This window comes from Heteronotia binoei, chromosome 20 (assembly GCF_032191835.1).
Source record: "Heteronotia binoei isolate CCM8104 ecotype False Entrance Well chromosome 20, APGP_CSIRO_Hbin_v1, whole genome shotgun sequence".
NCBI classification, from domain to species: domain Eukaryota; kingdom Metazoa; phylum Chordata; class Lepidosauria; order Squamata; family Gekkonidae; genus Heteronotia; species Heteronotia binoei.
The window spans coordinates 24244470-24375588 of record NC_083242.1 but is presented as its reverse complement, the minus strand read 5'-3'; the positions used below and the strand labels follow the sequence as shown (position 1 = coordinate 24375588).

Genomic DNA, 131119 nt, shown 5'->3' with positions numbered 1-131119 from the left:
TGACTATGGATTCGTCCTCCCGACTGCATGTCCACCTAAAAGTTTCCTGCGTGCCCTGTCCCAGATTGGCCATTTGCAATACGAGCCCTGTGGCACAGAATGTTAAAGCTGCAGTACTGCCAGTCTTAAGAAGATGATTTTGGATTTATATCCCGTCCTATACTCTGTATCTCAAAGTCTCAGAGTGGTCACAATCTCCTCTACCTTCCCCCCCACACACACACACAACAAACACCCTTTGAGGCAGGTGGGGCCCTTTCAAGGACAGCTTCTATGAAAGCTATGGCTGTCCCAAGGCCATCTCAGCAGGTGCAAGTGGAGGAGTGGGGAATCAAACCTGGTTCTCCCAGATAAGAGTCCACACGCTTAACTACTGCACCAAACTGGCTCTGCTCATGACCTGAGTTCGATCCCCGGTGGAAGCTGGGTTTTCAGGTAGCCGGCTCGAGGTTGACTCAGTCTTCCATCCTTCTGAGGTCGGTGAAATGAGTACCCAGCTTGCTGGGGGGAAAGTGTAGATGACCGGGGAAGGCAATGGCAAACCACTCCGTAAAAAGTCTGCCGTGAAAATGTGATGCAATGTCACCCCAGAGTCGGAAACGACTTGTGCTTGCACAGGGGACCTTTCCTTTCCAATGGCAATAACAGAATGGCTATGAAATATAATTTGGTGTATATGTACCAGTGTGTCAGCCTAGATTCAGGCTGGGAGCCAGGTTTGTCTGAAGCAACAGAACAAAGTTTGTGCCCAGTGGCACCTTTAAGACCACTGGACTAAAATTGAGTCTAGGGGTAGGGAACGTTGGCTTTCCAGATATTTTTTGCCTACAACTCCCATCATCCCCAGCCAGAATGGCCAATGGCTGGGGCTGATGGGAGTTGTAGGCAAAAGCATCTAGAGAGCCAACGTTCTAAGGGCAAGGCTAATTTCTGCCCCCCCCCCCATACTGATAACTAATTTTCAAAAACATTAATTGTGGGGAAAATGAAAAGCACAAAACTTAAAATTGCTCCCTGACCCGGATAGCCCAGGCAAGCCTGATCTTGTCAGATATTTGAAGCTGGGCAGGGCCAACTCTGGCAAGTATTTGGATGGGAGACCTCCTTCACGGAGCCACATGGGAGGGGTGCCCAATTTGGCGCCTCAGAAGGCCGTTGCCCTAGGCAATTGCCTAGCAGCAGGGCCAGCCCTGTGTATCGGACTAAGTTATGGTTGACAACCCAGCTCAAATCCCCACCTTGCCATGGAAGCTTGCTGGTAACCTTGTGAAAGTCACATCCTTTCAGCCTAGAGTTACTCATCCCCTGGCCATCTGCAGAGGAATGGGGTGGGGGGTACTGTTGCCAGACCCAGTTTAAGAAACTCCTGGAGATTTTAAGATAGAAGCTGAGTATTAGTAGCCGCCCTGAGCCACTTAGGTGGGAAGGGCAGGATATAAATCGAAATATAAATAAATATATTATATTATATTATATTATATTATATTATATTATATTATATTATATTATATTATATTATATTATATTATATTATATTATATACTGGGTTCAAAGCAGTGGTAGTGAATCGGCATTCTTTATTAGCGGTCAGTCAAATACAAGACTGAGACGGCAGGGTGAACTGCCCTGCTTAAATAACACTCTACCACTCCTACTCCCGACACATTCAAATCTAGAAGATAAGAAGAAGATATTGGATTTATATCCCACCCTCCACTCTGAAGAGTCTCAGAGCAGCTCACAATCTCCTTTACCTTCCTACCCCACAACAGACACCCTGTGAGGTGGGTGGGGCTGAGAGGGCTCTCCCAGCAGCTGCCCTTTCAAGGACAGAGTCTCAGAATGGCTCACAATCTCCTTTCCCTTCCTCCCCCACAACAGACACCCTGTGAGGTGGGTGGGGCTGAGAGGGCTCTCCCAGCAGCTGCCCTTTCAAGGACAGAGTCTCAGAATGGCTCACAATCTCCTTTACCTTCCTACCCCACAACAGACACCCTGTGAGGTGGGTGGGGCTGAGAGGGCTCTCCCAGCAGCTGCCCTTTCAAGGACAGAGTCTCAGAGGCTCACAATCTCCTTTACCTTCCTACCCCACAACAGACACCCTGTGAGGTGGGTGGGGCTGAGAGGGCTCTCCCAGCAGCTGCCCTTTCAAGGACAGAGTCTCAGAATGGCTCACAATCTCCTTTCCCTTCCTCCCCCACAACAGACACCCTGTGAGGTGGGTGGGGCTGAGAGGGCTCTCACAGCAGCTGCCCTTTCAAGGACAGAGTCTCATAAGGGCTCACAATCTCCTTTCCCTTCCTCCCCCTAATTCACATGGGCATAATCTATTTTGGAGAGGTATTTGTCTAAACCTACCAAAGAGAACTGTTGATGGGAAGGCATTTAAATGCGCCAAAGTAAAAGTCTGACGCTGGAATGGGGTGTCTAAAGTAAAAAAATAATGGGGTATCCTCCCATGTCTTTGGGGTATACCTAGATTGGCTGCAGAGCAAACGGGGGAATGAGAGGGGAACACTTTTTGGTATTTGTGATCCATAAGCCTTAGTTGGATTGTTCTTAAGATATATCATTCGTCACATAAGAAAAGAGTGTCCACCTCAATACCATGTTTTTGTAGTTTGTGGGTAAATGTAGAGAGCCAAGTAATGCCATGCCTGACTTTCATCATAAACTTCCTGAATTTGTTCTTGAAATTAATTTTCAACCAGAACTTAAAAGCCATAATCCAGGCTCTGGTTTCTAGAAGGTGTAAATCTAGCTCTTCTGCACAACTGGATGAGTTGGGGACACATTTGGGAGCACCTAAAATCTGACGGCAGAATGATGATTGCACATTCTCCACACAGGGACTAAAGGCTCCAATCCACAAAGGTATTCCATTACAGCAACTGAGAGAGGATTTTACCATTGTAAATTTTCAGAGTTGCTGGAATGAACTGGCTACCTCCTAAGAAATAGAACTTTTTAATTTGCGCCAGAGAACATCTTACTAGACTTACAGCTCTATTACGATGTGTTGGCCATCTAAGGTTGTAGTTAAAGGTAATTCCCAAATACTTGTAAGCCTTCACTTGTTCAGTTTCTTCTGTACCAATGCACCATTTACAAAGGTGCCAGCTCTTTGAAAGGGCTGTTGAGGTGGTGGGAGCAATGTCTCCCCCTCACCACCCTCCTCATCCTTGGAGGTCTGCTTCCATTCGGCTGGCAATAGCCGTTGGCAGAGTTAGTCTCCATGCCTGCGCCACACTTGCCTCCCCTCCATCAATAACACGTACAAGACCGGGCTGGTGACTTGAGTGACCAGGGATCGTCGTGACTCTGAAGCTTGGTCTGGGTAAAGGTGGTCGAGTTTTGTGATGAGGTGGCGACCCATGAGCTGCTCCACGGGGCTGCAGCCAGTGGCGGTGCTCAGGGTTGCCCGATGGCTTAACAGGAAAGCAGCCAGCCTGTGGCCCCAGTCCCCATCCATTATCCTCTTGAGGATTCCTTGCTCGTTCGCTTGTCCGTTGGTGGCCGGGTGAAAGGGGGTGGAGCAGATGTGCCTAGTGAGGTAGCTCCTGGAATTCCTGGATTGGTAATGAGGAACTCCTGGAATTCCACTGAACTGAAAGCTGCCCTGTTGTCTGACATGACCATGTCTGGTAGGCCATGTGTGCTGAAAGCTTGCCAGAGCATGCAGACCACTGTGCGGGCGGACGTCGAGGCTACTGGGATGACCTCTAGCCACTTGGAACATGAGTCCACCAGTATGAAAAATATTTGGCCCTGAAAAATATTTGCTCCAGAGGAACAAGTCCAGGCATGTAGCAGATGCCTTAGCCCAATACATAACTCTGAGGAGGACAGGTATCTCAGTGGGGTACAGCACCTGTCAGTGGTTCATGTGCAGAGTGCAAAACAGAGAACTGCCACAAGGTTGACGCCAGGAAGAAAACTGAGCCTCACACCAGCACCTAGTATAAAAGTGGTGTATTTACAGACTATATACAAAACAACTAGTGCGGTGAATAACATACATTAAACTGTGACAAAGTGCTACGCCAGGAACCAACTCTCAACAGAGAGAAATACTGTCTGGCACTGTAGTCCATATATACACAGCTCAGCCAATCATGGCAGTCCACACAATTGCTGACTCCAGCAGGTGCTTTCCCCTGGGTACAGTCCAGCCTGAATCGGCTCTCCTCCAAGGTTGATTGACCTGACCTGTCAGTTGCTGTCATTGTAGATCCACCTGCTGCTCCATGCTTCGTTCATGCTGTGGACGGAGGACTCACACACTGACAGCACCATAGTATCTACCCTCCAAAGCAGCCGTGCTTTCCAGTGGAACTGATCTCTGCAGTCTGGAAATAAGATGTAATTCTGGGGGGTCCCCAGGTCACACCTGGAGACTGCCGTCCCTATCTCAGCCTAACCTACCTCACAGGGCTGTTGTGAGGATAAAACAGAGGAGGACAATATTAGCTGCTTTGGGTCCCCACTGGGGAGAAAGGCAAAATGTATAATTAAATGTGCGCACGCACACACCAACCTACATGACCCAGGATAGCCCTATCTCATGAGACCTCCAAACCTAAGTTGGGTTGGCCCTGTTAAGTATATGTGTGGAAGACCACCAAGGAAGTCCAGAGCCACTACACAGATGCAGGCAGTAGCAAACCATCTCTGAATGTTGCTTGACTCGGTATAACTCGATGGCACTTTGCACACACGTGTGTGCACATAACATATATACATACATAAACACACAGAGTGTACATATGCACTGCACAGTGTCAGATCACCACCTGTTCACGGCAACTCCCTCATGAGAGGTGGATTGCCATTGCCTTCCTCTGCATAGCAATCCTAGTCTTGTTGGTGGTTCCCAAGGCTTTTTTTGTAGCAAGAACTCCTTTACCTATTGGGCCACACACCCCTGATGCAGCCAATCCTCCAAGAGCTTACAGAGCTCTTATTACAGGGCCTGCTGTAAGCTCTTGGAGGATTGGCTACATCAGAGGTATGTGTCCCAATATGCAAAGGAGCTCCTGCTACATAAAAAGCCTTGGTGGTTCCACATCCAAATTTTAACCATGACCCTGCTTTGGCTTGTCTGGGCTATCCAGGCTGTTAAAAGCACCATGGAGTCAACAACTGATTCATGGCAACTCCATGGCTTTGCGCTTTCTTGGTGCTCTCACACCCCAGTCCTGGCCTTGCTTAGCGTCTAAATTCTGACGAAATCAGGCTAAATGTCCTCAGAAACACTTGGCTTTTGTTTCTATAGGATCCATGTTATTGGAGAGTGATTATGACATAAAATAGGACAGACTGAGAACAAGTCCCGCATCCTGTTTCAGACAGTGGCCAACCAGAGCAGAAAGGCTAAGGCTTGGCACCAGTGTAGCCTCCTAGCCCTGGTGAGACTAGGTTTGCCAGGACTGTGTTGGGAAAAACCTGGAGACTTTGGGGGTGGATCCAGGAGAGGGAAGGGTTTGGGGAGGGGAGGTTGACAGCATATGGCACTTTAAGGGTCCATAATACTGTAAGGCATTATGTAACTCCCACTATACAGCTGGAATAAGAAGCATGTGAGTAACATGTGTAGCTTGTTAGCTAATTAAGGTATGGGATTGGCTAACTGAAGTATATCTACAGAGGCCACACTCTCTGTATCTTGTGGGTGAATAGATAAGAGGATATCGGAGGAGAGGTGTGGAGAGAATTCGGAACGTGGCTTGTTACTCTGTTGGACTGCATAACTGTTTTGACTTGATGGACTGGTAAATGACTATTCTTCTGGACTGTGATATTGTACTACTGAACTGGCTGGACTGAATGTGAGTGACTTGACCATTGGACTGACTTTGACTATTGCATTTTGCCTGAACCCAAATATATTTGTTGAACTGGCTTTTCTTGAGTTTGTCTTCATTAGAACTACAGCTGGGGCTGAGCTTATCAGAGTGCTCTACTTGAAGAACTTCCCACGCATTGTGCCTCAGCATGGCACAATGCCATAAAGTCTACCCTTCAAAGCACCAATTTCCTCCAGGGGAGCTGGTCTCTGTCAGCTGGAGATCAATTGTTAAAGTGGGAGATCTCCAGGCCCCACCTGGAGATTGGCAATCCTAGGTGAGACTGACTGCTTCTGCCTGGGGAGAGTCCCCTTTACTCATCTTGGTTAGTGACTATTGACTGACATGAGCTCCATGGATCCTTCTAGTCTCCTTTGAAAGATATCTGTACTTGAGGCTGTCACTACAGCTAGCTGCTAATGGTGCACTACTGTTTAAATGCTTTCGGGGGTCCCCAACTTTTGTGAGCCTGTTGGCATCTCCAGAATTTTGAGAGGGGAGTGGTGAGCGCCACCCCAAAATGGCCGCCACAGGAGGTGGAGCTGAATGGAACATCTCCCAGGAAAAAAAGTAAGCCTGAAGGGGAAATGGAACACCACACTAAGAAATGCCCTGGTGCTTACAAGTCCTCCTCATCTTCCGGTGGAAAACCTTTTCATTTGAAGAGGGCAGCTGATAACAATCCCTGCCTTACAATGGGCTCAATCCACTTCCCGAAAAGTTCAGCAGTTTCCACGGTGCTCATGGGCATCACGTTAGGGAACCCTGTGTTAGACTATAGCAGCAAAATAAAATAAAAAAAGGGAGCCCCTTAAAAACTAACAAGATTTATCCCAGCGTAAACTTTGGGAAGCCTGATTTCACATCATAAGAGGCCGCTTGATGCTACTGGCATCGGTTGTAATTGCATCGTTTAATGGCTCAATGGGAAAGGGTGAAACAACTTCAATTGCTTATTGGCCGAGTGACAGCTTAAAGCAGAAAATGGGAGGTATGACCTCAGCGGCTTTCTTAACATTATTCTGTAGAAGTCTCTACCAGCTGACTTTCACCTATTTTTTAAAAAGTATTTCCTTTTGTCCATTCTGATTCTATTGCTCATCAACCTCATACAGCAAGCCTTTATTGGCATAAAACAGATTTAGCAGCACAAATAACAATGTAAGTAATATAAAATCCTGGAAAATAGAGTACGCAGGGGAGCCAATGTACATAAAATGAGTAAAATATATGTAATTTCAAGTTTAACAAAATTAAATGAATAAAACAAATAACATATGGTCACTCCAGAGCCAGTCTCTGTCGGATTTCCATGGCCTGTTGAAGAAATTCGGCAACCGTTAAAGTTAACTCAGAGCAGGTGTCATTTAAAAGTCTGTAGACTTTGCCTGAATCAGCACAGCTCAACATATCTGCTAAAATATCTTTCAAATGTATACGATGAATATCATCATAAAGGGGACAATTCAATAATACATGGGAGATAGTTTCAATACATTTGGGATTACAAAGACAATGTCTGGCAGAGTAATCAATCCTGTTAAATCTGCCAAATAAAATAACAGATGGTAATGCATTGCATCTCTTTAATGAGAAAGCATGCCGTTGTTGTGCTTGCAGAGAGGAGAAATATGACGCTAATTTCCCTACAGAAAGAGGAAGTTCAAAATTCAGCGGGGAGCAAGTTTTGTTGGCCAGGCTATATAATGTTTGCATTTCAATATCCAAGATGCTAAGCTTAAGTTTCAAGAATGCATCTTTTAGGGATAGCATAAAAAGTGAATCTATATCAATGGCCATAGACTTAATTTTCCTCCCAATAAATACTAACCAATTTGACATATTGGATTCTGAGAGCAGCTGATATAGAAGGCTCTCCGAATCAGAGTAGAAATGTAGCCGTAACCAATATTTAAATAACATTAGCCATGCTTGTGTTTCCACAAGATTCATCCCTGTTTCTAAACATAGAACTGCATATGGTACGCACTTCGGGAATCCCAGAATTTTTCCGTAGAAATTTTGATTGGACACCTTCAATGTTGTTGTCCAAGGCCGTGATCCAAACTGGAACCCCATATAAGAGCTGTGGTATCACTTTAGCCTTAAAGATTTTTAGCGCAGCTGGGACAAACTGATTGCCTCTACTATAAAAGAAGCGCTGAATAGCTGCAATGTTAACATTGACTGACTTAATTATACAGTTACGGTGATTAGTCCAAAGTGTGTTATACTGGAAATGAATTCCTAAGTATTTATAGTATTTTACTTGTTCCATCTCTTTGCCGCCTATTGACCATTTAGTTGGCTTCCAAGATTTGAAAAATACAACAATTTTAGATTTGTCATAGTTCAAAAGGAGCTTATTGTAGTTAAAGAAAGTGATACAACGGGCAAGCAAGCGTTTTAATCCAATTCAGGAACAAGATAGTAAAACTGTATTGTCCACGTATAAAAGTAAGGGAACATGTCTGGCACTGAGTTTAGGACTATGATGATCGATATCTGACAAAAAGGGAGCAAGGTCATTAAGAAAGAGGTTAAACAGAAAAGGGGCCAACACACAGCCTTGTTTGACCCCTTTGTTTAACGGGATTTTTGACGTAAGATTGCCTGATGAAGAGCATTTGACCTGACAAAAGTTAGAAGTATATAATTTTTTAATAAGCATGAGAAGTCTTTTATCAATACTTGTTTGTTCAAGTTTAGCCCAAATCAGGTCCCTGTCAATTGAAGCAAATGCTCCCTTTAAGACTAAAAAGGCTACATACAATTTCATCTTTTTCCTAATAGTGTATTTGGAAATTAGATGAGACAAGGTATTACAATGATCAAGAGTAGTTTTGCCTTTACAAAATCCCAGTTGTTCCGGACCAAGAATTTTTTCTCGTGTCATCCATTGTTCAAGTTTACTCAACAGATATTTAGAATATAGTTTGCCAATGGTAGATAGGCCTATAATTATTTGGGATGGCAGGATCTCCTTTTTTATAAATTGGGACCACTATTGAGTTGAGCCAGGCTTTAGGAATTATGCCTGTTCTCTCAATATTTGTAAAGAGGGATGCGAGCGGAGTGGTCCACCAATCTGAATCTAACTTTAGGATTTCAGAAGGAATAGCATCAGGGCCTGCTGCTTTACCTAATTTCAATTGCGAAATTAGTTCTTTAACTTCATCAGAAGGCACAGAGGGCCACTCCGGAAGATCTACCTGAGATAGTTCGAAAGGTCCAGAGGTGTATAAAGTACTTTGGGAGAACATAGAAAAGAAATATTGGTACCAGACATTGGGTGAGATAGCAGAGATAGAAAGGGGCATCAACTCTATGGGCACCTGATACAATAGACCAGAATTTTTTAGAGTTCTTTATGGCCTGGAATAGCTCCTCCCATTGAAGCTTAGCATAGTCATTCTTTTTGTTTATGATAACCTGAGACAACTGATTTTGAAGATCAAAATACTCTGTATACTCTAAGCAAGTAACAAAGTCAACAGTAGGTAACAAATTAAAGTATCTGATGAGCGAGAACAACTTTATAAACTTTCACCCCAAACAAAATCTGTTTAACCATTGACCTCATTTTGCGTATCTGAGTTGAATATTATGGCAGAGGGGAGAAAGTTCATTCCCTGCTCTGCTCCATGCATAATTTTCTCTAAATTGTGACATTCTTAAGTTGTGAGAGTTCACCTTTCCATGTTTCCCAGACAGCCCAGATACCAGGAAGCTGCTGTCCCTTGCAATACTTGGAATTTTGAACCAGCCATGCAGCTTCTCTGTTAGGAAACCCACCATTATGACAAACAATGACATCCTTACTGGCCTTTTGGTCAAATATTAGAAAGTGGGTTTTGATAACAAACGTGGAGATGAGCTCAGCTCCCTCCCAGCCATCAGTGGCGCAAAAGGCAACTGACATCACTTCTTGAGCCTGTGCCATTGCCAAATGAGTCTAAGCCTAGCTGCTGGAGCTTGGCTTATACCCACCTGCGGGCAGCACAAGGCCCAGGAGGATGGGTGTACCTTGCTTGGGAGAGGAAAGGTGTCTTGGACCAGCCCTACAGACAAACCTAAAATGTATCAGACTTCTTTCATACATTGACCAAAATTAAGAGAGCGGTGGGTTCTGGATGTAGCTAAGTTTCTGGGAATGCTCAATGGAAGTTGTTTTGTTACTGAACAAATGGCCCATTTTTCTTATTTATTTCATTTACTAGGAGTAAGGCCCATTGTGGGGAGAGGGGGGAAATACAACAGGGTCTAGAAGGAGGCTCTGGGCAAGTGCCCACCCACCCAAGTAAAGGCATTAACTTTCCCCTATCTCAAGGGGAGCTTATCTCTGCTAGCTAGAGAGCAGTTGTAAACCTAAGTTATCTCCAGTGGTTCCCTAGGAGGAAATGGCATTGTACCTGTCTGAGGTGCCACCCTTCCTCATACCCCACCCCTTAAATATCCATGAATTCCTTAACCTGGAGTTGACAACCTATCTCCTTCCCTTTATCTGCCCCTCTGACTTCAGCTTTCCATCTCCTTCCCCCTCCCTACAGCTTCTACATAGGCTGTCTCACAATGGGGGGTGGGGAACCAAAGCAGCTTACATAATTCTCTTCTGCTCCCTTTGATGTGAACAACAACCCTGTAGGCTGGAAGTCTGTGGCTGGTCTGAAATCAGTCAGCTTCCACAGCAAGGACCTGGGTCCAGCAGACCCCACTCTGAAGCCCAAACTCCTATGCTGTCCTCAAACTCCACCACAGAATCTCCAGGAATTTCCCATCAATATGGAAAGATACCACTGAAGGCCTCTGGGCGAGTTTCTGCCACCCTTGCTGTCTTCCCACCCACCCAAGTGAAGGCATTCACTCTCCCCCCCCCCACCTCAACAGGAGCTGATCTCTGGCATCTGGAGAGCAGCCCTCACCTGGAGATTGGCAACAGTGGTTCACAGGAGGAAATTGTTGGTTTGGCGTCTATGGCATTGTATCACTCTGAGGTCCCACCCCTCCTCAAACCTTTTTCTCTCTTTTTTTGAGAAAGTGATTACCTTGCTGGATCAGGGGAATGCTGTAGACATAGTTTATCTTCATTTCACTAAGGCTTTTGATAAGGTTCCACATAGTATTCTTGTTGACAAGTTGGTAAAATGTGATTTGGATCCTGTTACTGTTAGGTGGATATGTAACTGGTTGACAGTTCGCACCCAAAGAGTGCTTGTGAATGGTTCCTCATCCTCTTGGAGAGGAGTGACAAGTCGAGTGCCTCAAGGATCTGTCCTGGGGCCTGTTCTGTTCAACATCTTTATCAATGATTTGGATGAAAGAATCGAGGGAATGCTTATTAAATCTGCAGATGATACTAAATTGGGAGGGGTTGCAAATACAATAGAAGACAGAAACAGGTTGATTTTGACAGGCTAGAAAACTGGGCATAACCCAAGAAAACGAACTGTCACAGGGATAAGTGTAAAGCTCTGCACTTAGGTAGGAAAATTCAGTGCAGAAGAGGGGAAGGAATGAGATAGGATGGGGGAGACTTGTCTTGGCAGTATTCTGTGTGAAAAGGATCTAGGGATCTTAATGTACCATATGTTGAACGTGAGTCAACAGTGTGATGCGGTGGCTAAAAAGGCAAATGCAATTTTGGGCTGTAGAGTGTCCAGATCTCATGAAGTGATGGTATTGCTTTGCTCTGCTCTGGAGTATCGTGTTCAGTTTTGGGCATCACATTTTAAGAAGGATATAGACAATGGCTCTAGAGGAGAGTGACAAAGATGGTGAGGGGTCTGGAGACCAAGTCTTATGAAGAAAGGCTGAAGGAGCTGGGTATGTTTAGCCTGGAGAGGAGGTGGCTGAGAAGTGATATGATCACCATCTTCAAGTACTTGAAGGGCTGTCATATAGAGGATGGTACAGAATTATTTTTTATGACCCCCAAAAGTAGGACCAGAACCAATGGGTTGAAATTAAATCAGAAGAGTTTCCAGCTCAACATTAGGAAGAACTTACTGACAGAGTGGTTCCTCAGTGGAACAGGCTTCCTCGAGAGGTGGTGGACTCTCCTTCCTTGGAGGTTTTTAAACAAAGGCTAGATGGCCATCTGACAGCAATGTGGATCCTGTGATTTTAGGGGGAAGTATTTGTGAAATTTCTGCATTGTGCAGGGGGTTGGACAAGGTGGGTTTGGGGTGCCTTCAAACTCTATGATTCTGTGATTCTATGATTCTATCTCATTCCTTCCTCTTCTTCTGTCTGACTGATTGGCTATTCATCCTACTTGTTTAATTTCTCCTGTTCAAATGCTGATATTTATCCGGGGGAGGAACTTAAAATGTTATTGTTCTATTTTTTAAATGCATTGTAATTTTATTATGGCTTTCAGTGTTTTATTATGGCTTCAGCTGTTCTGGAACCCAGTCTGATCAGTAAACATGACAGCTGAAAAAAAAACAAAAACCTGCACACATCTAGATTTAATAATGTTGGAGATGCTTGCCAAAATATAACATAAAGATTAGGAAAGCAGACAATGAGAGAAAAGATATTCTCCTCCTTTCCCAGATCTCTTGGCTTATAAATCCAGTCACATGGTTTTTGGATGAATGACTCAATACATGTTGAAATTAACAACTACGGAAGGACAGAACAATATTAACATATTATTCACCAATTGCGGCTTAACAGCCACTGATATTCCTGGTAATGCTAATCAAACCGCATTAACTGCACACTGTTTAAATTTGCAAGGGTGCTGAGAGCAGGACCCATTCCTGACAACCACCTGCCAAAGCTATGTTTTGATGTTTATTGATGTTTTCACTTATTCGAAAACCACCTGAGGGATCATCAAGTTTGATAGGGGCAGGTCAAGATCTCTGCTTTTTCCTTCTCCCAGTTCCAACATTATAGCTCCCCACTCTTCTTTCCTCTGGCCCCTTTTGGTCTCCTCATAGATCCTAGCCCCCCCCCCCCCCCCCCGGAATTCTGTCCCACCTCACTTTTTGGGTCCAGCTTCCATGACCATGAGGGCGGTGAGGCAAGACTCACAGAATTGTGCCAGGTGAGGGGCAGGCAGGCTTCTCACAGCAGCAGCAGCCTGACCAATGGCACCTGCCATTCAGACCTCTGCCTCTCATTCAGACCCGTTAAGTTACAGCAGCACATATCTTAAGACAAACGTTGTGTAGATCCCAAAAAAACAAGCAAAACCAAGAGAAGAATCTCCTTCTTCCAGCCTTTCTTCCTGCTTTACAGTTTTAACTATTCTCACCGAGCTCCTTGTCTCAGCTTTCACCGCCAACGATGGTCTCAAAGCTACTTCAGCCTTTAGAGCAGCAACCCTCAATGCGACATAGCCAGGAGCATCAGAGAGCACATCAGTGTGCTTCCAGGAGCCTGCTCACATCAAAATCCAGTTGCAAAGTGCATTATTTAGTGTGTGTGAACACACCCTTGATTTGGTCACAGGCTTTGTTATACCTCTGGTTCAGTAATCTCTTCCTATGGTCATACAGGGGAGCAAATCCTCTCATTTTCTTCAGAAATGGAAACCAAACAGCATCTGTTCCCCAAAGCAAACAGCCATTCCCAACTCTTTGGTGCTGAGGTCCATCAGAAGATCCCAAGAGGCATCAGCTATGCATCTGCAGGGAGTACCCATTCAGAAGCAATGGCTTCCATTGGAGAATGGCATTTGGCTTGGAACCTTAAGAACATAAGAGAAGCCATGTTGGATCAGGCCAATGGCCCATCCAGTCCAACAATCTGTATCACACAGTGGCCAAAATATATATACACACACACACACTGTGGCTAATAGCCACTGATGGACCTCTGCTCCGTATTTTTATCCAGTCCCCTCTTGAAGCTGGCTATGCTTGTAGCCGCCATCACCTCCTGTGGCAGTGAATTCCACATGTTAATCACCCTTTGGGTGAAGAAGTACTTCCTTTTATCCATTTTAAACTGACTGCTCAGCAATTTCATTGAATGCCGACGAGTTCTTGTATTGTGAGAAAGGGAGAAAAGTACTTTTTTCTCTACTTTCTCCATCCCATGCATAATCTTGTAAACCTCTATCATGTCACCCCGCAGTCGACATTTCTCCAAGCTAAAGAGCCCCAAGCGTTTTAACCTTTCTTCATAGGGAAAGTGTTCGAACCCTTTAATCATTCTAGTTGCCCTTTTCTGGACTTTTTCCAATGCTATAATATCCTTTTTGAGGTGCGGTGACCAGAATTGCACACAGTACTCCAAATGAGACCGCACCATCTGGCATACCAAGGCTGACCCATGGCTCTTACTCAAAAGGTCAAAAATGCCTGCAGGGTGGGGACAATGCCGGCTAGGGCCAAGAGATGGGCTGTTGTCCAGATGACCCCTAGTTTTGGTCTTGCCTCTGCCAACCGGCAGCTTCAGGCATGTACTCTCTCCCAGCCTCAGAAACCCCATCTGCAATACAGCAATAGTAATGCTGGCCTGCTTTACAGGGCTGTGGTAGGAATTACAATCACAACATTGAAAGTGATTATTTAAAATAATAATACCTCTACTACTACAGACATCAGCTTTGGGTTGGGAAAGTCCTGGAGATTTAGGGATACGGAGCAGCTCAGCAAGGGATGTGATGCCAAAAAGTCCACTCCCCCAAGCTGCCATTTTCTCCAGGAGGACGTATCCCTGTAGTCTGGACATCAGTTGTCATTCCGGTAGAACTCCAGATCCTACCTGGAAGTTGGCATGCCTAACTACTACAACGACCATGACAATGGTTTAAGTGACCAAATTATACTTCCCAGATTTTCATCAAGGAACACAATGGGAATCTAAGTATTACAAATCTGATGGTTAAAAACGAAATGAAAAGCAAAGTAATGGGACTTCCCACTTCCCCATTAGCCCAACATCTGCTTTAGTAGGTACTGGAAGAGTCAGGGATACGCAAGAGAAAGAACTATGAACAACACAGCTGTGGTTGGAAGAACAAGTGAAAAACAGGACAACAACCGGAGGAAACAGCTTCAGGTTTTTGCACATTTAAGGTGTAGTAGTTTGCAACTAGATCAGACTTACTGGAAAACAATACCAATAAAAGCACCATAATATCATGTTAAAGGGTTTAATGTAGAAAAAAAGACAATTTTTGTTTAGAATTCTAAAGCTGATAAGCCCAGCATTTTACTTTCAAGCTTAAATCTCTTGACGTGCATTTTGAGAAGACCAATGACTGCCTCGTTGCCAAATGTTTCCGCGAGCTGCAAAGGTGTCAGCCCTCCAACAGGACTTTCCACATCAGCTGCAGCATTCAGCAATAAGTAGCAAATCCCCAGTTGCCCTAAACAAAGTGAAATAAAATGAGAGAGAAATTTGCATTGATGGAAGGAAACCCCCCCACACACTTTTCTTGCAATAATGTGATGCTGCATAATGTCAAACCAGACGATTAGTTTAAGTAGTGCAGCATTATCTATTTTGGTTTTTTGTATTTTTTGTGTTTGTATGTGTGCACGTGTGCATGCCTGGAAGTCATGGTGACTTCTGGCGACCCCTACTGGGGCATGGGGGACGTTCAGAGAAGTGGCTTGATGCAGGCTTGCTTCTGCCACCCACTTCTGGTATTCCAAGGAGGTCTCCCACGCAAGTACTTGCCAGGGCTGGCCCTGTTTGGCTTCCAAGATCTGATGAGATAGAGCTTGCCTGGGCCCATCTGGGTCATGGCCAGCATTATCTATTCTGAATGGCGGCGGCCCTCCAATTGTAACGCAAAGGTTTTTCCTGGCCTTGTAACTGAGATCCTCAACAGGAGATAACAGTAAGCAGAGTAGCTAAGCAAGATCCAACAGCCCTGCTGCATTCAGGCCTCCCAAGACTTTAAATCTGAGCTAGGCAGCTGCTTGGGGCCCAGCTTCTTGCAGGACAGTCCTACACACAGTTACTCCAATCTGGTGGCAAAAAGGGTCATCAAGTAGCAGCTGATTTATGATAACCCTGTAGGGCAGGGGTGGCCAACGGTAGCTCTCCAGATGTTTTTTTGCCTACAACTCCCATCAGCCCCAGCTGGGGCTGATGGGAGTTGTAGGCAAAAAAACATCTGGAGAGCTACCGTTGGCCACCCCTGCTGTAGGGTTTTCAAGGCAAGAGATGAATAGATGTAGTTTGCCATTCCCTGCCTCTACAGAGCAACCCTGGACTTCCTTGGTGGTCTCCCATCCAAAGAAGAAGAAGAATTGCAGATTTATATCCCGCCCTTCTCCCTGAATCAGAGACTCAGAGCGGCTTACAATCTCCTATGTCTTCTCCCCTCACAACAGACACCCTGTGAGGTGGGTGGGGCTGAAGAGGGCTCTCACAGCAGCTGCTATTTCGAGGACAACTCCCACAAGAGCTATGGCCAACCCAAGGCCATTCCAGCAGGTGCAAGTGGAGGAGTGGGGAATCGAACCCGGTTCTCCCAGATAAGAGTCCGCACACTTAACCACTACACCAAACTGGCTCTCAGGGTCAGCTTAAACAGGGCTGACCCTGCTCAGTTTCTGAGACGTGATGATATCCGAATAGCCTGGGCCATCCAGGTCAGGGCTAGTCCAGTCTAAGCCCACTGAAATCAATACACTTAACTTTGAATAGGAGATCTTAAGCATTCTGCTCTGAACGTCTTTGAGGAAAGGTAAAAATGTAATAATTAATACAGATTAGCCAACACCTACAGAGAGAGAGAGAAAGTTCAGTACATTTCAAGGCCGCCTGAAAGCCTGAAAAGCCCAAAACAAAAGTCAGTTTCTCCATGCCACCGTAGCTTGCTTAAGGGACCAATCCCTGTTTCTATCACCCTTTCTTTCTCCAAAAGCACCTCAAAGCCCCAGAAGGGTAATTTGCTTCTCTCTGTCGCTACACAACTACGGCACTGATTTTAAATGCAGAACACAAAAAAGTGGCCAGTGATTTTTTTTTTACCATAAACAATAGCAAAGTGCAGTGGAGTCGCTCCGTCACACTGTGGATTGGACACGTTCACGTTGATTCCAGGGTAATGCAGGAGCAGCGAGACAAGGTGCATTTTCCCAGTGTTAACTGCAGCATGAAGTGGAGCGTTCCCGTTTTCCGCTGCTTGGTTCACATCGGGTATGGGAAGAGTCTGAAAGAAAAAAACACTAGTCTGTGAGAATACCATTCACAAACACACTCACGCACGCACACACACACGCAGATGTGATTTTTATTTTACCTGGTGACAGCAACGCCCTGTATGCTACCCTTACACATTTTTTAAAAAATTCCCCAGGAATGCTCAGTGGACAGAGCTCACGCTAGCACATATCATGTCCTACAACCATGTCCATCATGTCCTCTGTCCTTGCATCTCAAGCAGAAGAACCACAAGGAGCAAGAAGGAAATACCTCTTTACACAGGAAGTGATTAAAATGTGGGATTTGCTGCCAGAGGATGTAGTGATGGCCGCTGGCTTTAAAAGGGGATTAGGCAGATCAACGGAAGAGAGGTCTATCAGTGGCTACAAGCTATGGTGACTAAAGGGAACCTCCATGTTCAGTGGCATGCAATTCTGATAGCCATGTTAGGGGCAATGGAGAGAAGAAAAGATCTTATAAGAATGCTTTTAAAAACCTGCCCGCCATGGGTACAGTGGGGGAGGGATTCCCATCAGAGAACTGGCACTGAAGGAAAACTGGTTTCAAATACCCTCTTCCCAAGTGTCACAGACCCAAGCTCATGCCAACCCCATTCTTACCCCCCCCCCCAAATGTACTTTGGACCTTAAAGCCACAGAGACAGACTTTTGTGAGGGAGCCTCTCTGAAGCAATCAAAACTGCTGTTACCAAAATAATCACACATTCCAATCAAGATAGATCCAGATGGGGTAGCCGTGTTAGTCTGAAGCAGCAGAACAGTTTGAGTCCAGTGGCACCTTTAAAGACCAATGAAGTTCTGTTCTGGATATGTTCTATGAAGTTTTGTGTGCAGGCACTGGACTCAAGCTTTGTTCTATATCCCAATCAAGAAGATGATCTCTTGATGACCAGCAAACATCCTCAAAAGGAAGCCTGCCCACTGCATTGAAAGTCCTGTTTCCATTCTGCCGCTACAAGCCCTTTTTACAAAGATTCAGATTGGTAAGTACATGTTAAATACGCATAAGCGAAATCCTCTTTACCAAGTTCACATTCCTGTAACTCACGCCTTCCAAAGGAAAAAAACATCTACATTTTCCTTACCACAGTGCCAGGCTTGACAAATAGGAGAGAGATTCAAATGTGTCCTTGAACTACTCAAGCTGAACTTAATCTGCTTGTATTAAAGATGATTAAAACTCCAAGACAAATCCTCAGGCATGCAAATTTCCTTTGCTATGGAATTAAGCTCTCTGTGAAGGTTCCATAATGCTTTCTTAACTAGACACACACACTTAAGGGATGCCTCATGCATTGTATTTTTAGGTATACGCCAAAAATGCAAAGTGTGGAATGTGACACACACGTTTGCAAATACAGAGAGCATGAACAAGGGATGGGGAACCCATGGTAGTCAGCGCCTTTCACTAATTGCTCGTTGGTGCATTCCAGCACAAAGCTATTCTGGAATTGCTACATCCTCATTCTCCTTCCTCCCCTTCCCACTCATATCTTCCTTCTTACAGACTTGATACCTGGGAAAATGACCCTTGTGCCAAAAGCGTGGAGCGACACTATCATTACCACCCTCCATGTGTAATAGAGGCAGAAGATTCTCAGAGCAAGTTGAAAGGAAGAAGAACCCCAGAGTAACTCCCTTGTGTCCTTCCCACATGGAAAATGCCTGACTGGCACATGCAAGAGAAGGAGGTGGCAGAATGGACTGGATTACTCAAGACAGCAGGGGGTGGATTTCTGCTTTGCAGATAAATTTTTTTGGGGGGAACCCAAACAGAAAACTGGCATGTTCAGGAATAATAGTTCTTACCCCTCACACTTTGCTTGCTGTACTTATTTCCTATTTGCAGGGAGGTTCTTCTTTTGTTTAAACACAAGCGAGCATTCCAAAATATGAGGTCCCCCCCACACACACACCCTTCATCAAAAGCAGTCTGAAGTGGCACAGTCCAGATCATTGCCACAGGATGGTCATCTCATCCCCGCCTGTGTGAATAGTGATAAAATGCTTCCCCTAGTGAGTTATGGACCTCCTGAGCAGCTTGGACAGATATTGGATTTGGATTTATATCCCACCCTATACTCTGAATCTCAGAGCAGCTTACAATCTCCTATATCTCCCCCCCCCCCCGCCACAACAGACATCCTGTGAGGAAGATGGGGCTGAGAGAGCTCTTACAGCAGCTGCCTTTTCTAGGGCAACTCCTATAAGAGCTATGTCTGACCCAAGGCCATTCCAGCAGCTGCAATTCCAGCAGCCCAGTTTCACCCAAGCTCGGGAGCTAAGCAGAGTCAGTCACTTTAGTACTTGGATGGGAGACCACTGAAGAAGACTGGGGGTGCTGAGCAGCAACTACAAACACTGCAGGAATGGGGTTGCCATCATGAGTTGGCTGTGATTCAACAACTCTTGTTTTTTGCAAGCTGGAAGATTGTAATTTGCACTCAGGGCTGAGGCTAACACAATCTCACTTTGCTCATCACAACGTGGTGAAACAGGCACCAGTTTTCTACCATGGGAAATTTATTTAGTTGGCTAAGGTTTCAACTTGCTAGACCCCAATACAGATTTTAATTCCCCAGCTTTGTTTCACCAAACCAGGGGTGAGGTGGAAAAAAGCTGGTGAGGTAACAAGTATAGAAACGTCAAAACTGGGCCAGCTAAATTCCATATTCCCTAGTTTCTATACTAGTTACCTCACCAGCTTTTTTCCACCTCACCCCTGGTTTGGTGAAATAAAAACCTAAGCATCTGTAACTGAAATTAATGCATGGTTTCCCCTCACCTCCATCTACTTTCCTCTGCTCATTTTCTAAGCTAAAGTCCATCTTCTTGCACTATTAAACACCATGCACATTGGCAGCACTGTTCACAACAACTAAGTATGGATTTCTGGAGTGAGAAGGGATACACTAGCACAAAAGGAAGGAAGACAGGCAGGTGGCAGGGGAAACAAGGCTGTTCCCATAGAGGGGGCACCCAGCTCCCAGACATCATTTAGGCAATGTCTCCCCCCACCACTGATGGTCCAAAGCAATTAAATTTCAGCTGTAACCTACAGGCTGGCCCCCCCACTCCTACACCCACACAACAATCAAACGGTACCCTAAAACTAGCTTAAGCAGAACAGCCAAACATCACCTGATGACCACCGATTCGGATCCAGTGACGCTAGTACCAATTTCGCACTAGACCTTTAATCCTGGTTTAGCCCTGTCCCCAAGCTGACATTCTACGCTAAAATAATAGAATCACAGAGTCTCAGAGTTGGTTTCTCTGATTCTGAGTCTAATGTAGAATGTCAGTTTGGGGGCATAGTTAAACCAGGATTAAAGGTCTAGTACGAAATTGGTCTCAGATTAACAATACCTTGTTAATTACTATAAGTGTTACCTAACTTAACAGTCGGAGAGCAGATCCAGTAGTAGACAGAACACCTCTAAATGGATATGGAAAAGGAAGACTTTCAAACTCCTTGTTTAGCTGCCCATACCCTCCCTCACAGGGGTGGAGAAAAAACCCATATGCATTGATTTCAGTTCCTTATTTGATTTCAGTTCCAGTTTGGTGTAGTGGTTAAGTGTGCAGACTCTTATCTGGGAGAACCGGGTTTGATTCCCCACTCCTCCACTTGCACCTGCTAGCATGGCCTTGGGTCAGCCATAGCTCTGGCAGAGGTTGTCCTTGAAAGGGCAGCTGCTGTGAGAGCCCTCTCAGTCCTACCCACCTCACAGGGTGTCTGTTGTGAGGGAGGAAGGTAAAGGAGATTGTGAGCCATTATGAGACTCTGTCCTTGAAAGGGCAACTGCTGTGAGAGCCCTCTCCAGCCCCACCCACCTCACAGGGTGCCTGTTGTGGGGCAGGAAGGTAAAGGAGATTGTGAGCCATTATGAGGCTCTGTCCTTGAAAGGGCAGCTGCTCTGAGAGGCCTCTCCAGCCCCACCCACCTCACAGGGTGTCTGTTGTGGGGCAGGAAGGTAAAGGAGATTGTGAGCCATTATGAGGCTCTGTCCTTGAAAGGGCAGCTGCTGGGAGAGCCCTCTCCAGTCCCACCCACCTCACAGGGTGTCTGTTGTGGGGGAGGAAGGGAAAGGAGATTGTGAGCCACTCTTGAGACTCTGTCCTTGAAAGGGCAGCTGCTGGGAGAGCCCTCTCCAGCCCCACCCACCTCACAGGGTGTCTGTTGTGGGGCAGGAAGGTAAAGGAGATTGTGAGCCATTATGAGGCTCTGTCCTTGAAAGGGCAGTTGCTCTGAGAGGCCTCTCCAGTCCCACCCACCTCACAGGATGCCTGTTGTGGGGCAGGAAGGTAAAGGAGATTGTGAGCCATTATGAGGCTCTGTCCTTGAAAGGGCAGCTGCTCTGAGAGGCCTCTCCAGCCCCACCCACCTCACAGGGTGTCTGTTGTGGGGGAGGAAGGTAAAGGAGATTGTGAGCCATTATGAGGCTCTGTCCTTGAAAGGGCAGTTGCTCTGAGAGGCCCCTCCAGCCCCACCCACCTCACAGGGTGTCTGTTGTGGGGGAGGAAGGTAAAGGAGATTGTAGGCCGCTCTGAGACTCTGTCCTTGAAAGGGCAGCTGCTGTGAGAGCTCTCTCAGCCCCACCCACCTCACAGGGTGTCTGTTGTGGGGGAGGAAGGTAAAGGAGATTGTAGGCCGCTCTGAGACTCTGTCCTTGAAAGGGCAGCTGCTGTGAGAGCCCTCTCCAGCCCCACCCACCTCACAGGGTGCCTGTTGTGGGGCAGGAAGGTAAAGGAGATTGTGAGCCATTATGAGGCTCTGTCCTTGAAAGGGCAGCTGCTGTGAGAGCCCTCTCCAGCCCCACCCACCTCACAGGGTGTCTGTTGTGGGGGAGGAAGGTAAAGGAGATTGTGAGCCATTATGAGGCTCTGTCCTTGAAAGGGCAGCTGCTGTGAGAGCCCTCTCCAGCCCCACCCACCTCACAGGGTGTCTGTTGTGGGGGAGGAAGGTAAAGGAGATTGTGAGCCGCTCTGAGACTCTGAAATTCAGAGTGAAGGGCAGGATATAAATCCAATATAATCTTCTTCTTATTAATTTTTTTTAACAAAAATTTGGAAGCATGGATGAAAACAAGCTAGTAGACAGTGCAGGTAAGAAAGCAGACAAAGTAGTGCCTTTCATCCTCTGGTTTGAACACCCCCCCCCCCCCCCACAATCCTTTGAAAGTACTGCTAAGAAAATTCAAATTCTTTCACCATCGTTTGGAAGTATAAGGTGGCAGATGAAATCTTTAAAAATTGGCTCCGTCAATTTAATACTTTTAAAATTTTCTAAACTTAGAAGGACCTTTTAGAAATTCAAAGACTAAATGTATTAAATCTTCAATTCAACTGACCATTTCAAGGAAATAATCCAGAATTTTAGACTGATCATACACCGCCGCTAAAAATAACAGATTTCGGTTCTTTTCATCAACGACCCCAAGATCCAGCTTCTGGTTTCTAACAAGATAATCCAAGACATCTGCATATCCCAACTGAACACTCTGCAAAGCTCTGAGAAAGGAAGGGGGGGGGGGAGTAAAATATGTTAGGTTAAAGCTGCTTGAATACAAAGGTTAAACTATAGATTTGTGTTTGCTAGACTAACAGGCTGGGACTATTTCCCCCAAACAACAGCCAATATCCAAAGAATTGTGCAATTAATGCCAAACATGCAAAAATGCTCTCAATTTGTACTTGTTTAAGAAGGGTCCCTCCCCTCCAGCCCCTCCTCCTGCAAGCAAGTTCTAGCAGTAGTTTGTGACATGGCTGTCCAGTCTTACACACAGCTGGCAAGGAAATCATTCCACAACCTTGCCATAGGTCAGAAAATCTGGCTGTGGCTGCACAGTGCCTGCACAGGAGATTTCCTAGAAACCCCTTGTTGGCTAATTACCGCTCCTTGAAGTCTATGGGCTTAGAACTCTGCTTAGGACAGCTGTGAAGTGCTATGGAGAAAGGGGTGGTGTATAAAGAATATATGTAGCAGCCTTAACAGCCCGCGACTCGCCTGATCTCAACAGAATTGCACTCAGCAGGGTTGGCAGTTGGATTGAAAACCACCAAGGAAGACTGGGTGGCTATGCAGAGGAAGGCAACTGCAAACCAGCTCTGCTCATCTCTTTCATGAAGTGGAACTTTATGGGGTTACCATTAGTTGGTTACAACCTAAAGGCCTATTTTGATGGTGGTGGGAAACTGCAGCTGATTTATGGTGGCTGCATAGGTTTTTTCATGGCAAGAGGCATTCAGAAGTTACTTGCCACTGCCTGTCTCTGCATTGCAACCCTGGGCTTTCTTGGTGGTCCTCCATCTAAGTACTAGCAAGAGCTGACCCTGTTTAGCTTCCAAGATCTGATGAGACCAAAGCCATCTTGGGCTATCCAGGTCAGGGTGATGGCACATTTTACTTTACCTATAAAGAATATACAGAATAAAGCTAAATCAAATACACAACAGGGTGTGCACAACAAGTTCTGGTCCGACCCCCAAAACGTCTCTCTGGATAGTAACTGAGGGAATTTTTATCTTGCTAGAGCAAAAAACCCTCCACTCCATTGGTCTGAAGCCATGCAATTCCAGCTGACTTTTGGAAGTGTTGCTTCAAGTTACATTTTTAAAAAAAATATATATATATAAACCTTTTATAACATCATACAAATGGGAAAGATCTGTAATGGACCCTCCCCACAAAAGCTACGATAAACAAAAAGTGAAAGAAACCTGAAGTGTCACCAAAACTGGCAAACCTGATAGATCTAGCCAACCCCAGGTAACAACACAGAGGTATTGATTCAGGTGGGTAACTGTGTTGGTTTGAAGCAACAGAACAAAGTTTGAATCCAGGGGCACCTTTAAGAGCAACATAGTTTAATTTGGGGCATGAGCTTTCATGAGCACATCTTCAGATACTTCTTCAGATATGGAAGAAGTGTGCATTGCACACAAAACCTTATACCCAGAATTAAATTTGTTGGTCTAAAGGTGCCAGTGGACTCAAACGTTGTTCTATAGGTATGGAGAAAGGGTGATTGTTTTCAGGGGAGGAGTAGGAATAAATGGCAAGAGGAAATAAATGCATGCATGTCCTTCAGGGACACAGTCCAAATCTGGTAGAGCTTTGATTCATTCATTTAGAAAACTTCCATACTGTCTTACCAGGGAACTTGCACCAAGATGGATTGTACGTGTGAAATGAAAAAGAATCAAGAAACTTATGCCAGCAGTGCGACTCCATACTTGTTGAATGTGGTAGCTGATATGATTCCCCAACCTTTTCCCAGCTACAGGGTTGGTCTATATCAGTGTCATGCAGTAAATAAAGTTTTTGAAAGAATTTTTCTCCCTATATTCATCTCATTCTATGATTTTATATACTCTAGTCTAGGCGGATCCTGCACTGAGCAGGGGGTTGGACTAGATGGCCTGTAAGACTCCTACCATGATTCTGCAATTCTTAAACATTTCAACATGCTACTAGTAAATAGCATCATTTTCACCCCCTTTTCCTATTGACGAAACACACAAAGTCAATATCTTCCAACAACCTACTTTAGAACTGTGGTATTTATATAGTTCTACTTGATAACAAGCTGTCAAGGGGATGGGAAAGCACAACGGTCTCATTCATTTTAAATGGAGCCACTGACAAGAAAAGGCAGTTTCAGAATCAATTATTGTTTCACTATTATAGGCCCTTATAAACAGCCATTTATATAATACTGGGAACAAAATGAGGCTCTGGGTGAATGCCCCTCTACCCTTGATGTCTTCCCACCCACCCCAATGAAGGCATTCAGTTCCCCCTCCCTTCAAGGAGAGCCATCTGGAGAGCAGTTGTAATTCTGAATGATCTCTAGCCCTCATCTGGAGATTGGCAACAGTGGTTCCCCAAGAGGAATTGGCTGGTTTGGAAGGTGAAGTATATGGCATTATACCTGTCTGAGGTCCCATCTCTCCTTAAACGCCACCCTTTCCAGGCTCCACCCCCTGAATTTCTAGGAATTTTCTAAGCTGGAGTTGGCAACCCTATCTCCTTCCCTTTATCTGCCCCTCTGACTTCAGCTTTCCATTGCCTCCCCCTTCCCTGCAGCCTCCACAATAGGGGAGGGGACCAAAGCAGCTTACATCATTCTTCTCTCCTCCCTTTGATCTGCACAACAACCCTGAGAGGTAGGTTAGGCTGGGTCCAAAAGCACCCAGTCAGTTTCCACTGCAAGAGCCTGGGTCTGGCAGACCCCACTCTGAAGCCCTAATTCCCTACGCCCCCCTCAAAGTCCACAACAAAATCGCCAGGAATTTCGCATCAGCCTGGAACTGGCAACACTAGTCAGGACTGACCTCAATGAGTTCTCCCCAAGATGCCTTTAGTGAGACCTTTCAGACCAACACACTCTCTCTGATAACATTGTTGGCTTCAGTCTCTCTCTGCCTCTTGCTTTCCCTCCCTCCCCCTCTCTCTGTATCTGGTCTGCTGCTATGGGATGCCATTCCACACACACACGCACCCCGTCTCTGACTGCTTCCCTTCCAGAGGATAGGGAGGAGTCCTCTGCCAATCAAGGCAAGGCTTTCTCTGGCTCTTTCCCTCCTCCACCTTCCCCCCTCCTTCTGCAAATTGAGGGAAGGCTTCTCTCCTCTGCGAAGCAGTGCAATGGGTGGCTCAGCCAATGGGAGAACAGGGAGAGCCAGAAACTGCCAGAACCAAGGCTGTTTGCTATTTACTGACAGAATCTGCTTGACTGGCAGGCAACAGCCACTTGAGCAGGACAGACTCAGCCAATGGCATGCAAATACTCTTGATTGATGGTGTGATAGGCCAAAGACAAAAGGGCTTTTATATATATATATATATATAGAGAGAGAGAGAGAGAGAAGCATCAACTTCTTGCTTCCATAGGGATGCATGATGCAAGTTTGTGTGAGGATTGAGCAACAATCAGGGTGGTAACTACGCCTGGGTATACACAGCACAATTGGCTATATACCCTTGAGGCAATTAAGAAGAAGAAGATATTGGATTTATATCCCGCCCTCCACTCCAAAGAGTCTCAGAGCGGCTCACAATCTCCTTTACCTTCCTCCCTCACAACAGACACCCTGTGAGGTGGCTGGGGCTGAGAGGGCTCTCACAGCAGCTGCCCTTTCAAGGACAGAGTCTCAGAGCGGCCTGCAATCTCCTTTCCCTTCCTCCCCCACAACAGACACCCTGTGAGGTGGGTGGGGCTGAGAGAGCTCTCACAGCAACTGCCCCTTCAAGGACAACCTCTGCCAGAGCTATGGTTGACCCAAGGCCATGCTAGCAGGTGCAAGTGGAAGAGTGGGGAATCAAACCCGGTTCTCTCAGATAAGAATCCACACACTTAACCACTACACCAAACTGGCTCCAAACTGCCTAACATCTAATCTTTTTTTTTTTTGTGGTGGGGGGGAAGAAGCTATTTTAATTTGAATAGTTATGTCACTTTAACTTTTTTATTGCTTTTACCTGACATACATCGCCCAGAGCCTGGCCTAGACCAGGATGGGGCAATTAAGCAAACTGAATAAATAACAATATTTGGATTATCCTGCAATTAAATCTAACCAGTACTGGATGCAAGAATATTGAACCATACTTTGTATCCTGATTTACATGTCCCTTGAAATCTCCCAACCCGGGAGAAATTTTACCTGATAAACATGACAGAAACAAGATATCTTTCACAGCTAGTCACAAACCTGCAAATGAGTATAAATAAAAACACTTGTGCAGGTTTGATGGCTGTCCAATTTGAGTTGTAACTGGCCACAGGGAGGGTGCAATTCAAGAAGTCCTGTTGTGCCAAAACTAGGGGACTCACAGTGTATTGAAGGCTAAATCATTTATTGGAGCATAATGTTTGAGACATATCTGCCTTCAACGGTTCCAAGTGAGGTACTTTACCCAGAAGTGAATAGTAAAATATAAGAGGGGGCTCATTTCTCAGGTGAACATGATTAGCTAGATTTCAGCTACAGATCTTACTGCCCCTTTGGAAGACAGGAGGGAGTTATACGGAATGGTACAATGCAGCCAATATTTCTTATTTCTTGAATAGATAATATGGCTAATATTCCTTATCTGTCAGAGTAAAGATATTACAGTGCCATGCAAACTAACATGGGCCAGACCTTTATACCCATCAGTCTGATTTTTGCCCAGTTTTGGCAGTCTGCACACGGTAGGGACCTAACAGAAGCAGATGAGATCAGGAAGAGGTGGCAAGAATACACAGAAGAATTATACAAGAAGGATCTCAGTGTCCTTGACAACTATGACAGTGAAATCGCTGACCTTGAGCCAGACATCCTGGAGTGTGAAGTCAAATGGGCCTTACTAACAACAAAGCGAGCGGAGATGATGGTATCCCAGTTGAGCTATTCAAAGTCCTAAAAGATGATGCTGTTAAAGTGATGCACACATTATGTCAACAAATTTGGAAAATGCAACAGTGGCCACAGGATGGGAAAAGGTCAGTTTATATTCCAGAAGGGTAATGCCAAGGAATGTTCAAACTATCGCACCATTGCACTCATTTCACATGCCAGCAAGGTCATGTTAAAGATCCTACAAGCTAGGCTTCAGCAGTATGTCGATCGGGAACTACCAGAAGTTCAAGCTGGGTTTCGGAGCGGTAGAAGAACTAGAGATCAAATTGCCAACATTCACTGGATTATGGAGAAAGCACGGGAGTATCAGAAAAACGTCTATTTCCATTTCACTGATTATGCTAAAGCCTTTGATGGTGTGGATCACAACGAACTGTGGCAAGTCCTTAAAGAGATGGGAGTACCAGACCACCTCACATGTCTCCTGAGAAACCTGCATAAGGGTCAAGAAGCAACTGTCAAAATGGGATATGGAACAACTGATTGGTTTAGAATAGGAAAAGGAGTTCAACAAGGATGTGTATTGTCACCCTGCTTATTTAATTTATATACATACATCATGTGGAACGCTGGCCTGGATGAAGCAGAAGCCGGAATTCAGATTGCCGGGGAAAATATTAACAACCTCAGATATGCAAATGATACCACTCTAATGGCAGAAAGTGAAGAGGACCTAAAGAACCTCTTGTTGAGGGTGAAAAAGGAGAGCACAAAAGTAGGCTTGAAACTCAACATCAAAAAAACTAAGATCATGGCATCTGGCCCCATCACACCTTGGCAAATAGAAGGGGAAGACATGGAAGTAGTGACAGACTTCACATTTCTGGGATCCAAGATCACTGCAGATGGTGACTGTAGCCATGAAATTAAAAGACGTTTGCTCCTTGGGAGGACAGCTATGGCGAACCTGAGCAGTATAATAAAAAGTAGAGACATCACCCTGCCAACAAAAGTCCGTATAGTCAAAGCAATGGTATTCCCAGTAGTAATGTATGGCTGTGAGAGCTGGACCATAAGGAAGGCCAAGCGCAAAAGAATAGATGCTTTTGAGATGTGGTGCTGGAGAAGAATCTTGAGAGTCCCTTGGTCTGCAAGAAGATCAAATCAGTCAGTCCTAAGGGAAATCAACCCAGACTGTTCCCTGGAAGGTCAGATGCTGAAGCTCAAATACTTTGGCCTCCAAATGAGAAGGGAGAACTCACTGGAGAAGATCCTGAAGCTGGGAAAGATAGAAGGCAGAAAAAGAAGGGGACGGCAAAAGATGAGATGGCTGGACTGCGTTACTGATGTAACAAACACATATTTGAACAGACTTCGGAGGATGGTGGAAGACAGGAGGGCCTGGCGTGACTTTGTCCATGGGGTTGCACTCAACTGTGCGACTGAACAACAACACACTGCCTCATATCTGAACTGGCACCCTGTACCATATAACAACATATGGACACTGAGGCAGGTCTGAAACTGGAGTTTATGATCTGTTTTCATGGTTTGCTAATTTAACAGGATGATGGAAGACTGCAATTAAGAATGAAATGATTGTACTCTGATTTGTGACTTTTTCTGTTTGCTGTGTAAGCTGTTTCTGTATGTATAAGATCTTGTATAAAATTCTGCTGTAAGAAATCTTATGTATCAACAGATATTGAGCTTAATGAGATAGATAATTGGGAATGTGTTATTGTTTCATAAAGAAAACCAAAAGGAGGGAATATGTGGCAGAATTTCTTTTGGGGTTGGTCCTTTTTAAGAAATTAGCCACAAGAGCCACAAGCTATCCAGCACTATTATGCATTCATATTTCTAGCAGCTTACCCTGAGAGTTAGCTGCTAGAAACTAGGTGAAAGGTAAGGGCTCAGGACAGCCTTAAGCCTTATATGGTATGAGCAGGAACTGGAAAGAGTGAAGATAACTGACCATCTGCAAGTGCAGCTGGGGGTTCTGTATATAAGATAAGGATGAAATAGAGATAAGTGATAAAGTTTCCGGGGGGAAAGCCTTTATAAACCTTGAAATTTTGAGCAGAAGTGTCTGATCTGACTAGAGACAGGAGGCTGCCTCTATGCTGGTCATGCCAAACTGGTGGGACTTGGGACTTAGACTCTAACCAGGAAAATGTAGACTGAACAGGGTGTAGTCCCTGAAATAGGGACTTGGACTTTTCATAGAGTGCTTGACTATAGAATTGTGCTTAACTATGGAACTAGGCTTGACTATAGAACTGAATTCTAACTGTATAACGGTATGAACAAATGCACTTATGCTATCTATTGCTTTGCTTTTCTATATATATATTATTAAGCCTTTTGTCTGGAAAGAAGAAACTTGGGAGTTTAATAAAGCTTATCTGTATGGTCTTGAAACTTATTAGTGTGTATGAAAATTCTGAAAATTCTTTGGGTTTGGGTTACTGAGAGAACAAGAGGTTCAAAAATAAATCCCACCTCAGACACAGCTTCGAAATTGATGCAAACAATGTGTAAAACTGTGTATTTTACCCCCACTTTAACCAAATCATTCCCAGATATTTCAGCAAATCATTGACAATGACCCAAGATTATTTTCATCTCTTGTAATAAAGGTCCAAGAGAGACTTTGCAATGAAGCTAAGAAACAAGACAGGAAAGAAGCCAAGCTGCTCAAGGTTTGCAACACAAAACTTTTATTTCTCCTTTGAAACACAATTTCATATGACCATCCAGCAGCATTTCGTGTTCAAGGGTTAAACCATCACAACAAGTGTTTTGCCTTCATTTGGACACACTACACCAATTTATAAATACAATGGTGAGAAATCAATTTGTAGTTTAATGCAGCACGTTTACAGATGGTCTTATGATCCTGAAAGGCAGGCCCAAAAAGGAAAGAGAAATCATTTGACCACTGCCTCCCTCCTGTGGTTTAAGGGAGTAATTCCAACAAGAGTTTCAACAAATGCACACAGCTGTACAAAACATAAACTTTTCTCCTTCCATTTTTAAAACGTTCACATTTGTTACATAAATATTTTGTAATAAAATGCATCTTTCTCAACAGGTCCATGTCAGATCTTAAAATTCAGCAGCTCACAAGTACCAGACATGAATTCCCTTTTTATTTTTTAAATACAAAAACATTGTGATTTACCCAGCTGAGTTTGGGCATGACAACTGCAGAGGCAGCCTGCGTATACACACTGGTGGTGGTGGGGAGAGCACGACAGAATCTTTCCATGAGCAGGTTCAGTGTCCGTTTCTCAAATGGACTGAGCCCCTTAAAATTTTAGTGTTTAAAAGACGGCAGATCCTTCTGTCCGTGAGGATACTGAAAATAAGTTCCACTGAAATCAGCAGAGGGATGTCTGAGGAATGAAACCTTACAGCAGGGGTATCCAATTGTAGCTCTCCAGATTTTTTTGCCTACAACTCCCATCAGCCCTAGCCATTGGCCATGTTGGCTGAGGCTGATGGGAGTTGTAGGCAAAAGAACATCTGGAGAGCTACCGTTGGCCACCCCTGCCTTACAGCACTATCAAATACTGAGACAAGCTCATGTACTTTCTACCTGTACCATAGGCATTTCAGCACTGCATGGCTCTGCCATGATTCCAAAAGCACAACCACTGTATTTGAAATTAAGCAAGTCCTCTTATATAAAGCCTTGTGTGTGTTTTCAGGAAAAAACCACTAAAGACAAGATAAAGCATAAGAGCATCATCATTACGACAGCTTTTGGCAATATACATGAAAATTAGTACAGGCACATACTGAGAGTCAAGGCTGTATATAAAAGCATAATTTAATGACGGTCAATATCCTCCAGGAACTTTACGGGACGTTCATCTGAAACTTATGGAACCTGGTAGATCATGTACAGCGCCTTCAGTCAAAGCACTGCAGCCTTAGCATCAGTTTTAATTAAACACAATATGCAAAAAAATGAAGACTACTGAAGAGTATTTCTCTCTCCTTCTCTCTCAAGAATGCAAGTTCTCTTACCTTTCTTTAACCACGTCACAGGACTGCCTTTTAGCACTGGAAACAGAATTCTTGACATGATGCTCAGAAGAGATCTGGGTACTGATCAATACCTTATAGAACTGAATTTTAAAAGCATGACATTGTTTAGTCAATTTTACAACTTCACTTGAATTATTGTCAGTTTTTAAATACACACACACACACACACCTTTAGATCTTCTAAAAATCTAGAAGTCATGAACAGTGCATCCCAGAGTCCATGTATGATATCTCAATCCAGCCCGGTACTTTAAAATTACTTTGCTAAAGTATAATAAATCCTCAAATACACATTATGTAGATGAAACAATTCCCCACAATGCTCCAGCTTCCCCCAAACCCTGTTCTGAGAACCGCAGTTTGCTTTAGTGTGAACACGCCACTGTGAGACTACTTTACAGAGCTCAGTTGCAAACTGTAAAAAAGATTTATTGAAAACAGTCAGTCATTATTCCTCCCAACTACCTTGACCCCACAGCAACTCAACCTTTCCTTCAGATTTTTAAGTCCTCTTTCTGGAGCAGAAGCCATTCAGTATAGAATATTAAACTGATACTCTGATGCTTTTAGATAATTTCATGTTGAGCAAGTATACCAAGTCTACCTACCTCCAAAAGACAAAGAACAACACTATATACAAGCTTTCTTTGACAGTTAAATAATTCTAATAGTGCAAGAGAAATTGTTAGAGTAGATTTGCTGCAAATATAAAGTGCAGAAATACAAAAGATGCTTTTGCCCCACTGAACACACTGGAAGGCTACACTGTGATTAAACTGAGCTTAAAAGAGTTTTGGATCACGCTGTTCATAACTTTACCAAATCAAGCCTCCTTTTGGTTTTTGCTAGAATGTTTCAATTCCCTTTCAGGTTTTTTAATCAGCAAGGCAAAAAAAAAAAATTACACTGTTAACAAGGACATGCAAGTGCCATTAAAATTAATTAAGACACATTTAGAAACTTTAGAAAATAACATACACTTTGGACAGTATACAGGGCCATTTTAGAATGATTTTCTCCCTTTAAAAAAATCCCTAACGACATGCGCAACTGCCCCCACTCCTTTCAAGAGCAGATTCTAAATCCACCATCAACTTGCTTCAAAAAGTCTTTTCAATTTCAAAAAGGATTTGTCACACGGCTTGGGGGGGGGGGGGAGTTTCTGTTCAATATCTCAAGTCCCTTTGGACACAGGGATTGAACCTCAGTTCTTTGCATGCTGGCCATGATCAATAATTGCTTAACCATTATGACATTAAAGATTAAAGATGAGCTGATGTGAGCCTCTCTTACAGCAAATCCCATCTCTAACACCAGAGATCTGAGACATATCATATTTGTAACTCAGTCCCTTTTTTAAGCAGAAGGAAAAGAGGAGGGGTGCTTCAACCAAATCTCCCTTGTATGTTTTGGGCCATTCAGCAGTACCTATGTCTCTGATTATTATGAAGTTTTTAAACAAGCCATTGGGACAATTCCTTTCAAAACTGTGTTACTTATATTTGTTTTTGAACATTTCAGAGTCTGGAAAAGGCTCCTGCTCGCAGTATTAATTATAAGTTACTAATAACATTCGCCAGGCTGTCATCAGCATAAAAATGTCAATTCTTGTCTATCTAAAAGTGCAATTCTTGTCTATCTAAAAGTGCAACAGCTTCCTCACAGCTTTGCAGTTTGCTACTTCAAAGTGTCCGTTTTGACAAAAGCCCCAATTTATCTGCTGGCATTCAAGAGGCTCGAACACCAAAAATAAAAGAATGTGCACAGGTAATATTACACTTCCAAAAGTTAAAAGAGGGGGAGAGAGATGCTCCTCAAACAGGCCAAAAACTTGCCTCACCAGCAACTTATTACTCAGTTCTGCCCTCTGGCCTTTAACCACACAATAAAGTGGCAAATTTGGCCACAGTCAGCTCTCAGTACCTTTGGTTAAAAGATCTAATGCAACAGACCTGGAAATAACCTCTACCCAAGAAACCCTGGCATTCTGCTGCCCGTCTTATAGCACAAGGTACAAGAAATGCAAGATTAGAAGTGCCCCTACAGGTAACTGCTGAGAAGGAAGTATCTATCTTTCTTTTCTCCCAAGTGCTAAAGAAATTGGAAGCTGACAGAGACAGACTACTAATATGTGTCAATTCACAGCTTAGCAAGGGGGCTGGCAGAGAACTGGGCAGCAGAGCACTTCCAAGTAGGTCTTCGGAATGTCAAGTAAAGCACTCAAAAAAGGAAAGGTCCCCTGTGCAAGCACCAGTCGTTTCCGACTCTGGGGTGACGTTGCTTTCACAATGTTTTCACGGCAGACTTTTTACAGGGTGGTTTGCCATTGCCTTCCCCAGTCCTCTACGCTTTCCCCCCAGCAAGCTGGGAACTCATTTTACCGACCTCGGAAGGACGGAAAGCTGAGTCAACCTCGAAAACGTGTATTAATTCTAGATCTCTGTGCAGACAAGTCACAACAGCATTCAGATAAATACCACTTTTTGGACACTCTGGAAGAAGCCATGGGGAAAGTTGCTATTCTGCATCAGTGAAATGTTACCTACAGAGTCCTTTAAGAGAAACACATAGGTGCCCATTAGGAATCAGAAAGACTTTCTGAATAAAAAGCTCTGCTAATGTTATGACAGCAAATAACCTTCCGACATTCTGCAAAGAACAGATAATTCTGAACATTTACACAGTCTGCTGTTTATCAGGGCATGATTTAAGGCAGAGGTTGTCTGGCCAGGCCATGCATGCCATAAAATGCAACACCAGGTACTGGAGATACAAACTTGATAAAGGTGATTTCAGTTGATGAATGGCAATAGCAGGTGAATGACCATTTCCCTGGGTATGTACGAAGGGGCCACAAGAACTAAGTACTGACACAGAGAAGGAAGTGGGAGAGAATTTAATCTCCCTGCACTCAGCCAAATACATATCTACCTGATTTCCTTTTACAGAAACCTAGCACAATCATGTTTAAAACAGCCTTTCTTGTCTTTCACTCATCCAAAACTTTATATATGTCCATTTAAGAATAAATTTTCCATTTTTTCACACATAAGTATCAACTGTGGGAGAATGGCTTGTTTATTTAGCCTCCCATTTTGGGAAAAGAAGCAATTTTACTTTAAGAAACCCAGGAGGGGTTTGCAAATTAGGTCACACCCTCTGGCATCACCATCGTTTCACACAGGGCTTTTTGGTAGAAAAAGCCCAGCAGGAGCTCATGTGTATACTAGGCCACACCCCCTGACACCAAGCCAGTTGGAACTGCATTCCTGCTAAAAAAAAAAAAAGCACTGAAGAAACCTATAGATATTGAGCAAGAGAACGCCTCTGCACAGAGGTGTGTGGAAGAGATTTTTTTGGGGGGGGGGGGGCGGGCTATTGTTGATGTGATGCCTCCAATAATAAATAAGGTAAAATAGTGTTCTTGTCCACCATTAGCACCTCTCTATAGTTACCACCTTCTCCAAAGTTGCAGCCTTCTGCACTCTGGCTCCTCAGCTGAGAGGAAGACAGCTGCCTTCCTTCCTCCAGCTTGTCCCCACCTCCCAAAAAGAAAGTTTGCAGCTTGCAAAGTGAAAGCAAATCAAACTCCTCCAAACTGCCTCTGTGCCACTGCAACCTCACCAGCAAAGGTTTTACTTTTGCAGGGAGAATAAGCATTTTCTGGCTATGGGCAATTCAGTCCAAGGAAAAAAGCTTCCTATCCTCCTCCCCGAGCAAAGCATACACACCCCAAACCTCCCCAAAACCATGACCTCTCCAAAAGATTATTCCAATTGCACAGAATTTAGTGGGTGCAAAATGAATGGGGAAAGCTGCATGGCCAAAGAGCAATGAACAGACTCAGAGGAATCTCTCTCTCCTCCACATCCCCCTCTCTTTTTTTTTTTTCATCAATAAACCCACAGACATTGAAAGCCTCCTAAAAATCACTGAGAACTTCCCAGTCCGCTGGACTAGAGCTCTCTCTTTTGCTTTTTTTGCAAAATGCACCAGGAAGGGGTTTTTTGGTTTAAAATGGAAGCCTCCCTCAAAAAGCAGGATCAAACTTGATCACTTTAGTGACCCCCCCCCTTTAAAAAAAGAAACCCACCTCTTAGAAGGAAGAGAAAGAGGAGGAGGAGAAGTGTGCTTGCACACAAAAGCTTATACCTGGAATAAATGTTATAGGTCAGGGTTGGCCAAACTTGCTTAATGAAAGAGCCACATAGAATAAATATCAGATGTTTGAGAGCCACAAGACATGAACATCAGAAGTTTAAAGGAGGAAGGGAGGGAGGAAGATGGGGAAGGAGGTGGAAAGAAAGCAACATTAAATGCATTCTCCAAGCCACTGGCTGGCTTGGCGGAGTGATTTAAAGAGAGAAATACTTTCTCCAAGCCAGCTGATGGGGCAGTGTGGGGGCTTCAAGAGCCACACAATATGTGTGAAAGAGCCACATGTGGCTCCCGAGCCACAATTTGGCCATTACAAGTCTTGAAATTGTTTTCTCTCTCTCTCTTTCCTTCCACCCCTCCTTAAAAAAAAGAGGAGCAGCAGCCCCTGAGAAGGAAACAGAAGCTGTGTGTTTCTGTGAGTAAGAGAGAGGCTTGTTTTTGTCTCTCTCCCACACAGAACAGGAAGCAGCCACTGAGCTTTCTGTGTGCATGCCATGTGTGAGTAAGAGAGCACGAGAAGAGAGGAGGGGGGCAAGCAGAAAGCAAGTAGCCACCAAGGGAGCTGGGGAAAAGCCAGCTATGGCGTGGCTGCAGCAGCAGCCCTGGAAAGGAAGAATGAAGTTGCTTGGGGGGGGGGGGGCGGGCTGCATTTACGCCCTGCATGAGTCAGATGTGGCCTGTGGGCCACATCTTTGACACCCTTGATTGAAGGGGCACTTCTGAAATGCTTTGTGTGTATGCCCAAAAACGTAAAGTATGTTCACAGCAAATGCATGCCTTCAGTCATGTGTGGGACACTGGCGCAAACAGCCCCCGGTATTACTGCATTTCCTTGCCCTCCGTACATTCAGTAGAAAAATAAATGTGTTAAGCAAGCCACAGAAGTGTAACGTTCAACCAAAGTCCTGTTAAAGCTTGTAGGGGAACAATTACACAAGAGTGGTCATATGATTAAAGTAAACTTAACAAAACCCCACAATTTTAATCAAATGTGCGTTTTAATTAAAAGTAGCCCTGAAGGGAAAAAAAACACACAGATATATATATTTCGCAGCAAGGGCCGCTTTATAAGGGGTATTCCCTCCTTCTGAAAAGAGAAAGAGAACGCCTCTAAGTTGGTGGTTATCACCTAGTGTGTTTAAGCATTTATACTGAAAATAAAACTTGCCCCCCCCAAAAGAAAGCAAAAAATCCTGCTACCTGATTGATTGGGGGCACTTGTGTAATTAACCTAACTCCTCTCTACTTAACATTGCAGCTCTACATCTTATTATTCAATCATTTCAAAACAGTCAAACTTCTCCACAAACAAAAGAATCGTACAAAAATTCCTTTCAACAGCTCACCCCAAAATGCCCAAGGCGGCAGATGCCACAACTGAAACCAACGTGTCTATGAACCCCCAAGCTTGTCGGCACATTAGTGCATACCCCTTGCTCCTCCTTCCTTGTGGAGAGTGTGACAAAGAAATTATGCCTATGAGCCAGCTCTGGCTACCTACTAAGTACCATAAAAATGCGAGGCAGGCAAACAGGTTAAACTAAGTTGGCTTAGAATTGTAGTTTGTGTGGGTAAACCCACACCCCGAGCTGACCTACACACCTGCATTTCATATCACAGGCCACTAGAGTTAGTTTCTTCTCAAGATTCTCCACACAAGAGAGGAAGAGAGGCGGAACACTCACCCCAAGCAATGGGACAGATTTGTGCACGTCAGCTGAAGGCAAGTTACAAGTGACACCTGACTGCAGCTCTAACGCCACTGAACTTTGGTTGCCCAGATAAGTACACCAAAATACCTACTGAAATTCTTTCACGGCACTTGCTATGCCTTAACATACTTTTTAACGCACTTTATCCAAACAACAAGCAGAAGTGCATCAGAATTATTGTGGCTTTACCTTCACTATTGCATGCCAGAGATTTGCAAGAACAAATGCTCGTATAGCTAGCAACCACTGAGCTATCTGAACATTTCTGGCTGTGTACTGTATACTCGAAAGCATTTTCTTATATCCAGGTGTCTGATCTGAAGACATGAAGTTTAAGTAGTCAAGGAAAATGTAGGAACTCTGGCTGCTGACAAGTCCTGTAGGGTATTCGCTCAGCGCCACAGCCAGGATGGTGTTAAAATCAAGAGGCTGAAACTCCTCACAGTCTGATCCCTGAAGAAGCGCAAGGCGCAGCTTGTCCTCAATAATCCCCATTTCCAGTTCCAAGAGCTGCTGCTTCTGATTGTGTTGCAGCTCCAACAACCAGAAGTGTGCAAACTGAACAAAGTTCTCTCCAGAGCAGCTCCACACCCCCAAGTCGCTCATAAAACCACGGGCTTTCTTCTGCCAGTCTGCCACAGCAGCATTATCAAAGCGACTACACATCTTCTCAAACACATCCTTTTCCGGGGAGAAGAGCAATCCCAGGAATGGTTTGGCAGGCCCCGCTCTGCCACTTGAAACACTCCGACAAGGGGCCATTTTGTTGCCTATGTGAGGCAGTGGGACAGCTTTAAAGAGAGTACAGTTCCTGATCTTCAGAGAAAACAGCTCCTGTTGAATATTACCATTTTCCTCCTGGGCACTGCTTCCCAACGAACGGATCCTTGGAAAGTGAAGAATCTCATTCTGTTGACTCAGGGCATTTCTGCACACCTGCACAGGTCCCAACTCGTCTTCCTTCTCCAGGCTCATGCAAGAGATCTGCAAGGCATGCCTCTCCTGTAAACTCTGCATTGTACAGAACCGCAGGGTACGTTGGGATGCTTTGGAGAAGCAGCATAAATCATGACTTAGTGGATCTCAATGTGAACCTAAGACAAAAAACAAAACAAAACCACAGTTACGATACTCACCGCTGCTAGAACAGTCAACTGAGGGAGAGTACCTCGCACTGACTCCTCCATCCTCATGCCCATTTATTGAATAAGTAGAGCGTTTCCAAAGGGAAATCAAGGTACCATAACAAAAAAAAATTGCTAGAAGAAAAAGGTATTTTTCTCCTCTAGGAACTAAAGAACCTCAAAAATAACAAAGCAGTGGTTTTAAGACAGTGGAGCACCTTGCCTAAAATTAGTCCACCCTCAGTTAACCAATTACAGTCTCTAGTGGTTAATCCACGAACTATGCAAAGATAGTAGTTCTAATGATAAGCTCTTATGTAACTTTCATGACTTGGTGTTTAAAGACATCTGAAAGCTCCACCCTGGAAGTTCTTGATCTTCACAGCTCAGTAGAATGAGGCACTTAGGCCAATCATACAAAAGCCTGGGCTGATTTTATGCTCCTCCTAACAACATCATCCTAAAGTGCTTCCCATGTTAGAGACAGTCCACAGAAAAGTTTTAAGACTCAAGAAAAGTTTACTTTTATAGCACACATCCTTCTACCTTGTGCAAATCAGCATATGTCCTCTTACAAACCACTTTTCTGCTCTTTTTTAGGGGATGAAAAGCATTGGCTGTCAGCCAACAAACCAGATGCCAGAATACTGATTACATAAACAATACTGTACTCCAACCAATAGGATGCTGGTGTGTGAATTATGAGGTCATCATCAGAATTTATTCTTGAGTCTTATTTTCATTCAGGGGCACCTCAGAGCAATCGCAAAGTTTGGATTCTATGAAGGCAAGAGCATTTTAAGCTCTTGAGCACATGCAGTAATCTTCTCCATGGAGCATGTCAGTCAAAGGAGCCTTTAGAAGCCTGGCCCATACATGCAAGAGAATGGGGTGGTAAACAGGAGCACACCATTCCAGTTTTGACCATCTCCTTACATTAAAAGTTCCGTGTGAGCAGAGAACCAGCTCAACAAGGAGAAGAGTTTGACTGCCCTCTTGCTCCTTGCTGTGCTTATTTTCTGTTTACAGGGACAGACTCAGGCGGGTGGTTGTGTTGGTCTGAAGCAAAAGAACAAAGTTGGAGTCCAGTAGCACCTTTAAGACTAACAAAGTTTAATTCTGGGTAGAAGCTTTTGTGCACACTGACGATTTTCCTTGAAAGGAAAAATGAATAAAGACAGTTACAGACAAGAGTAAATAGATAATTGCCATCACCTCAAATCCTGAGGAGGATAAAACCTACATCCTAGCAGCCAAACAAACATCCTACATCCTAGCAGCCAAACAAACAGCTCTGCAAAACACCCTACAGACTATAAATTGCAGAAAGTCTCAGAACAACCAGCAAATTCCACAGAACAATCAGCACAGTCAACAACCATCTTCCTTATCTTCACACCCCTTCCAACCCTCCCAGCAATTAACACAGAACAATGGTCACATTCAACAGCCAGTTTCCTTATCACTGCCCTTCCAGGAAGCCCCACCAAACAATGGGCACATCCACAAACCAATTGCCCTTTCATCACACACCCTCCAGCCTAGAAATAGCAGCTCTCCAGCAGCCCTGGCCCCACTCAATGCACAGCAGCCAAGAAGGTCAGAGCTGCTCCGGCTGCAACGCCACTGAGGATGTTCTCTGCAGCTGAGAACGAAACGTCTGGAAGGAAAACTTTCTCCAGTAGAACACGGCACTTGAGCCCGAAAGATTCTACAAACCCTAATGATGTTACCAGCCGTGAAAACCTGAAATCTTTGATAACAAACAAACATAGTTAGCAGGTAAGATCCAGGATCAATGAAACCGCATTGAAGGCATTTGACTAGATGCATCAGGGGTGTCAAAATCATTTTGTTATGAGGGCTGAATCCAGCATAAATGAGACCTCGCCGGGCCATGTCGGGCCGGGCCTTGTGTGTACCTATTTAAGCTCAGGTAGCAGAGATATAAACTTTATAAAGGACACAGACAAACATAATTTTTTTTTTAAGTAAAACATGCTTAAAACTTTAGCACTCGGTGTTAAAAATGCTTTCTTTGTATTTCTCCCGTGGAATCACAGGGAACTGGGCAAAGGAAGCTTTGACTCTTTGCTTCCTTCCCCAGGGGACCAGGAGGCAGAGAAGGCTCCGTCAATAGAAGGAAGAGAGGCTTGACTCAATAGCTCTGCAATTGAGAGAGTTTTCCAATGCAAGCTGTAACGCAGAAGGAAGCAAGAGGGAGGGAGAAGGAAGCAGATGACAGCCAGTCATTCAGAGGCCTTCTGGAGAGCCAGTTTGGTGTGGAGAGCCAGTTTGGTGTAGTGGTTAAGTGTGCAGACTCTTATCTGGGAGAACCGGGTTTGATTCCCCACTCCTCCACTTGCACCTGCTGGAATGGCCTTGGGTCAGCCATAGCTCTGGCAGAGGCTGTCCTTGAAAGGGCAGCTTCTGTGAGAGCCCTCTCCAGCCCCACCCACCTCACAGGGTGTCTGTTGTGGGGGAGGAAGGGAAAGGAGATTGTAGGCCGTTCTGAGACTCTGTCCTTGAAAGGGCAGCTGCTGTGAGAGCCCTCTCCAGCCCCACCCACCTCACAGGGTGTCTGTTGTGGGGGAGGAAGGGAAAGGAGATTGTAGGCCGCTCTGAGACTCTGTCCTTGAAAGGGCAGCTGCTGTGAGAGCCCTCTCCAGCCCCACCCACCTCACAGGGTATCTGTTGTGGGGGAGGAAGGGAAAGGAGATTGTGAGCCACTCTGAGACTCTTCGGAGCGGAGGGCGGGATATAAATCCAATATCATCTTCTTCTTCTGATATGAGCCCCGGGGGGAGGACTGATTTGGCACCTGGGCAGCACGTTTGACTCCCCTGATATACACAGTGAGGAAACCAGTTTAACAGGGATGGATTGACCAAGTTACAGTAAGAGGTGACATACCTTCTTCATACCAGTAAGAATGCAGGAGCCCAGTTCTGCCCTACTGCCCATCTGGTTTCATTTTCTTATGCAATTTCTAAAGCAGGGCTTCCCAACCCCCAATCCGTGGCCTGTTAGCAACTAGGCCTCAGAGTGAGGCAGAGCAGCCCTACCAACCCTTTTCCCAAAAAAGCCAGAGCAGCCTTATCACCCCTTCTGCCCACCTGGAACCTGGGCGGACTAAAGAGACAGCGTGGCCTAGCTCCGAAGCACCACCTCTTTCATCTGCCCGGATCCCGGGTGAGCAGAAGGGGTATTGTGGCATGACCTTCACCTACCCCTCATTTAAAAACCCCCATGGGGGCAGGGATGGGGGGAGGGCAGCCTGGGGTGGACACACCAGTCCATGGAAGAACTGTCTTCCACAAAACCGGTCCCTGGTGTCAAAAAGGTTGGGAACCACTGTTCTAAAGGGACAAGAACTCTACCCGTTTTTACCTCATTAAGAATCACAAACAACCAGGAACCAGCAAAGTAATTTGCGAGACGAGAGGAAGAGAACGGACCTTCGTTCTCAAGCGTAAATCTCCGTCTGCAATGTAATCTAGGATGGCTCAGACCCAGGCAAACCACCCATATTTTGAAGTGGAACAGCTCTGATCCAAGCAGGCCACCTGGTATAGCCCACACCTGACCGGATCATCCAGCAAAGCTCAGACCCAGGCAAACCTCCCATATTCTGAAGTGGCACAGCTCTGATCCAAGCAGGCCACCTGGTATAGCCCACACCTGACCGGATCATCCAGCAAAGCTCAGACACAGGCAAACCTCCCATATTCCGAAGTGGCACAGCTCTGATCCAAGCAGGCCACCTGGTATAGCCCACACCTGACTGGATCATCCAGCAAAGCTCAGACCCATGCAAACCTCCCATATTCTGAAGTGGCACAGCTCTGATCCAAGCAGGCCACCTGGTATAGCCCACACCTGACCGGATCATCCAGCAAAGCTCAGACCCAGGCAAACCTCCCATATTCCGAAGTGGCACAGCTCTGATCCAAGCAGGCCACCTGGTATAGCCCACACCTGACCGGATCATCCAGCAAAGCTCAGACCCAGGCAAACCTCCCATATTCTGAAGTGGCACAGCTCTGATCCAAGCAGGCCACCTGGTATAGCCCACACCTGACCGGATCATCCAGCAAAGCTCAGACCCAGGCAAACCTCCCATATTCTGAATTGGCACAGCTCTGATCCAAGCAGGCCACCTGGTATAGCCCACACCTGACCGGATCATCCAGCAAAGCTCAGACCCAGGCAAACCTCCCATATTCTGAATTGGCACAGCTCTGATCCAAGCAGGCCACCTGGTATAGCCCACACCTGACCGGATCATCCAGCAAAGCTCAGCCACAGGCAAACCTCCCATATTCTGAAGTGGTACAGCCCTGGCAGGCCACCTGCACTCTGAAGTGGTACAGCCCGACCCGAGGTAGGTAGACCACCTGCCCTGGGAAGTGGTACAGCCCAGACCCCGGCGGGCGCCCCCTCCCCAAAGGTCACCTGCAGCCGGACGTTGAGCATCATGGAGGCGACAATATACAAATAGGGGAAGTTGATGCGGAGTTTCCAGGCCAAGTCGAAGAAGATGAGGAGGGTGCGCGTCAGGCCCTTGCAGAAGACGCCGTAGGAGCGGGCGGCCGCCGACTGGGAGAGCCTCGCAGCCAGGGCGGACAGCAGCAGCGTGGCCGCCATAAACGCTCCTGCCCCGCCAAGCCTCCCTCCTCCAAGTCCCGGATGTCAAGGAGCCTCCCCTCCAGTCTACATCCGGGCAAGCGGGCTTCGGGTGACGTCACCGCAGCGCCCCGTCGTCATGGGCACGCTTCGAGGCGTCTTCTCCATTACTGGCCACGCTCTTCTTCTCATAGGCCAACGGTAGCTCGCCAGACGTTTTTTTTGCCTACAACTCCCATCAGCCCCAGCCAGCATGGCCAATGGCTGGGGCTAATGGGAGTTGTAGGCAAAAAAAATATCAAGCGCGCTACCCTTGGTCATCCCTGTATAGAGGCTAGGAAAGGAGCTAGAAGGCCGTTTGAAATAGTAAAGCCTTCTCTGCCGCTTCCAACGCTTTCACCATAGACATGCCGAGGGATAGAGCGTCGCCGCCCCCCTCCCAAGAGTCAAACCAGATAATAGTGTCACCACAATCTGACCTTCCGGTTACAAAGGGAATGCATCAGAATCGGGGTACCATATGGGTCTCCCGTGAAGAAACACTTGTATGTGTCGTATTGGGAAACAAGAGCGAACGCTCAAATTCTGTTAAAATGAGATGTGTTGACAAACAATTACGGCACAATTACCCTATCTCCTGTCGTGGCGTTCCATTGGTAGCGGGCCTTCAGGCTGCGTGTCTCCTCGCCTTAAGTTCCTATCTCTTTGGGGCGGGAGCGCAACGCGACCACTAGGGGGAGATGGGAGACAACAGAAAGCATCGGCAGGTCCTTTCCCCTGGGTGGAGTTAATTTAAATTTAAGTACTCGGTTTAAATCATGGTTTAAATTTAATGACTCGATTTAAATCATGGTTTTCTACATAAGGGCTAATTCTTGCTGTCCTTGATATTTACAACCCTATATGAAGGTTTCACTTTAGTGCATGTAATAACTTTAGGTTACTTTTAGTTATATAGATAGTTACGACATCACTGCAAGATGAACTGTCTCCAGCTGAATAGGTTAATCATTCATATTTGGACAGCTTTTCTGTTGTACTTTATTGGAAATATAAAAATAATAATTAACAATAATAATTTAAATTGCTTTAGTTAACCAAAAGAACAGCATTATATAGCATATGTATTCTTGCATTTGCTTACACTTTCATGAGGATATTCTCATAAAGATTTGCAATTTTTGGAGTATTCTGCTCAAAAAGATTCATTTACATTTGCACTGCTTGACCCTCCCTCCTCACATTTAGCTCAACATCTGGTAGTTATTCAGACCTATTCCACCCAAACAATCTTCTATGCATGGACCTTCTTGAAACTTAGCACTTAAGAATTAAAGGGCTGATTCTGTGTGCATAGATTTGCAGTCCAATAGGACTATGTTTATTTTGTTACATTTTTGCTGTGAAGAAGAGGCATGTTATATCTGCAGACACAAATCAGCAGTTTTCAGAACTGCAAAATGAAGCATCTGTGGTAACATCTTCTAGATAAAAAAAAAGCTGCCCAAAATAATCTACAGGAACTTCTGGGAAAGCATGATACTGTGAATGGATTAAAGGGATTCATTTACCACAAAATTTAAACACTGTCTTGAATATACAGCTTCACAATATGTAACTAAAACTAAATCCTTATTTCATGATGTCGTGGACCTTTAGACTATAATGTATCTTAAATAGAAAACTTTTAGATAGACTTTTCTTTTGAAAGTATTTTATTTAAAAATCCAATTTAAATTTTAAAAATCCATTTTTAATTTTTTTTTAAATCACTGATTTTTATCCATCTGGCTTCCCCCCCCCCCCCAATATTCCTGCAAGCTTTATTAGTTCTCTTCTCCTTTTCATGTCACGTCCTCTTGGAAGAAGGTAGAAATTAGTGGACTTCTCTTTCATTTACATTAGATCAAAACCAGATCTACCTCGAAATAGGGTACAATCTAACACAGGGGTGGTCAAACATGCTTAACATGAGCCACATTGAATAAACATTACATGTCTGAAAGCCGTAAAACATGAACATCAGATGTTTGAGGGAGGGAGGGAGGGAAGACTGGCAGGGGATGATGGGGGGGAGGCAGAGGTTGAAGCAGGCCTCAGATTCAGCAGAAGCTCACAGGAGCACTGCTCCTGAACCTTTCTAAGAGGTCCCCCTCTTCCTCCCCACCTACCTTGTCCATTGAATAGTAGGTGCAGCTGCATAACAATCCCTGAATTAGGAAAGCAGGTGGGCAGCCAGCCACAGGGCCTTTGCCATGCCCATCAGCCCTCATTAACCCATGGAGAAGCCTGCGCCACCCTTTCTCCACATCTTATGTGATTTTGAACAGCGGATGGCTTGCTAGCCTTTTGACTGGGGAAGGGGGGCAGCCCAGGAGAGCGAGGCCTGCTTGAGCTAGCTGAATCTCTAGCTAGCCCAAGCAGACTAGCTCTCACGGGGCTCCCCTTTCTTGCATTGGGTTGCTTTTGGCTGGGGTGGTGGTGGCATATGCTAATGAGCTCTGCCACCTATTTTTCTACAAAACGACCCCTGGGTAGAAGGAAAACAACTTTAAATGCATTCTCCAAGCCGCAGGCTGGTTTGGCTTGGATAAGTGATTTAAAGAGAGAAATGCCTTCTCCAACTCAGCTGACAGGGCGGTGGAGGCTTTGAAAGCCACACAATATGTGTGAAAGAGCCACAGGTAGCTCCTGAGGCACAGTTTGGCCACCCCTGTTCTAATTTATACCTGGGATAGATCCAGATGGGCAGCTGTGTAGGTCTGAAGCAATAGTATATACCTGGGAATAAGCAATAGTATACCAGCAGATAAACAGAGGGAGCAAAAGGAAGGCTTGCAATGGCTTCCTGTCTCGGACAGCCACCAGCAGAGCAGGTCTGCCTGACAGTTGCTTGATGCTACCAGCCATTTCCTCCCAGAGAACCACTGTTGCCAATCTCCAGGTGCTTGGTCCCCTCCCCCACTGTGAAGAAAGACTGTTCTTTTCCCATGCAGAGGCTGCAGGGTTGCCAATTCTAGGCTAGGAAATCCCAGATGGCAGAGATCACCTTCCCTTGAGGTATGAGTGAATTCATGCCTTCACTTGGGTGGATGGGAAGACAGCAAGGCTGGGGGAGCACTTGCCCAGAGGCCTTTAGTGGTACATTTCCAGGTCAGTGGGGAATTCCTACGGTAAACAGGCCATTGAGGAAGAGGCCTTTCCTCCTGGGAACCACTGTTGCCAATCTCCAGGTGAGGGCTGGAGATCACTCAGCATTACAACTGCTATCCAGATGGCAGAAATTGTTGCTGGCTGAGGTCATCTGATGGTAAGGCTTTTTTTTCCTTTGTCCCCCCTTCTTTCTTTCTTTCCCTGCAGGTGATGCTCTGTATTCTTGGTGCTGGGGGGAGGAGCAACAGTGGGAGAGCTTCTAGTGCCCTGGCCCCACTGCTGGACATTCTGGTGCTTTTTGGGCACTGTGTGAGAGAATTTTGGACTGGATGATCCACTGGCCTGATCCAACATGGCTTCACTTAGGTTCTTTCTTTCCATGTCTTTCTTTCCCTTTCCTTCCCTTTCTCTTTATTTCTTTCCTTCCATTTTTACTGGTTAAAACTTTTCTATTCATCATACTGTTGTTGCAGACATAGGAGCTCTGCCAATGAAAAGTTGTCACCCCCAGCTGTAGCCAGCTGGCCTTTCTATGAGATATCTGTGTGAGTGAGTGAGTGAGAATGAAAGGTGTGGGGCAGAAAGACATTATTGGAGATTACTGCTGTATATCTTAACAGCACTAGAAGAAATGGTACTATGAACTTGACACCATTTTACTGTTCCTGCTATTAACAGAAGTCTGACACCAAAATTAAATTCCTCCTGTAGATATTAAAAAGGATTAAAGAAGTTCACTGGCTGAATATCTGCAGAACAGGTTGCTTTTAAAGGCATGGGAAACACAGCCAGTAAAAAGCTGCAAGACCCTCATAAATATCCTTTTTGGGATAACTGCAGAAAAGCTTGTATGAACTTTATATAACTTGAAATTAATTCATTAATTGCAGTACAATTCTCTGCTACCTTTCACAGCAATTTCCCAGTGTTTCAGGCAAGGAAGTATGAAAAATAGCTGTCAAAAGATTTTATTGAAATCAAGCAAACTTGGTTGTAGCTTGAGGCAGAGTTCTAATAGCACCAGCTGGAGGAAGGGCCTACGAAATGTTTCAGCATATTTTGAGCAGCTGCCAGGGCCCAGTGTGGGCAGTACACAGTGCTGGCATTCCTGATGGCAATGGCAACAGCACTCCCAACTGCATACACTGGCCAGTGCTGTTGAGGAAGGGGTATGTAGGTGGCGCAGGCAATTGAATATGGGCATTAGGAGTGCTTGCAAGCTGGAAAAGAACACACAAACAGATAGGTGTATGCAGGTGTGGGGGTGGAAAGGGGACGCTGCGAATGTATGAAAAAGTTGCAGACCACCTGCTTTCCACCCCCATTTTGGCTCAGCATGAGTTTCAGAGAGATTTTTCTGAAAACAAAGTTACTTCAGAAGAAGAGGCAGGTTTGGGGGAGTGCCCTGGAAGTGACATCACAGGAAGAGGTGGAGTTTTGGTTCAGTGTGCTCTGGAAGTGACATCATTTGGCCCTTGACCTGGAAGTGACACCACGGGAAATGACATAATTCCTGTCTCCCAGCTCCACCCCCGAAGTCATAGAATCATAGAGTTGGAAGGGACCTCTAGGGTCATCTAGTCCAACCCCCTGCACAATGCAGGAAACTCACAAACACCTCCCACTAAATTCACAGGATCCTCATTGCTGTCAGATGGCCATCTAGCCTGTTTAAAAACCTCCAAGGAAGGAGAACCCACCACCTCCCGAGGAAGCCTGTTCCACTGAGGAATCGCTCTAGGTCAGGAAGTTCTTCCTAATGTTGAGCCGGAAACTCTTTTGATTTAATTTCAAGCCATTGGTTCTGGTCCTACCTTCCGGGGCCACAGAAAACAATTCCACACCATCCTCTATATGACAGCCCTTCATATCACCTCTCAGCTGCCTCCTCTCCAGGCTAAACAGCCCCAGCTCCTTCAACCTTTCCTCATAGGACTTGGTCTCCAGACCCCTCACCATCTTCATCGCCCTCCTTCAGCTTGTCTATACCCTTCTTAAAATGTGGTGCCCAAAACCTGAACACAATACTCCAAGTGAGGTCTTACCAGAGCAGAGTAAAGCGATACCATCACATCACGTGATCTGGACACTATACTTCTGTTGATACAGCCCAAAATTACATTTGCCTTTTTAGCCACCGCATCACACTGTTGACTCATGTTCAGCGTATGATCCACTAAGACCCCTAGATCCTTTTCGCACATACTACTGCTAAGACAAGTCTCCATCCTATAACCATGCACTGGATTTTTCCTACCTAAATGCAGAACTTTACATTTATCCCTGTTAAAGTTCATTTTATTGATTTCATTTTATTCAGTTTTCCAGCCTGTCAGGGTCATCTTGTATCCTGTTTCTGTCTTCCTCTGTATTTGCAACCCCTCCCAATTTAGTATCACCAGCAAATTTAATAAGCATTCCCTCTATTCCTTCATCCAAATCATTTATAAAGATATTGAACAAACAGGTCCCAGGACAGATCCTTGAGGCACTCCACTTGTCACTCCTCTCCAAGAGGATGAGGAACCATTCACAAGCACTCTTTGGGTGCGATCTGTCAACTGGCTCCACCCCTGAATTTTGGTGGGCCATAAAGGGGAAGTATAAAAATAACCTGGCCACGGGGGGAAAAAAAGTTTGGGAAACCCTGCATTGGTTTAAGTTGATTAATTGAAGTTATTTGTAGTCTGCCTTTTCTCACTGAAATTCAAAGTGGATTACGCAATGTAAATCCATGCAATCTATGAGATGAACACCTAATAAATAAAGTAATAGGACTAAGAGTTGTAGAAATCTGAAACGGAGCTATTGTTGAGATGGGTAGCCATGTTGATCTGAAGAAGCAGAAGAACATTTGTGTGCAGTGGCATCTTTGACCAACAAAGTTTAATTCTAGGTATGAGCTTTTGTATAATATAGTGATGTAAATGTACATTGTGATGGTAATGGAGCATTGCCGAAACAAATCTTGAAAGAAGACCTGGCTGACAGAGTAGGAAGCACCACATATCTTCAATCTAGTTTGTGTTCATTAATTTATATCACCAATATAAAATGTCTATTTATATAAAGCTGGACTTTTCCTGGCTGGGTGAGATATAAACGTTAACGCAGAACAATAAGGCACTGGTGTTCCTTCCTTGTTTTGCAGCTCCACTGTATCCAAAGGGCATTCATTCCCTGTCCAATTTTGTCAACATTTTCCTCTAATAACTCAGAGTTCATAAGTCAATTTAAATATAAGCACGGAGGATTTTTTGGTACATGTTTACATCAATGTGTCAGACGTTGGAACTTCAAATAAGAACGAATCATTTTGTTTCAAAATTAATCCATTTATTTGAGAACAAGCGGTCTGGTGTAGAAGCAGATTGAGTTTGATACTTTCCAAGGCCAAGCCTTGTGCTTTTGTACAGTACATGGAGGCATAACAATAAAACCATTCTCACACTCTAAGAGACAGTTGACGCTTCCCATACTCCCTTATCTCTTTCTCAGGGAAGGAACCCTGCTGGTTACCTTGGGGCATGCTAGCTTCAAAAGCCCCAGATGTTCTTTGTACCAAGTGAGAAATTCCTCCCTTGCGGTTAACAACTGCTCTTGTTTGAAATGCATGTCTCTGTTCCCAGGGTTAGTAGAAGGGCATAGAATATAACAGCCTACAAAATGGGGTTAGTCATGTCTAGCAAGCATGTCTATCTACCATAGAAATAAAGGCGAGTTACAATGTCTGACATAATGTTTATGTCACCCCTCTACAATAAGATGGCTCAGACACTACAATCGGCATATTAAGAGAGGCATTAAAACTTATTTTATTTATTTTATTATTCCAATTTTAATCTGCCCTTGCAGCTTCTGGAAACAATGAACAGAACAGGGACAAACCACACCTTATCTGAATCCTGAGTGACTTAAATTTAAATAAATAAATTCAAAATCTCTCAGGCAGCAAAGGCCTTAGGAAAGACTTTTGTCTGCCAGAGCTTGGAGAGCCCCTGCCAGTCACAAATAATAGACAACACTGAGTTGAATAGAATGGTGTTTGGACTCACTGTTTAGGCAACTTGGAACAAGCTGGAACTAAAATGCTGAGAGACACTCACATTTTGAGGCACACTCTTCTAACCTCAGCAAACAGATGGCTGAGCAACAGCAGGAAGATTTTATTTCTCTCCCCTCCCCCAAACTTGTAGTAAATGGTTTAATCATTTTTTCCATCAGAACAACAAAAGACCAATTAATGAAGAAGTCCCCAAGCTACAGTAGACTGTTATGTAGTAATCTGAGCTACGTATGCCTTTCACTGTTAGCTGTAATCCTAAATTAATGTCTTTAGAAGTCAGACAGTTCAAATGGCTTTCATACAACTTGCCTGTCAGTTCCAAGGCCTGGTATTTCTAAATGCTTCTGAGAAGCAATGTCAGAACAGTAGCAAAAACAGAATCCACAACAATTAGTCTGGTTTTGGGAACCCACAAAAACATTACCCTGTGAGGAATATTTGAAACTAGCAGTAAAGCCTGTAGTAGGAAGTAATATAATGGCCCCTAGAAAAATATTGGGGGGGGGGGGTGATGAAGGTGTAGGTGGCAGGAAGGGATGAAGATAGAATGAAAGAAAAAGAAAGAGACGGAGAAAGAATGGTAGGCAGGGCCAGTGCTGGGGTTTTTGCTCTCGAGGAGCCCTCCATGCAAATGCCCCCCCACTCAACCTTCCTGCAGCACGGGAAGGCTGAGCGGGGCCAGATAGCCATTTATGCAAATGACCCTCCCCTCAACCTTCCTGCAGGACACTGGGGAAGGGAAGCGTCGCTCTGAGGGATCGGGGGTGCTCCTCCGATCCCTCAGAGCCAAAAGCACACATGGCCCTTCCCCAGTGCCCTCAGAGGATGCTGGGGAAGGGAAACGCTGCTCTTTCTCGGCTCTGAGGGATCGGAGGAGCTCCTCCGATCCCTCAGAGTTGAGAAACAATGAGCAGGAGGCTCAGGGATGATGCGAGCGGGGAGGGGCCCCCCGCCCCCTGCTGGGAGCTGGCGCCCTAGGCAATTGCCTAGTTTGCTGAATCCCATGCACCAGCCCTGACGGTAGGAAAAAGATGAGGAGAAAGGAGTGAAATAAAAATAAGGTAGACAGAATGAAATAAAAAGACACACAGACAGAGATAGAGACAAAGAATGAGGGGAAGGAAGGAAGGGAAAGTTATGGAAAAAAATTTGGGGGGGAAGAGTGAAATAAAGGGAAATGAAAGGAAGGAAGGAAGACATGGAGACAGAAAAATGACAGAAAGACAGACAGGCAGGTAGGCAGCCAGTAGAAGCCTCCCTTTCACCCTCTCCCACTTGCAGGGGGGGAACAAAAGGAAGCCTTCCAATGGCACCCTGCCTCTTAAAACAAGCAGATGACAGGCGGACTCGCTCCACTGGTGGCTGTGAGAGTCAGGGAGCCATAGCAAGCCTCCCTTTCGCTCGCTCCCGCTTGCAGGTGGCTGGAAAGCAAAAGGGAGTCCATTCCATCTCATGGGCCCATAGGACAGAATGGACTGCATTGTATCCTGTGAGCCCATAGGACAGAATGGACTGCATTGTATCCTGTGAGCCCATAGGACAGAATGGACTGCATTGTATCCTGTGAGCCCATAGGACAGAATGGAATCCATTCCATCTTATGGACCCATAGGACATTCTGTCCAATGGGCTTATAGTATAGAATGGACTCCAGTCTGTCCAGTGGGTCCATAAGGATGGAATGGAGTCCATTCTGTCCAGTGAGCTGATAGGATAGAATGGAGTCCATTGTGTCCCATGGGCCCATAGGACAGAATAAAGTCCATTCTATCATATGAGCCCACTGTAGCCTAATTTGAATAGAAAGAGTGCAGAGTATTTGCAGGTGCAAAGGGGGCTTGATACATTGCATAGTTTATCTGCTGCTGTTGAACTGGCCCCTCCCTGCTGTGAATGAACATTCCTTTTGTGTCAGTTGAAGAAAAGCAACTGCCACTTTCAGTCCTGGCCCTGAGCTGGTGGGATGCTCTGCTGAAAGATACGAGGGCCTTGCGGGATCTTCTACAATTATGCAGGGCCTGCAAAGCAGAGATGTTCTGCCAGACTTTTGCTGGAGGACAGTGACAGTTGTTGGGCTGGCACCTCCCCCTCCCTCATGGGGAGCGGGGATTCTCTGCTCCTGATGCCTCAAAAACGGAATTATTGCATGCTACAAAGGATGTCATCAGGCTGTAAACTTTTTTAATTAATTGCATCTACTGATTTTATATGTATTTTATGTTGATGTACATCGCCTAGAGGCAGGCACTGGCCAGGATAACATGAAATAGTATTAATGATGATGATGATTGTCTCATGAACATGTCTCTCATAGTTTCTTGTTTGCTTCGTGGCAGTGTTGTTTGTGGCGGGGTGGTGGGAAGGACTGCCCTGGACTTCCTACAATGGGCCCTGAGAAAAGGGAGTAGCAATCAGTAAGCCCCCAGAAGAAACTGTCAGCAGAGAACTGTCTCCCTCAGAAGTCAGTGGTTGTCTGGTGGGGTTTTCGCCTGACAGGGGTGGTGGTGGGTGGGGGAGAGCAGAATTAGCCAATAGCATGTTCTTCAGGATTCTTACGTATGGGGATCAGGGTTTCTAAGCCACTGATAGATACGTGACACACAGACATCTAACAGACGTTTTCATATGCTCAGATGGTCCCTATTTAGCAGGGACAGTGCTCATTTTTCTGCCCCCCCCGGTAAATCACTATATTTTTGTGCCCAATTTTGTTTTTCCAAGGTGGACTGTAAACATTTTTGTTAGCAAGTAAGTCAAACTGCTTGCCATTCTAAAGTTTCATCTCACTCCCAGCCCCAGAAGTTAAATTCCTGAATAGGAAATAGATGTATCTGAGTTTTTCTATGCATGTAAGTGGACTGCCAATCTCCAGGTATGGCCTGGAGAACTTCTGCAATTGCAATTGGTTTCTGATCTCTAGAGATCAGCTCCCATGGAGAAAAAATACAATACAAGTAACTGGTACTGGTGTATATATGGAAAATATAAGCAACCACCGATCAGCAATAATATTCACACTCTCAATATGTGTACATGCATGTGATTTAGTGGAATATAAGACAAAATAATAATACAAAGGAACATCAGGAAAATGTGCTCCCCCAATCAATTCACTACAGCATTTCTTCACAGGTTAACAGCCTTTACACAGCCTGTAACTTTGTGATACTGGATGGAGACCTGAGTAGTTCCGCTTGTAATGCTGTAATGGAGAGAAAAAGGAACCGTATAGAAAGGAGTCCTCACGGTTTCGTTTATTCAGTTCTTCTTCAGTCTCTTCTCCCACTGTTTCATGGAGCCACAGTAACTTTGTTTCAAACACGGATTAACACATGCTCTAAAACTCTGCTGCCCGCAGCGATGATTCTGGTGAGCACTCAGAAGGCCAGCATGGGAGCCGCCAGCCTCCGTGCTGCTTTACACGTCGATCAGCTGAAAGAGCCCTGGGAGCGTGGAGCTTCAGCCATGCATTAAAATTGGGAGGGAGGGAACACATATAAAGCTGCCTTATACTGAATCAGACCTTTAGTCCATCAAAGTCAGTATTGTCTACTCAGACTGGCAGCGGCTCTCCAGCTAAGGTTCTACTTGCCTGGACCCTTTTTTTAGTTGGAGATGCCGGGGATCGAACCCGGGACCTTCTGCTTACCAAGCAGATGTTCTGCCACTGAGTCACCGTCCACTGAGCCACCAGAGGGGGGAAGACAAATAGGAATTTGCCTAGGAGGCGAGGGGCCGATTTTGGATCCCCCGCCCTGTTGGCACCCTATGCAAATGCCTGCTTTGCCTAGTGGGTGAACTGGCCCTGAGGGGGAGGTATTTGTGAATTTCCTGCCTTGTGCAGTTGGACTAGATGTCCTTGAAGGTCCCTTCCAACTCTATGATTCTAAACTGGGGAGAGGGGGGGCGTTCCGAGATTTATAGTTCGGAAATCTCCCATTCCCATCTATTCCTGAAGTTCCTTTGCTCCTTTGAGGTCCCCCATGGAATGCCCTGGAAGTCGGAGCAAGTGTCCTCTTACAGCAGGGGTGTCCAACGGTAGCTCTCCAGATGTTTTTTGCCTACAACTCCCATCAGCCCCAGGCAGCATGGCCAATGGCTGGGGCTGACAGGAGTTGTAGGTGAAAACATCTGGAGAGCGACTGGTGGCCACCCCTGATTTAGTTTATCCAGATGTTTTTGCCTACCACTCCCATCAGCCCCAGCCATTGGCCATACTGGCTAGGGCTGATGGGAGTTGTAGGCGAAAACATCTGGAGAGCGACCGGTGGCCACCCCTGATTTAGTTTATCCAGATGTTTTTGCCCACCACTCACATCAGCCCCAGCCATTGGCCATACTGGCTAGGGCTGATGGGAGTTGTAGGCGAAAACATCTGGAGAGCGACCGGTGGCCACCCCTGATTTAGTTTATCCAGATGTTTTTTGCCTACCACTCCCATCAGCCCCAGCCATTGGCCATACTGGCTGGGGCTGATGGGAGTTGTAGGCAAAAACCATCTGGAGACCTGCCGTTGGCCACCCCTGTCTTACAGGTCTCTCCGGCGCGGCGGCTTCTGGTTCCCGACGAGGAGGGCCAGGCCAGGCCAGACGCGAAGAAGGTGCTCAGCGTCCACAGAGAGCCGAGCCTTCGCAAGGCTACCCGGAAGCCCTGGCTGCACGTCGTTCAAGAAAAAGCGAGTTCGAACTTTGCCGATTGTTTCCGAGCGCTGAACCGAAGGAAAAGAAGGGAACCCCGAAGGCGGTGCCGGGATTTCCGGACGCTCCACACTCCCCCCCCCCCCGCACTTCCGAACACCTCCGCTGAGAAGAGGCGCCCGAACAGACGCCACTTCCGGAGCAGGGCGGTTGGGAGGCCGGGAGCGCTCGCGCTCGCCCGAACATTCCCGAAAGCGGTGGGAGGAGAAGCCGAAGTGGGCCCGACCCTTTCCGAAGCCCCTCGGGGTGGAGCGAAAGCGAGGCTGGCCCCAACCTTGTGAGGGAGGGAGCGAGGCCGGCCGGATGTGAGCGGAGCGGCCGCTTCCTGTTTCCGCACTCCTCGCGCTTTGGGTGGTGGCCGTTGCCTTGTCGGTGGGGGCCGGTTTTTCTCCCCCTCTCCTCCCTCCCCCCTCCGCGTTTCGAAGGGCAGCGGCGGCCCCTCCCCCTTTTCTCCTCAGGCAATCTCGCGGGGGCTCCTCGGCCCACCCAGCAGAGCAGCAGCAGGAGGCCTCGAGAAGCGGCACGAAGCAGCCGCCGCCGCCGCCCCGATGCAGGCCATCAAGTGTGTGGTGGTGGGAGACGGGTAAGGCAGACGCGCCATCCTCAGCGCCGGCAGTGAGGCTCCTTCCCCTTCCCCTCCGGGCCTCCAGCCCCCCCCCCCCCCGTAATGGTGGTAGTTATCACGGCTGCGGTAAGTTTCCTGCGTGCCCAGCCTACCTCCCAGGGTTGTCGTGGAGAGAAGTCCGCTAAGTTTATTAGGTAAATAAATGATCTTGGTGAGCAAAAAATAAATAAGTAAAAATCCAGCCCTTTGGTCGGGTGCTGTCCAGCCGTTACCTTCTGCTTCTGGACGTTTTGCTCTCTAGAGAGGATTTATTGTATAATCGTCCCTTTCGCGCTTCTCTTGAGAAGGTAGATAGCAGTAGTCATTTAAAAAGTGGTAAATTACGAATACAGCATTAAATCAGATAAGATGGATACCAGATATGTAACCTCTCAACTTGAATTATTTGGAGGTATAAGTGCTTTGAGTGGTGGTGGTTTAAAGCTAATTTTTTTAAAAAAACGTTGTGAATACCTGGGTAGGCAATGCAAAAGAGAGTTTTTAGTTTAAAGTAACAGGAAGCCCTAACTCTTTCGGTTCAGGCTTATTGGTTTTTAGGAGGCTGGTGTTGAGGAGGTCTGTTTGTTATTTCTGTTCTCTAGATGTACTTGGGTTTGTTTGAGGAAAAGCAATATAGAAATATACGTTTTTATAAAAATAATGGTAAGTAGACAGTAGGCCCATTAGTCCTCTCAGGTAAAAAGGCAGTATTTCTCCTTGCGGTCCCACCCAAATAGACAGATCACTGATTCTGTTCTGCTTCAGTTTGGTCCCTTATACGTCTCCCTAGTTTGCTTGCTCAGTATATCTGTATTTGGTTAATATTCCTGTGATTTTCTATTTGTTTTTATTTTAGTTACAAAATTTATATATTACTTTTCTGCCTTTACAAGGGTTGCGAACGTTACTAACAGTTTAAAACACACATGATAAGTTGTTCTGAGATTATTGAATAGCATTATCCAGGGTTTCCCAAACTTTTCTTTCCCATGGCCCAATTATTTTTACATTTCTCCTTCATGGCCCACTAAAATTTGGGGGGGTGGAGCCAGGAGACTTTGGGGGTGGAGCCAGGAGCCAGGAATCATGTCATTTCCTGCGGTGTCACCTCCAGGTCAAGGGCCAAGTGATGTCACTTCTGGGGCACACTGAACCAAAACTCCACCTTTGAACATCTACAGGAGGAGTTTAATTTTGGTGTCAGACAGCTGTTAAAAGCAGGACCAGTAAAATGGTGCCAAGTTCCTAGTATCATCACTTCCAGTGCTGTTGAGATATACAGCAGTAATCTCCAATAATCTCTTTCTGCCCCACACCTCTCACTCACTCACACAGAAATCTCATAGAAAGGCCAGCTGGCTACAACTGGGGTGTCAACTTTTCATTGGCAGAGCTCCTATGTCTGCAACAACAGTATGATGAATAGAAAAGTTTTAACCAGTAAAAATGGAAGGAAAGAAATAAAGAGAAAGGGAAGGAAAGGGAAAGAAAGACATGGAAAGAAAGAACATAAGAGAAGCCATGTTGGATCAGATCAGTGGACCATCCAGTCCAAAATTCTCATACACAATGCCCCCAAAGCACCAGAATGTCCAGTGGAGCCAGGGTACTAGAAGCCCTCCCACTGTTGCTTCCCCCCCCCCCACACCAGCACTAAGAATACAGACAGGGCATCACTTGCTGGGAAAGAAAGAAAGAAGGGGGGGGGGAAGACAAATAAATAAAAAGCCTTACTCACCATCAGATGACCCCAGCCAGCAACAATTCTGCCCAGGGGTTGTTTGGTATATAAAAAAAATAGCTACTGGAATGCCCACTCCCTTCCTGGCAGAATATACATCCCCCTTTCTTTGCCACCCATGCCTCCTGGGGAAATCTCTTCAAAAGAACATACTGCAAGACATATGAAAGCTCGTACCTTGAACACTTCATGGGTCTAAAGTGCCAGTGGACTCCAGTTTTTCTCTCAAACAATGGGAGCCGGGGAGAAGGAAGGAGGGGCAGCCCAGCTCCTCTCTGCACAACACAGAGATGGGGGAAGGAAGGAAACCAAACAGAGCTTAGGCTTTGCAGCCTGTGTCAGTCTTCAAGGCTAGCTTTTCTCTGCACGACACAGAGAAGGGGGAAGGAAGCCAAATGGAGCTCAGGCTTTGCAGCCTGTGTCAGTCTTCAAGGCTAGCTTTTCTCTGTGCAACACAGAGACGGGGGAAGGAAGGAAGCAGAACAGAGTTCTGTCAAGCAGGGTAGAATTCCACTGGTAATTGATTGTTTTAGGGTCCTCCATAAAGCTGGCCTGTGAAATATCATGGAGGACCAAGGTCTATTAACTCTGTTATTCTTTCCCCCTCCCCCTTCTTGCTTTATTGCTTGTGAAGTAGAAGTAGAGAGAAATGAAACTAACTTGACAAAGAGTAATCAGCACCTTCCCATACATTCCTGTTAGGGAGTGTGGCAGATTTGGGGAAAGCAAGGACGGAGTCCTGATAACGCTATGAGAATGTAGACATTTATGATGGTTTATGTGTGAGAGCGCATCCCTCGCTCCCACCTTTTGGAATCCTTTTGAAGTATGCCTTAAAAGTATTGTATCAATGTATCTTCAGCATTACTCTCAAGAATCTGTTACACAAAGTATCGGTCTATCAATAAATGTAGTTTTGTATCAAACCTGACTCGTCATGCTTGACGAGTTCATGCTTTGCTGGGGGTGGGGCTAGCTTTGGCTTTTCTTGTGACCCGGTAGTGAGGCTTCCGTGGCCTGGTACTGGGTCACGACCCTGCAAATGGGAAACGCTGGCATAACCATAATGTTAAGTTATGAAAGCCCCATCTTGTGCATGGTTTATTTATAACTAAGTTTGGATTTACTATGTAGGAGTTTGCTCCCAAATTGATTCATATGGTGTTGTATCCCAAATCTCTAAGGCCTGCCAGTGTTGGTTTTTATGTTTTTTCTTCTCCTTGCCGGAGTTCTCAATGGATCCCAATATTTGGTTTCTTTTTTCAACATGGAGCACCTGATAATTCCTGTACAAGTTGTCTTGTACACACCCTGCCTGGGAAGAACACAGGACACTTCTTTACATTGGGACCATTGTTATAAGGACAGCCACAGCCTTTCATACAGCAAGTTGTCTTGTTTAGGGTAGCCTTCAGCTATTTAGCGTAATGCTTTGGGTTTCTATTTCTTGATTCATTTACATCAGAGGTAAGAACATGGGCAGGGATGGGCAACCACTGGTGGTGAAGATGCAGATAGAAACCTGGTGCTTTCAGTGGGGGTGAAGGTGCAGATACAAACCTGGTGTGTTCACTGCTGACCAAGTCAACTGGAGCCCCAAGACTTGGCTGCTTATAGTCTGGAGAGACTTGCCTTTGGACTTGAGACTGTTGTTAAAAACATCTGTACAGATTGGGTGATCAGCCATTCTTGTCCAGCTTATCAAGGGTTAAAATCTGTTAATATATACAGTAGATAGAATGATTTAATCAGATGGGATGGTACTTTCAAAATGAGGCAGTTAGCATAGGGGCTTCACGTTTGTTGTTGACAACAGACATTTGTGGCTTTGGCAAAGAATCTCTGCTCCATTTTGCGGTTAATAAAGGAAAGTCACTTCCTGAAGCTGGGGAGAAGTTGTTCAAGGTTGAAATACGAAGCATATTTACGAGGAATAAAGTCCCACTGGACTTGGTGTGACTTGCAGTCTAATCCTAAATATCTGGACTAGGAAGTAGGTGTTGCCTTCTTGGGCCCCTGGGAGCGAGTTCAGTCAGTAATCTAAATAAATGGTCATAGTAAGATTTTTATTCAAGACTCCTTGGAATTGTGCATGGTTTCGCACTGGATAACGGTCTTCTTAATTCAAACAGCTGGATACAGTCTAAGTTTGTGTGCAATTTGGTCTTGCAAGTTATCGGGTAGTCTGTTTCTGAAGGCTCCTTAGAGGTTTTTCTGTGGTTCCTTATATATTTGAGAATAGTTTTGAAGTTTTTAGGGTTTAGTAACATTTAAGAGCTGAAAGGACTATTTTCATGCCTAGAACTGAGAACTTTCCCCTTTTTTGTAGGATAACAATTCATCCCACATGCAAACATTGCCATCCTATCATGTAGAAATTTGGTAACAGTGCCTAGACATTTGCTAATTTTTAGCTCTGTGTGTGGCTAACATGTAAGTTTGATTCTAGCTTCCAAGTATTTGAAATATTTTTCACCCAGCCCTAATTTTATTGACTCCTGTTTGAATAATTTGGGACAGGGGAAGAATAGCAGAACTTATCTGAGAGGAAAAACTAATAGTCCCCATAGAATGTAACCCCTTCTGCTGTTAGGCTTTCTGAGCATGTTCTGCCAGTTGCCTTGGTTATTTCATGTGCAAGGGCTTTGGCGGCATCTGCTACTAAAGATTTCTGATTGGAGCAGAGGTCCATCAGTGGCTATTAGCCACGAAGTATAGATGGAACTCTTTGTCTGGAGCACATGATGCTCTTTATTCTTGGTGCTTGGGGGGGGGGGGGTCAACAGTGAGAGGGTTTCTAATGTCCTGGCCCCTGATGGCACCTGGTTTTTTGGCCACTGTGTGACAGAGTGTTGGACTGGATGGACCACTAGCATGATCCAACATGGCTTCTCTTATGTTCTTATGTGACACAAAGTGTTGGACTGGATGGGCCACTGGCCTGATCCAACATGGCTTCTCTTATGTGACACAAAGTGTTGGACTGGATGGGCCACTGGCCTGATCCAACATGGCTTCTCTTATGTTCTTCTGTGACACAGAGTGTTGGACTGGATGGGCCACTGGCCTGATCCAACATGGCTTCTCTTATGTTCTTCTGTGACACAGAGTGTTGGACTGGATGGGCCATTGGCCTGATCCAACATGGCTTCTCTTATGTTCTTATGTGACACAGAGTGTTGGACTGGATGGGCCACTGGCCTGATCCAACATGGCTTCTCTTATGTTATTATTTACTGAACAGTGTCCCATTGGTAGGAAAGATTTGGGACGACTGCCCTTATTTAATACTGCAAACTAAAATGACTGTGAAGGTTTGTTACAAGACCTCAGTGCGGCTTTGGTGTGTTGCATCTTTGAGTCAGGAGTGTATGCACTGTTTTTGCTGTAATTGCTACAGTGTGTCAGAGAGCAGCACTTTGTTTTCCTCCGTGGCAGTTATTCCCTTATGTGGCAGAAGGTAAAAGACCACACTGGAATGAAAAGATAAGCCTTCTGGTTTTTATCTGTGGTCTCATGTGGACTCCCCCTACCCCACCCCGTTGGTCACTGTGAAGTGTGACAGAACTTTAGGAATAGGCATTTGTATTGATATGTGCTGGGTTGCCTTACATGATAGTGATGTTTTCTTAGTGTGTAATCTTATATATATATAAAAACTTAATGTAGCCACCAGGTAATGTAAAAGCTTAATGTAGCCACTAGGTAAACTGCTAGGCAGTAGCTGTTGGTAGGCAACCAAGTTTGCTTCTGTCAGTAAAACGCAACCAACCTTGGTTCTCTCACTAGCTCTTTCTAGGCTTCTTTTTTCCTTTGAGGGAGAACTCATTGGGTCCAGGCCTGATTAGGGCTGCCAGTTCCAGGTTGGTGGGAAATTCCTACAGATTTTGTGGTGGAGTTTGAAGAGGGCAGAGTTTGGAAAGGGGAGACATCTCAACTGAATATATTGCCACAGAGTCCACCCTCCAAGGCAGTTATTTTCCCTAAGAGGAGAAAGATCTGTTATCTGGAGTTCAGTTGTGATACCAGGAGATCTTCAGGCTCCACCTGGAGATTGGTTGCCCTATGCCTGGCTGTTTGCTCCTGTTCAGCAGCAGCCCCTCTATGACAGCCAATGTGGCATAGGAAGTTAGGGCTTCAGAGCCAAGCCAAGGTTCTGCCAAGCCCAAGTTCTTGCTGTAGAAACTGACTGAGTGATTTTGGACCAGTCAGAGGCTTTCAGTCTTAACCTACCTCACAGAATAGTTGTGCAGAACAGAAGGGGGAGAGGAGAATGATGTAAGCTGCTTTGCCCCCCCCCCCCACACACACACTGTGGCTTTTTCTGAGCTGCAGGGAGATTTGAGGAATGGAGCCTGGAAAGTGTGGGGTTTGAGGAGGGGTGGGACCTCAGATAGCTAAAATGCCATCGACTCCATCCTCCAAACCGTCCATTTCCTCCTGGGGAACCATTGCTGCCAATTTCTATGTGCGGGCTGGAGATCACTCAGAATCACAACTGCTTTCCAGGCGGCAGAGGTCAGCTCCCCTGGAGAAAACAATATAAGTAACTGGTACCAATGTACAAATGAAAAAGTTACAAAAAATCACTGGTCAACAATAAATATTCACACTCTCAATGTGTGTACATGCATTTGATTTAGTGCAAATATAAGACAAAAAAAGACAAACGAACAATAAGGTATTTGTACTCACCCAAGTCATGCACTTCCGCTTGTGACGTTGTAATGGAGAGAAAAAGGAGGAACCTAGAAAGGAGTCCTCATAGTTTCACTTGTCTCACTTCGCCAGCCTCTTTTCTCACTGTTTTCCGGAGCCACAGTAACTTTGTTTCAGACATGAAGCAACGCATGCTCTAAACCTCTGCTGCCGGCAGAGGCTGATGCGGTATGAGGCTTCAGGAGGGGGGAGGAGATGGAAAGCTGAAGTCAGATCAGTTCCCCTACAGAAAATGGCCACCTATCCACAGACTTTTTTCTGTGCTCAATGAACAACACTTTTTTCTATCTACTTCATCTGAGCTTCACTTTTTTTTCTATCTACTGGATGTTGCAGATCAGGGAAGCATAACAGGCCATCTGTAAAACAAGGCTGGGGTTATGCAGCTAGATTTTTTGAAAAGGAGAAACAAATATTCCTGTGTTGTCTGAGTATAAATGGGCACCAGAACAAATGTGTGTAGCTTCTCTGAGAGCTACAAATGTAGCTCCAAAACCCTTCACGGCTGTCTCTGGTGTGTGGCTCAGGCATTACATTACTGAGACTCATTTATGAGTTCTCTGAAGGTTTGATATAGATCAAAACTGTTCAAATTAATTTTGAGCAGGGTCAGATTACATACTGAACAAACATGTTTAATAGTACAACTCACATGACAGGCACATTTCTGGTAACTCCAAGGTAATTGATGAATATATAAAGGTAGTCCCCTGCGCAAGCACAAGTTGGTTCCAACATAAGAACATAAAAGAAGCCATGTTGGATCAGGCCAATGACCCATCCAGTCCAACACTCTGAGTCACACAGTGGCCAAAAAACCAAGTGCCATCAGGAGGTCCATCAGTGGGGCCAGGACACTAGAAGCCCTCCCACTGTGCCCCTCCAAGCACCCAGAATACAGAGCATCACTGCCCCAGACAGAGAGTCCCAATGATAAGCTGTAGCTAATAGCCACTGATGGACCTCTGCTCCACATGCTTATCCAATCCCCTCTTGAAGCTGTCTATGCTTGTAGACGCCACCACCTCCTGTGGCAGTGAATTCCACGTGTTAATCACCCTTTGGATTAAGAAGGACTTCCTTTTATCCTTTCTAACCTGCCTGCTCAGCAATTTCATTGAATGCCAACTCTGGGGTATAAGCTGTGGAATAATCAGTGTATGTGTAAAGTAGTATTTTATAATAAATTAGGAATGTTGATGATCTCCCAATATGTTCCCCAAAGAGATTCACACTCAGCAGAACAACACTTTACTGGTAATCGCTGGCCCAAGAGACATCGCCTGACCTCGGCCAGAACCTTTTCAGCTCTGACTCAGACCTGGTGGAACAAGCTCCCAATTGAGATCAGGGCCCTGTGGGACTTATTGCAATTCTGCAGGGCCTGTAAACTGGAGTTGTTCCACCAGGCATTTGGTTGAGGCAGTGGGCTCCTCACTGTATCTGGCCTCTTCTGCTCTTAACCAGCTCCTCCTGCGCTATTTGCTATACCAACTTGTATCATAGGCTGGGGGCTGGGCCCAGTTGTTAGCTTGATGGTCCTTTCTGGAGCCTTACACAATCATATCCCTGAGATCTAGGCATTGCCATCTTGCCATCATGTGGATTGAGTTGTTGTCGTTTTAAGATTTTAATTTAAATTTATATTTAATTGAGATGGAGGTTAGTTTATGTGGTAAAGTTGTTTGTTGCGGCATCTATTTAATCAGAGTTTGCACGCCACAGTGTCTGCCTTCAGTGACCTAGTAGGCTCAGGGTGGGCCAATAAGATCCGATGGGGGAGGCCACAGTGGGGTCGGGGGTCCCAGTGTGGTCAGGGCATAGGAAGGAGACGGAGACATGCTCAGTCCCCTTCCAACCTTCATCCCATCCTAAGAGATGCTGGCTGTGGGGATAGGAAATTATATCCTTTTCCAACACGGGTGCTGTGCAGTGCCAGGTCTATCAACAATGATCTCTGTTCTCCAGGATTACTTGGTGGAACAGGCAGTAGACCTGGCTTGCGTGCTGAGACCTGGGTGTGGGATGGTGAAACCATTGCCTTGCGGCAGCCCCCCCCCCCCCCATCTTCAGGGCATTCTCTAAGACACAGATTGCTGGCATTTGAATATGTGGGCCTGGTGTGGGATGCTGAGGAGAGCCTGGCCGTCTCGTTGGTGTACCATCTCCCTAAAGCACCAGCCATTGTCTTGCCTGGCCTGATGGAGCTTGTATCTGCCTGGGCACTGAAGTATCTCAGACTATTGATTCTGGGAGACTATTAATGTCCATGCTGAGGTTGTAACCTCCTCTAAGGCTAAGGACCTGATGTTTTCCATGGCGGCACTAGGGCTCTCCCAAAGTGTTTTGGCTCCCACACATCAAGCGAGCCATATGCTAGATCAGGGGTGTCAAACATATGGCCTGTGGGCCAGATCTGTCCCTCAGAGGGCTCCAATCAGGTCCTCCAGCAACTGGCTTTTGTCTGCTTCATTTTCCCTTGCCTGATTTCTTCAGTCGCTATTTTGTGTTTCTCCCTCGATAAGCCAGCCAGCAAAGCAGCCTCTCCCTGCTCTTTCCCTCTTCCCCCTCCCTTTTCCCAAAGGGAGGAGGATGGAGGAGCAGCCTCAGCCAATGCAGGAGCTTGGTTCTATAGCTCTGCTTGGTGATTAAATTTGCCAGGCTCAGTCAATCACACTGCAGAGCTACTGAGCCTAGCCTCTCTTCCTTCTAGTGACTGAAGCTCCTCCCCCTCCTCATCTCCTGGGGAAGGAAGGAAAGAGCTCGAGCTTCCTTTGCCCAGTCCCCACCATCAGGAGAGATACAAATAGCACTTTTAAGACTAGACATGTTTTTTTGAAGGCATGGGCTTTTTGCCTTGGTGCAGAGAGAGAGAGAGAAAGTTTTGTTGGGCTTGTTATGGGTGTAGCTGGGTTCCCCTTCTCTTTTTCATTGTATTCATGCCCTCCAATCTTTCTCAATAGGAAAGCATGTGAACCAGTGACAATAACATCAAGCCAGGATTAGGCTAGGAGTGTGTGTTCAGTCCAGGTTAATTCAGCAAATTTCCCTTTCTTTCACATATTCCTTTGATTGGTGATCTTGAACTTAGACTTCCCAGATAGTAAGTAGGCTGATACTAACCATTGTACATGACTGTCTCTCTGTTCTTGCACTGCCACATAGGAGTTGTTATTTTTCTGGGGAAGACTATAGTTTTGTAGACAAGCATACAGCCCTCGGTCTGCGCCATGGTGCCCTCACATGTTCTTGACTAGTACGTGAAGCAACCTGTACAAAAGCTCATAATGCCAGCTGCTTCATGTTTTCCTCTGGGTCTTTGGCTCAAAGCATTAACCATGAGATCTCTGTAATGAATGTCAATAAATCAAAAGTAGATTTACAGCTTACAGATGTGTACACCTGAACAATACCTGAACAACATATTCAAGATTGGTACAGCACAGACATTGCAGTTTTTGATGCAGTAATTAATAGCAGGAGGTGACATTTATCAGAGGCTGTAAAACAAAATATTGCAAGTGTGCTAATGTTTTAAGCATGTTTTATTTTAAATAAAAAAAATCTTTAATTGTGTTTGTGCCCTTTATAAAGCTTCTATCTCCACTACCTGACATTACATTTTATGACACACATGACCTGACCCAACAAGGTCTCATTTATGTCAATCCCTGCGCTAGATCTTATCTTTGTCTCAGGGATTGGAGTGGACTGTATCACCACGGATGTTGTGCCATGGTTGGACCACTTTGTCCTGAAGGCCTGGCTGTGTATGTCTAATCCTTCCTATTTATTCATGCCCTCCAATTTAGGTGGTGAGTGGATTTATGCTTGCCCGTGGACCAAATGGGCCCAAGTAGGCTCCAGGAGGCTCTGTGGGATCTGATTTTCCCTTGTGCCTGTTGGATGAGCTGGTGGAAGATTGACATAGCCATCTTTCTGAAGCCATCGAAAGGAGCATCTGAAGCATCTTTCTGTTGCTCCCCAGCACCCTTTCCACCCCCATACCAACTTGGCTCCCAGAGCTGAGGCAGATGAAACAGGAACTGAGATGACCAATGAGAGTGTGGTGGAGGGCCTGAGATGAAGCTACAAGAATGTCTTATAGGTTGTTTATGAAGGCCTATGAGATGATGACAAAGGCCGCAAAGAAGGAGTTCTATGTGGCCTCCGTAGGTTCTGCAAAATAGCACGCAGCTCAGTTATTTAGATTACTTTGGTCTTTAACATCTTTGCCTCAGGGCATGCCAAATGCTAGGGAATTGTACATAGGCGGTGTGGCTTTCATGGATTATTTTGCAGATAAAGTCTTGTCATTCTGCTGTGACCTTCCAGACACAATTGATACAATAATGGAACTGGAAGCCCCTAGCCCATCTTCAGGTCCAGTTTTGGACTATTCTCTCCTAGAATGAAGCTGATAAGACCCTGGCTGCTGTGAAACCCACCACTTGCCCCCTTGATCCTTGTCTGTCATGGCTAGTTAAAGCCTGTGGTGGCAGTGTATGGACTCCCCTGAGGGAGATAATCAACTTATCCCTCTCAATGGGGGCATTCCCAGGGGCCTTGAAGGAAGCAGGAGCAAACTACCGCGCAACTGGCTGGGCAAGTTAGTGGAGGAAGGCAGTGGCAATGCAGCTCCAGGCTTTCTTGGAGGGCGCTGATGTCCTGTATCCCTTCCAGTCTGGCTTCTGCCCTTCTCATGGGATGGAGACAGTGTTGGTCACCTTGGTGGATGGTCTCCGGAGGCATCTGGATTGAGGCGGTTCAGCATTGCTGATCCTTCTTGATCTGTCAGCAGCATTTAATACAGTCAACCATGATGTGTTGGCCTACCACCTCACTGACATGGGGATATGGGGGCTGGCCTTACAGTGGCTGGTCTCCTTTCTCCGAGGTCAGGGACAGAGGGTGGCTCTTGGGGGTGAATTATCCCAGTGGCACCCATTACAATGTGGTGTGCTGCAGGGAGCAATTCTTTCCCCAATGTTATTTAACATCTATATGCACCCCATCGCCCAGATTATCCGGAGAATGGGCTGGGGTGTCACCAATATGGAGACGACACCCAGCTCTATCTGCTGAGGGATGGCCACTTGGATTCAGCACCAGAGCATTGCAAGCTGTGGCTGGATGGTTGCAACAGAGCCGGCTGAAACTGAATCCATCAAAGAAGAAGGTCCTGTGCCTAGGTTACAAGGGGGTTGGGATCAAAGATCAGGCTTTGATGGGGCTCCATTGGTGCCCACATTGGGGATGAAAAGCTTGGGGGTACTCCTGGATGCCTCTCTAACCATGGAGGCCCAGGTTACCACCACTGCCAGATCTGTCTTTTTCCATCTGAGGCTGGTCAGACAGTTGGTCCCATATCTCACCCCCCATGACCTGGCCACAGTGACCCATGTGATGGTCACTTCCAGGCTAGATTATTGTAACTCTCTCTACATGGGGCTGCCCTTGACCCTGCTCTGGAAACTCCAGCTGGTGCAGAATGCAGCTGTTGATGTCTTTCCCTGTATGGGCATGGAGCCATCCTGTGCCACGTGAAGTACCTGATCTGGCTCACAGTGCAGGTACTTACCTTTAAAGCCCTATACGGCCAGAGGCCAGCATACCTTCTGGACTGCCTCTCCCTGTATGAGCCCCACAGGCCTTTACGATCAGCAACCCAACACCTTTTGGTGGTACCAGCCCCAGAGGTGTCCAGCTGGCCTTGACGAGGGCCAGAGCCTTTTTGGCCCTGGTGGAATGAGCTCTCCCTGGAGATCTGGGCCCTGCGGGATCTGCTTTAGTTCCGCACGGCTTGCAAAACAGAGCTCTTTCACCAGCCTTTCAGCTGAGGCAGGGGATGTTACTGGCCCCTCCCCTTCCATTTCCACCTCAGTGTTGTAGAACCTGCTGGTCCTGGACAATAGGCCAGGCCTGTGAGGCAGAATTTGTCATTTTAGCTTCCACTGTTTAGTCTGTAATGTTAGATCTTATATATTTTAATTTGGTTTTAACTGTTGATTGTCTTTTATGGTGTAACCCGCCCTGAGCCTGTTCTATGGGTAGGGTGGGCTCTAAATCAAATAAATAAATAAATACAAGTATTTGTGTTTGTTGGCACATTGTACTCCGCCCTGAGGGAGGGATGGTGGCTCAGTGGCAGAGCATCTGCTTGGTAAGCTGAAGGTCCCAGGCTCAATCCCCGGCATCTCCAACTAAAAAGGGTCCAGGCAAATAGGTGTGAGCTTGAGACCCTGGAGAGCCGCTGCCAGTCTGAGTAGACAATACTGACTCTGATGGGCTGAGGGCCTGATTCAGTATAAGGCAGCTTCATATGTTCATATATGAGCCCGCTTGTGGGGAGGGTGGGTAAAAATCTAATAAATATATGACGATTCTGACATTTTTAATCCCATCTTTCCTCCAAGGAGCTTAGGATACATGTCCTCCCTTCCCCACCATGTGATCCTGTGAGGTAGGTTAGGATGAGAGGCTGGCCCGAGGTGCTCCTAGTGAGAATCATGGTTGAAAGAGTTGAACAGAGGACTCCTTGGTCCTCGTTTGGCCTTCTAGCCATTAGACAGTCCCCAAACCACTTTTAAGGGGATCTATTTTGTAGCAAGGACAATTTTTAAAGTGAGTCATCTTGTTGGTAAAAGGGTGTATTGGTCAGGGCTGTCAGGTTAAAACAGTGGCATACTTACCACTCTCAGGCTTTCAGAAGGTCTTTTGCATTTTTGATAAGAGAAAGTTGCCAGCAATTTCTCTAGCTAGGAAATGACTTTACTTTCTTCTCTTTCTGTAATTGGAATGAGTAATTACAAATGCTGTTTTTCCTTCTCTTGAGTAACTGTACAGAGGGTTTTCTGATTTATAAGGCAGAGCACCAGCAGGCTTAGAAGACAGGAAGCTTAGGGTGGGGGAATTCTGTAGTGGAAGCCTCTGGGACTTGTTTATTCTTGTTGGCATTTCCTTGTTTTAGGGGACTTGCCTGACTTGTGCAATGTGAGCACTAGGGAGGCAGCTCTCTTTCGCCTTCTGTACTTGCCTTGCCTTCTGGGATTTCTTTCCCAGACTGGTCTCAGCAGACTTGGGGCTGGAGGGGAATATGCAAGAACTCAAGCAGGGAAATGTGAATAGACAAGCCTGGAACATGTGGTTTAATCCTATTCTCTTAGGGAGCTCTCTTATCTATGATTACCCCCACAAGAGCCCTGTAAAGCAGCTTCCATTGGGAAGGCTTCTGTTCTCCAAGGATTCCAAAGTGATCATACCATACCATACCATACCATAGACCTTTATTGGCATTAATAGAAGAATACAGTATACTTTAAAACCAACAGTGACACTATAAAATATAATAAAACCTTTAAAAACCTGCAAAAGTAATAAAATAGCAGTAGGCTATGATTGAGTAAAAGCCTCTCTGATTTGGATCGCAACCTGTAAAAAGCAAGCAACGTGAGTAGTGACAAAGTTGTGTTTCCCGTGGAGTGAAAAACGAACCTTGGCATTGTCAGAAAGGCCTTGATGGTCAGAAAGCAGTGCATCTAGGTATCTTGCACGTGGACTGCTATAAAAAGGGCAGTCCAAAAGAACATGAGGGACCGTTTCGATGACTCCTTGACTACAAGGGCATCGTCTAAGATTGCGGGGGATTCTGTGGTGTCTTCTGAAAAGGATGGCTGATGGTAATGCATTAAGTCTAGCCAGCATGAATGCTCTCCTTTGGTGAGGAGCAGTTAAAAAGAGGAAACAGGGAGCTTTTAATGATTCCAAAGTGCAGACATTCCTGGTAGTGCTTGTTTTTTTGTGCAGACGTTTGTTATGTTTGGCGCTCAGGTAGTGACTTTCATCTTCATGGTGCTTTGTAGGCTCAGTGATCACAGTATAGCTGCAACACAATGAGCTCATTGGGAGGGTTAGACAAACAAAGGCTTTTTAGTCTGGAGCTGGGATTATAAATTGGATATTCCTCGTAGCTGTGACTTTAAATAGTTAGCCAGTCTTCTGACATACCCTACATGGTTCCTCATTCTTTAGCTGATGCTGGCACTGGGGTTTTTTCCCCCCCAAAAAACAACTTTCCACAGCTCCCCCACAGGATGCAGCTTCATATTATTTGTATTTCGTGGAAGGGGGTGTCTAAAACAAGAGGCGGAACATCATAAAGGAAATGGGAGGCAACTGATGAAGCACCAAGAAGAGAAACCGAAGCAGGATTTTTCTAGTTAGGTGAAATTTGAAGCATACAAGAATGTCAGTGCACGGCTGACCAAAGAGCAAATCAAATGTTTATCAGAAATCCCTGATGCCTAAAAATGAATAGCAGTGCCTAAGCTCCTTAGCAGCATTTTCAGCTGAGTATTTTTATGTATTTGTAACACTTCGCATTGAGCAAAGTAGAACAATTCTGTATCTTCACATCAACTTGGTGAGGAAGGCTTGATTGATAGAATCTTGACCATCACCACTGAAGGAAGGCCATTCTGAACATGCTGATCTGGTATGCTGTAGTACAGCCTTTACCAGATTGCACCACATCAGACCGCAAGAATATTATTCTACTTATTAAACTCCTTGTCCATAGATAGCAAGCATTTTGCCCATAGATAGCAAGCATTGGGGAGGGACGGTGGCTCAGTGGTAGAGCATCTGCTTGGGAAGCAGAAGGTCCCAGGTTCAATCCCTGGCATCTCCAAAAAAGGGTCCAGGCAAATAGGTGTGAAAAAAAACTCAGCTTAAGACCCTGGAGAGCCGCTGCCAGTCTGAGAAGACAATACTGACTTTGATGGACCAAAGGTCTGATTCACTATAAGGTAGCTTCATATGTTCATTTTCAGGGCTAAGATTAGGCTTGGAACCCCTTTCCCCTGACATGCTAGCTTTCTGTGGGTACAGAGCCTTTTTATAGGGAGCACTCAATCATATGTTGGTGCCTAGGAGAATGGACCTGTGTTAGGTTTCCAAAAATCAGGTTTAGATATGCAGTGAGGAGTATGAAGCTTTGCTTGATTGATCGCTTCTGAAATGCATTAAATACTGATGGGATCAGTCTTCCTACAGATGGCAGGAGATGATTTTGTGTGTTCTGTGTGGATGGGTTCTTACCTGAATGTCTTTCTTTTTTCTTCACAGTGCTGTAGGTAAAACATGCCTACTCATCAGTTACACAACCAATGCATTTCCTGGAGAATACATACCCACAGTGTAAGTGCTAATTTTTAATTCCAACCCCCCCCCCCCCCCCCGGCACTCTTCAGTGTCTAAACTGCACAATTCTCGACTTCATTGTTGAGCAGGGGTTTGGGTTTGGCTGGGTCTCTTCCTGCTCCCCTCCTCTTCCCAAATACTCTGTCACCTGACTCCTATTGTTGAACATAAATCTTTTATCAACAAAGGTGACTTGCTTGTTTATTCTTCTTGGCATTTCCTTGTGTAGGAGGCATTTTAAATGCAGAAGAAGGTGGCACCAAATTGTACCTTACAATTACCTTGGTATTCTTTTAGAGCCTTTTATGTGAGTGTTCGAGAAACTCAAATTGAAAGCTCTCCTGAACATGTGGAGATAACTTCACAGCATCTTAGCTGTTGCTGCAGGTGTACATCTACAACATAAAATTTGCCAATGAGAAACAAACTTTTAAAATGAAAAAATTAACATGCATTATGTAAATGTGTGCCAGGGGATGAGTATTTGCTGGTGCTTTGTTGCTTGTACATGTAGTTGCAAACATACTTTGTCCCCATGTGACCAGTAGAGCAACCCTGCTGTTCAGACAAGGTAATTTTGCTTGATCAGCAGGCAGTTTTTCTGAGTTCTTTTTGCAGTGCTTTATGTATAATGTAATATGTAGACAGAAACACGCAATCCACCCACTTGGATTTTGGGTGCATGGCAGCATCACTGAAATGAATGGGAATTGTCCACAAGCAGAGTCACCCTGTTGCACAGCTCTCATTCACTCTGAGCCACCCTTGTAGGCGAGAATCTCTTTCTCAAGTGAGATTCACAGAGTGTGAAGTTTACATGAGTGTACAGAAGAAGATTTGGATTTATATCCCGCCCTATACTCTGAATCTCAGAGTCTCAGAGCGGTCACAATCTCCTCTACCTTCCCCCCCCCCCCCACACACCCTGTGAGGTAGATGGGGCTGAGAGTGCTTTTACAGCAGCTGCCCTTTCAAGGACAGCCTCTATGAAAGCTATGGCTGACCCAAGGCTATCTCAGCAGGTGCAAGTGGAGGAGTGGGGAGTCAAACCTGGTTCTCCCAGATAAGAGTCCGCGCACTTAACCACTATACCAAACTGGCTCTCTATCAGGACCAAAATCGCCCAGAATTTATTCACACTAACTTTTCTTTTTCCTTGTAGTTTTGATAACTATTCTGCCAATGTGATGGTTGATGGGAAACCAGTCAACCTGGGCTTGTGGGATACAGCTGGACAAGAGGATTATGACCGACTCCGCCCACTCTCCTATCCACAGACAGTAAGCTTTTGTCATGGAAGACTTGACTTCGTGTCTACCTTTATTTGTAGCTTCTAATTGCAGGTTTGTAGAAGGAGGGAGAAATGTCCCATGTGCTGGTTCAGATCTACGAGGCTACACAGGAACAAAGGACAATGTCTGCGTTTGCAAAATCAACTTGGACTATTAGGACTGGTGTGAGTGGCAATCCAAAAGAGCAGTTGTTGAGCCAAATTTCCACAGTAGTTGGTGCCTTCTTCCCTAACTTGCATTAGGACTACAGCTGAGTTTCATACATGATAAATCTCACACAGCTGGCCCAGTCTATAGTTCCTTCCATAGTCATCTGGCAGTGCAGAATCATCACATCTGAACAGCCTCTGTGAACTTCCTTTTGGACACAGTGATCCCTTGCTGCCAGCCGGTGTGAAAGTAACCACCTCTTGGGCTGTTCAGGATTGTCATGCCTGAAGCTGCCGTGACATTCACAAGCATGCTTTTTACTTTTGGAAGACTCCCATTGGGGCTCATGAAGGCAAAGCGGCCAGTGGATTGTATCTAAATCTCTAATTCTTAATTTGCCAGTGCTATGATTGCCAACTTTCCTATGTGTGACAGCTTTTCTGCCTCCCTGCTGCCATAATCACTATGCTTGCATTACATTTTTAACATGCAAAAATGTTCTAAATCTCTCTGACTTTCTCATCCTGTGGAGCTGTTAATTTCTTGCTGCCAAAGCGAGTGCTTTCCTCAGAAATGCTATTAGAGCTTGACCGAGCAGGTTTTGAGAGTTCTGGGTTGGTCATTTGTACTGGACCACAGAGGCTCAATGTGTTGTCCAAATAGTTCCAGGCAGCTGATGCCAAGGAATGCTCATCCAGAATTTACCAGAGTGCTCCCATGGTTAAATAATAAACTGAGGGTGCAGAACAGTTTCATCAGCAAGTGGAGCCCTGCTAAAAGCAGCCTTTGTTAGCCTTGCTGTTCAGGCACTGTCTGACACTATCGTTGATAAGCACTCGACAGCGCTTAGCTTTCATTGGGGAGCGGAGTTGAACTGTGGCGGAGGGGCTCATTAAAATGGCAATGCTGGGCAGAGCTGAAACAAGTTCATCTGAAGGACTTTGGATGGGATGAAATTGATTGGCACTCTCCATGCAAGCAGCTGGTTGAATAGTCTCATGTTGCCCCTTGGCCATGCTGGGGGCGTGGGCATGATGCAGCTTAATTCTTCAGAACATAATTTGCCGAAGTGATGAGTTAGGCAGTCATTTTTATATGTTTGCTTAAGGTTCATGATGCCCATCTCCTCATTCATGCTCTGCTCAGGGACTGGTGAAGTTTATCCCATTTAACTCCAGAAGTTAGTGTTCAGTCTATGAATGAATAGGTGGAATAGGAGTGGGGTGGTGGTGGAAGATAGGTATGAATTTCCTGTGCTGTGCAGGGCATTGGGCTAGCGGCCCTTGAGGCCCCTTCGAGCGCTGTGTTTCAGAGAAAGGGAACAAAGTTTTAACATTCAGACACGATGAAACTGAACTCTGCTGTGTTTAAAAAAAGGCCACACTGTTTTCGTTTTATGATATTTCCTTGCTTCACTCATGAGCCACTTAGATTTTCAGCTCTGAGGACTCCCATTTCATCTCCTAATATATACCCTGTGAAACCACAACCCCCCCCCCCCTCTTTCATTTTGGGCCTGAGACCAAGGAGCTGGCAATGACCTGTCCTTGGCTGTAGTGCTACTTCAGAGAGAAGTGCCGGAAGAGCCAGAAAAGAAACAAAAAGAGGCTTTTTGTTCCAAGAGAGACTCTAGAGTGAGAGTGACTCATTTGGGGCAATCACGAAGTAATGAGGAAAACACACACCTCAGAACTGCAGTGGAGTTACTATGTTGAGCCCTACTGAAAAGCTGCCAGAGGCTGCTGTAGGCATCTCTCCTGTTCTGAGCTCCAGCTGCTGGGTTGACCTGTCCTTAAGCCAAAAACAGATCCAAAGATGAGTCCTCTAGTGGCAAAATAGAGCAGAGGACAGGTCTCGCTTCAAGGATCAGAGTTATTGGAGAGGCTGAGATATGACTGAAGTTGCTTCTCTCTCATTTTGCAGTTAAGATATTAAACGCTGTACAGTCCTGCCCATTCACATGTGTGTTTGTAACTGTCGGAAAGAGCATTGTGACATTTTGGGCTAAATGGGATGGAGCAGACAGCTCATCTGCTTTTGCTAAAGTTTTGCACATTCATTGAGCCACCAGTGCAGTCAAAGTGTATTAGATAGAAACCTCTGTGACTGCTCTAGTCCGTTGATTTTGCTCTGTTCTTAGCGCCGCTCGTTGGAAAATCTCCCATAACATCAGTGGAGCTCACTGTCAAGTTAACGTGCTTAAAGCTTGAAGCCAAGCTACAGTCAGATGAATTTCAGTCCAATTTCTAGGATTTGTGCCACTTCAGAATACAAATAGGGGCTGGGTGGTGCATATAACTGAAGGCTTTCTTACATAGAACTGCCTGAAAACAAGGAGCCCTGGGAAATGACTTTAGCTACAGCTGTTCTCCTTGAGAAGCCAGATATCTGCAGAGGGAGATGTGCACGAGGGAGCAGTTTTGAAGTGAAGGTCTGTACAACGTGAATCCCTTCAACAGATAGGTCTACAGAGCAAAGAGCTTATGTTGTTCCCTTGGAAAGTCGCTCATAACTTTTAACTGAAGTTGTTTCATGCTATTACTAGGTTGAAGGAACGAATGGTAAGGATTTAACTCCCAGGGTGAAACGACAACCTATCTGCGTATGTAAAACTTTCCACCATTAAGCTCCAAGCTCTCTCGTCTTTTTTCTGCTTTTGCTCCTGCAGCCATAAACTGGCATCCTGTTTATTGCTTTCTGGGCTGAGCAGTCCTGGAGATGCTGCTTTCCCTTTTATAAAAAAGCCAGTTATATTCTGGCAGTCGGTAGCTATCATTTCAGTCCAGACTCTTTAATGTACAGATCCTAAAGGATCCAGGTAAATCCTTTGTTCTCCTGTTGGGGATAGGTGAGATTTGGAGCCTGCAGTTTCACCGTCCTGATGCATGTGTAACCGTTTGTTGCAAGTGCTTAGCTGTGGTGGTGTCAAGCTGGTGACCTAATGGAAGGCCTAGAGCTGCAAACAATCAACTAACACTCCAAAGCTCCTCTGATTCTTGCAGTGACAGAATAGTTGGGGGGGGGAGTTGGAGCAAAAACTGTGCATTTTCCTGTCAGATGATACTGAAGAACATCTGTCATAAGGCTGTGGAGATGTGTGGGAGTGGAATGGCAAGTGTTTGTGGCTTTAGCTTAAGTTAAACTGCTAGGAATAGGGTACCCTAAGCCAAGGGGCCCCAACCCCCAGACTGCAGACCAGTACTGGTCTGTGACCTGTTAGCAGCTGGGCCGTGGAGCAAGGCAGAGGCGCTGCACCACCGCCTGGGACCTGGGCTGACGAAAGAGGTAGAGCAGCCTGTCACCCCTTCCACCCACCCAGGACTTGGTGGATGAAAGACGCAGCATGGCCTCACTCCAGGGAGGCAGCCCCACTACCTTTTTCTCCTGGGTGGACAAAAGAGGCAGTGTTGCCTCGCTCCGAGGCAGCACCTCTTTCATCTGCCTGGGACCTGGGCAGACGGAAGGGGCAGCATAGCAGTGACCTTCGCCTACCCCTCATTTAAAGATCCCCATGTGGGGCAGGGACAGGACATTGGGGGGCAGCCTGGGGTGGCAAAAACCCCAGCCCTCAATCCCGGCCCATAGAAAAATTGTCTCCCACAAAACCAGTCCCTGGTGCCCAAAAGGTTGGGAGCCACTGCCCTAAGCCATGCTTTTCTGGTGGCATTTGCAGGCAAGCAACGTAGGTCAAATGTTTTAAATTTGAGTGGCAAAACGTTTCTGGTTAAAATGATTTGAAAGAACTTTAAAGAAACAAGTTGAATTTGGTCAATTACATGTAACAAAGGAGGAGGTACAGCAGTCCCTAGTACTCACCTTTGCAAGCTACAGGTGAGGAGTTGTACGTCTGAACATTGTCCAAAGGGGGGAAAACCCACCAGGCGTAGCAAGCTTGAACAGTCTCCCTGTAAACAGTAACTTCCTGTACCTGATGGATGTTTTTCCATTTAGCTTTGTTTTAAATATGGGAGCATTCAGTCATGTTACTTTTCCTTTTCTGTAGTCCAGCAACAGCCTAACTATCTTATCTGCCTGTATGTATCTACCTGGTTGTAGCTTGGATGTTCACATCGAGTTGTGCATAGTTTTAGGTGAATTTCCCCAGCTGCTCTTGTTCTGTAATTGCTCTCACCAGTTCTGTCTTCCCCCACCCTCTGTTGAAACTGACAGTGCCTCTTTTAGTCAGAAGTCCACAAAGACTACCAGAGTGCTCTTCTGGTCTGTATGAGAGGGAATGGGATTGGTCTCTCTTCATGAAGGCATCATTTGAACCTCATTGGGTTTGAAGGGGGGTGACGTTTGCTCACTTTTTGCATAATAAAGATGGAAAGTGCCCTTAAACGAAGGAAAGAATTCCAGTGTGCTCAGCTAGGAAATAAATCCTATTTGAACACAATGGGTCTTCCAAGTCAGTCAGTTTAGAGGTGAGCTGTGTTAAAAGTGCTGTGGAATATCATTGGCGTACTGAAATTTAAAAGACCCTCATGTTAAACAGCTGTTTCCCAGGTAACATTTCTTAGCACCACCAGACAATGCTCTAAATACTGTTCATAGTATGTAGTTGGGTAGGAAGCTGGGCGAGTTCCTCCCATTTTCCAGTGGTCCATCTTTGAACTCCAAAGAGAGGAGGTTTTGTAGAAGATTTCCATTTTGCCATTTATGTTTGTTATCCGCTAATAACTGGAAATCTTCACAGGTGGAGCTCAAAGCCTGGTTAGATAGAAAAAGTATTAAATCCAGAAAGTAACTGTGGAGACTGAGCTGCTTAAAATGCTGTTTTGCAGGATGTGTTCTTAATTTGCTTCTCGCTTGTGAGCCCTGCGTCCTTTGAAAATGTCCGTGCGAAGGTAAGTGGAAACCAGGTGTCTTTGTCTTAGGATGCCTTTTGTGAATTCTGAACTGCACTTACAATATCAAACGTTTTAAAAAATCCTTGGGTGAAGCAAAATGTTTACTTTTTGAAAAAGGAAAAAGCCCCATGTAAACATTCTTGGCAGGGGTTTTAAAATATACACTGTTGGTAATATGTTTGTTGCAGTGTTATGCCCTTTGAAAAGTAGTAACTTGCTAAAAAAAGTACAAAAAGAGCCCTGTGGCGCAGAGTGGTAAAGCTGTAGTACTGCAGTTGGAGCCCTCTGCTCAGGACCTGAGTTCGATCCCAGCGAAAGCTGGTCCGGGTAGCCGGCTCCAGGTTGACTCACTTCCATCCTTCCGAGGTCGGTAAAATGTGGGAAAGTGTAGATGACTGGGGAAGGCAATGGCAAACCACCCCCGTAAAAAGTCTGCTGTGAAAACATTGTGAAAGCAACGTCACCCCAGAGTCACAAATGACTGGTGCTTGCACAGGGGACTATCTTTTTTTTTTTAATAAAAGTACAAAACCTTTTCCCAAAATAATGTTGGAATGTTACATGTTAACTCTGCCACTTTATCTCCTCCATAAAATCTTGAAGACCCCCCGCCCCGAGGAACAGTTGTTTTATTCTAATGTTGGCACACAGTGAAGGCCAATGACAAACACGCTGGTTGTATTGGAACTGGTGGCTGTTCAGGATATTCAGTGAAAGCAGTGTTCTTCTTACATTATGTGCATCCCCAGGGAAGTAAAATGTTGGAATTATCTGGGAATATAAAAACCAGATGAATAGCAGAATAATCTCCTCAGCACTTCCAAGCACCGTGCAGAGTCAGACTCACCTGTTGCTAGAAGCACTCAAGCCAAATATCTGAGAAGCAGGTTGTAATCTGGAAGCAGGACTCTTTGGGGCCTAGGAAGATGCTCCCCTGTTAACTGCATCCTTTCCTCAGTTGTTCAGCTACATTGGAGGCTCCTGTACAGCACTCCTTCTGCAGCGGGCTCTGCAAGGGTGGGACGGAGGATCAAAGGGGTTTCTGCCTGCTGGCTGAGCACAGGAGATTCAACAGCCTCCTTTCCTGCTGATTGAACATCTCCTCAGTGACACAGAATGGCAAAGCTGCTTCAGCCATACAGCCGAGCGCTGAAAATTCTTCTGTTCCCCTTCTGATGCTCTGGATGAAAATCTGCATGCAGTTCCTGGCTCGTGCCCAGTATCTCTCAGTGAGCAAATGATATGGGGATTTCAAGCCTGTTGGACCCCTTGAAGTTTGTGCTCCTGCCGTGTTTCCAATAGCCTGGGTGTGAATGTGCATGCTCTGTGTCCTCATAAATGCGCACATGTGATCTTTGCTTCTGTTTCCAGTGGTATCCTGAAGTGCGGCACCATTGCCCCAATACTCCCATCATACTTGTGGGCACCAAACTGGATCTTCGAGATGACAAAGACACCATTGAAAAACTGAAGGAAAAGAAGCTGACTCCTATCACTTACCCACAAGGCCTTGCCATGGCAAAAGAGATCGGTGTGGCTCCCCCCCCCCCCCCCCCCGGACCTCTTTATGGGAACCTCATCAAAACTCAGTTGGTGGGGCTGGGATATTTGTTTTTTTATGTGATTCTCTCTGGCCCGCCTGCTTTTCACACCTTGCTTTGTGTCCTGCAGGTGCAGTGAAATACCTTGAATGCTCAGCACTTACACAGCGAGGCCTCAAGACAGTCTTTGACGAAGCGATCCGGGCAGTTCTCTGCCCCCCTCCCGTAAAGAAGAGGAAGAGAAAGTGCCTGTTGCTGTAATGTCACGCCCCCCCTGCCCCCCCCCTTTCAGAACCTTCTGTGCTTTGCTCGGAACAATGGAGCATTCACACCAATGCCAAGTTCTTCTGTTCAAAAAATTCTCTTCCAATTCTTTTTTTTTTTTTTTTACGAATCATCAATTATGTTCCCCTTGGTCGAAAGGGTTAGATTTCTTTTTTCCTTCTACTAAAGAGATCCTTAAAGTTAAACCTTTATAAAAGCCTTATTCCCCCCCCAAAAAAATTCTCTTGCTCAGATTAATCATGTGTTGCCAAATTATCTGCTCATCTGTTGCATTACGGTGCTTTGCCTACAGAGCACAAAATCTGCTTTATTTTTTTTTAAAGGCAAATAGGCATCTTTCAAGCTAACTAATGTGTTTAGAATTGCAAAACTTTATAGTCCTGTTTTCTCCTGGATAATGAAATCGTTAGGAAAATGGCAGCTGTTTTAACACTCATCCAGCTGGTGGTTATAGCATCCTCGGTCATGCCTGAACAAACACAATAACTGTCAGCACATCCGAGTTCCCTCTTCCAAAATGCTTTTCAGCCTATTAAGGACTGATGCTCTTTGTGAACCTTATTAACTTCCTTGACAGCAGTATATTGTGCAGGATGGGTGCATTGATCAGAAGTGGTTGCTTGACAGTATTTTGACTCTTGCCTACAGATCACTTTACACTACAAAATAGTTGAGATACGTAGGTCGTTCTTTGTATGGGGGAAAAGACACAGTAAGATTAAACCTTCGTTGCAACTAAAGCAGTAGCTGAGGGGAGGTTGGTCTTTACTTATTTGCATTTCCCAGTAGGGCATTCATTGTAACTGCAATTTCAGATTGGTCATCTTCCTCCCCTCCCCCGATTTCACTAGCGGCTTTTTTCTTGTAGATTCTCTTATTACAGAGCAATATAACTCGTATCTTTAGATTTTTCTATTTGCTTTATATTTTTGGTAGGCTAGAACGTTCATGCATAGCCTTTTTTCCTTTTTCTGCTCCAGTATTATACATGCTTCTGAGTTTTCCTTTAGTCTTTAAGTGACGGTGTATAAATCATGTGCAGCAGCTTTGCCAGGTCTAGTAAATTTTTTATACTTTGCTACCTTTCTTAATTGTCACTATTTGCTGACACAGTATCCTTACTAATGCTGTCCTTTTAACATCGCCATGAAGGCATACATCCTGTTTGCTCTAGTAACGGTCACTGGGTCTGTGAAGTTCTGTAACCGAGTGCTAACAATGTTCTGTACATCTCAAATGCTGGCAGGAACACTACAATGATTTACAACCTTTGAACTACTAGAACAAATATATATATGGAGTTTGCAAGATTGTGAAGTTTTTACATTTGATCTTTTTGGTAATGCAATTTAGCAATATATTTTGCATGTATGACTTAATAAATTCTTGAATCATTTTGGTGGTGAAGCTTGAATTTGTGAAAAACTTTTAACTGTATGTAGTTGAGACTCTGTTCACAACCTGAGTTCGATGCCGGCGGAAGTTGGGTTCAGGTAATTCGCTCAAGGTTGACTCAGCATTCCATCCTTCTGCGGACCTAGCTTGCTGGGAGGAAAGTGTAGCTGACTGGGGAAGGCAATGGCAAACCACCCTGTAAAAGTCTGCCAAGAAAATGTGATGTGACGTCACCCCATGAGTTGGTAACGACTCCGTGCTTGCACAGGGGACTATCTTTACCTTTTTATCTTAGCCTTTGCCTGCACTAAATGTGTACTACCCACACATTTTCCTCCACTGACTACACATAAGATATAATTTCAACCTTTCTTGTCTGGTAGGGATTTTACTGTGATTGTATGTTCCCCATCAAGAGGAATGGAGAGGTGGCTTACAGATGTGAAGACAGATTCTTCTCTGTTCCTCATGGCTACTGAATTATAACAAAGTTCAAGAGTCCTTCCAGATGCTGAACTGATGAGGAGAGCTATTGTCTGCAGAAAAAATCCCAAAGGCTCACACTGTTGAGTCAGACAAGATAAAATCATCGCAGACTTCTATAATAGTTCTACTGAGTGCTGTCAGTCAAGTCCGTACATTACCAGCTCTCGCACCTGTATCAGGACTAGAGGAACCAGTTTGCTCATTTGGCTGATTTGATTTCTCTTAAATGAACAGCTATAACCATGAAACTGTTATCCTGGTATAACCTGTCTTTTAAAAAATGCTTTATTTGCCCACTCAAAACCCCTGTTCTAGTCTTTTTAATATTCTTTTTGCTTCCCACCCTCCCTTCAGCTTATATCCATGCTTCCCCTAGAAGGCATGTTGCTGCCTTGGTAGAATTCCTGACAAACCTTGCTCTGCATGACTAAGGGCTTGTTATTGATGTGGGAATTAGTCTGCCCACAGAGGCAGGAAGCCCCAGCCAGTTCTAACCTGCTTCAGCAGCAAAAGTAAGCACAACATTGTGGATTCTCTGCATTTGATCTTTCTGGTAATGTGATTTAGAAGGGGGGAAAGGAGGATTCAGGTAACTACCACGCTGTCAGCTTGGACATCTATACATGGAAAAGCCAGTCCTTGAGCATTTAGAAAAGATGCCTGTAATCACTGATACAGCCCGAAACATGGATTTCTCAAGAATAAATGATTTGGATGGAGGAACAGAGAGAATACTTATTGGGAGGGGGTCACAAATACAGTCAAGATACAGGCTGGAAAACTGGACTAAAACAAATGAAATGAATTTTAACAGGGATAAGAGTAAAGTTCTGCATAATTATAGGATGGGGGAGACCTGTCTTGGCAGCAGTATGTGTGAAAAGGATCTAAGGTCTTAGTGGACCGTACATTGAATGTGAATCAGCAATGTGATATGGTACCTAAAAAAGGCAAATGCAGTTTTGGGCTGTAGCAACAGAAGTTGGGGAGGGACAGTGGCTCAGTGGTAGAGCATCTGCTTGGGAAGCAGAAGGTCCCAGGTTCAATCCCTGGCATCTCCAAAAAAGGGTCCAGGCAAATAGGTGTGAAAAACCTCAGCTTGAGACCCTGGAGAGCCACTGCCAGTCTGAGAAGACAATACTGACTTTGATGGACCAAGGGTCTGATTCAGTATAAACAGCTTGTTCATATGTTCATCAAGTATAGTGTCCAGATCGCATGAAGTGATGGTATCACCTTGCTCTGCTCTGATTTGACCTCACCTAGAGTATTGTGTTTAGTTTTGGGCATCATAATTTAAGAAGGATATAGACAAGCTGGAACATGTCCAGAGGAGGGCAACGAAGATGGTGAAAGGTCTGGAGACTAAGTCCTATGAGGAAAGGTTGAAGGAGCTGGGTTTAGCCTGGAGAGGCGATATTATCACCATCTTCTAGTACTTGAACAGTGGTGGTATTTTCTGTTGCTCCAGAAGGTCAGACCAGAACCAACAGATTGAATCAAGAGTTTTCGGTTAAACTTTAGGGAGAAATTCCTGATAGCAGTTCCTCAGTAGAACAGGCTTCCTCAGGAGGTGGTGGGCTCTCCTTCCTTGGAGGTTTTTAAACAGAGATTAAATGGACATTTAACAGCAATGCTGATTCTGTGAACTGAGGGGGGAGGTGTTTGTGAAATTCCTGCATTGTGCAGGGGGTTGGACTAGATGACCCTTCCCACATACTATGTGAGTTGTATAAGGATGCTACTGCCTAGTTGGATTTTCCCTTTTTATTTGAAAATGAAAATTAGGACTGTCAGAAAATAACATTGCAGAGAGCTATATCCAGTAAGGAAAAACTTCAACTGGGAAATGATCAAGAATACAGGTCAGAAGTGCTTTTTAAAAACTATTTGACAAATAGTCCAAATTATATTTCACGCAGACAATCAAGTAATTAAATTCAGATGTGATTCATGTTCATTTAAACAAAAGCAAATATAGTTTGGTAACTGCTTTTTAACAGATTCAAATACAATCAGTTTGCAATGTAATACCTATAAGGAGTACATAGTTAACTTGTATTTTTAAACGTGCAATTTGCATGCCCTGTCTTCCAGAGCGGATTCATCAATTAGACAACAGGTTGAACAAAGTGCATTTCAATCTCCGACTATTTTCATAGTGATTTAAAGAGGGAAAAAAACTCCAACAATTCTAGAAGACAGTCTCTGTTAGTCCAGTTTATCCTTCTCCAAGTAGTGAAAACCAGGAAGTATAAATTCTATTGTAGAAAACTGTTTGCATATAGAATGTTGCATACAGCTTTAGTTACATTAGCTTGTCTTTAATGGCAATGTACAGCCAGATACTTAAGCAACTTTACTCAGAATTTAATCCCACCTTGTTTCAATGGAGCTTACTTTAAGTACATCTACGATTATAGTTTAAAGCAGGGATGTCAAACATGTGGCTCGGGCCCAATCAGGCCCCGGAGCAACTGGCTTTCCTCTGCTTCCTTCTCCCTCTCTCTTCTTTCTGCTTCACAGCTTGCTTTGCCAGGCTTGCTCAATCGCACAGCAGAGCTACTGAGCCAAGTCTCTCCTCCCTCTATTGACTGAGGATCCTACCCCTCCCGGTCCCCTGGGGAAGGAAGGAAAGAGCCTAGGAGAGATACAAAGAAAGCACCCTTTAGACCAACTTTAAGCTAGACCAACCCTTTAGGCTAATGTTTTAATCATCTTTTATTTTAAGTTTTTAAAAAACCTTTAATTGTGTTTATCTGTGTCCTTTATAAAGTTTATATTTCTGCTACCTGGCATTACATTTTATGATACACATGGCCTGGCCTGGCCCAACAAGGTCTCATTTATGTCGGGTCCATCCCTCAGTTTGACATCCCTGGTTTAAAGTGACCAAAGGCTTCGCATACTTTCCTAGTCCTCTTAGAAGTGTAGAGATGACAGGGACAGACAGGAAAGGATACAGATGAACAGAAAGCATAAAAATTTGGACTGAACAGACCTCTAGCAAAGCACATCAGTGTTTGTTTACTAAAACAATCCAAGTATACGTGGAAAGTTCTAGAAATTCCATAGCAGCTGCTAACCTTAAGTTGTACTTTGGGGTCTAAATAAACATTTCCCAGAAGCCTTTTCCTCCCACCCTACTGCTCTCTTCTTGGCTCAATGGAAATATTTTCCCCTGCCTCTGCAAGGCCTAATCTTCAGCAGCCTGAGATGGCAGAATGGGCTATACCACTTAAGCCATGCTTGAATGCTTCCATATAAAAACTCAGGCAGGAGTCAAGAAGCACCTTAAAGGCTAAATTTTCTTAGTCCTTAAAGCTTCTCTATAATTTTGCTGTAACAGACTAAGGTGGCTGCCACCCCTTTGAAGTTAACGTCCACCCTTCACTCTGACAGGTTTGTAATTTACAAGGAATCAGTCATCTAGTGGAATTTTGGAAAATAAACCTTGCATCTGTAGTCTGAAGTTCTACAGTCTGTTCTTCCACCTGCAAGGTGCTGAACACGGAAGAGGTGGGGCGGGGGGGAGGTCTGCAAGTATCCTGGGTTTCTGCTTACTGGACCATCTGAAATGGACTAATCTTTAGTCTTCATTGGGGTTTAAGATAGCAAAATACTTTAGGTTCATGAATTAGTACATCTTGCATTCATGAGCATCCTACTGTAGAAAGCTAGACAAACTCCTACCTTAAGGAACTGAAATGAGTATTTTAACTCTTAAATACACAGTCCACAGGGTTGACAGCGTAAACAAAAGTATTGCACATATATCCACACAGCATTTTAAGCCCAGGAAGGGTATCTACAAAATTCCTTCTTCCAGCAGGAAGGGAAAATGAAATGTTTCTGCAGTTTAGCTACAGTGCAACCTGCCTTTCAGCTCCTCTCTTTCTATCCACCTACAGGGTATAAAGGTCTTCAATGTAATACTTTGCCCTCCCCGTCATATCTTTTACTTGGGGACTTACAAGCATTATGACATGCTTTATTATGGGAAACAATGTGCGTTCTCCTAGGATGGCCTCTGCCACATCAGTGGTGGAAACCAACCTAAACCTTGGGAACTTTATGGTTACTTACTCTTAACTGCCATCTGTGTTCTTCCTCTGTCCAAGCTATTCAGTTCAACTGCCACACTGCTGTGCCGTTGACGTCAGTGACTGGATTCATCACTGCTTCATGTAGAAGTTACCCAGCAAAGCGGAGTAATCCGGAAGAACTGCTGCTGTTGCATGAGGTGTTTTTTCCCTTCACCTTGAAATTGCTCAGACATGCCCCCAGGTTCTGCCTGAGGCATGGTTTAAGATCAGAATACAAAACAGCAGGTCTCCTGTGAACACTAGGGGAGGCAAGGAGCAGGCAATCCGCAACTGCTGCCCTCCTAGGTCTGAAGTTATACAATGTTCGTAGAGAAGTCCCCTGGTGGCTGACAGGAAATGCAAGAGACACTTTCCTCAGCCAAGCTGTTCAGAGCTTTGAGCACAACTTCTGGCATATGATCCGTTATCATTTTTGGACTTATTAAAATGTTACCAAAGGCAGTTTCTTTGGACCAACTTGCGCTGTACTTGACATCTGACGAGCACCATCTGGAAGAAAAAAAACATACACACCCATGACACTGCCTTCTACTGAAACAGAACCTTGGTCCATCAAAGTCAGTCTTGTCTACTCAGACTGGCAGGGGCTCTGTAGGGTCTCAGGTTGAGGTCTTTCATATCACCTACAGCCTGGTCCTTTTAGCTAGAGATGCCGGGGATTGAACCCAGGGACCTTCTGCCTGCCAAAGAAGACAGCAGAAAATGATTTCCACAAATAATTCACATTGCTTAGTTCTGTAATGCTGTAATGCAGTTTATCAAATAACGATAAACTGAGGAAAAGATCCCCTTTTACTACAAATGTAAACCTGGAGCAATCAGTCAGTGATAAGCACCATAGCGAAGGGCTACAGCATATCTCCCCTAACAGCAGCTCTGTTTTCAGATTGCCTTTTCTGCCTTAACCCAAAGAAGCCAAGCAAACTCTGGGCTTGTTAAAATCTACACAAACTAATATTAAGGCAAGGAAAGTACAAAGTGAGCCAGCTGCGCTCTGCTTGTTGAGCAGAAGCACGCTGTTTGGCTAATACAGCCACTGAATACTAGTGCTTACTAGACAAAACCAGCTACAAATTAAAGAAGGGGGCGGGGGGCGAACTTGCTTAATGTAAGAACCACACAGAATAAACATCAGATGTTTGACAGCGACAAGACATGTACAAATATTACACACACACCTTTATTAAAACTTTTAATACTTTCTTTGCACAGAAAGATAAAATATATATGTATGTACAACATGACTGTGCTAGGAGATATTTTTAAAAACAAAAGCTGGGAATAACAGTCTCCATAAGACCAGCATAGGGAAAAGTTAGGGAATTATTTTTGGCACCAGTGAGAGAAAGGAACATGTACCATTTATTTATTTATTAGATTTCTATCCTGCCCTTCCCAAAAACCACTTACCACTGTTTGCATCATTATGCATCTCTGCCTTGACACCAAGAGCTATGAAATAAATGGGAACCTGCACCGCCTTGTTTAATTCTGTCCCTCCTTCCAGTGGCTCCCTCAGCTCTTGTGCTGTCTTTCCTCACTCCAAGTCTCCAAGCAACCTCTGTGGTGGAGAAGAGCTTGCAGGTCTATTTCCCCCTCCTTCACACACAGCGGAAATAGTCACCTAACTGTGCTCAGAGGCTGGTTGAAATCCTGATGCTAAGCACACTTGCTTGAGAGTAAGCCTGCATTAAGTTCCTCCTTGATCTCTGGGGGCTGCACAATGTGTGTGAAAGAGCCACATGTAGCTCCCAAGCTGCAGTTTGGCCACCCCCGTTCCAGAGACACACTGTGATTCACGTCAGACATGTACTGCTGTAAGAGGAAGCCTATTCAAACTAGCTGAATATTCAAAATGAAAGCAGCAAACCCCTCAGGGCCCAGTCAGATCTAGCAGCCTGATTTTTGGGCCTGCACCAAACAGATCAACAGCAGAAGAGACCAATTAAAACAGGCTGAGGCACTACAGAGAAATAGTCCCATCATGCCTATAGGGAGCTACAAGTTTTCTGTATGCTCAGAACTAGAAATCTGGACCACTTCATTTTGGGAAAAGACAGAAACACTTATCTGTAGGGCTCTGCAGGTGCAAAGTATCTTCCTGTGCCAGCTAAGAGACCCACACAGCTGCTCTGCACAGGTGGCCATCCAGTACAAAAGAGATGCTGGGTGCATGCAGAGCTCCACAGGAGGAATGCTCTTTGCCCCAGCCCACCTCACATTTAAATCAGGCCTCCAATATCAGAAAGTGACAGGACAGTGATTTTAAGTGGCCAAGACTTGTTCATGTAATGGAGCATCTGTCTCGCTCCTTTGTTTCTCTGTTTTTCACCAGCTGATACGCAGCACATCTGTCACTACACATTTCCTGAATGGAAATCTAGAAGAAGGGCATTGGCAAAAGTAGTGCACCAGCTAAGTAAAAGGGAATCTACTGTCCCCTTGCAAGTACTATCCGCAATTACCTCCTTGTGCTGTTTTCTTCTATGATGTGGATGATTCTGCCTGGAAGGAACAAATGAGGATACGGAGGAGGAGAATTTAAAGATGATTCATCCCCTGCTAGAGAAGTATATGAAGGTGACTGATGAACCATGAGGCTCTCTTCAGCTAGGAGAGGCTGGGACAGAGCATCCTGGTTTCTCCCATCCAGTTCAGTGGGGAAGTTATCAGGGTCTCCTCCAAATACTTCGTACCAGCAGCCATGCAGCAGTATCTGGTACTGGACAATGGGGGGGGGGAGGGGGGAAACAACAGAAGAAGCACATGAAAAATTAGAAAAGTTGTTTTTGCAAGTGGGATTGTATTGATTTGTACAAACACAACCTGAGGACCATCAACACCCACATTAATTCTTTTCCAAAACAGGGTGTGTGTGTGCTTGAATCTGACCACCTCACCTCACACACTGTGACAATTAGATCCAAAGAAGAAACCTTTGAAACAAGTCAGTTTTGATCATGGTTCCATCCAGTGGTATAGATTCACAGCAAGCAAACAAGTTGATTCACAGCAAAAGCCAGCAAAAACAATACAGATAAAACCAATACTGGTTACATATAAATTGTGCTGAGAGAACAAAGGTAACATTGCTACAATCAATTATAAAACATACATATAGTTAATAATGGGATTAAACATTTTAAAAAGCACCAACTAAGAGAAAGATTCACAGAAGGATTGGAAAAAAGTCCAGAAAAGGGCAACTAGAATGATTAAAGGGTTGGAACACTTTCCCTATGAAGAAAGGTTAAAACGCTTGGGGCTCTTTAGCTTGGAGAAACGTTGACTGCGGGGTGACATGATAGAGGTTTACAAGATTATGCATGGGATGGAGAAAGTAGAGAAAGAAGTACTTTTCTCCCTTTCTCACAATACAAGAACTCATGGGCATTCAATGAAATTGCTGAGCAGTCAGGTTAAAATGGATAAAAGGAAGTACTTCTTCATGCAAAGGGTGATTAACATGTGGAATTCACTGCCACAGGAGGTGGTGGCAGCTGCAAGCATAGACAGCTTCAAGAGGGGGTTAGATAAAAATATGGAGCAGAGGTCCATCAGTGGCTATTAGCCACAGTGTGTATATATGTGTGTATAATTTTTTTGGCCACTGTGTGACAGAGTGTTGGACTGGATGGGCCATTGGCCTGATCCAACATGGTTTCTCTTATGATGCTGAGGCTTAACTAGCTCAAAAGGTTTTCACTCCTTTCCAAGCAGCTGGTTTTCCTCCCCCCACACACATTTGAAACTAAATTGCCAAAAGTAGTGTACCAGCTAAGAAAAAGGGGATCTACTGCTTGATTTAAAAAATCCCAAAGCTTGTTGAGCGCACAGAACTAGTTTCACGGATCATTACATCCTCACACACAGCACCAGACTACTCAAGAAAAGCTCTCTGTGTGTCCACCTGTATCAAGCTGGGCAGGGAGACAAAAGGTAGAAGTTCAGAAGGCAAGCTGCAAAAAAAGAAAGTCTGACTAACCCCAGTTTAGGATGAACGGCCCCTTCTTCTAACCCAGCTCTGCACAACTAAACTGTATGTTCATTCATGTTTTGGAGGTTTTTTACCTTGGGTCTGTTACAGTTGGCAACTATTCTGATGATCCTTCTCTTCAGATCTTCCATATTGGGCATACTGAGCCTGTTTGATACACAATAATTGAGGAAGGAGAGAAGAGGAAAGGCAGAAGTCTTTAGAGGGTAGCTCTAACCAAGATCATCATCTTCAAATAAAAACCTCACAGTTAAGAATTCTTACCTTGGGACAACGTCTTTCCCGACAATGACTGACACGATAAATTGTTTAGTATAATCTGCCAGGGACTTACTTAAAAGGAAAAAAAAAGGGGGGGGGGTACAACAGGTTAAATTAGCAGTCGGTTGAGTTACCAGCACAGACTTCATGCCACCGGGGTCCTTTCAAACCGATGTTCCAACTAACCTTTACTTCTCGTTTTTAAAATGAGAACGGCTGAGTGAAATAGTTGGCTGGATTCAAGCTCCCCTCTTCACTCCAGCCTCCTCCCACGTGGCTTGTTCATGGTCAGACTGAACACACACACACCCCTTTCACCAGCAAAAAAGCTGCCTGGATCCAACCCACTGTCTGTCACATCAGTTCTGAAAATCAGTCCCACCTAACGGGCCCCCGTAAAAAAGGTCTACAGGGAGAACCGAAGCTGCCTAAATTCACACTGGTTCCTTCTAAACCTGACAAATGTTACCATCCCCCCTCCCCTCCCGAAATTCCTCACACCTAATTCATCTGGGTGGGGACTCTCTCGTGCTTTTTCATGCACTTTTATACAAGGTGTCTCTTACCTTAATAAACCCCCTGGTGGAGCAAAGGCATAACATCTTAAGGTTGGGAAAGAATTTCTGAGCATGATGGCCAGAATGGAGGCGGTTCCTCCTCCTAAGCTGTGGCCAACTACAACCAGTTTATACTCCTAGAGGCAAAAAGCAGCAGTGTTAGAAAGGCAGAGAGGGGAGGTGCCCTGATTCAGTGCCGGAACACATGCTTTGTGCATGCATAGGTGCCCAGGCTCAGTCCCTTGCCCCTTCCTTGCAGGTGTTTGGGTCCTTCCTGGTAGATGCGGAGACCTTCACTGCCTGAGTGCCAGGAAAGCTCATGCCAACTAGAGGGAGAGCAGCTCTGCTACGATGCTGCACTGCAACACAGTAGGAAAAGGGAAGTGTGAATATGGCAGCTGCGACTCACAGGAGCAATGGTGAAGGCTTGATTCAAAATCCCATCATTTATTAGTCTTCTGTAGATGTAGTTGGCAGCCTGGGTTATCCCCTAGGAGACAAGGATGGCAAGTTGACAAAAGCAGCAGGCAGCACTACTGGGAAGCTGCTCGTGTTTGCAGTACGAATTGTGGATCTTTGTCAGCTGCTATTTCAAGAGTTGCCCCCCACACACACACACACCTACACCCCTCCCAAACGTGCCACAAGAATTCTCCTTTTGGCAGTGTGGGGATAGCCAATCTAGGCCTGGAAGCAGGAACAGAACCCCCGCCCACCCAATTTCTGTGCTACTTCATTCTCTAATGGCTCCATCCTGAACCAGCCTCTTCCAGGTAAGGGGCCCAAGTTCAGAAAGGCAAATGACATTGACAACACTTAAGAGCAACTGAAACACAAAGCAAGCATTGCAAGCACAGGACAGGGCAGCCAGTTTGGTGTAGTGGTTAAGTGCACGGACTCTTATCTGGGAGAACCGGGTTTGATTCCCCCCTCCTCCACTTGCACCTGCTGGAATGGCCTTGGGTCAGTCAAAGTTATCACAGAGCTTGTCCTTGAAAGGGCAGCTGCTGTGAGAGCCCTCTCCAGCCCCACCAACCTCACAGGGTGTCTCTTGTGGGGGAGGAAGGGAAAGGAGATTGTGAGCCATTTTGAGACTCTGTCCTTGAAAGGGCAGCTGCTGTGAGAGCCCTCTCAGCCCCACCCACCTCACAGGGTGTCTGTTGTGGGGGAGGAAGGGAAAGGAGATTGTGAGCCATTTTGAGACTCTGTCCTTGAAGGGGCAGCTGCAGTGAGAGCCCTCACAGCCCCACCCACCTCACAGGGTGTCTGTTGTGGGGGAGGAAGGTAAAGGAGATTGTGAGCCATTTTGAGACTCTGTCCTTGAAAGGGCAGCTGCAGTGAGAGCCCTCTCAGCCCCACCCACCTCACAGGGTGTCTGTTGTGGGGGAGGAAGGGAAAGGAGATTGTGAGCCGCTCTGAGACTCTTCAGAGTGGAGGGCGGGATATAAATCCAATATCATCATCATCTTCAGCTCCCTGCTAGCTTTACTGCTGGCTCTTCTTCAGCGAGGGAGGAGAGAGAGAGAAGGGCTAACTAGGAAACTGATTTGATAGCATCACTTACACAGGACACATTCATTTTGACTTTACTGCGCTAGAAAACAACCCCCAGAAATACTTGCCAACCTTATGTACAAGACCATTTTCCAGAATATCTTCAAGAGTTATGCTTTCGCAATCTGCCGAGAGATCCGTGAGGATATCCTGAATGCAAAGAAATGAAGCACAGATCAAGTATTCCCAATGCTTGCTGGATCTCGTTGAGATCAGATGCAGAGAGGATGGCAACAGCCAAGAGAGAGTTTTCACAGAAGACCTCTGGCTAATAAGAGTGTCTTCAGACATCTGCAGGTTGTACCACAAGTTGCAGGGGGGCTTTTAGCATTGTACAGTATTGAATATCATGTGTGTGTAATAAAAAAAGGTGGCTGCTGACTAAATACGCACAAATTACAAATTGCCTGAACTTGGTTTGTACCCACCAAAAATGCTGCCAATATGTATGGAAATAAAAGTATGTTATACAAGGCAGTGCAGGTGTCTTGTTAGCACACACAGGCTAACCTTTCAGCCCCATCTCGATTCCCTCCCCACGTCCTCCCACAATGAATGCTGCTGACTAAACATTTCAGAATGAGCTTCCTTTGACCCAGTCACCAGGAAATTCACACATTGAGTTGTACACAAAAAAAACTACCTCAAAGGACAAAGTTCCTCTCACAGCAACCACAATGGCCTCTTTCTTGTGATCCAACGCGACAAAGAATGGGATCTCAAAAATCTGAAATGCAAGAAAGGATGTGTGAAAAAGTGAGACTCCACTGGCTGGGTTCAGCTAATTAGTTCAGTGCTGCATCAGATGCCTCCAGAAGGGTTTAGAAAGCAAATCATGACAGAGATTTCCACTGGGTTTTGCTCTCTTGCTCTGGTTTCTCAGAGTTGACCATCATCCCTGAATATGGAAGGTGGATGTTTAGACATCATGCAAGTAGCCACAGACAAACACCTCTTATATGCAGGGTCATGAATGGTTATTTGTTTTTAGATGCATCTAAATGGTTTATGTATATGTCCTTTTTTGGGTGTTGATGTGTTGGTATGTTTGTGGAAGAGCACCTCATTTCGTTGCTCTCATTTTCTTTTTTTGAGAACAATGACTGATTGTCTATCTATCTATCTATCTATCTATCTATCTATCTATCTATCTATCTATCATCTATCTATCAATCATCTATCTATCTATCAATCCATCTATCAATCCATCTATCTATCTATCATCTATCTATCATCTATCTATCATCTATCTATCATCTTTCTATCAATCAATCTATCAATCAATCTATCAATCAATCTATCATCTATCAATCAATCAATCTATCAATCAATCTATCTATCAACCAATCAATCATCTATCAACCATCTATCAATCATCTATCTATCTATCTATCTATCATCTATCTATCATCTATCTATCTATCATCTATCTATCTATCATCTATCTATCTATCATCTATCTATCTATCATCTATCTATCTATCTATCTATCAATCTATCTATCATCTATCAATCTATCATCTATCAATCTATCATCTATCAATCATCTATCAAACATCTATCTATCTATCATCTATCATCTATCTATCTATCTATCTATCATCTATCTATCATTGATCATCTATCTATCATTGATCATCTATCTATCATTGATCATCTATCTATCTATCAATCATCTATCTTCCATCAATCATCTATCTTCCATCAATCATCTATCTTCCATCAATCATCTATCTTCCATCAATCATCTATCTTCCATCAATCATCTATCTTCCATCAATCATCTATCTTTCTTTCTTTCTTTCTTTCTTTCTTTCTTTCTTTCTTTCTTTCTTTCTTTCTTTCTTTCTTTCTTTCTTTCTTTCTTTCTTTCTTTCTTTCTTTCTTATATGCATGGCTGCCAATTACACATTATAGCCTGAACTCTACATTGTCAGAGAAGGATTCTCCCATTTTCCCCTCCTGCTGCAGCCCATGAAGCCCTGAAAATGCTTTTGGTGGAGCTCAGGGGGGACCCTCAGGGGTCAAAGAGCAAGGGAAGAATCAGCAACACCCACACCTGACAGAAATTCCCTTCAGCTGCTGCCTGCTAGAAATGGACTACAGCAGGGGTGGCCAACGGTAGCTCTCCAGATGTTTTTTGCCTACAACTCACATCAGCCCCAGCCATTGACCATGCTGGCTGGGGCTGATGGGGGCTGTAGGCAAAAAACATCTGGAGAGCTACCGTTGGCCACCCCTGGACTACAGGATTCAAGCCACAGTGACGCAAATGGAGCATAACAACAGAATATCAATTAGGGTAGATGGCCATGAGAGTTCGTACTTTGAACTAGTAACTGTGTTTCCTAGTCACTGTTAAAAGTGATTAGGCAGAGAAACAGGATTTAGCTGTATTAGTCTGTTGCTGCAAAATAGAGAGTCCAGTAGCACCTTTAAGACCAACACATTTTACTGTTTGTTAGTCTTAAAGGTGCTACAGGACATTTTACTATTAAGCCGAGAAAGCTATAGAAACACAACTAATTCAACTCAATGCAATCCTAAAGCAGGTCTACCCAGAATCCTACTGAAGTCTACTCAGTGGGGCTTACTCCTAGGAAAGCGCTCTTAGGATTGCACTGGAAGTTTTCTGTTGCGAAAGGTTTTGCTGGCATTCTCATCAGGTCAAGCTCTTTGGGTATAACATTAACATGGAATCATGCTGTGGAACTCATGGCTATGGGATGGCATGATGGCTCCAGGCATCAGCGGCTTCTCAGCCATTGGAAAATCTCTCGTGTGTCCATGCCAATCCAGAACTCATGAAGAATGATCAAGAAAAATCCAGTAAGTCAAAACTACTTACTTTATTGTGAAAGCTGATGTGAATGAAGTCTCTGTACTGCAGCCCCGTTATGTTTAAGATGGATCCAAAGTGCATGTTCAGATGGTCACCACCAATGATATCTACTTCTACTGGCCTGTTTCTACAACTTAGAAACAAGAAAACAGAAAGCAAGACTTGAAAATTCAAATGAGCAGGATGTCCTCCAAGAAGCAGAAGCACATGCCTCACCCTACAAAATGAAGTTTACATTTCCTGACACGTTGCACCCCAAGAAGCACAGTAGACTAACTTGACTTAACTCTATCCTATGCACGTTTCCATGGAAGAAAGCAACACTGGACTCAGCAGGGCTTGCTTCTAAGAGAGCCAGTTTGGTGTAGTGGTTAAGTGTGTGGACTCTTATCTGGGAGCAGCAGGTTTGACTCCCCACTCCTCCACTTGCAGCTGCTGGAATGGCCTTGGGCAGCCATAGCTCTGGCAGAGGTTGTCCTTGAAAGGGCAGCTGCTGTGAGAGCTCTCTCAGCCTCACCCACCTCACAGAGCCAGTTTGGTGTAGTGGTTAAGTGTGTGGACTCTTATCTGGGAGAACTGGGTTTGATTCCCCACTCCTCCACTTGCACCTGCTAGCATGGCTTTGGGTCAGCCATAGCTCTGGCAGAGGTTGTCCTTGAAAGGGCAGCTGCTGTGAGAGCCCTCTCCAGCCCCACCCACCTCACAGGGTGTCTGTTGTGGGGGGAGAACCGGGTTTGATTCCCCACTCCTCCACTTGCACCTGGTAGCATGGCCTTGGGTCAGCCATAGCTCTGACAGAGGTTGTCCTTGAAAGGGCAGCTGCTGAGAGTGTCCTCTCAGCTCCACCCACCTCACAGGGTGTCTGTTGTGGGGGAGGAAGGTAAAGGAGATTGTAGGCCGCTCTGAGACTCTGTCCTTGAAAGGGCAGCTGCTGTGAGAGCCCTCTCCAGCCCCACCCACCTCACAGAGTGTCTGTTGTGGGGGAGGAAGGGAAAGGAGATTGTGAGCCGTTCTGAGACTCTGTCCTTGAAAGGGCAGCTGCTGTGAGAGCCCTCTCCAGCCCCACCCACCTCACAGGGTGTCTGTTGTGGGGGGAGAAGATATGAAAAATATCTTGAAAAAATAAAAGTAGCAATAGTGGGCAACCTTGCTGCATTCCTTTTTCACTTTGGAATCCTCCAGTTAATGCTCCATTTATTAAAACCTTTGCACGCTGCTTGGTGTAAATGCTCTGTATCCAACTAATACATCTTCATGTAAATCAATTTTATTATTTTTGCAATATATTGAGAAATATACCTCTATCAAACACCAAAAATAATCAACCAATACATTACAAAATTTCCTCCCCCCCTCACCTCTAATTCATGACCTCTGCTGGTATTTAAAATATATAAAAAAACAATCTAAAGGTAAAATTAACAATTATAGAATCTTCACTAAAAATTACCATTATCTTAACTCAAGGATAATTATTATATTTTATCTTCTACTTGATTTTTATTTATCTTCTACTTGATTCTTATTTATCTTCTATTTGATTCTTATTTATCTAACTTGCATATTAAATCAAATATCAATAATCAAATATCAATAATCACAGTTTTTCTCTTCCCATTAAGCTTCTCTTCACTTTCCATTGTTTCTCCACGTAGTTTTGAAATTTCTCCCAGTCTTCTTTGAATTTCTCTAAGTTACAGTCTTTTAAGATTCTAGTAAGTTTGTCCATTTCACTCCAGTTTAGTACTTTTAAGACCCAATCCCATTTCTCTGGTATTTTGTCTTGCTTCCACATTTGAGCATACAATGTTCTCGCAGACGAAAGCAAATACCACAATGTCCTGTCTCGCTTCGGAAAGCTTTCCATTTGTATTCCCACCAGAAAGACATCTGGTGCTCTCTTAATATTATAGCCCAAGATTTTCAAAATCTCTTGTTGAATCATAACCCAAAATTGTTTCGCCTTTTTGCAAGTCCACCACATATGATAGAACGAACCTTCATGTTTTTTACACTTCCAACACCTATCTGAAGCTTGATTGTTCATTTTTGCTAATTTTTAGGTGTCATATACTACCTGTACAGCATTTTCAAACAGTTCTCTTATATTATAGCACATCGATATTTTCTTAGAGTTCTTCCATAGGTATTCCCACATCTCCATTTGTATTTGTTTGTTAAAATTTATTGCCCATTTTATCATTTGAGGTTTCACCACCTCCTCTTCTGTAGACCATTTCAATAACAGCTTGTAAGTCCTTGAAATCAGTTTTTCATTTTCACCCAACAGCATTTTTTCCATTTCTGTTTGTTCTTGCCTTATACCTGTATTCCTAATATCATTCTTTACCAAGCTTTTAATTTGTTCCAATTGAAACCAATTAAATTTGTCCTCCAAATCTTCAGCCGGTTTCAATTCCATTTTGCCTCCATGAATCTTTAGCAGTTGTTTATATGATACACACTTTTCTTCCTGTGGATCTGAAGACAACTTTATAACTTCTGTTGGCACAATCCAAAGTGGTTTCTTCTCATCACCATATTTATTGTATTTTTTCCAAGTATTTAACAAATTCCTCCTTATATAATGGTGTGAGAAAAATCCATCCATCTTCTCCTTCCCACAATACATATAAGTATGCCTACCAAAAATATTTCCATGGCCTTCTAATGTCAATAATTTTCTGTTAAGCAAAGTTATCCAGTCCTTAATCCATACCAAACAAACTGCATCATGATATAGCCTTAAGTCAGGTAACTGGAAGCCACCTCTTTCTTTCGCATCTGTCAGAATTTTCATTTTAATTCTTGGTTTCTTGCCCGCCCATACAAATTCTGAAATCCTTCTTTGCCAAAGATTAAATTGTTTCTTATCATTCACTATTGGGATAGTTTGAAAAAAAAAAACATGATTCTTGGTAGAACATTCATTTTAATCGCAGATATCCTCCCCAGCATGGATAAATTCAATTTATTCCACTTTAACATATCTTCTTCAATTTTACGCCAAAGCTTTTCATAATTGTTCATGTATAAATCAATGTTTCTCATCGTAATCTCCACACCTAAATATTTTACTTTTGAGGTAACTTCGCATCCAGTAACACTTTGTAACTCTTTCTGTTTGCTTAATGACAGATTTTTACTTAGGATTTTCGATTTTTCTTTATTTATATAAAAACCCACCAGCTCTCCATACTCTTTAATTTTCTTTAACAACAATGGTGTCACTTGTAATGGATTTTCATTAATAAACATCACATCATCCGCAAAGGCCCTATATTTGTAGGAAAAAACTTTCAGCTTCAATCCCTCTATTTCTTTATTCTCTTTAATTTGAATCAACAAGATCTCTAAGGTCATTATAAATAACAACGGAGATAGAGGGCAACCTTGTCTTGTGCCTTTGCTAATTATCATTTGTTCTGTCAAGTCAGCATTCACACAGAGTTTAGCTTGTTGTTCTGTATATATTGCCTTAATCATTCTTATAAAATCACCTCCTAGTTTCAGTTTTTCCATCACTGCAAACATAATCCCAACTGAGATTATCAAAAGCTTTTTCTGCATCAGCAAAGAATAAAGCCACCTCCTTTTCTGGATGCTTTTCGTAATATTCTACAATGTCTATTACTGTTCTGATATTGTCTCTTATTTGTCTTCTGGGGAGAAAACCTGCTTACTCCTCTTGAATAGAAATGTTCAAATGCTGTTTGAGTCTTTCTGCTAGTATTCTAGCAAATATTTTGTAGTCACTGTTCAGTAATGAAATCGGTCTATAATTTTTGACATTCATGATGTCTCTTTCCTCTTTCGGTATCAATGAGATATCTGCTTCTTTCCATGTATTTGGCACCTTCCCATCTTGTCTAATATTGTTCATCAATTTTTGAAGTTTAGGTACTAATATTCCCACCAAAACTTTGTAAAATTTAGCTGAAAAACTGTCAGGACCTGGAACTTTTCCCAATTTCATTGAACTTATTGCTGCTTCTATTTCTGCTTTTCCAATTGGTTCATTCAGAGTTTTTTTCCCATATTTTCTTTTAAGGGTTTCACTTTTATTTTTTGCAGGTATGCTTCTATTTTCTCTCTATTTACTTGTTGACGTTTAAATAGTTTAGCATAAAATTTGTAAAACTCCCTTTTTATTCCGGCTTGATCCACAATTTCTTTACCTTCCGAAATAATTCTATTTACGAATTTATTCTCCCTTTTTTTCTTCAGTTGCCAAGCCAGATACTTCCCTGGCTTGTTAGCACCCTCAAAAGATTTCTGCTGTAACCTTTTTAGATTCCACTCCACCTCTTTATTTAATAAATGTCTCAATTGGTTCTGCAAAATTGTAATCTCCCGCAATATTTTCTTTTTCCCAGGTCTTTTTTTTTCAGTTCATTTTCTTTTTTATCTTTTTCTTTTTGTAAATCCACCAATTGTTTTTCTTTAGCTCTTTTATCTTTATTGTTCAATGTAATTAATATTCCTCTCATAACAGCTTTGTACGCATCCCAACGGTCTGAAATTTAACATCCTGAATATCATTCATTTGAAAAAAAGCTTTGGTTTCTTTTTCAAGAGATGTCACTATTTCTACTTTTTGCAATAGATCTTCATTTAACCTCCATCTTCTCACTTTTTTTCCTTTCTTTCGCTAACCACATTAATGGATTGTGGTCTGCACCTATTTTCGGAAGAATCGCTATTTTATTATTAATAAGTCCCAGATCCTTCATAGACCATAACATATCAATTCTTGAGAAGGAGTTATGCCTTGCTGAAAAGAAAGTATAATCACGCATGTTAGGGTTAAACTTTCTCCATATATCTTCCACACTTTCTTGCTTTGTTAGTTCAAAAAATGACTTTGGCAGCTTGCCATCTTTGTTTTTTTTACTTCCAGATCTGTCCAAAGAGTTCTTAATAGTTCCATTGAAGTTTCCCATTAACATTACTTGATCATAAGTCACTTGGTCTAGTTGTTGCATAATGTCTTTTAAAAAAGCATCTTTCGCCCCATTTGGGGCATATAGTCCCAATAACAATGCCTTTTTCTCATTCATAAACACCTCCACTGCAACAAATCTACCTTCATTATCTTTAAAAATCAATTTTGGCTCTAATTCTTTTTTAATGTAAAAACACACTCCCTTTTTTTTTTCTTTAGCTAATTAAAAAAATTCTTCGCCAAGAGATTTATTCCATAAAAATTTATAATCCATTCGTTTAATATGTACTTCTTGTAGACAAACTATATTACATTTCTGTTTTTTAATCCAATGGAAGGTTGCTTTTCTTTTTTGCAGTGAATTAAGTCCATTTACATTCCAAGAAATTAATTTGTAATCCATAGTGATTCTTCAATTATTCTGTATCCCTAAACTCTTTATTGTCTACAAAAAACCTCTCCATGCCTTGAGTATCTACTATTGTCATTAAAGAAAGGTCAAAGGTTTTACATAAAATAAATTGGAACTGGACTTTAAAAATCTATAAACCGACACAAATCATCCCCAAAAGGTAAAACAGATTGAACTATTTGTTTGAAAGTAAATAATAAGCCCTAGGGGAAAAAGAAAAACTTTTTTTAAAAAGGGGACTTGGAAATATCGCGGCTGCCATTTTGGAAAAATTAGGAACTTTAAAAATTAATATCTTGAGCTAGGAAGCTCAGAAGATGGTGATTTTGGGCTTGCTGGAAAGGCATGCTCTAATCTATTGGATCTTGTCATCAGATTGTGGATTGGTGAGGTCAATTTAAGGAACCATTTTAGGCAATGGGAGGCCAGTGATGTCTGATCAGAAGTTGGGACCAAGGGTTTCTGGCTCTAGAGAAGACCCGGATGATTAAGGATTCCTCTTCTTTCCGTGTTTACTTCCTGACTCTCTGGCCGTGAAGTCTCGTTCTCGATAGTTGTAGATCCCACGATAGTTAAAAAACATCACTTCCTGTGTCGTGTTAAGAGTCTGCAGCTATGTTATAGCTGGGGTTTTTTTTCAAAGCCACAAGAATTTCAAACATCAGTTATTTTTCTGCACTTTTCTGCTTGCTCTTAACTCCAAAAACTCCACTTTTACCCCCTACCACTTCTTCTTGATTTTATGCTCTTGCAAATAGTTCCAGATCTTAAATCTTTTATTTTAACAGTCTTATTTTAGTCCCGGAATGATAGATAAGGATCTTTTACCTTAACTAATTCTATTCTTCTTTGCCTTCAGATGTTATTATAATCCATAGAAAGCTGGAATCTTGATGAGTTTATGCCAATTTAATGACTCCAGAGATTCTTTGTAGACGATGGAATGCAATTCTTCATCGGGGATTCTTCAAAGCCGAAAAGAAACCCCCCCTGGGATCTCTCGTCAGCCAAAGTAAGTCCCCTCAAAATTTTCCAAGCATGTCTTAGACAGATTCCTTCCTGGAAAATGTAGGCAGCAGGCGTTAGATTGCCTTTTATGCCCAAAACAAAGATTCCAGTCTGCTCCTCCTAGAAAAAGCAGGTCAGCTCACCATGTTCCAGCCCCAGAAGCCTCCAACTAATACATCTTGAGCCACAATTTGTATATTGTAACCTTAATTTAAAAGACCGGGTCATATTATCAAATGCTTTTTCAGCATCTAAAAATACAAACACTGCTTTCTTCCCTTTCTTCTCACAATGCTATTGCATTAGTCACAAAACATACATTATCTTTCATATATCTCTTTGGCACAAAATCAGTCTGGTCTGTACAAATTAATTTAGTTATACATTTCCTCAGGCCTCAGATTCAGCAGGAGCTCCTGAGCTTTTCTGACAGTTCCCCCTCTTCTTCCCCACCTAACTTGTCCACTGAATAGTAGGTGAAGCTGCATAACAATCCCTGGATTAGGAGAGCAGGCAGCCAGTCAGCCACCAGGAGCTTTGCCACACCCCCAGTAGCTCTCATTAACCACTGGAGAAGCCTGCACCACTCTTTCTCCACTTCTGATGTGATTTTGGGTGGTGGGTGGCTTGCTGGCCTTTTGACTTGGAGGAGGGGCAGCCCAGGTGAGTGAGGCCTGCTTGATCTCTAGCCAGCCCAAACAGGCCTCAGTCACCCAGGGCTCTTCTCTTTTGCATCGGGTTGCTTTTGGCTGGGGGGGGCGGTGGGGCGGCAGCATATGCTAATGAGTTATGCTAATGAGCTCCACAACCTATTTTTCTACAAAATGGCCCCTGCATTTCCTTAAACTTTATGACATTATTGTTTTATCAGTGTTCATATGATAAAGTCTTAAAAAGGAAAAAGAAAGGCAGAGAAAAAAAGGGGCTGGCTATGAAGAAGCCTACCTTTACTTGTCTGGATCTGATCATGGTCCAGAGAGGTTCACGTGTCAAATTAAGCCTCCCCACAGAGAGGTTTAGAGGAACATTAATGCTCCTTCTCCACTGGCATTTAACTTTGAAGGCCCCCAGTGAGGCAAGGTTATTGGAGCACTTCACTCGTGCTCTGTGTAGACCACCATTTCCCCTGAAGTCCTATGTCCCCCTTTTTGACACTGGTGCTTCTCTGCAGGACCCTGGCTGACCAAGTATAACTGTGAGCAACTAGGCAACTGGGAATGTAGAAGGAATACCTGAGGCTTCCAACTATTTATGACAGGTGCTAGGGAGGGTGCCCAGATTGAAGCACTCTTATTTGAAGTAGAATATACAACTTTAAGACCCAGCTGAATGGACTCCTCAGACTGCGCACCAACCTACCAACCACTTTTCAGCTTGCAGAGTGCTGTAAAAGGGTTCGTCCAGATGTAGTACGGCCAGCCATAAGCAGCTGCAGCAAACTTCATATAGTGTGCAGCGTTTTCTATCTCGGCATCCAGATCATCAGCCTGGAGAAGAGCAGACAGACAATTCATGGTTTAGAGCAGCCCATTGTTTCCAACACAAAGAAAACAGATTGAATCAAGACAGCGTCCCTAATGCACAGTTCCTAATCGGAGGGAGCCTGTGGGGCTGTGGCCAAGCTTGTTCTCTCTTTTTAAAGCCCCCTTCTGTTCATAACATGCTCTCTGAATGCAAGCTCATGGCCGTGCCTTCCAGTCAGGAGAAAATGTCACACGCTAACAATCTGCCCAGCACAAAGAGCAAAACCACTTTGTGCTGTCTATGATAGCAGATGGGAAGGCTCCTCCATACACTAAGGGCAACAACGCATGTGAGTCTTTCTTGCCTCCCCCTTCCTCCAAAAAGCTGATAGTGGGGGTTGCAAATCCCTTCTGGACAAAACATCACAGTAAGGGAAGAGGGATCAGGTGCAACCACCACCACCCCATAGTGCCAGGCAGCTTCCATGATGCAAGAGCAGAAGGAGGAAGCTGCAACCCTCAGCTTTCCAGAGGTGTCCCAAAAGCGTCAGATATGACTGGCACCAATACCAGCATCACAGCTCCTGGGCTTTGGGATCTCACTTGTGAATGCATCCAGCACTGCTGAGACCTAGATGTTAGTCTCACAGGGTCTGGAGAGGCTTACCACAGGAGACAATGGGGACTGAGTCAGCACTTCCTCAGGTTCTTTAGGGCAATTCTCCACCTTGTCTTGCTCCTGGTGAAGCAGAGTTAGACCTGCTGCTACATCACTAGGGACCAGGTTGGTGTCCTGCAGAGAGAAAGAGACAAGTCCTTTGAGAAACAGAACCAACACAAACAGGCAAGTGTATCTGGGAAGGAAGCTGAGACACATGCTCTCAAGTTGGGAGTCCAGTGGCACCTTTAAGACCATCGAAGTTTAATTCTGGGTATAAGCTTTTCTGCACATGAAAGCTTACAGCCAGAATTAAACTTTTGTTGGTCTTAAAGGTGCCACTGGACTCAGTGAGGTCAGACTAGGCCTGGAGAGACCAAGATGTGAGTCCACTCACAGACATGAAGTTAGTTACTCTCTCTGTCCAGTCTACCTCACAGAGAAAATAAAAGTGGAGAAGGAAAACCACTTATGCCACCTGAGCAGCTTGTAGGAACAAGATAAAAATGCAATAAATGGGGAGGAATGTGTGTATGAGGCTCTTAACACCTCCTGGTATCCAAGGGTGTTGTGTACCAAGTTTATGTGCAGGCTCCCTCACATGAGATTTGTAACTTCCATTTTTCCAGCATGTGGATCATGTATACTGGGAAGTATCCTCAAAGGCTCTGCACCTGGAAGGCTACATGGAAGTTCAAAGTGATCCGGCTATTTTCAGAATCAGAATACTAGAAGAACAAGCCTCAGTTATTTCATTTTTCACTACTTCCCAGGACACCAGTGATTCATTTGGGATATTAGATGTGCCGCTTTCTCTGTCTACTTTCATGGCAGCCATAAGGTCCATTCTTCTCAATCCAGAGGGCTGGATTTTTTCCTTGCTTTGAATTCAAAAGGGCTGGATTTTTTCCTTGCTTTGAATTCATTTTTTCCTTGCTTTGAATTCAAAAGGTCCCCAATCTCTAGCAACTCCATTAAAAAGGACCAGGCAACAGGTGATATGAAAGACCTCTGCCGGAAACCCCAGACAGCTGCTGCTAGTCAAGCAAACAATACTGACCTTGATGGATGGATGGTCTAATTAAATATTAGATAGCTTTGGTCGGCATGCATACCACCAGCCTCCACACACATGCAGTGGCCTTCTGGTTTCAAAGGAATAGGATTTGAGGCATTTCATTTTTTCCTTGTTTAAAAACTATACACTGTTTGATCAGATCAGACTAGTATTCCTGGAAGGCCTATAAATAGAGATGGGCACAAATTGGCTCACAAGTCAAGTTCATGACAAATTTTGGGCAGTTCGTGTTTCATGAACTCAAGTTCGTGGTAGGTTAACTGGCACAAACTTCCAAGCAGTTTGTGAAGGGATACATTTCCAGACAGACTGTCTCTGCTCAATCTGAATGTTTACTAAATTTAAAAGCAACATGATGGAGAACATGTAGAGCAGCATCCGGGGGTGGTCTTCTGCGACTTCGATATCTCTAGCTTGCACAGGACCAATTCTATACACTCCTGAACCTGCACCTGTCATCTCCCAAGAAAGAACCTTCTTGGGGGAACCATCTTTGGTGGGCTGCAACTTAGACCCCATAAATGCAATCCTCACCAAACTCGGGAGGCAGATAGAAGAGAGTCAGCTGGAGTTCTCCAGCATGCGGGGGCGGGGGGGGGGCTGTTTTACCATGTCATGAACCAAACCAGTTTATTTGGTGGCTAAAAATTCATGAAAAGTTCGTGGTTTGCAAATCAGGCATGAACCAAACTGCATTTTCTCAGTTCATGCCTATCCCTATCCATAGAAGCAGTTCATGACTAAGGCCACTCCCTGTGGCTGCTTCCCAGCACGTATTCTGCCAATCATCCCAGAGTTTCCATTTAGTCCTCAGAACCGACAGACCTGTTCTATGCTTAATACCCTTTTAAAATGATCTAATATCCTTTTAAAACTATCTCAGGGCCAGATGAACTGTATCCAAGAGTACTAAAATAGCTTGCAGATGTTATTTCTGAGCCTCCGGCCATTATTTCTGAGAATTCTTGGAGAACAGGAGAGGTGCCAGAAGACTGGAGGCGGGCAAATGTTGTCCCCATTTTCAAGAAGGGTAACTGGGTAACTACCAACTCGTAAGCTTGACGTCTATATCTGGGAAGGTTTTAGAACAAATCATCAAACAGTCAGTCCTTGGACATTTAGAAAGGATGGCTGTGATTACTAAGAGCCAGCATGGGTTTCTCAAGAACAAGTCATGTCAGGCTAACCTGATCTCTTTTTTTGAGAAAGTGACTACCTTGCTAGATCAGGGGAATGCTGTAGACGTTGTTTATCTTGATTTCAGTAAGGCTTTTGATAAGGTTCCACATACTATCCTTGTTGACAAATTGGTAAAATGTGGTTTGGATCTTGTTACTGTTAGGTGGATCTGTAACTGGTTGACAGACTGCACCCAAAGAGTGCTTGGTTTTGGTTCCTCATTCTCTTGGAGAGGAGTGACAAGTGGAATGCCTCAAGGATCTGTCCTGGGGCCTGTCTTGTTCAACATCTTTATCAATGATTTGGATGAAGGAATCAAGGGGATGCTTATTAAATTTGCCGATGATACTAAACTGGGAGGGGTTGCAAATACAGTAGAAGACAGAAATAGGATACAGGATGATCTTGACAGGCTGGAAAACTGGGCTAAAACCAATAAAATGAATTGTAACAGGGATAAATGTAAACGTCTGCATTTAGGTAAGAAAATTCCCACGCATGGTTATAGGATAGGGGAGACTTGTCTTGGCAGTATGTGCAAAAAGGATCTAGGGGTCTTAGTGGACCATACACTGAACGTGAGTCAATAGTGTGATGCAGCAGCTAAAAGGGCAAATGCAATATTAGACTGTATTAACAGAAGTATAGTGTCCAAATCAAGTGATGTAATGGTATCACTTTGCTCTGCTCTGGTAAGACCCCACCTGGAGTACTATGTTCAGTTTTGGGCACATTTTAAGAAGAATATAGACAAGCTGGAACGGGTCCAGAAGAGGGCAACAAAGATAGTGAGGGATCTGGAGACCAAGTTCTACAAAGAAAGGTTGAAGGAGTTGGGCATGTTTAGCCTGGAGAGGAGGTGGCTGAGAGGTAATATAATTACCATCTTCAAGTACTTGAAGGGCTGTCATATAGAGGATGGTGCAGAATTGTTTTCTATGGCCCCAGAAGGTAGAAGCAGAACCAATGGGTTGAAATTAAATCAAAAGAGTTTCTGGCTCAACATTAGGAAGAACTTCCTGACAGAGCAGTTCTTCAGTGGAACAGGCTTCCTCGGGAGGTGGTGGGCACTCCTTTGGAGGTTTTTAAACAGAGGCTGGATGGCCATCTGACAGCAATGTGGATCCTGTGAATTGGGGGGATGGTATTTGTGAATTTCCTGCATTGTGCAGGGGGTTGGACTAGATGACCTTGGAGGTCACTTCCTACTCTATGATTCTATGAAGAGATAACATCCTGTGGCGATGAGTTAACCATGTGTTGTGCAAAGAAGTACATTATTTTGTCTGGGCATCAATTTCATCGGGTGTCCGTGAGTTCTACTACTATGGTGCAGAAGTTCTCTATCTACCGCCCCCCCATACATCATTTTATAAACCTCTATAATGCCTCCCTTCTTACTGAGAAGTAGGCCCGAAAGAGCTCAGCGATGCTGGTAAAAGCAACTCGGTGGTCATCGTTCTGCACAATGCAACAACATAGTAACCGGATCCTTTTCTCCCAGACTCTGGTTGCCGTCTTCTTGACGTTGTAAAACAGCTGGCCCGACTGACTGCTCTCCAAGTTGCGACTAGGACAACCAGAAAGGTACAAGGTCTTTTTCCCGCCGAGTGGATCAAAAACAATGACAATTGCCGCAACAGTGAAAACAATGATTATCCAGCTGCCAAACAAAGCAGAAGAGAGCCATATAAATGTAGGTCAAGTTAAAATATCCAATCAGCAATGAGGGCTTGAACAACTTTACCTGGCAATCACTGTCCCAAATATGGTGTTTATCACAGTCCTGTCACAACTGATGCTGTGGTCCGACACCCAAATGGCTCCTACAACAGCCCATATCAGCTCTGGCAAGAAGAGAGCCAGGCGCAGGTAGAGCAATTTAGGAAGAGACTTCCTTGGCCCAGGATTGGAAATTGTTCCTGAAAGGTATAGCTGTAGTAAGTTGACATACAAGGAAAATGAATCCAGAAGTTTGGGGAGCAGCAACATTATTTTACTATAGCAAACAGCAGAACATATGAACACATGAAGCTGCCTTCTACTGAATCAGACCTCCCTGGGTCCATCAAGTCAGTCTTGTCTACTCAAGACTGGCAGGGGCTCTCCAGGGTCTCAAGTGGAGGTTTTCCACGCCTACTGGCCTGGACCCTTTTTAGTTGGAGATTCCGGGGATTGAACTTGGGACTTTCTGCTTACCAAGCAGATGCTCTGCCACTGAGCCACCATCCCTTGGCTCTCCAGGGTCTCAAGCTGAGGTTTTCCATGCCTTTTTGCCTGGACCCTTTTGAGTTGGAGATGCCGGGGACTGAACCTGGGACCTTCTGCTTACTAAGCAGATGCTCTACCACTGAGCCACCGTCCCTCCCCTGACTGGCAGCAGCTCTCCATGGTCTCAAGCTGAGGTTTTTCACGCCTTTTTGCCTGGACCCTTTTGAGTTGGAGATGCCGGGGATTGAACCTGGGACCTTCTGCTTACTAAGCAGATGCTCTACCACTGAGCCACCATACACCGTAATGACAGATACAATTAATCAAAAGAAAACACACACACAGCCTTATGAATACAGTAAACTTGTATAACAGAGAAAGGGGAGAGTGTGTGTGTGTGTGTGTAGAATCCAAACAATGTATTTTAATAACATAAAAAGAGCCCTGCTGGATGGTCCATCAAGTCCAGCATCCTGGCTCATGCAGGACAAGAAGGCCAACAAAAGGGCACAGAGGCCTGATGGGCCTCCTGGCTCTGGGATTCGGAGGTTTAGTGCCTCTGAATGTGGAGGTTCCCCTCAGCCACCATAGCGTGTAGCCCTTGATAGACTTATCTTCTATGAATCTATCTAATCCCCTTTCAGAACTATGCCTGTGGCCATCTACATCCTCTGGCAGTGAATCCCACATTTTAATCACTCTCTGTGTAAAGCAGAGTTTTCTCTTGTCTGTCCTGAACCTACTGCCCATCAGCTTCATGTCCTTAAATTCTAGGCTTTTTTGCTCCCTTTTAAGTTATAACGGACTACCAATCTTTTTTCGTTAGCAATGCACATAGCATTATGCCATATTCGTACTAATTCCAAAAGAGCTGCTGTTTTAAGGCTTGTGACACCTTTAACTTGTTTATCACGACGTAAGGCCTTTTTCGTGAACCGGAACCCACTTCATCAGATTCATGAAGTATTTCAATTTCAAATGTGATCAATTGACCAGCAATAACAATCTACAAAATCTTGTAGTCACAGATCACAATTTCTGACAACATCAAAGCATTCTCATATTCCAGGGGTGGCCAACGGTAGCTCTCCAGATGTTTTTGCCTACAACTCCCATCAGCCCCATCAGCACATGCTGGCTGGGGCTGATGGGAGTTGTAGGCAAAAAACATCTGGAGAGCTACCGTTGGCCACCCCTGTCGTATTCAAATTCTACTGATGTTAAAGCATCTCTGCTTTGTTAAAAACTTTTACTTATTTATGGCTAAAAAACAATATTTTGCTGCTGCCTGAGTTACAGACTTCTTAGTATCTTCCAATGAATATTTCAGTAGCATGATATCTGCAAATTTCAGATAATTATTCAGAGGTTTAAATTTCAAGAGTAATGGAAATATTAACTAATATCTCTCTCTGCAGTAAAGCTTACGATGTAAAAGAATGTGACCGTTTCAACTTCCTTTTCTGAGCATATACAGCATCTTTGGTGGATAGGCCGGCAAAAAAATCTTCCTTGCGGTACATTAGGATGCATGAAGCATTGAAACCAATGGGCTAGAAAGGTCCTCTGCTTAGGACCTCACTGTCACCAATATGTGGATGACACCCAGCTCCATCTATTGTTGGATGGCAGCCTGAGCTCTGCCTCAGAAAATGTGGCCAGGGCATTGGAGGCTGTGGCTGGATGGTTATGGCAGAGTTGGTTGAAGCTAAATCCAGCAAAGATGGAGGTGCTGTACCTGGGTCATGGCAGGATTGGATCGGGTATCAGGCACCCACCCCTGGATGGTGCAACATTTGTGCCGGCCTAGGTGTGATCCTGGATGCCTCACTTTCTATGGAGGCTCAGGTCACTACTGTTGCCAGGTCTGCCTTCTATCACCTCCAGCAGATCAAGCAGCTATCTCTTCCCCCAGGCCCTAGCTGCAGTGACCCAGGCAACGGTCACTTCTAGGCTTGATTACTGTAACTTGCTCTACACGGGTTTGCCCTTGGAACTGACCTGGAAACTCCGGCTGGTGCAAAATGAGCTACCAATTGAGTACCTGATCCGTTTCAAGGTGCTGGTATTGACCTCTAAAGCCCTGTGCACCCTGGGACTGATATACCTGAGGGACCGCCTCTTCCTGTATGTGCCCTGAAGAGCTTTATGCTCAGCCAATCTGCATCTACTGGTTGTCCCCGGCCCAAAGGATGACCAATAAGCCTCAACCGGGACCAGGGTGTTTTCCACCCTGGTCATGTAGAACATGCTCCCCCTTGAGATCAGGGCCCTGCCAGAACTCTTTACCATTTCACAGGGCCTGCAAAATGGAGCTGTTCTGCCAGGCTTTTGGTTGAGGCGATCAGCGTCCAATCAAGTTGGCCTCCTTGCTGCAGCCTTTCTCTGCACTGGGCCCAGTCCTCAGAAGTTCTTGCTACTCAACGGCTCTGGTCCTTGGCTCAGTGTATTCCTAGCTGACAGCTGTCTGTTTTAATTTGATTTTCACTGTTTTTAACTCAATATGTGTTTTCTATTTGATGTAGCCCACTTGATGTAGCCCACTTGCAGGGAGGGCGGAATATAAATCAACAAAAATAAGTGAAATTTAAAAACTGCAGATTGAGCGTAACCGTAACATAGCCTGGTGGTGGAAAGCGCTGTCAAACCGCTGCCAATTTATGATGACCAGGGAGTTCATTCCAGGCCAAAGACATCCAGAGGTGATTTGCCATTGGCTGCCTTTGCGTAGCAACCGCGACATTCCACGGTGGTCTCCCTTCCAGAGCACAACCCTGCTTAGCTTCTGAGATCTGACCAGACTGGGCTAGCCAAGGCCACCCACCTCAGACCAAGATACAAGTGCCATTTACCTTGCATGCTGATATAAACAACAGCAGATAAAGCACAGATGATGGTCGCCAGGAGAATGAGGAGGACCAGAAGGTAACTATGCAATAGCCTCCCACCAGGACAATCCAGTTGCGCTTTGTGCATCGAATACAAAACCAGAATGCCAATCCACCTAGGGGGAGAAAATTACAGGAGTGTCAAGTACCTTGCCATGAATGAGTCAAGTCTTTTGTAAGTGCCCTGCAAACTGTTTTGAAATGCCGCACACCGTTCTCTTCCTCCCCGTTTCCTTCCTTGTTCCCATCGCTTGCTGCAATGCACACCTGCGTGTATTATGTCTAGTGCGCTTTTAGTAACAGAATGTATCTAAGTTTGCAGCCTTGGCCTGGGGAACACCAGACAAAGACTGCTGGGAAAGGAAGGGGCGGGGGCTGTTTGCTTTGCATCTCCTAAACCCTATATTACCCCTGCTCCCTCAACCTACCCCCAGATTTGACTCAGAATGCCAGTCTGAGTGTGCTTACCCAGATTCTGAAATAAATGGAACTTTACAAGAACTTGGGAGTCTATTTACTGAGTACCAGGGGGGTCCTGACATAGAGTCAAATCTCCCTTGGGCAGCATCCTCCTTCGGCATGGACCTCTCACACAGCATGAGTGAGGAACTGGGATCTGAAGAAGCAACAGGAGCTGCCCTCCCAGCACAGGGTGCGACCGGGGAGAGCCAGCCCATAGATCTCGGAGCTGTACCAAAGATGGTGTCCCTCCGAAAGCAAGACCAAGGGCTGGGGGAGAGAACCGAGGAGAGACTGTTGGTTACTCCCCGTGCATGGCAGCCACGGAGATCTGGGATGGGGCCAGAATGCCAAGCCTGTCATCTGAATTTACTGGGAGAGGGTGACCAGCCCGAGTTCGAGGAGTATGAAGAAAAAGAGCCAGAACACCCGGGCAGCCCGGGGGGAGATGGTGATCGGACAAGAACGGCTGACCTACAGCGCATCAAGCTTGAGCTGAAAGATGCAGTGGGGCAGATTCGAGACGAGCTCCACTTCATGGTGCGACCTCACCAGCGGGGTCGCCAACGAAACCCACTCTGCTGGCAGGGCAGCCGCTGCAGCCACAGTTGCCGTCGCCACCACCAGCAGTCCCGCCGCCTCTGCAACTACTGGCGGTGCCACAGTGGCCTGTTCCTCTGGTGCCTGCCTCTCCCATGCAGCCGCCAGCGTCACCACTGGGGGCCCCTTTTGCTGGGGCCTCAACCAGTACCTCCAGGGCCACCAGTTGTGCCAATGGGGCGCCTCGTTCCCTTCAGAGCAGCTGCGCATTGATGCCATCGGCACACGCCTAGAGGGCCCTGCGGCTGACTGGTTTGTCGCCCTGTATGAGACAAATGCACCTGAACTGTATTCTGCTCAGGAGTTTCTACAATCGCTGCTACGCCAGTTCAAAGACCCCATGAAAGAGACCAATGCTATTGCCCAGCTGGAAGTGATCAAGCAAGGGAAACGTTCAGCGGGTTTCGCATGCTCCAGGCAAAGGTACGCAGCTGGGACGAACAGATGAAAGTCGCCACCTATAAATGTGGATTATCTGCCAACTTGTTCCGATGGGTGCTAGGGCAAGACAATCCTGATACTCTAGTGGACTGGATACAGCTAACAAGTGAAATGGATACCCGCCTCTGCCTAGTACAATTGCAGGAAGAATAGGAGCATGGTGCTCAGGACAACTGTGGAAAGCAGCGTCCCCAGGGGAAGCAGGTGGCCGCAGGGAAGAGTGAGCAGGTCTGCTTCCGATGCAGGTCCCCATTGCACTGCCAACTGCCCACGTGAAAAAGGCCCACCGCCAACCACCCCCCTAACCGCATGTTCGGTCCTAAGAAAAGGAAGGGGAGCAAGCCACAGAATCCCCGGAAGGGCCGGAGGCCCGCTAACACTGGATTTATTCCGCTCTGGCAGTACCTACGGGAGGCGGAGGGGGCCTCCTCCCGTTGGACAACGAGTGTGAAGACCAGTGGGGAAATTAATCCGCAGGCACGGTAAGAGTTAAGACTTCGGGGAAACTCCTGTACCTTCCAGTGACCCTTTTTAACCCAGTACTCAAAAGCTAAGCCCATGTGTGAGCGCTGCTGGATTCAGGATGCACTAGGGTCTTGATTATGCCCCACCTGATGGAGGCTCTGGGGCTTCAAAAGACAGCCCTACCTCACCCAATGACTTTTGAACAGGTGGATGGATCCCTGATGAGGGGAGAGCCATGCACAGAAGAGACTGTGGGGCTGGGAGACCACTGGGAGAAAAGGCCATTTGTTATAGCTCCTACAGCAGCTTTTGACCTGGTGCTGAGCGCAGAATGGTTAAGAGACCATGAAACTTACATTCAATGGAAAAGTGAAGTAGTTTCCTTTGTAGATGAGGGCTGCAATGTCCACAGGTGGGACGGAACCTGGAGCCCTCCCCCTCTCCCAATGGTAGAAAAACGGTGCCTTACCAAGGGGGAGGTAGCCAGCATCCTGAAGGAATATCGAAACTTATACCAAGTATTTGAAGAGGGGGAAGCAGACGAATTACCCCCTCACAGACCACCACGGACTGTGCTATAGAATTGAAGCCAGGGGAGCATTTGCCAAAAGTGAAACTGTACTCTATGAACTGCATGGAGAGGGTGGAGTCACAAAAATTCTTGGGCATTAACCTGGCTCAGGCCTTTATATGCCCTGCATCCTCCCGCCATGTGCCCTGGTGCTTTTTAGAAAGGAAAAAAGATGGAAGTTGGAGACGGTGCACAGATTATAGGGGCATAAACGCGGTTTCGATGTCAAATGCGTACCCCTTACCCCTAATCAGAGACTTGCTAAGTACTGCCTCTCAGGGCAGGATTTTTACTAAGCTAGACTTACATGAAGCTTACTACCGAGTCCATATCAGAGAGGGGGATAAATGGAAACAGCCTTTAACGCACCAATAAGCCAGTTTGAATACAAAGTGATGCCTTCTGGATTACAAGGAGCCCCGGGGTGTGTTCATGAACTTGATTAATGATGTACTGCGCAAACAGTTATTCAAGGGGGTCCTGGTGTACTTAGATGACTACTTTATTTATTCCAAGGACCTCCCCTCGCATGTGAAGTTGGTGCGAGAGGTACTAAAGACATTATACGAAAATAAACTGTTTGTAAAGCTATCCAAATGCGAGGAACAACTGGATTTCTTGGGCTACAGAGTTTCTGGGCAAGGGCTGTCAATGGACCCAGCCAAGGTCAAGCCTGTTGTTGACTGGCAGGCCCTTCGCACCTGGAAACAATTACAACAATTCCTCGGTTTCTGTAATTTTTACAGAACCTTCATCTTGGACTTTGCACAGGAAGCCCTACCCATAACAGACCTCTTAAAGACAAAGGGGAGGGGGCCCGGGAGCCACCAAGCCAGGGGCTCCCCTTATTTGGACTGAGGACTGCCAAAGGGCTTTTGACAAATTAAAGCACCTATTTACTTCTGAGCCAATTTTAATCCACCCTGATGAGACTAAGAAATGCTGGGTTCAATGCGACACATCGGACATGGCTGTAGGCTGCGCCCTCTTGCAACAAGATGAGGAGGGCTGCTTAGGCCCTTGCACTTATATTTCACGGAGATTTAGCGAAATTGAAAGACAATGGTCAGTATGGGACAAAGAGGCGTTCGCTATAAAGCATGCTGTAGAAACCCGGCGGCACTGGTTAGAAGGCGCCAGAGTTCCGTTTGACATATGGACTGACCATAAAAATCTGGAAGCATTACATGCTAGCAGGAAACTATCCCCCAAACAAGTGTGCTGGGCTGGATTTTTCTCTCGCTCTGCGTTTATCCTAAAGCACATCCCAGGGAAAAAGAACTTTTTAGTGGATGCACTATCTCAGCATGAGAGTAAATGGGAGCCAATTGTGGACTTATGTTTACCCCAGTGCAACTAGGGGGGTGCTGTTCAAACTCGTAGCCAAACCAAATAGGGAAAGGTCCCCGAGGACTTACAAACCAAAATCTAACAAGCCACTTTAAAATGAAGGATCTGCCAACCCAGCCCCAGCGGTAGTTGTAAATGCGGATTGGTTGGGATTCAGGAATGGGAAGCTATATGTGCCCCAATTGTTGCGAAAGGAGGTCTTGCAATTGTGCCATGACAGCAAGCTCTCAGGGTATTTTGGATTTATCAAAACTATACACTTAATACAAAGACAATCTTGGTGGCCAGGAATGAAAAAAGACATCTCAGACAATGTTACGTCGTGCCCGACTTGTATAATGGCAATAAAACGGGGTGGAAAACCTCCAGGGCTGCTCCACCCTCTTGAGATGGCCACCAGACCTTGGCCTGTGGTTTCAATGGACTTTATAACTGACTTGCCAGAAAGTGAAGGGAAGGTGATATTAGTGGTAGTGGACACGTTTTCCTAGCAGGCTCACTTTATCCCGTGTTCCAAAATCCCATCTGCTAAAAAGCTTGCTAAATTATTCTTTAACCACGTGGTGAAATTACATAGTTTTCCAGATGGTAATATCCGACCGGGGGTCCCAATTCCGCGCTCAATTTTGGAGGGAATTCTGCCAGCTGACCAAAATGGAGCAGGGAATCAGCTCTAGCTACCACCCCCAAACATCATCATCATCTTCACAAAGAGATGGACAGACTGAACGTACTGACACCATGCTAGAACAATATTTACGTTTTATTAATTTCTAGCAATCTAATTGGTGTGAACTGTTACCTTTTGCAGAATATGCATATAACAACTCTGTCCATAGTTCTACTAACCACTCACCATTTCGGATTGTGCAGGAGTTTGAAAGCAAACCTTTGCCCACCCTCCCAGGAGGAACTAACCCAAAAGCCACAGACTTTCAAATCTGGTGGACAAACTTAGAAACCTAGAAGGTTGCCCAGCATCAATTAGATAAAGCCAAGTGGATTTATAAACTCGCTTTTGACAAGAAAAGACAACCTTTTTGGGATATACAATGTGGGGATTGGGTGCACATGTCAACAAAAAATGTTCCCAACTTACAACCTTCACGAAAGATAGGGCCCAAATACATTGGACCTTTTTCAGGTTAAGAGATTGATGAATAAAGTGACTGTAGAACTTGCTTTACCTAAGACTTATCGTAATATCCACCCTGTCTTTCACTGCTGTTGGTTGAAACACACCCCCAAGGACGATACTTGGCACCCCCAGAAGCCAGCTCCACCTCCGAAGATGATCCAGTATTAACTGATTAAATGGTTACATCTTCCCATCTCTCAAATCGAATGGGTCGGAGCAGAACATGTCCACGCCCCTAAAATAATAAAGCAATTCCGTCGTCAACATCCGGACTGCCCCGGGGGTGGAGGGAGATCTTAAGGGGGGCAGAATGTCAAGTACCTTGCCATGAACGAGTTAAACCTTTTGTAAGTGGCCTTGCAAACTGTTTTGAAATGTTGCACACTGTTCTCTTCCTCCCCGTTTCCTTCTCTCGTTCCCATCGCTTGTTGCAATGCACACCTGCGTGTATTACGTCTAGTGCGCTTTGCATCTCCTAAGCCCTATATTACCCCTGGTCCCTCTACCTACCCCCCAGATTTGACTCAGAATGCCTGTCTGAGTGTGCTTACCTGGATTCTGAAATAAATGGAACTTTACAAGGACTTGGAGTCTATTTACTGAGTACCAGGGGGGTCCTAACAAGGAGGATGAAAACGCAAAAAAGTACAAAGGCATCAGCTAGGCAGGAATGTTCTACCACCCTGCAGAGTCACATCTTTATTTAATTCACAATGGTGAATACAGACACACACAGAGAACAAAATCTAGTCCATGTGATTAGAGCTGAATAATCTCACTAGAGCAGGGGTGTCGAACTCATTTGTTATGAGGGCCGGATCTGACATAAATGAGACCTTGTCGGGCTGGGCCATGCATGTCATAAGATGTAATGCCAGGTAGCAGAGATATAAGCTTTATAAAGGACAAACACAATTAAATGTTTTTTTTAAAAAAACTTAAAACATGCTTAAAAGATTAGCACTCTTGCAGTATTTTATATAACAGTCTCTGATAACTGACACTTCTTGCTCTGAATTATTGCATAAAAATCTGGAGACAGTGACTGCGCTGCAGCAGTCTTGAGTATGCTGTTCAGGTGTATCTAAGAGCCAAAGGAAAACACGGAATGGCTGAGCATTGTGAGCTTTTGTACATACAGTATGTCTTAAAAGTGAGTACACCCCCTCACATTTTGTAAATATTTAAGTATATCTTTTCATGTGACAACACTGAAGAAATGACACTTGGCTACAATGTAAAGTAGTGAGTCTACAGCTTGTATAACAGTGTAAATGTGCTGTCCTCTCAAAATTACGCAACACACAACCATTAATGTCTAAACTGCTGGCAACAAAAGTGAATACACCCCTAAGTGATAATGTCCAAATGGGGCCCAAGTAGCCGTTTTCCCTCCCTGGTGTCATGTGACTCGTTAGTGGTACAAGGTATCAGGTGAGAAGGGGGAGCAGGTTATCGCTCTCACTCCCTCATACTGGTCACTGGAAGTTCCACATGGCACCTCATGGCAATGAACTCCCTGAGGATCTGAAAAAACGAATTGTTGCTCTACATAAAGATGGCCTATACCCTGAAACTGAGCTGCAGCACGGTGGCCAAGACTATACAGCGGTTTAACAGGACAGGTTCCACTTAGAACAGGCCTTGCCATGGTTGACCAAAGAAGTTAAGTGCCCATGCTCAGCGTCATAGCCAGAGATTGGTTTTGGTAAATAGACGTATGAGTGCTGCCAGCATTGCTACAGAGGCTGAAGGGGTGGGGGTGGGGGTCAGCTTGTCAATGCTCAGATCATACGCCGCATGCTGCATCAAATTGGTCTGCAGGGCTGTCAACCCAGAAGGAAGCCTCTTCTAAAGATGATGCACAAGAAAGCCTGCAGCAAACAGTTTGCTGCAGACAAGCAGACTAAGGACATGGATTTCTGGAACCATGTCCTGTGGTCCAATGAGACAAAGGTAAACTTATTTGGTTCAGATGGTGTCAAGTGTGTGTGGCGGCAACCAGATGAGGAGTACAAAGACAATTGTGTCTTGCCTACAGTCAAGTATGGTGGTGGGAATGTCATGATCTGGGGCTGCATGTGTGCTGCCGGCACTGGGGAGCTACAGCTCATTGAGGGAACCACGAATGCCAACATGTGCTGTGACATACTGAAGCAGAGCATGATCCCCTCCCTTCGGAAACTGGGTCGCAGGGCAGTATTCCAACATGATAACGACCTCAAACACACCTCCAAAACGACCACTGCCTTGCTAAAGAAGCTGAGGGTAAAGGTGATGGGCTGGCCAAGCAGGTCTCCAGACCTAAACCCTATTGAGCATCTGTAGGGCATCCTGAAATGGAAGGTGGAGGTGCGCAAGGTCTCTAACATCCACCAGCTACAGGATGTCGTCATGGAGGAGTGGAAGAGGACTCCAGTGGCAACCTGTGAAGCTCTGGTGAACTCTATGCCCAAGAGGGTTAAGGCAATGCTGGAAAATAATGGTGGCCACACAAAATATTGATACTTTGGGCCCCATTTGGACATTATCACTTAGGGGTGTACTCACTTTTGTTGCCAGCAGTTTAGACATTAATGGCTGTATGTTGCATAATTTTGAGGGGACAGCACATTTACACTATTATACAAGCTGTAGACTCACTACTTTACATTGTAGCCAAGTGTCATTTCTTCAGTATTGTCACATGAAAAGATATACTTAATTTTTTACAAAATGTGAGGGGGTGTACTCACTTCTGTGACATAATGTATGTAATGAGATACAGCCAATATCCCTTCTTCTGTGACATATTGTATACTTAACCGATTTTCATGTTATGTATTCTTAAACCACCAACTACATGTATTTCAGCCCACTGTACCTTATCCCCTTGTCTGAAGAAGTGTGCTTTTAGCACACAAAATCTTATGTTCTGAATAAATCTTGTTTTTTAAGTTGATAAAGCATTGTTTTTTAAGTTGATAATTTTGTATGGCCAGTAAATGATGTTTAAATATCCAAATGGCCCCTGGCAGAAAAAAGGTTCCCCATTCCTGCTCTACAAGCACTAGTGATCTGTTTATATTCATCCTTGGTTATAAGGCCCTACTTCCATTTCTTTAGAGAGCTGTTTATGGAACCACCTTGGCTTCTTTAGGCTTCTTCCATTTTTTCTGCTTGTTGTTATTCCTCATGCTTTCCTACTGAGAGACTGGATCGTGAAAGCACGAATACAGTGAAAAGGGGAAGAAAACTCAGTTGCACCCAGGAGAGCCCTGGCATAACGAGCCAACAAATCTCTCTCTCTCTCTGTAGCAAAGCAAAAGTTCATACCTTGAATAAAAATGTGTTGGTCTTAAAGGTGCTTTCTTTATATCTCTCCTGTGTGATCTAGGGAACTGGGCAAAAGAAGCTCTGGCTCTTTCCCTCCCTCCTCAGGGGACAAGGAGGGGGAGGAGCCTCAGTCAATAGAAGGAAGAGATGTTTGGGTCAGTAGCTCTGCTGTGCGATTGAAAGCCTGGCAATGTAAGCTCTCCCTCCCTCTTTCCTCCCTAAGGCTCTGTAGCTCCTGTGCAACTGAGCAAGCCTGGCAAAGCAAGCTGTGAAGCAGAAGGAAGCAAGAGAAAGGGAGAAGGAAATAAACTAGCTTGCAGGCCTGATAGAAATCACTGGGCCACATGTCTGACACCCCTGCACTAGAGTCTGGAAGTTTTTGTGCAGCAGAGGCAAAAATACATCATGGCAAATGACGTATAATTTGGCAGCACCTATAATTCAAAATAGGCCATACATATTTAAACCAATAAAGTAATCTTTCTCTCTTCCCCAGTCAGTATCAATAACAAATAATTAACATTACGCAACCATTTCACTCTTCTGGAAACAAAAGAATTTATGAAGATCAGGGCTTGTCATCATACAGGCTTGCCTAGCACAGCTCATATTTCTAGGTCATGAAATGCCAAAATGTTTTCAAGCCGGTGGTTATAAGGCTTCCTTAGAAGCCTCCAAAGAGCATAGTTTCTTATCGGCGCCTGGCCACTTTTGGGTTGAGAGCGGCCAAGTAGCGCCTTTCCATGAAGATGCCGCTCAGTTGCTTTCAACTCGAAAGTGACTGGACGCCTTTAAAACGCCACACTCTTTGGAGGCAGGGGGAAAGCAGTCCCCATCATGATATCGCTTTTAGTGATGTTATCGTGGCGTGCGGAAAAAAAACCCACAAGGGAGCTGGGGGGCGCAGGGGTCTGCTTCTAGTGGCAGAACTCTTAGTGCCAGCCCTGCTCCCCAGCATTACTCATTTTAGAAATAACACAATGTTTATATGCTTTGCAAAGTGCCAAGCATAACAGTGTAAAGCAGTTTCAGAGGGCAATTGTGTTGGCCTGCAGTAGGACAGTTAAATTTGAGAGCACCTTAGAGACACAAGATTTTTTTGGGAGGGGGGGGTATTACCTTCCAAGAGTCAAAACTCCCTTTGTTCAGACACAGTATTAGTAGTGAAGCAGTCATGCTTACCAGCTCACCCTGATGAAAAGCTCAAAGGCTCCTGGGAAGACAAAGTCATCGCTGCTGATGGCCCAGCGCCTCCCAAATATCAGCATCCCAGGCATCCTGGAGACCCTGCCTGCTGCGCCTCACCTCCTATGGAAGAAGAGAGATAGCTACAGAAACTCACTTCTGCTAAAGTAACCATCTCACCCCTTCTTCATCTTGGCTGCCCTTCTTCTGTATGTTTCCCAGCTCTGCAGTACTTTTTCTGAGATATGCAGACTAGAACTGAACACAAGATTCTAAATAAAGTCATTATAATATTGGAATTTTATTTTCAAATCCCTTCCTAATAATCTCTTATTATGGAGCCCACCTTTTTTCCAACCATTCAGCGCTTGAGCGTACTACACAAAACCCAACTGTCTTGTGGGCAACTTAAAAGATCTAAAGAACCTTAAGATTCCTCAATATTCTTGGTTCATTTTTCTGAAACAGGCCTCTTGAATTTCATACATTCCATTTCTCTGCAGGGCCCAATTCTTTTACTACACATGTTCCTCTGGGAAAGCCCTGCGCCCGTTTTACTACCAAACAAGGCACGGCGAACTCAGCCACATTCTTGAATGTGGTAATCATCTCATTGTTTGACATATTTATATGACAGCCTTCAGGTTACCCAAGGCTATTTAAGATAAAAACGAATCATTAAACAATGTAATTTAAGACATTCCAACATTCAGCTGCAATTAGAGGCAATGAAACAAAGCCAAAAATTGGAATAAGTTAGCCACTGTCCACTGAATCAGCAAAATCTTCACCTGCCACGTGGATTCCCCTTGGAAGGGAGTTGACTTGCATTCATAAGAAGAAATCTTCCCAAACGGGCCAAAGTTCCATCTAGCCTTATTTCCCCCAAAACCAAACAGGAGTCAGATTCTTAACCTGCTGATCACAGAAAAGAGCACATTTCAAAGCCTTGCCACTCACATCCATATCTAGAAATCTTTTGAACCAGACCCAAGCCACATCTAACCCAAAATCTTGTTCCCTGCAGAAACAAAACTTCAGCTCTATAGAGATAAATCCATTCTTTTTAACTGTGCAAAACATTTCTATAAGCTTTCACTATTCCATGTCTCTAACCCCTGAAAATTAACACTGCAATAATAGTAGCAGCATGAACCTGGAATCCAGGGGCATTCAAAAGGGAAAAGGTAGTCCCTTGTTCAAAGGTGCCACTAAATTCCAGGTTCGTACCTGCCATACCAAAATTATACAGGAGTCTGAATGAAGAAATTGACTCACAAAAGCAAATGCTACAATCAATTCTGTTAAAGGAGCCACAGGGATATTATCAGCTCCCCTGGAAAGTGGTTTCCCACTAACCAGAAGCCTGCCAGGCAGGGCCTGGGAACATCTGTCTTGCCTCACATGCTGCCCCCCCCCACTTCCCACCATAGTTAGGTTTGCCAGCTGTGGGTTAGAAATTCCTGGGGATTTGGGGGTGTAGCTTGGGGAAGGACCTCTGTGGAGCATAACAATACACCCTCCAAAGATGTAATTTGGGGAACAGATCTCTGTGGTCTGGAGATCAGGTCCCATCCCAGGAGATTTCCAGGCCCCACCTGGAGGTTGGCAGGTTCTATTTGGCCATGACAGTTAAGAGACACTGACAGAGCTATCTCTCAATGAACCTAAAAGACTGCCTGATTAGCTTCCCTCAGTTTTCCTCCCAACCTACCTCCTTCTTTGCCCCCAACCTACTCCCCCTTAAGAGCCCCGTGGCCCAGAGTGGTAAAGCTGCAGTACTACAGTCGGAGTCCTCTGCTCACGACCCGAGTTCGATCCCAGCGGAAGCTGGGTTCAGGTAGCCGGCTCCAGGTCGACTCAGCCTTCCATCCTTCCGAGGTCGGTCAAATGAATACCCAGCTTGCTGGGGGGAAAGCGTAGATGACTGGGGAAGGCAATGGCAAACCACCCCGTAAAAAATCTGCTGTGAAAACATTGTGAAAGCAACGTCACCCCAGAGTCGGAAACGACTGGTGCTTGCACAGGGGACCTTTCCTTTTCCTATAATATCTTCCCAGAAGCCGGATCGGCCGCATCAGGGTTGGGGAGGGAGGCTGGTGCCCACCAGAGTCTCTTCGTGGGAGCCTCAATGGTCTTCAGACTTTTATCCTGCCTCCCCCACATTTAAAATAAATAACGGTTGGGTAGCTGCAGTACTGCAGTTGGAGCCCTCTGCTCTTGACCTGAGTTCGATCCCGGCGGAAGCTGGGTTCAGGTAGCAGGCTCCAGGTTGACACAGCCTTACCTCCTTCTGAGGTCGGTGAAATGAGTCCCCAGCTTGCTAGGGGAAAAGTGCAGATGACTGGGGAAGGCAATGGCAAACCACCCCGTAAAAAGTCTGCCTTGAAAACGTTGTGAAAGCAACGCCACCCCAGAGTCGGAAACGACTGGTGCTTGCACAAGGGACTACCTTTATTCCCCCTTACCTGAGAACCCCATTTCTCCCCCGTTACTACACTCTAGGCTGGTTTTAAAAAACCCACCTGACCCCAATTAATAATAATAATACCACCCTCCCCTCATACACGGGCTCCTCGCCCCCATCAGCCACAGCGCCCCCTACGCAGCAGTCAAATTCTCAGCCACATACCCTCTCCAGTTGCCCGGATGTAGACCTCCGTTGCCCGGCAAAACTGGGGGCGCCTACTGACAGCGCAGCGTCATGACGCACTCACGCCCACCTCAACATCCTTTCGGTTCAACGGCAACTAACCACCTCCAAGCAGGTCCGCAGCCTCGTAGGCATGCGCGCTGACGGCAGGAAAAATGCGCGTGCGCAGAAGTGGGGAGATGGGGGGGGGGAAGGTTCTTCCTGCCAAAGAGATAGAGGGTTTTTTAGAAAGGGTTTCCGCACAGTCATATTCCGGTTCTGATTAAGTAAACAAAGCAGGAGTCAAGTGGAACCTTTAAGAACAGCCAAGTTTTATTCAGAAGGTAAGCTTTCGTGTGCTCTCTAAAGCACACTTCATCAGACGAGGGGGTCAGGTATTGTGGGCTGAAATACAAGCAGTTTGTTGATTAAGTATGCAGACTGATCACATGGTAAACCAGTGTGGCCTGGCCATTTGGTCTGGATAGCCATAAAAGGTAATAGAGGCCTCTGCCAATTGGTGTTTCTGTAAATCTAGGTGAATCACAAAAGGGCATGTATTTCTTGGTTGTAGTCCTCCTAATTTACTTATCAACATCAATCTATATATTATAAACATCATTCTAGTCTGCCATTAGAAAACATACAAGAATACATAAAATGAAAATGGGTTTAAGTATATGTAATGAGATAAATAGCCAATATCCCTTATTTGAGTATGTCAATATAAAACATTATTCTGATACACTATTGTAAAAGAGAAATACATTGGAATACTGTGGATGTATAGGTAAAAGATATAAAAGTATAGTCCTAAAAGATGATGCTGTTAATGCACACATTATGTCAACAAATCTGGAAAATGCAGCAGTGGCCACAGGATTGGAAAAGATCAGTTTATCTTCCAGTCCCAAAGAAGGGTAATGCCAAGGAATGTTCAAACTATCGCACCATTGCACTCATTTCACATGCCAGCAAGGTCATGTTAAAAGATCCTACAAGCTAGGCTTCAGCAGCATGCCGATCGGGAACTACCAGAAGTTCAAGCTGGTTTTCGGAGAGGTAGAGGAACTAGAGATCAAATTGCCAACATTCGCTGGATTATGGAGAAAGCGCGGGAGTATCAGAAAAACGTCTATTTCTGTTTCATTGACTGCGCTAAAGCCTTTGATTGTGTGGATCACAACAAATTTTGGCAAGTCCTTAAAAAGATGGGAGTACCAGACCACCTCACGTCTCCTGAGAAACCTGTATAAGGGTCAAGAAGAAACTGTCAGAACAGGATATGGAACAACTGATTGGTTTAGAATAGGAAAGGGAGTTCGCCAAGGATGTATATTGTCACCCTGTTTATTTAATTTATATGCAGAGTACATCATGCGGAACGCTGGCCTAGATGAAGCAGAAGCCGGAATTAAGATTGCCGGGAAAAACCTCAACAACCTCAGATATGCAGATGATACCACTCTAATGGCAGAAAGTGAGGAGGACCTAAAGAACCTCTTGTTGAGGGTGAAAGAGGAGAGCACAAAAGTAGGCTTGAAACTCAACATCAAAAAAACTAAGATCATGGCATCCAGCCCCATCACACCTTGACGAATAGAAGGGGAAGACATGGAAATAGTGACAGACTTCACATTTCTGGGATGCAAGATCACTGCAGATGGTGACTGTAGCTATGAAATTAAAAGACATTTGCTCCTTGGGAGGACAGCTATGGCGAACCTGAGCAGTATAATAAAAAGTAGAGACATCACCCTGCCAACAAAAGTCCGTATAGCCAAAGTGATGGTATTCCCAGTAGTAATGTATGGTTGTGAGAGCTGGACCATAAGGAAGGCCGAGTGCAGAAGAATAGATGCTTTTGAGCTGTCGTGCTGGGGAAGAATCTTGAGAGTCCCTTAGACTGCAAGAAGATCAAATCAGTCCTAAGGGAAATCAACCCAGACTGTTTCCTGGAAGGTCAGATGCTGAAGCTGAAGCTCAAATACGTTGGCCACCAAATGAGAAGGGAACACTCCCTGGAGAAGATCCTGATGCTGGGAAAGACAGAAGGCAAAAGAAGAAGGGGATGGCAAAAGATGAGATGGCTGGACAGCGTTACTGATATAACACGAATTTGAGCAGACTTCGAAGGATGGTGGAAGATAGGAGGGCCTGGGGTGACTTTGTCCATGGGGTCGCAAAGAGTCGGACTCGACTGTGTGACTGAACAACAACAACATAGCTATACTCACTGAGAGTGGGTTTAGCATATGTAATGAGATAAAAAACCAATATCCCTGTTTAGTCCTGGGGAGGTGTTTGTTCGAAGTTTCATAATAATTTGTAATTCAGCAATTTCTCTCTCCATTCTGTTCTTGAAGTTCCTTTGCTGTAAAACAGCTACCTTGAGGCCACCCACTGAGGTCATTTGGATCTGATTAGGTAAGGAAGACATCCGTTCATTTTACTGCCGTCAAGCTTTTTTGAAGTCTTCAAAACACTTTTGCTCTATTTTTCTGGGGACCGGCTTGTAAAATAACTCCATATAACGGGTGGTCAACGGTAGCTGTCCAGCATGGCCAATGGCTGGGGCTGATGGGAGTTGTAGGCAAAAAAGCATCTGGAGAGCTACCGTTGGCCACCCCTGCCATATAATGTTCTTCGTCCCTAACATAAAATCTCAGATTAGTCAAAACTGAACAATTTATACTTTAAATGATTTTCCCTCCATTTTTCGCGCTTATAAGTATTTGCAGGGAGTGTTGAACTTTTTTGTTATGAGGGCCAGATCTGACATGAGACCTCGTCAGGTCAGGCCATTGTGTGTCATAAAATATAATGCCGGGTAGCAGAGATACAATTTTATAAAAGACACAAACACAAAGGTTTTTTAAAACATGCTTAATTATCACTCTTGCAATATTTTATTTACGTCTCTGATAACTGACACCTCTTGCTCTGAATTGTTGCATCAAAATGTCTGTGCTGTAGCCATCTTGAGTATGCTGTTTAGATGTGTATCTGACTTCAAACCTACTTTTGATTTATCGATATTCATTACAGAAATCTCATTCTTAGTACTCTGAGCCTAGGACACAGAGGAAAACACAAAATGGCTGGGTATAAGTCAAGGATAAGACAACGTGTAACAGACACTCCGCTTATTAACTATTTTAACTATTTTAATATCAAAGGTAATGAAGATGAAGATATTGGATTTATATCCCGCCCTCCACTCCGAAGAGTCTCAGAGCGGCTCACAATCTCCTTTACCTTCCTCCCCCACAACAGACACCCTGTGAGGTGGGTGGGGCTGGAGAGTGTTCTCACAGCAGCTGCCCTTTCAAGGACAACCTCTGCCAGAGCTATGGCTGACCCAAGGCCATGCTAGCAGGTACAAGTGGAGGAGTGGGGAATCAAACCCAGTTCTCCCAGATAAGAGTCCTCACACTCTACCACTACACCAAACTGGCCTAAGGATTTTAAAATTTTTTGGTACTCAAAAAACTTGACCTCCCACAATAGATGCTTAGAAAGAACTCTTACATTGGGAGACCTTGGGGGGGATTGCCTCAAAACACTTGAGTCACACAGACAACCAATAATTAGAACTTCCCTGTTTTCTGAAGTTTATATTTGTTTATAAATGACTTAAATATTGTATATGGTTCTCTAATATGTATTGTGTCTTTAAGAGCCTGTACGTTGAGCTCCAGCTACTTTGAGAATCCTCTTGGACTTGCATTGCTTGACCATATGGTGACCACACTTTGAAAATGCTGAGCATGATGTAGCTCACTGAACATTAGGAGTGGTCCTAATCTCTGCATAATATTAGTTATAAATGGCTGTTTGTAAAAATCTGTGAGCTAGCTCACGCTAACTCAGCTTAGAGGGAACACTGATACTAACCCATCTCCCACTATATTTTAATGTATTTTTTTTCTAGTGGCAAACTAGAATGATGTTTATATGTGTGTTTAAATTAAACCCCCGAGAAACTAATGCCCTCATTTTAACCCAGAGCTAACATTACAACAGACTCTTATTTATTGTACTTCATACCTAATCAAATAGACATCAGTCTGCTATTCCGACTTATATTGCCTTCTCGTTGTTTCAGCCCAGTCAACACAATCACCAGACCCCGACTTGAGATTCTTTTAATCTGCTAAAAAACATTTCCAGGGTTTTGCATACTCACTGCCCACTTTCTCTACATTTTGGACTGCTTGCCATTCCAACCTGTTGACTGATGAAGTGTGCTTCTAGCACACGAAAGCTGACATTCTGAATAACATTTTGTTGGTCTTAAAGGTGCAACGACTCCTGCTTTGTTCTACTGCTTTAGACCAACATGGCTGCCCACCCGGATCTATCTAAATGGCTTTGTTGTTTAACAGAGTTGGTGAGTAATTAAGGTATGACCTCTTTTATTCATTACTCGTGGCATTTAATCTTTACATTAGCATTTCTAATTCTTTACAGTGTGGCTTATTGGCCAGCTTATTAAGGCTTTTGCGCTATTGGGTTTGTACGTGGATGTCCAAAATCTTACCTGTGCTGAGGAAGAAGACATATCTTTAAAACAAGTGATAGCTACTCCAGATTCCTCATTCCCTGTAGCATTTACCAACTTTTTGGAAACCGATATCCTTCAATTGTGTTTTACAATTTTGATCTGTATATGGTATTATGGACTTTGATGTTTGCTTTGGACTGAGTTTATGAACAGTTGTTATTTATGCTCTTGTCTTTGAGCTGTATGGTATAGTATTTTGAATAAGGCCTTTTGCTTTTCCTTGTAGTTATTAATAAGATACACACAATTTTGATAAGTACTTTATTGTTTCCAGGAGAGCCACAGCATAATGACACACACACACAATGAGTGCAACAAAATACACACATTATAGCAAGGCACACAAAATCTCATACCTTGAATAAAATTTTGTTGGTCTTAAAGGTGATATGTATTTCTCCCATGTGATTGAGGCAGCCAGACAAGGAAGAGGAACCTCAGCTAATGGAAGGGAAGAAAGGCTTGCCTCTGTCACCTTACAACTGAGGGAGCCTGGCCAGGAAGCAAGCTCTGGCTGGTTCCCTCCCTCCCCCTGGGAGATGGAGGGGGAGAAGCCTCAGCCAACAGAGGCTTGCCTGTCTATCTCTCCTGCGCGATTGAGAGAGTCTGGCAAAGCAAGCTGTGATGCAGAACTGGAGAAGGAAGCAGGAACCAGCCAGCTGCTCGAGGGACAGATAAGAACTCTGCGTGGGATGGATGTGGCCCACAGACTGCATGTTTGACAGCCCTGATTTAGCATTATTGAGACTTTCCTCCAACGGCATTTGAAAATTTCTTGAGAAAAAGTCATCTTTGTCTAGCTTGCTTTGGTACTTTTCTTGGAGTATAGGTTGCAAATATTTCAAAGCACTGAAAGCCTCAATTTTGTTCTAGTCCCTTTACAATTCCGCATTTACATTCACATAGAAGATCCTACCACCTGGCATAAGGAAAAACAGATTGCTTACCTGTAACTGATGATCTTCGAATGGTCATCTGTGCAGTCACACACATGGGTTCTCTGCTCAGCCATGAACCTGACCTCGGAGAATAGATTAGCTAGCCTCAGGCGTTTATTTTGGCGCGCATTTCCTCTCGCTCTGGGGAGCAGGCATCCACTGCACATGCCTGAAGCGAGAGGAAGGCGCTCCACCCACTCAGTTTCTTCGAGCCACTACTGAGAAAGAGGAGAATATAAAAGAATATATAAACCAGCAGCGGGGAAGGCTGGGTGGGTGGGGGTGACTACACAGACGGCCATTTGAAGATCATCAATTACAGGTAAGCAACCTGTTTATCTTCATTGTGGTCTCTGTGCAGTCCCACACATGGGTGATTAGCAAGCTTGCCGTGGGTACTGGAAAAAAAAGAAAGCATATGTACCATAATGCATATCAACATTTACTTTGGTTCTTATTGAACCCACCTGTGTGTAGTTGAATAGGGAGCGAAGGACCGCTTGTCCAAACGAAGAGTCTCGCCATGCACGAACGTCTAGGGCGTAGTGCGTGGCAAATGTAGAAGAAGAGGACCAGGTTGCAGCTGCACATATGTCCTGTATGGAAACACCCTGGCAGAAGGCTGATGAAGTGGAGACAGCTCTGGTGGAATGCGCCATAAGTCCCACAGGTAAGGGCTGCTTAGCTAGTTTGTAACAGAGGGCAATTGCTGAGACGACCCATTTTGAGAATCATTGTGTAGAAATTTTGTGCCCTTGGTTATGCTTTCGATAAGCTACAAAGAGTCTAGAGTCTATATGGAAGCATTGCATTCTATCAATATAGAAGGCAAGAGCTCTACGCACATCCAAGTTGTGTAACGCTCTTTGTCCATTATCCTTAGGATTTTGGAAGAACGAAGGAAGTGTAGTAGATTTTCCTAAATGGAAAGGAGAAACTATTTTGGGTAGGAAAGAAGGATCTGGTTGAAGGACCACTCTGTCATGATGGAAAACAACATAGGAGTTGATTGCACCTTTAAGACCAACTTAGTTTTATTCAGAACGTAAGCTTTCGTGTGCATGCACACTTCTTCAGACGAGGAATGAGGTACAGTAAGCAGAGCCACGTATAGCTGGTGGGGTTTGGAATGCAAAGTGTGCAAAGTTAAAATCCAATAGCAGAATAGTAAAATTAACAAATTCAGAAAACCTTTGATCGGGGTTGCATTAGCGTGGGAAACCATAAAACAGTAACATGTCACAATGTGAGAATGCCTGTTAATTATTCTATTGCTAATAAACCTGGGTCAAAATGAGGTCATTTCTTTCCCAGAAGTTTTTCCTGTCCAACTGATTTACCTTTTAACATGTAACACAAATACATACATCATTCTAGTTTGCCATTAGGAAAAAAAATACTTTAAAATATAGTGGAAGATGAGTTTAGTATATGTAATGAGATAAGCAGCCAATATCCCTTGTTTGAGTATGTCAATACAAAAGCATTATTCTGATACACCATCCTAAAAGAGAAATGCATTGGAATACTGTGGATATATCACCATACTTGGTGAAAGTGGGTTTAGCATATGTAATGAGATAAAAACAAACAAACCAACATCTCTGTTCAGTCCTGTTCAGTTCAGGGGAGGACTGAACAGAGATGTTGTTGGTTTTTTGGGGTAGCTGAGTTTACAGTCATGGAGTTGGGGGCAGGGTGGTTAAAGAGAAATTTAGATTCTGGCGCATGAATCTTATGCAGGGACTCCACACATTTAGATGTTGGTGGTACCGATGCAGGTTTTTCCCATGCTTCTTTCAGGCCTTCAAGATGAACGGGGAGCATCGGTAAGAAGGACCTGGCAGGCAGATCAGCATGAACCAGGTCATGAACCGCATCCGAGATTCTGGGTAAGTCGGTGGCGAGTTTAATATTAAGGGTGGTAGCCATATTAGTTATCAGATCCAGATAAGCTTTGGACCCTTCAGAGGGAGAGCGGTCAGCAGGTTTGGTGATGTCGGAAGCTGGTGAGGCAGGAGCACTTCTTGCAGATGCCGAGGAGTCAGATTGGTCGGAGTCAGAATCATCAGGAGGATCAATCGGGGTATGCGGGCAAGGAGAGTCAGGTATAGGCTTCTCCGGCAAGTCCTTAGTGCCCTGTAAGGTGAGCAGAGCTGGTTCCTCTCTAGCTGGAATCTTAGGTAAAGGTGCAGCGGAAAATGCTGCCAGTGATAATTGCCATCTCGAATCCCAAAGGGAGCGATCGTGTTGCCGAGGAGAAATTTCCTCATGGTACCAAGAAGAGAGGTCCTCACAGTACCGTAAGGAAGCGTCCTCACAGTACCTAGAAGAGGGGTCTTCACGGTATCGGGTATGGTACACATCGTAGGACAGAGATCGGGAGTATCTCGAATGGTGATGGTACCGATGGTAGTAACTTCTAGGAGGTGGAGATCTGGACCGCGATGGACTATCCATGTGAGCATAGTAATAAAGTTCCCCACAGAGTCGAGGAGGGGACCGTTGGTAGACATAGGCTTGCGCAGAAACATCGCGATAGGTTGGAGAATGCTGACATGATGATGATCTGGAATGGCGATGCCTATCATGTATCTGAGTAGGATTCCTTGTAGAGTGGAGATACTGCCATATCCCTGACGGTACGGGAGGACTGGGAATGGGAAGGCTCCCTGTGCGACATGTCTTGGAAAACGTGCAGGTCGAGTAGGTTCGCACGTTGTTGCTGCGGGCGGAATGGCGGCGGGTCCGAGGCGAGGATTTCTTCCGGCAAAGCATCTTGTAGAGGGGGCGATCTCGAAGGGATGACGTCCAAGGTGATAACATCCGTAGAAGCCGAGAGCTCTGCTGGGAGCAGAGGGGCTGTTGAAGTCGATGCCGGAGCCAGGAGTGTCGAATCCGTAGTTTTGAGAATCCGTAGCGGGTACCAAAGTGGACGCCATAGTTTGGTCAGAGATTTTAGGATCCGTTGTTGATGTTGTAGAAGTCATTTGAGTTCGAGACTTTTGTGGTTTGGAGGACTCTGAACGGTGTATAGAGGATTCCAAACGGTGCTTTTTTGTCGAATCAGAGGATTTCTTGGAGTGCTTGTCGGACTTAT

At 44.8% G+C, this 131119-nt stretch overlaps 3 protein-coding genes across 5 annotated transcripts; 1 reads left to right on the top strand and 2 right to left on the bottom strand.

Annotated features, from left to right (window-relative positions):
* Positions 1-14945: 14945 nt before the first annotated feature.
* LOC132588479 (small integral membrane protein 10-like protein 2A) lies at positions 14946-43082 on the bottom strand. 3 transcript variants are annotated; one of them, XM_060260875.1, is made up of 6 exons: positions 42849-43003; positions 37459-38363; positions 31379-31479; positions 22345-22504; positions 16797-16977; positions 14946-15177 (listed from the first exon to the last, which is right to left on the bottom strand). In XM_060260875.1, exons 2-6 carry the CDS (start codon positions 38284-38286, stop codon positions 14990-14992), a joined length of 1458 nt encoding a protein of 485 aa, XP_060116858.1. In that variant the 5' UTR covers positions 38287-38363; positions 42849-43003; the 3' UTR covers positions 14946-14989. The 3 variants fall into 3 exon arrangements, with proteins under 3 accessions (XP_060116858.1, XP_060116859.1, XP_060116860.1); XM_060260876.1 differs by lacking the exons at positions 14946-15177; positions 22345-22504 and having other exon boundaries at positions 16840-16977; XM_060260877.1 differs by lacking the exons at positions 14946-15177; positions 16797-16977; positions 22345-22504; positions 31379-31479 and having other exon boundaries at positions 36537-38363; positions 42849-43082.
* Positions 43083-55220: 12138 nt separating this feature from the next.
* Positions 55221-80713, top strand: RAC1 (Rac family small GTPase 1). The gene is made up of 6 exons (XM_060260606.1): positions 55221-55518; positions 71126-71197; positions 72363-72480; positions 77427-77489; positions 78864-79023; positions 79164-80713. The coding sequence occupies exons 1-6, from the start codon at positions 55484-55486 to the stop codon at positions 79292-79294; spliced, it is 579 nt and encodes a 192-aa protein (XP_060116589.1). The 5' UTR covers positions 55221-55483; the 3' UTR covers positions 79295-80713.
* A 4389-nt stretch (positions 80714-85102) lies between these two features.
* DAGLB (diacylglycerol lipase beta) lies at positions 85103-119989 on the bottom strand. The gene is made up of 15 exons (XM_060260905.1): positions 119880-119989; positions 110323-110474; positions 107007-107181; positions 106661-106922; positions 103012-103137; positions 102241-102368; positions 94523-94649; positions 92318-92401; positions 91747-91824; positions 90530-90610; positions 90130-90257; positions 89567-89635; positions 89377-89449; positions 87771-88027; positions 85103-85794 (listed from the first exon to the last, which is right to left on the bottom strand). Exons 1-15 carry the CDS (start codon positions 119972-119974, stop codon positions 85599-85601), a joined length of 2031 nt encoding a protein of 676 aa, XP_060116888.1. The 5' UTR covers positions 119975-119989; the 3' UTR covers positions 85103-85598.
* Positions 119990-131119: the final 11130 nt, after the last annotated feature.

Bases quoted from the DNA above. Each gene is read 5' to 3' on its own strand.
- RAC1 (XM_060260606.1), top strand. From the start codon at position 55,484: ATGCAGGCCATCAAGTGTGTGGTGGTGGGAGACGG. The intron at 55,519-71,125 runs GTAAGGCAGACG...TTTTCTTCACAG, and splicing joins TGTGTGGTGGTGGGAGACGG to TGCTGTAGGTAAAACATGCC. The intron at 71,198-72,362 runs GTAAGTGCTAAT...TTTTCCTTGTAG, and splicing joins GGAGAATACATACCCACAGT to TTTTGATAACTATTCTGCCA.
- LOC132588479 (XM_060260875.1), bottom strand. From the start codon at position 38,286: ATGCAGAGTTTACAGGAGAGGCATGCCTTGCAGATCTCTTGCATGAGC. The intron at 31,480-37,458 runs GTAAAGCCACAA...TTTAAAATTCAG, and splicing joins TCTGGCATGCAATAGTGAAG to TTCTATAAGGTATTGATCAG. The intron at 22,505-31,378 runs GTAAGAGAACTT...TTCCTTTCTCAG, and splicing joins TGTGACGTGGTTAAAGAAAG to AGCTTTGCAGAGTGTTCAGT.
- DAGLB (XM_060260905.1), bottom strand. From the start codon at position 119,974: ATGCCTGGGATGCTGATATTTGGGAGGCGCTGGGCCATCAGCAGCGAT. The intron at 110,475-119,879 runs GTAAGCATGACT...TTCTCCCCCTAG, and splicing joins CTTTTCATCAGGGTGAGCTG to GTGGATTGGCATTCTGGTTT. The intron at 85,795-87,770 runs GTAATTGCGGAT...TTTTTCTTCCAG, and splicing joins GAAGAAAACAGCACAAGGAG to ATGGTGCTCGTCAGATGTCA.